The following is a 135,177-nucleotide window of genomic DNA, read 5'->3' as shown; positions in this document are numbered from 1 at the left end:
AAAAATCAAAATTCTTTCAATGTTTTCGAGCATCAACAAACTTTACACTTCTTTCGGAATGTAGATTCTTTTATATCTGAACTGTTATTTATGTATCTGATATAGGTTCTTCTATATATCTAACATATACTAATGATTGGATGTATTTGATCTGTTTATTTTGTATATTTGATATAATTTTTTCTATATATTTGATACGTACTTAATGATTAAATATATTTGATTTGTTCATTTTGTGTATCTTAATAGTTCTTCTATGAATCTGATTTTTTTTTATGTATCTAATAAAAACATAATGATTAGATGTATATGATCTATTTAATTTGTTTATTTGAACTATTTTTTTTTATTTAATGTAATTTATTCTATGTATTTGATAAAACTCACCTCAAAGTCGACAAACACAAAGAAGGAACAATGCTTGAAAGAGAAAGTAAATAAAAAATAAATAGATTTAGATTTCTCAAGATATTAATAAGTAGATTTAGATCTCTTCATCGATGAAATCGAAGCTATGACTGTTGTGGAGCTTTGAAAATGCATTAATGGAGGTGAGTATAATTTATTCTATGTATCTGACAAAATCCATCTCAAAGTCGACGAACACGAAAAATGAATAATGCTTGAAGGAAAAAGTAAATAGATTTAGATTTCTCGAAGTATTAATAAATTAATTTAAATTTCTCCATCGATGAGATTGAACCTATGGCCATGGGAGAGTTTTGAAAGTACAGTAGTGGAGGTGAATTTAACAGAAGAAGATTGTTCAACGGGGAAGGAGGAGAAAGAATGGTGAAGAAACGTGGGAGGGAAATTAGCAAGAGATAGTGTGCCAGTTTGAAGTGAAGGTATAGGTTATCGAGATAAATAAGTCTGTAGAGAATTAAGGACTTCATTTTAGGTTGATTTTAAGGAATGATGTCTTTCACTCCAAATCTAATACAAAATTATTAAATAGTGAGATAATAGATAATTATCTAAATATATAAGCTAAATTAGAAGATGTGGTATATGTATGTGTAATTAAGTAGTTTTTTCTCTTTCTTTTTTCTGTTTAGGTTAAAAAGTTTTTTTTTCCTTTTTTTTTTGGTAATTAAGGGATTTTATTAATCACCAAGTAGAAACTTTACAAAACCACAACATTCACAGCTTGTTGTCTTAAAGAAAAAACATAAAAACAAAATCTAGCTCTACTCCTCTAAACACCTAGTCCCCTTATAATCTATGATCTACATACACTCTTCTCTAAATCATTATGATATCCTTATACCTCAGAACCTATAGTTTTGAAGAAACACATGGGCCTTTGTCTTGGCTCGAACATTATAGGTGTAAGCGCTATGCCTAGCAATATCTTTAGGTCTTTTAGTTTTTCCCTGAAAAATGCGCATGTTTCTTTCCCCCATACACCATGGATTGTCTCAGCATAAACCATTCTAAAGATCCTTGCTTATATTATTCTGTCCTTTGCATTCCTCATTGCCCAAGCAAGGTGTTGTTACCACGATATTGCCTTGTATAATCGACCTTTTAACCACGTCAACAATCTACTCCATAAATGTCTACTGAAAGAACATTCAGCAAACAAGTGATGTATGTTTTCATCATGGCCTTGGCATAGTACACAAGTTTTTTCCACTTTCATTCCCCAACTTGACAGTCTATCACTTGTGAGTAATTTATTCTGAAATTGCAGCCACATGGTGAAAATAGCGTTGCCCCTTGCTTCATTTATGAACATAAAGCATTTTCATTTGACTCTTGGTTGTTGGCTTGTAAGCTAGACATACATATGCCTGATGATGATGCTGTCTTCTTTGAGTACTATTTGACTTTGGTCCACAACCGTCATCGCTTCAATTATTTTTCTTACCATTCAGGAAGCTTGTTGTGTGATGGGGCATAGTGTTGATATCCTGATTTTATATAACAAGAGCGAATCCACCTTATCCAAGGCTTATCCAACTTGTGAGCTAGGTCCTAGTAGTTTTTTGCAATTGCAGCTCTATTCCACAAGTTGAGGTTGCTATAGTTTAGTCCACCTATCGATTTAGGGGTACAAACTCTCTCCCGCGCCACCAAGAACTTCTTGGTTATCATATTAATTCCGAACCAGATATAACTTCGACAGTAAGCTTCCACTGTCTTAACTACCTTTGTAGGGATCGTAAATAGTTGAGCCCAGTATGCTTAAATACAAAAGAGTACTGCTTGGACAAGTTGTACTCTCCCGGCATATGATAGTTTTTTGACAGTTCAAAATGATATCCTGGTCACCATTTTTTCAATTAAGGGTTGTCATTAGATTAAGGTCATCTTTTTAGTTAACAGTGGTACTCGTAGATACTTGAAAGACAATTCCCCACTAGTGTATTCCAGCAAGTGTAAGCTCTGTTCATTTATAGCCAAAAGAACTCCTCCAAAATATACTGAGCTTTTGCTTAGATTGACTTTTAATCCTGATGCCACTGAGAAAGTTTCAAAACATTGTTGTACATGAGCAACTGAAGGGAGGTCACCTCTTGCAAACACAAGCAAGTCATCAGCAAAACTGAGGTGATTGATCCCTAGTTTAGAACATCTAGGATGGAAATTAAAAGTTTTCACTTGCTTAAGGCCATTCAATCCACGACTGAAGTACTCCATGATTATAGCAAACAAGTAGGGTGACATAGGATTTTTCTGTCTTAGCCCCTTAGCTGCTGGAAAAGGGGGAGATGGTTCACCATTTACTATGATTGAGTAACTTACAATTTTAACACATGATAGAATCCATCCTAAGAACCTGCTGGGGAAATGCAGTTCAGTCATAGCTTGTTCTAAGAATATCCACTCCATAGAATCATAGGCTTTGGTTAAATCTATTTTAATCTTGGGGAAGTGTTCTTCCTAGTGTTTTTTTCCCTTTAAAATATCAAAAATGACTAAAACTTCAAATTAGGAAACTTGCAGAGTCTATTTAATTAAAAATTAATTGTACTTAATTAAATAATACAAGGATTAAAATCATAATAAATTAACAACACAACAACAACAATAAACCCAGTATAGTCCCACCATGTGGGGTCTGTGGAGGGTAGAGTGTACGCAGACCTAACCCCCACCTTAAAAGGTAGGGTGCTGTTTTCGAAAGACCCTCGGCTTAAGAGAGAAGAACAAGGGAGGAGAAACAAGAAAAACAAGACATAGGTCAGTAGAGCCAAGCATATCGAAAACAACATAAAAATATGAATAATGAGAGCGATAAAGTCAGGGTAGGAAAGATCGGGGCTAAAGGAGCATTAACTACTATAGCTAAAATAGGATACCCAAAGTAAACTGGGCCAACTAATATAAGCAGTAATCCCATGCAAAAATCATATGTTAATAAACAAATGAGCGCAACTACGACTACTATGGAGAAAAGATAGGCCACCTAGCCCACTATCTTAGTCTGAGTCCTCCACAGCCTCATATCTAAGGTCATGTCCTCGGTGAGCTGCAACTGTGCCATATCATGTCTAATCACCTCTTCCCAATACTTCTTCGGCCTCCCTTTGCCCCTCCTGAAACCGTCCATAGCCAACCTCTCGCACCTCTGCACTGGAGCATCTGTGTCTCTCCTCTTCACATGCCCAAACCATCTCAGTCTCGCTTCCCGCATCTTGTCCTCCACCGATGCCACTCCCACCTTGTCTCGGATATCTTCATTCCTAATTCTATCCATTCTAGTGTGCCCACACATCCACCGCAGCATTCGCATTTCCGCGACTTAAGTTTCTTGATTGGCCAACACTCTGCCCTGTACAATAGAGTCGGTCTAACCACCACTTTGTAAAACTTGCCTTTGAGTTTTGGTGGCACTTTCTTGTCACACAGCACTCCGGAGGTGAGCCTCCATTTCATCTACCCTGCACCGATACGGTGTGAAACATCGTCGTCGATATCCCCATCTTCCTGTATAATAGACCCAAGGTACTTGAAGCTTCTTTTCTTTTGAATGGCCTGGGTACCAAGCCTCACTTCCCTGTCAGCCTCACGCGGCAGGCCACTGAAACTGCACTCCAAGTATTCTGTCTTGGTCCTACTCAATTTAAATCCTTTAGACTCCAACGTCTGTCTCCAGCCCTCCAGCTTGTCGTTAACTCCGTTGTGAGTCTCGTCAATCAGGACTATGTCATCCGCGAACAACATACACCAAGGCACCTCACCTTGTATTTGTCTTGTCAATTGATCCATCACCAGGGCGAATAGAAACGGGCTAAAAGTCGATCCCTGGTGCAACCCCATCGTAACAGGAAAGTGCTCTGAGTCCCCTCCTACCGTCCTTACCCTGGTCTTAGCTCCATCATACATGTCTTTAATCTCTCTAATGTACGCCACAGGTATACATCTCGCCTCCAAGCATCTCCATAGGACCTCTCTTGGAACTTTATCATAGGCCTTTTCTAGGTCAATGAATATCATGTGTAAGTCCCTTTTTCATTCCCTATACTGCTCCACCAATCTCCTTACAATATGAATGGCTTCTGTAGTCGAGCGCCTCGGCATGAATCCAAACTGGTTCTCTGAAATAGACACACTACTCCTCACCCTCATTTCCATCACCCTTTCTCACACTTTCATAGTGTGACTTAGCAGCTTGATACCTCTATAGTTGGTGCAGCTTTGAATGTCTCCCTTGTTCTTGTACACGGGAATGATTGTACTCCACCTCCATTCTTCCGGCATCTTCGATGTCCTGAAAATGACATTAAACAGCGCAGTCAGCCACTCCAATCCTACCCTACCTGCATTCTTCCAAAATTCTCCAGGGATCTCGTCAGGTCCGGTCGCTTTTCCCCTGCTCATCCTACGAACAACTCCCTTAACCTCCTCAACCTTTATTCTCCTACAATACCCAAAGTCGTGACGCCTATCCAAGTGCTCCAAGTCTCCCAACACAAAGTCTCTGTCCCCTCCTCCCAACACATGGATTGAAATAATTACATCTCCTAATAATATATGAATATATAACCACGTTCTTACAAAAAAAGTAGATATTTCAAATGTATATACTGAAAAGTATCTCAAAATATAATGTGTGAGAATATATTCATATTCGTAATGATACTACGGTACAATTAATTTTGATCTTTGATTGGCCAATTAATGGATAAATTGATGCCTTTTATATTTTATTGAAGGTATTAATTGCCCATGTGATTTTTTATTTGTATGACTTCAAAATTCAAATTATGAAACATTTTTTTATTTATGCATATATTTAAAGACATTTTCTAATTTGTCCGTCTTAGATAAAACCTAACATATGAAAACTTTATTGTTTTATCAAAAGCTCACATAAAAGGATTCTTTTGTTAGGTTTAGTATTTTGGCTGTCCTAACTAATAATAGTGTCATAATTATTATTTTTCCTTTTCGTGCTTGCTTGACTGAATAATCTTTTGACACGTAACTTAAAACAAGAAACCTATTTAATTAGATTTATGGAGGTGGATTTCAGAATTAATTTTTTGCGGATTTAATTTTTTGTATTGAACAAATTGTATTTTTGAAATTACAAATTGATCATATATATTATTTATTTATAATTTTGATGGATATTTTATATATAAATTCATGTTTTGTATCAAAAATACTGAATTCACGTAAATTTGCTATCATGAGCATGACTTTAAAATAAGAAAAGTTTATCTAATTACACTCGTTTATTTATCATATTTTTCATTACTCCATCTATTTCAAAAAGTTTCAAAAATCTCTTCTTTTCATCCGGATACATTACTTTATTAATTCGAATTCATTAATTCTGATTCATAAATTATCTCTATGTTCAATGTATCATGCTTTAAATGTTACCTACTGATACATGAAATTCTAATTAATATATCCAGATTACTAAAATAATGTATCCGAATTATCATATTCTTAAGAAATTTCTATAAATTAAAAAAAAGTAGAAAAAAATAATAATTAAACCTATACACTATGTGATTCCTAAAAATCTTTGTCAAATATTTAATAATTATTTGTGTCGGTTAGATTTGACCAAAAAAACGAAAAAAAGAAGATAAAATCATAAATACTTATCAAAAAGGCAAATCTCATCAACGTTTAAAATATGCAACATTTTCCGAAACTTTAGAAACTAGAAAAATAAAATAGCAAAAACATATCAAAATTGTACTGCTAAATTCAGTTTTCCCTTATTCCCTTTTTCATAGTTTTCGTCAAGTCTTACAGATAAATTTCAATAAATATTTATTGAAACCTGAAAGTGTTAACTTTTAGCAAATTTAAAACTTACTTTCAAACATAAATGATCCTTTTTATCATTTTCCCAACATAAAAACTAGTAATTCACATCCCTCAATATAAAAGTCAACTTACTCTCGATATTTACATAAAATCATTAATAATGTTCCATATGTCTTCTACATACACTTTCGCGATTAATTAATACTCCCTCCATTCCAAAATAATTGAATTGTTGGAATATGATACACAATTTAAGAGGAAAAAATAAAGATATAAATTAGTCATATTTTTTCATTTTTGCCTTTTTTAAACTTCATGCTAACCTCTCAATACTCATTTAATTCATTCTTGAAAGTCAATCTTGAAGTTTAATTAATGAAGGATAAATTTAGAAAAAAAATTATCTATCTTAAATTATGAATAATTTAATTATTTTAAAATTAAAAAATACTTCAACAATTTAATTATTTTGAAACAAAGAGAGTGTGCATTTTCATCTAATTGAACCCTATAACTCAGCTTTTCTCTGTCCCATCTTAGGTAGGAAACAAATTTGGCAGCTAATTAAATGATCTTTAAAAATTTGCAGCGGAAATAGCAAAGTCTTATTGTATTAGTTTTTGGTTGTGCTCCTCATTATTACTTAATAATTTACTCTAATCTCTTTTATGGCTATGAATGAATAAGTGGAAATAGCCCCTCCATGAAATTAAATGACCATAGCTATATTTTATTACGTGTTTATTTCAAAATTTTAGTCTAGTTTTGACTTATTAATCACTCCCTCTCATCCATTAACTTTTACTTGTTGATCATTTTAAAAAATAGTTTTTTTATTTTTACTTGGTATTTTTAACATATCAGGAAAAAAAAATTAAGTTTTGTCTTGTTTTATTTTTAGCATAAGTTATTTATTCTCTAAATGTTTTGCAAAACCCTAGGTTATACATCAATTAATATGAGCATCGTAATAAAATATTCATATAAATTATTAATTTTTTTTAAAAAATGTGTAAAATCTAAAGCGAACAAAAGAACAAGTAAAAGTGAACTTAACGTAATAAGATCAACCACCTAATTTTTTTTAAAGAGACATGAAAAACAAAATTGTTATACCCCAGAAATTATCAGAATATCCCTAGAGGATAGCGTGCTCGCATAACGTATCATCTCTAATTTTTTGATCAATCCGAGATCGGAATATCAATCAGGGGGAAATCATGTGGAAAAGTGATCTCAGTTGAATTTTAGGTCGATCGGACCAAAATATAATTTTTGGGGGTAAAATTGCTTAACCAGAAGAGTGCACGACAGGTTCACGTCGCGGACCTGCCCCAACATAGCTCATATTGTTCATAAAACACATTCAATGAACGCAATTTATGTGTTAAGTTGAAATTGTTCATAAAAAATATTCAATGAATGCGATTTATGTGTTACGTTGAAATTGTTCATAAATGCGATTTATATGTTAAGTTGAAATTGTTCATAAAAACGCATTCAATGAATGTGATTTGTGTGTTAAGTTGAATTTGTTCATAAAACGCATTCAATGAATGCGATCTATGTGTTAAGTTGAAAAATGTACTGAAATGGAACAAGTCCGCATCACTGACTTGCTTCATCATAGTACCCAATTTTCAGTTTTAAATGAGGGGCATTCCGAACTTTTCTCCACCCCTTCTATACTTAACCCCTCGACTTATGTCGTTTTACATAAAATTAACTTAAGAGCTAGGCTAATGAGAGGAGAAAAGGCTAGGGTTCAAGATATTCAAGCAAATCCTTTGTGGTTTGATTGCCTAATCTACATTCAAGGTATATAAGGCTAACTAAAACATAGATTTGAATTCTTCCATGTGCCCTAATTAGTTGACGTGTTGAATTGAGTTGAATGGGGTCTTCCATGAATAATTTTTTAGAAGTTTTTCCTCAAAACCTTAGCATATTCTTGCATAATATGATATTGATGATTATTTTATGACTATAATACTTATAACAAATGATTTAGCCTTTTTCTACATGAACCCTAACTAGAAATTTACCGCAGTTTGAATGTCCCTATGTAATGATTGATTCTAGAACCATGAACTGTGAATGCCTTGAATTTGAATATGATTGAACATGAGTGTAGCCTTAATAAAACTTGAAGGTCCTTTGGATTTTAAAAAATTGAACCTAAATGATTGAATAGAATTAAATGTTGTCATAAATGCATATCCAAACTACTCTTGAAAGATGTGATTGGGGTTGATTGAATAGTATGATTGGTTGAGAGATTTAATTGTGATAGAATTGATGGATTGATAAGAGTCCAAATGAGACTTGTCGAATGACTAGATTGAACTAATTAGATAGAGTTTTATGAGCACTGAGTCTTGAAAAGAGTGTCGAGCATCGAATTGAGTGAGAGTAACTAATAACTCGAATTCAATAACTACGTAGCCAACGTAGGTGAGGATTGTATCATAAATTGGATGAATTCCCTTTAAAGTGTACTTGACTGTTTGATTGTGGATCCTTGATTGGTTGAATCGTCCCTTACCCTGGCAAAATATTGGACGATTGTGGCAACGACGTCAGCTCGTTGTACCTCATTGGCTCATAGGTGATGGTCGTCAGATAAGAGAAACTCCCAGATAGGTCTTGATAGTACTCTAAATGATTGGTTTGATTGGCATAAGATTGTTCCTATCTTAATCATATTTACTTTAGACTTGTGATACCCTGATTGAGTTCCTTATTTTGATTTGAGCTTATTCTATATTGATAGTTATTATTTTCCTGTCATTTTACATGCTCATACATTCCGCGTACTGACATCCATTTAGGCCTGTATTTTTTCATGATGCAGAGACATATATTAGAGATCATCAACAGGTACTTCATTGAGGATCATATTTGTCATCAACTTTGGTGAGTCCTACCTGCTTTCGGAGGATTCGACACTTATCTTTCATTATGTTAACATAATATTTTTCTTTCATTGAGGTAGTCATGAATTTGTCATGAGCCTCATCTAGATAGTAGAGGTAGAGGTTTCATAGATTAGACAGTGATGGTTTGATATGATGTCATTATATCTTGACTAGCTCCTCTAAGACTTTTCTTATGACAAAGATTTGAATTTGATTGTTGGCCTTTGGCCTTTATTCTTTGAGTTATTGATCGTGTGTTACCCGCTATGAGGTGTTTTTTCTTACTTTTAAGTCTTTCGTTGTATGATTGGACCAGTGAACAAGTCAAGTGATTCGCTCGGGGACCAGTAGTGGTTTTTGATTGTCGGCCACATCTAGGATACCCTCCCCGGACGTGGCAAAAATGAAAATGAAAAAGAAAAAATAAAACACCCAAATTAGTGACATGTACTTACGATTGTCAACAGTTATTGATGGGTTTAGAGGCAATAAACTCATAATCAGTATTTAAATCTAATTAAGTTTTCTAATTTTAATAGTTAAAATTAAGGGATAATTTAAGAAATCTCCCTCATGTTGTACTTTATAACACTAACCTCCATCATGATTTATGATGTTACACTTATCTTCTCCCTTATTTCAATTTCTATTTTTTATTCATGCACAAAAACACAATTTGACCAAATTGCCCTTTTAAATATACCCTGTGTTTAATTAATTTTATAAACATCTTTTTTTGAAGAATTACTTTAGTAAAAAAAACCTCATTACATGACTTAATTATTTTTTGTAAATTAACTTTATTAATGCTAAATTGGGGTTTAATTCGTTGCAAGTACAGTATATTTACTCTATATATATGCTTTGAAGTTTTATTGTGGCATTCCTCACTCAAAGGTAATTTAATGATTATGACAAGAGAAAGAAATGGTAGAGATAATTGCAAGTTGCAACTACTTATTCCGTATTGGTGATAAATTGTACTTCTAATTTCTTCCCTTGTATTGGGGTTGATTTTATGCTTATTGTTCATCATGTTTATAAGTTTTTGAGGAATTAGAAAGAGAGATTAAAGTATTTAAAGATTTTAATGAATAAAGTGAAAATATAATTTTATAATCTATATGTGTCATTCGTTTATGAAAGACAAATACAACTGATTTCTTGAGCAGAGAGAAAAAAAAGAGTAAGAAGGTGAAACTAGTATTTGCCAGGAAAATTATCAACGATCTTTAAACCAAGGGAATTAGGTTTTATTTTCAAAGAATTTGTTAGTGAAGATATTCATAAAATTAATTAATTATAAGGGGTAAATTATCCATACTATAATATTTTATATTAATAATAAATATGTTAAAAGAATTATTACAAATAAATTAAAACGAGGAAGGTAAGTGTAATATCATAAATCACGAGGGAGGTAAGTGTTACAGAACAAAATTTGAAGAGAGATCTATAAAATTATCCCTAAAATTAAAGTTAAATAATATATTACTTAATTATAATTAAATAATAAATATGCGGATATAAAATACTTAAAGTTTATTGGTATGGTCATCAAGCGAATAATTTTTCTGGTCATTTGTACTTTTGCTCATATTTTGTGAGTAATTTATGTCTCTCGTAATATTTATAGTAAGCTTTCACATAAATTTATATTTTTGTATCAAAATATCCACAAGTTATATCAAAGTGTGACTTTAATTTTTAAAAAATGTCGAACTTATATTTCAAGCATAAATTCAATTGCTAAAATCAGTACATTCAAAAACGAAAACATGCAACTTTATATAAATATTTTAGCACACTATAAATTGTGTTGCAATTTCAAAGATATGAAATCATGTTTAAAGAAATAAAACATATCAATTGTTAAGTATTGAAAAATATTAGGACTTTATTCGACACACTAATAAATTATGGCTGGTATCCTATTTTAGCAATTATGTATGAAATGGATGGTTCTGATGCTTTTACCACCCTCCAAATTGTGTCATTTAGAGAAAAACCGAAAATAGTTGTTCATTTGAAAGTTTGGATATAGACAACATCATAAATATTTTATCCTCACCCCTTTAAGTGGTTTATTATATAAATAATTGTTGCATAATTATATGCATATTAATTTCTTGTCCTCCGATTAGTAAAATGATTCAGTTCGCAAGGTTTTCTCTTACCTGCAAGATTTATTATCCAAAAAAAAGAGGAAAAATGAAGTCTTTGTCAAAAAAATAAAAAAATGTATTGAGAAAGGACAGGTGTATAGAACCTTTACCTCTATTAGTTCATTCTTTGCCTCATTCTCTTCTCTTTATGTAATTTCTTTTGAAAGTTATTATTCAAATAACAAGTGTGGTCACTTATGCGATGTATATCATCAATATGGATAGTGGTATGATGGGTCTAAATGCCTTCACTCTTGAACAGAAATTTGATGTTCAATTCTCAAGAATTAAAAAAATAAATGTTAAAAGCGTTACTCCTACAAATAAATCCTATAATGCATGAATCTCTTCCATACACGAATTCAAATTTAATTAGATTTCTGCAAATATCAAAACCAAAAGAAGAAGAGGAGGCCACAAATAGACACTCTACTCGGTTCATACATTTTACAACGATTAATTAGAGACTAGAGATGAACCAACTCCTGTGTCAGAGGCCTATCTATAGTCTAACAAGGAAAGTATATACACAAATAGCGGAGGCAAATAATTGTGACTTCTTCCCCTTAATCAAAGGTCTCGGGTTCGATTTCTGGGTATCAATAAAATCTTGTTGGGAGCGCCACTTCTGAATGAACACTGCAATGTCCGATTCGAATTTAATCGAAGATCCACGAGCTCCAGACATCGAGTGAAAAATCGAAAAATAAATAAATGTGACTTCTCTTTTGCAAATAAAGATAAGACTTAGATACATAGTCAAACCACTTGAATTTATTAGGATATGTCATTTAAACATTGAAATGAAGTCTTGTTTCAATTAAATATTTCAATTTCTAATAAAATATTTAATTAGTTCGATTCATATTTTGAATATTTTTTCTTGTTCTCATTCGTATATAAATAGTTAAGTTAACTACATACAATATAAGTATTATTTCTTTAATTTAGTTATACATTAACTTCAAATAGAAAATCTTAACAAATTTAAGAGGCTAATTATAGATTAAACCTAAGGCGGAATATATAGATAGACCTTTGAACTTGATTGTTTTTTTCTCTCAGGCATCTCAACCATGCTGTCTTTCTATTGAACCCTGAATCATATATAAGTTGTACCTTTTAAACATTCATTGCTGACATTGCATAAAACATGCTATCACGTTTGAAGAGTGCGCGAAAAGGATTTAGAGGGGCGGATGTGAAATCCATTTTGGGATGCAACAATATTCTTCCACTTTTTAACCCTATTTTTCCCCCACTTTCTCTTGTTTCTCTTCTTTTTTCTTTCTCTTCTTCCTTATAACTACTCATATACTTTCAACGATTTTTCCCCTTCTTCCATTCCACGATGCTGCTCATCAAGTCAATGTCAAAGTTATCTTGTTCATCGATTCCTTCTTCTTCAACTGCAAATGCAATGTGTCATTGTGGGGTGGTTGTGGAAATGAAGACATCATGGATGCAATCCAACACTGGACGTAGGTTCCTTTGTTGTAAAATTTTGAACTTAATTAATTTTTTGTCCAATATATTAAAAAATTATTTATTCTGTAATTTTTATTTTTATTTTGTAGTCATAAGGTGGATGAGGATATTTCCTATGGTATGACGATGAAATGCCGGCTCAAGCTAAGAGGGTGATATGGAGTTTGTTGAATCGAGTCAAAACATATGAACCATAGAGGAATCGATCAAGAAAATATCGAATGGTGTTTATTGTTGTAGGGGTGATATTGGCTATTTGCATTTATGTACAGAAGTGATCGAATGTGTGTATGTTACAGCATGTATGTTGGATTGTAGTCTACTCTATGAGGGAAATTTTGATGCCTTTGTCTTTTCTATTGTAGCTGCCTTTATTTGTATTTTACTGTACTGATTTTTATTGAAGGAATTGAAGGAACGAGGATAATTTATGTGTATCGCTTTTTTTTTCTTACTGATATGTTCAAATCACGTAAACATAATTCACTTCTACACAAACTGAAGTAAAGCGCGATTATAACTACTCACTAACTTTCATTTTTAATTAGTGTGACAACACAAACATAACTAACCAATTGTTATGCCCTATTTTTATCGAAGTTAGATAAAGCACAACTTATAGACTCTAAAAGGATTAATTATTGTATAGAGTCGCCACCTAATTTATTAAGGAAAATAAGAAAAACTTATTTGATGCATGACCTGTATGACCCACATTTTATTCTGTGAAAAACCAATTTAGATTATAGGTAGTGGTTTACATTATTCCAAAGGGAAGGTGTTAGGCATCCTTCGAAATTCATAATGTGGTACTTAGGTAGACTTAATTTATTAAAAAAGGAGGAGATAAAATTATTATTTGCAAGTATAACACACATATATATAGAGAAATATGTACTAAAATTGTATAAAAATATATGTATAAAAAAATATGTATCAAGTAAATAATGTATATTATTGTCAACTATGTGTAAGAAAATATGAGAAAGACGGTATAAATGTATATAAAAAGGGGTAGTTTTTATGCAATATTAAAAGAATTGCCCTTTATTAATATGAAAAAAAAAGAACTCTTTTTAAAAACAAAAATATTTTGTAATGTGTAAAAAGAATAATATTTCTTTTATAGAAGAAAAAGAAAAAGTATTCTCAAATAAAAAAATTTAACTTACAATATCAATGAGAGAGAAAATTATGAAAAATATTTTAAGGAAAAAAGATTATTTAATATTGTCTAAAAATGTGAATTAACTAATTAAATAGTTAAATCAATTAAATTTATCTATGTAAGTATTTACGGCCTAATATTCGAGTTTCATTAAATTCGAATAGCTTCCTCGGAAAGCAACTCTGGGCTGGATACCTGTAAAGGCACTTAGTTGAAGTATTAGTAAGATATAAATAATAATAATAATAATAATAATAATAACTACTAAAATAAAATCCGCCTTATAAAAATGGGAGGCCTTGGAAATCGACGGTAATTTCTTCATCGACCACTTTTAAATTACATACAAAAAAAATACATTAAATGAAAAATACATCTCTGTAATACATAAATAAATAAAAAATAGCCAAACAACGACAACAAACACAATTGACTACGGAAGAACTAAGTAAACATCAACAACCAACAAAATCAATTAAGTTCACCTAACAAAAATCTTATAAAAATGTAAATCATCAATTCCAACAAAATGAAAAGTGGTCAAACATGAACAAAATAAATAATAATAGTAAATGTATAAAGTAATGGAGATTGTGAAAGTAATAGCCAAAGTAAACAAAATAATGAATTTCATTCAATCATTCATAGACTAGTGTAAAATGTAAACTTAAACTAAAATTTTCGTCTTTTAAAATAGGAAGCCTCAAAAATCGACGGTGAGATTTTTTCATTGGCCAAGGTTCTGCAAACACTTTAAAAAGGAAACAAACAAAATTGAGATAAAAGAATAATATTACAGACGTCCAAATTAACTAAAAATGTCGAACAAAATGACCCAATAATGGAGAATCATTAATAATGACCGGAGAACATGAAAACACAGAAAATAATTGCTGGAGTTTGAAACCCTCCGTCCAGATCTGAAATGGAATAAAATATACGTGAAAATGCAATAAAACATAGCAACAAGAACAGAAAAATCATAAAACAAAATGAAGCAACATTTATGTCTAGTTAGATTTGAGAGCGAAAACTCAAATCTCACCAAAAATGAAGTGGGTTTGGCTGGAAAAGAAGAGGATTTTGGTGGGTTTGATGGTTGTTGGTTGGTTTTAATGGAAAAATGTGAAGAAGATGGATAAAGTAGTGAAGAAGAGTTAAAATTAGTGTTATTTATAGTGAGGGTGAGGGAGAGAGTGGAGAAGAAAAATAAATATTATGGTGTATTTTTTTTTAGGAAGAATTAGAGATGAGAGAAAAATAGTTTGAAAATGATTGTATAGGTGTAGAAAATTATAGTGTATAGTTGTTGGATTTTTGTTGTATTTGTTGATGGTGTTTTTTTTAGAAAGAATAAGAGATGAAAGAAAGAGTTTGAAAATGATTATATATGCGTAAAAATTTATAGTGTATAAGTGTTGGACTTTTGTTATAGTTGTTGATGGTGTGTTATTTTAGGAAGAATGAGAGAGGAGAGAGAGAGAGAGAGTTTGAAAATAATAATTTGTGTGGAAAATTTTGTGCGATTAGTGGGTAGGTATAATTGTAAAAAATTTGTGTGATTAATGAGGTGGTAAAAAATATGTGAAAGATTTGTTTGATTAGTGTGGTAGATATAATTGTGGGGAAAAATTTAACATTTATCTTTATTTTAATGTATTACTAGACTGTCCTAAAAATACTAGAATAAATATGAACAAATATAACAAATGACATGTAAAAATACAAATTAACAAACTATTATAAAAATAGTTATAATTGTAACTAAATAAAATAAACTGATAAAAATCTTAAACTAAGGATAATTATAGATAAAATTGATTTAAAATTGTAAAAATGCACTTTTGAACTATTTAACAAATAAAATATTTAAATCTATGAACTTTATAAATATCTAGCCAAAATTTGGTGTCAACTGTTCTGACTTTCTATATCTGCGGACTGTGCTAAAAATATAATTAATGTAAAAATAATATATATCGATATATAACACACAAAAAATAAAAAAATAAAAAATGTAATCAATATTTTGGAAGATATACTATGTTGTAAAGATTAAATTACAGTGTTATATTGTGTACGTTTGTTGATGACTGTAAAAATAGTGTGACTATTAAAATTTACAATCACAATAAATGGATAAGAAACCTATTATTTATGAAACTAAGAAAAGTACATCCATAAATTATTAAAAGGAAAAAAATGAGAATAAATTTATGAAAATCCTGAAATAAGGATACTTATTAATAATTCAAAAAAAGAATTAAAAATGTGTAAAAATAATAATTTGTGTTCTTTAATGATCGAAAAGTTTGAAGACATTAATTTTGAGCACAAAGAGCCAAAATTGGGTGTCTACACCAATCATACTATAAATTTACTTTAATGAGCTCCAAATAAATATACCAATCCATAACAACTAGTCGTCGCCACAAATCAGTTAATGTACTTAAAATACACAAAAAAATATTCAAAGCAGTCAATACTATGATTAATTTGCTCTAATGAGCTCCAAACAAACATACCAATGCATGACAACTAATCATCACCACAAATCAGTTAATGTATTTAAAATACACAAAAAGACATTCAAAACAGTCAATACAAGTTTTTGTTGCTGGTTACACATCCAAAAAAATAAAATTGTGACTAAAATTAAGCATTCGTAGGTGCACTAGATACTGCGCATTAATTTTTTCTTGATTAACTCATACACTACAATTGTGAAGTTATGACAGCATCTCCACCATTCCACTTCAGTCCTCGAGGCTTATAACCAATATCAATATTTGTTAGAGATGCATTCTTATAAGCTCCTGGAGTGATAACTCTTTTATCTGAAGTACCAGGCTGCATAGAAATGTACTAAAATGAACTTTATATAGTAGAGTAAGAAATGAATAAAAATATATAGACACTTATATTAAAAGTTTGATTGTCATTTGCATTAGTGAAGATGCTAAATCGTACAGTGTTTGCCCTTTTTTGTTTTTCTGTTGATATACCTTCTCTTCCTTTACTAGTACCTTTAGCAATGCTACTAACAATGCCTCTACGAGACTGTTGCTCTCTTCTAACAATTGAAATATCAAAGCATATAAAACAGTCTTACTGGCTTGAGCTTGATGGTTCTCTAGAGATTGTTGGTTGGCTGCTGAACATTGGTAGCTGGTTTGAGCTTGATGGTTGGCTAGACATTGGTGGCTGGCTTGAGCTTGGTTGTTGCCTTGAGCTTGATTGTCCCATCCCAGCCTATTAATAGAGTAATATTAATCATTTAGTACAAATAAGTAAAGCTAATTATAGATGAACTGAAGTAACTTATCATGAAATGACAAGTTTTTTTGTTGTGGCCTACTTGATGACATTTTGAGCAAGTCATTTTTACTCCCTTCTTTGACAACTTTTCATTTGAGCTCATTTTTTTCTTTTCTTCTACACTTTCGTCGCCTACCAGGCGTGACTTCTAGTTCAGGAAGCTTAATCACTATACCACTAGTATGAAGCTACATTTTTATGTTGGGTATTAATTGAAGAAAATAGTCATAACTTTTCAAAAATGCCGGTTTCCTATTCCAATGTACCACTTTATGTTTAGGTTCTATGCCTTTGTGCTGATATGCAAGCACTACATGTTGACATGGTATACCCCTCAATTGCCATGTTCTACATGTACATGTCTTCCTCCTTGTATCAACAATATGCCTATACTCATCATCTTTGATTTCATATCCAATATCACCATTGAATCTAACCTCACAAAATCTAGCAGGTTCTTTGTTCTCTTTAAGTACTAGTCTAGCCATAGAAGATATATCTGAGATTCAAGTATCAACAAATTGCCTCATTGCAATATTTTTGTCCATTATCTTATGCCTAATCTCCTTTAACATAGTTATGATAGCCTTATGTCATCTAGTATCCAAACATTAAATGTCTCACACATATTATTTTCAACAATATCACACTTACAATTCTCCTTAAAATATGCCCTGCACCAAGTTATTTTTTCATAATGTAACAAGTCCTCACAAATATTCTTACCTAGTTTGTTGAGTTTATCCATCTCATCTTGAAATTTCACTTCAAAAATTGACTTTGCACACCTTTAGAATTGGTTCATTCTTTCTTCACCTCTCTAGTTTTGATGCCAATTGGACCAGACATGTCTAGCACATCTTCTTTGCTCACAATCTGATAGCAACTCACACAATGCTGGTATAAGGCCCTATTTAAATAAAGTTATAAAATAATAAAACTTAAAAGTTATTTACACCAAAAAAATGAAAAAGTAGAAGATTAAATTACAATATAGAAATTTCTAACCTTCTGCATATTTGACATTACAGTCAGTCCATGTCCAGATTCTAAATTCAAATCTTGTATCAATTTGTTGAGAAAAAAACTCCAACTATGTTTTGTTTCTGTATCTACAACAACCCATGCAATTGAAAACATCTGTTGATTTCCATTTCTACCAATAACAACTAACAATTCACCTTTGCAAGCACCCTTCAGAAAGCATCCATCAAAACCAATAATTTTTCTGCACCCTTCCAACCAACCACTCTTCAATGTATCAAAGCCAACATAGAAGTAAACAAATATTTTTTTTCCTGCCTAAGACTCTTTATCTATCTTTATCCAACATGAACTGCTAGGATTAGTATGTTTAATCATGTCTGCATAATCACATATTTTTCAAAATTTCATCTTTCAATCACCTAAGTAATCCTTAATAACTCTCTTTTTTGTATTATGACAGACAGTTCTTCCAACATACAACCCATTTTTTTTTCTCACCAATTGTTGAATTTTCTAAATTTTATGGATGGTTGACATGTAATCTCATTCTTAAACTTTTCTGCAATAAACTTTTACAACAAAATCACCAGAATCTCTATCTATACTAGCAAATAACAATCATTTGCACCTTTTGTCTTTACACTTGACTCTAACTTTACGCCTTTCATTAGGCTTCAACTTTAACCTAACTTTATATTCACAAGAATAGTGTGCAACAAATTTTCTAAATTGTTCAGCACTTTCAAATAATATACCAAGCTCAAAAATAGCTATAACACACTCAGGATTAAATCTTACCTTTTTACTCTTTCTTCTTGCTAGTAAATCAATTTCACTTACAGCATCTGTATCTGATTCATCCCTACTATCACCACTATCCAGTTCTGAGCTATCTATATATTGTTCATCACCACCTAATTTTTCACTGCATCTAGCAATTTTACTCCTTTCTAATTCTTCAAATTCTCTATCAATACTAACAATTTCAAGCCTTATTTTCTCAGTTTGAACAAGTTTCTCCTTCTTTTTCACTTTGTTTCTCCTTTTATTTCTAAGAGATCTCAACTCTTCATCAACCTCAGAGCCATTATCATCAGGAATAACATCCTCTTAAGAGTCGGTACTGCTTTCTTGGTTTGATTCAGCCCCTTCACATTCTAGATTTGATATGTCTCCTTGACCAACTTCAACATTGACATTTTCAAATTCTACCTCATCAAACAATCTTTCACTTTCAGTCACATTTATATCTTGTAAATGTTCTTCACCAACCTTATTACTATTTTTCTCAACTTCAGGCCAACAAAAAAATCAGTTGGGGCCTCTTCCGGAACTTGTACTTCATCCACCACATGATTCACATAAAGGTCTAAATAGTCACCATCATTTAGGTCTTCCAAAAGATATGGTAACTTGAAATCATTTTCCACCTCAACAAAGCCATTTTTGTGGAGTCTTTAACATAGAAGCCACCAACAATAAGATACCCTAATTCTCTAGTATGATAAAGTAATTCGATTAATGAGAAGTGGTCTTTGTCGATATTAACATATTCGACCTTATTTTCCCCATATAAGTTACCCCTTTTTTGTCTTGCCTAAAATCGTCACCATGATGAAAACAAGTTATAATAATGCAATCCATAAGATTCCCTAACAATCAAGAGACACTTTATGAATAAAAAAATCCTATTTTTTTTCTTCAGATTTAATAACATACAATCACATTAATAAAATACTAAAATGCACTATATATCATGTTAAAACAATTAAAATGACATAGAAATTAGGAAATAAACTTACCTTAGTAGATCAAACTCCAAAATAGTGATTGAACTCTAAAATTTTATACAAACTTCGATGATATTTTCGACAAACACCCAAAATCACTTCGAATTTTGAGGATTTTAGTTCAAAAAACTTAAATATCAGTAGAATCACTGAAAATTGGATTAATTTTTAGGGTTTTCTTCTCACCATCGAGGAGAGGAAGTCCAGAAGTGTGTTTCATGAAAATAAAACATGTATTTGCATTTTTAACTTACTTAAATGTGCTGATGTGTAAAGGAGCTAACTTTTGATTGGTCACATTTTCCACGTGAGAAAGGTGGATTACAAGCGCCTTTTTTTAAAAAAAAATTGTGATATTTTATGCAATGTCAGCAATGAATGTTTAAAAGGTACAAATTATGTATGGTCTAGGGGTTCAATAGGAAGGCAACATAGTTGAGGTGCGTGAGAGAAAAAACCAATCAAATTCAAAGGCTTATCTATGTATTCCGCCTAAACCTAAAGATAGAGACATGAAAGGATGGGTACCCCATATATATGTATCTTGTAGGTATGCATACATATATGACTGCCTGTATGTATGACTGCTAGTATGTGTATACATGATATGTTTTGAAAAGTATTACAATTTTGTATTATGAAAACCCAATCTTATTGCCACAATTTGTTATTGGGGCATAAATAATGCTATTTATTAGGCCAAATCCATCGGTAGCCCCTTAAAGTTGGCACCAACTTTAACTTAGACACCTAAATCAGGAGATGTTCATTTTAGACACCTAATATAAGGGTCTGATGTGTCATGTTGACACTTTTTAAATAATCTGAAGTTGGAATCAAGAGCGTGTATTACACTTTCGTCCACTTGGATTAGTTGATCAATTATATTATGCCAACACTGTCTTCTTTACACATCATATAGCTTTAAGATTTAAAGGGTCAAAAGTTGATCTTCAACTCCATTTTCTCTTCTTCAATTCAAAAATCCATTTTCTCTTCGTCATTTCACCGATCAAAATCCTAGGTAGGAATATGAAAGTTCATTTTTTCTTGATTTTCATTCAATTCTTAGTTAGTATTAACTGTTATGTTAGTTTATGTTGCCTATTTCCAGGTTAAAATGTTGAAATCAAGTGTTGGAGATTGCATTTTTATTTTCTCCGTCACCATCGGTGTAGTCATCGCGATTTTCTCCGACTATTTGGTGATTACAAGGGTTGTCATGGCAATTTTTTCAAGTTTAGCATTTTGGGGAGTACCTAGTAGGCCGATGTAATTGACTAGTATCTCGAATCCAACGTCTTTGTTGCCTTTGAACTGGGTCGGATCGTATGTGATTTGAGCTATAACAGTTGCTGGATATGTTTGGATTTCGTAATCAGCTGTAGATTGAATCAATTCATATTTGGGTGTTTCAACACAGATCTTACCGAAAACCATGCCCATTTTCAGAAAACTTAATTATTGCAAATGGAATTTGAGAATGTTGAGAGTAAATGTTGATTGTGAATGTTGAGAGTAAATGTTGGTTGTGAATTGTTACTTTTAAAAAATCAATTACTAATTAACAATAGAAGAAAAACAAAAACTAGATCTAGGCAATGACAATGAGATTACAAAATCAAGGTCCAAAGTCATGGAGGAAAACGTTTAGAAAATGGAGAAGAAGAAGAATAAGAAAAAAAAATTAAAAATATATTTTTTTAAAAAAATCTCTTCACGCGCTCAAAATGAGTGCAGCACACGCAATATGCTAAGTCAGCACAAAGTGTCAAAATGACATATCAGGATCTTACTTGAGGTGTCTAAAATGAACATTTTCTGATTTAGGTGTAAAAGTGAAAATTGATGCCAACTTTTGAGGGGCACCGATGAATTTGGCCTATTTATTAAAATTCCCCCCAAATGTCAACACTCCCAAGCCTAGCCCAATGATACACCTACAAAACTCGTCGGCCCAAATGTTTCTTGCCCCCTGTGCCCTCACAACCAACTTCATTGTTTTTCAGTACAAAAGAAAAAGAAAAAAATATACTGTCATAATTAATAAAATTACTTTATTTTATTTATAATTTGTTAAAATATACATTATATTATAAAGAGAAAAGTGGACATGATGGATTTTTCCGAACAAATTTTGTGCCATATTAATTGTGCATCTTATAAGTTGCTGAATGAATAGAGAATAAATTTAATAAAATTAATTATTGGTTAATAGTTACTGAAAACAACTTATAAGAAATTCATTTCTGATCACCCTCTATTTTACTCCTTTATTTTCTATATATTTAGAGAGTAAAATAAAGAATGGGCTCTCCACTCCCTTATTATTTTGCTCTCTACTTTTCATTTATCGAGAGGTGAATAATAGTTCTTCAAATTTAGAGAACTACTATTCATCATTGTTATTTTACTTTTTGATTATTTTACTATTATTTCTATTATGTAAGATCATTAATTAAGTCTTTACTATTTGTAATTATTTTTAATGTAATGTAATATAACATTTTAAAATATATTATTAACAAGTACATTACTTTCATCTGGAATTAATAATTTTTCTACTTTATTTTTAATTTTTTTTGTCACTTTAAACATGTAATTTAAAATTAGTTTGATATTATTTATATTATATAAGACCATTAATTAAGTCTCTAATATTTTTAATTATTTTCTGATGTCATATAACATCTGAAAATATATTAAATGAAGATTATATAGTGTGATTATTTGAAAAAAGAAGACAAGATTTATATTATGAAATGAGAAAATAAAAATAATAATATAATATTGAGAAGAGAAAAAAAAAACTTTTTTTAGAGAGTAAAATAGAGAATTGAATTGGAATTGGTCGTATCCAAATATAAAGAGTAGTTTGGAGATACCCTAACTGTTTTCAACTTTTTTTTTTAGTATTTGACTGACCAATTTAAAATTATTTTATATTTAAAATAAATTCAGAAACATAATTAAATTTGTTTGACTTTGTTTATTTAAAGCAAAAATCAAAAAACTAAATAAACTAGAAAAAAATAATTAAACTAGACCAATTTATTATTTTTATTTTATAAATTAGTTTAAATAAGACAAAAAGATAGTGAACCTATTAATAGGGAGAAATAATGAAAGCGAGGAACTTCGATTTTGCCGTATACTTTTTTCCTTATATACGAAACCGACTGAATCCCAATAAGTTAACACGCGTTGGCTACGTGTCATGAAGGCCATTTTCCAAGTCAAAAAAGTCATTTGCACCAATCTTAACAACAAAGATAAGGGAGAGTCTTTTGATGAAAACAAATAGTATAAAAGGACAAAAGGCATTTGCTTTGTTTTTGAACAAGGAATTGAAATAGTTTTTTCACTTCACAACAGATGAGAGTGATTCGAAATACCGCACTATTAATACTTTTTCTGCTCTCTGCGTTTGGGTTAAGCCAACAGGGAAAATCAGGAGGATTCTGCAGCGAAGAGATGGCTACTCTTGGTGGAATTCATGATTCGCATGGTTCGTCCCAGAATAGTGACGAGATCCATAGCCTTGCCCAATTTGCCGTTGATGAGCACAATAAGAAGGAGGTATTTTTTCTTACTTGTGTTCTCTACTTTTTGCGGATCATTTTTTTTTTCAAAAAAATATCTCACTATAGAATGTTTACTGATCTCATCTGTTGTGAGATCTGTAACAAGAAGTTGGAGGCAGAAATCTGCGTAGCCTCTAGTCAAATTAGCAAAAGAAGAGGAAAATTACATGCGTAAATGGATTTTCCAAAATAATAAGAGGGACTTTCCTTTAAATGTTGTAAACCATAAAGGTAGTTCTCCCTCTGACAAGCCCCATAGAGGAAATGAAAAATAAAATATAATATTTAGAACTTCGGAAGTCAAATCATTTCACTAGCCTGGTGAAATGAAAAACTACGAAGACGAATTCACATGGATTTAGGAAGGGCTTGCTGTATTTGTGTACAAGCTGAAGTTTTTTGAAATACAAATATTTTTGGTCGTGTGTTTTACTACATAGCTACGCAGCATCCGAGTACATACGTGATATGAACCTCATTAAGAGTGAGTGAGTAACAAAATGTGTGGTGTTAACAACACCACCTCCACGTGGAAGTGAAGGAATATTGTAGAAACATTTGTGTAGTTTGCTATCTATTTAGTGAAGATATTGGAAGGCTCCTATATAGGAGGTGTCGACTTAGTGGAAGAGTTCACCATGAACTTGTCTACTAATCCCATTATTTGGGTGTTGGGATATATATTAATCCTTACTAATGAAGTAGTGGCTACCACTAAGTTAAAATATTGCTGCAATCTTCCTTCACTTCACCGTGGAAGGTGTGTTGTAAACACCACACCTTATTCTTCCACTCTTGGATCAGGTCTATGTCACGTATGCACTCGGGTGGGTAGGTCTGCGGTAAAACAAATAGAATTTTTGCCCTGAACTAACTTTTTGTCACTAATATCCGGAGGCAAATTACATATTCAGATCCACAATAAAAGAATTAGTGACACTCTCATGGAATGAATAACTATGAAGAGTAATTCACGTGGATTTAGGAAGGGCTTGCTGTATTTGTGTACAAGCTGAAGTTTTTTGAAAATGAATATTTTGGGTTGTGTATTCTACCAAAGATCTACGCAGCCCCCGAGTGTATACGTGACCTGGTCCACATCCAAGAGTGAATGAATAATAAATGGGTGGCTCCACGTGGAAGTGAAGGAATATTGTAGCAATATTTGTACAGTTTGCTATCTGTTTAGTGAAGATAATTGAATGCTGCTTGGTGTGTGTGCGCGTGTATATAAGGTGCCGACTTTTCACAATGAACTTGTCTACTAATCCTGTTATTTGGGTATGGAATATACATTAATCCTTAATGATAAAGTAGTATCCACCACTAAGTTAAAGTATTGTTAAGATCTTCCTTTACTTCCATGTGGAAGTGGTGTTTGATAACACCACACCTTTTCTTATCCATTCACTCTTGGATGGGGCCATGTCACGTATGCACTCGGGTGTTCTGTAGATCCGTGGTAAGATAAAAATAATTTGTTGTCCAGACCTCAAATTGATGAGCGGTTTGTGTTGCTAGAAATTAGACTCGAAGACTTCTAATTTCATAGGTAAAAGGCCCTCTTACTCCTTATACTCCTTGTATATATCGGGAAATATGCTCATTTCATGTCGGACAAATCATTTGAATATACTGTCGTAATGAAATCTTCAACTTGAATTTTTGTGTCACGGTTTCCCTTGGCCTGAAGTTTTGATTTGAAGGTTTGACGCTTCAAATGTCCCATGGGTTCCTTGATATAATTACCGATTTACAATTTTATTCTCCTGATTTCATACCAATTCGTCAGCATTTACGAGTGATGTATTTTAAGTTACGGGGTATTACGTCTGGCCTGCATGGCATTGAAATCGATGATACTTTTGCTTCCCCCTGCCGTGACACTGGTGTTGATTAGGATCTTCATCTTTTCCAGATGTTAGGCTAGGGTGATCTGTTGTTTTTATTATTTGTTTTCATAAAAAACTATTATCTAAGTGCTAGTATTCTGGTATACCGGCTTTCGTTCCAATTATTGTAGTTTTCTTTTCCTCGATGGGTTTGTTTAAGGGAGAACTAGATTTGTGGTTTAAACTAGGTTCTAACCTATTTTGGGGATAAAAATCTGTTTGCAGATCGTAAAGATTGTGTTTTCAATTTTCATTTGCTAATTTTATCATAGGCCTGGTAGATTTCCGCTTCCTGCTACTTTCAAGCTTATAAATGACATGGTAGGGGTCAAGACTAATATCATCAAAAGTAAACTATCCTATGACAATCAGCACTTGGGCACAATCAAATTGGTGATGGTTTAATATCATCAAAAGTAAACTATCCTCTGACCCACACCTTGGGCTCACAATCAATTGGTGATGGTTAAAGATCATCGGAAGTGGACTATCCAAGGAGTCTCCTCTCCTATGTACCGTTTGCTCTTGTTAATAGATCCCGCAACGGGAAACTTTTACAAAACAAAAAGGAACCCCCACACAGTTTTTGAAATGTTACCATTACGCGGATGAGTGATCAAACGACATCAAGAATATTTCTTAGTTTAAGATCTCAACCAAAGGAAAACCTTCCGGAACAATTAGGTTCCTACTTTCGACATCTATCATACAGTTTTCACAGGTTACACCTAGTTCATTGTTGGAAACAATGGCATACACGTCGTTTTGTGTTAGGTCCATTACGTCTACAGAGGGTGGTATAATAAATTTTAGTGAAATAGTATGGGCCAGCATCCCTCTGAAAATGTCGCGCAGCTTGATCATATATTTGTCTGCATCGATTGCGTCCTATATGCTGCACGAAAGTGTGGTTCCTCTGTATACTCCTCTTTTCTTACCAGGGCTACACCAAAATTATACTCTACCTGGATTATTAGTATCGGCTCCTTGTTTAAGGAGTGGCAACCCATCATCTGGTCGATCACGGTAACAAAAATCTATTCGTACCAAGCAGCAGTGTAGCATAGTCAATCTCTTGCACATGCAACCATTCTGTCGCAGCAATACCACTAACATCGACGTTCCGTATTCTGTAGCTGTTATCCTCCAGTTGCCATAACTGATGAAAAGGTCTTGACAAGACTATTTGTCGGATTGCCTTGCACCTGCTGCTAGACTACTGTGTCAGCAGACACACAATGCTAGATGATATATATGCCATCGCATCTCCCCCGGATGCAAATCGGTGTAGATGGACGATGTTTTTAATTAAAAACATTAAAGTCCGTGGGCATGCAGTAATCAAATTGATAAATGACAAAGGGAGAAGTATGCATTGATTATACTAAAGAAATGCTCAGTAGCATCTTTCTTTTTCCTTTTTGCCAACAGCATTTTCAGGAACATGCTTTCTAAAATAGATGATGGAAGACTTGAAATTAAGGTTTCCACCATCCTGCTGTTTCCATTCTTTCGATTATACCGGAAGAAGCCTCTGATTACAAAAACAATTTACAGACGTTTCAACAGTAGTAGGATGGTTTCTGTTTATACTGCAACAACGCAGATAGCGAGATGAGTTAATAACGTGGTGGATCTCTCTTTAAAAGGGCTTCCAACCCCCCACCCCTCGGGCGCAAAAGTACAAGGTGTATACGAGGTTATAGTAGATGTTGAACCCCTTGGCTTTTTGATGGGTTTTCTTCTACATGTTTTGATCCCGCTTAATTAAAATTTTGAGAGAGGTGTATACGAGGTTATAGTAGATGTTGAACCCCTTGGCTTCTTCATGGGTTTTCTTCTACATGTTTTCATCCCTCTTAATTAAAATTTTGAGTGGTACTAAATCCAATTAGTCAGGATATATGGTTTATTACCTGCATTTTCCAACTCACACGCTACTTCAAATGACCACTTCCAGTCATGAATGAGTAGCAAACATTTGATCAATCAATCCAGTCTAGTCTATCTGTTCAAAGAATTAGTTAATGCATGCAGCTGTCCACCTGCATAATAAACACAAAAAATGAATATACAGGCAGATGGACGAATACAACTGGCCAGCTTAATGATTTCTCTAACGTGAATGGGCTTGGAGATGTCTGAAACATTAATTAAGCTAAAACTTCAGACTTAGTACTTGTTTATTTGTTAAGTTAAATTAATATCTCGGAGAAAATAACAGAAAACCATCTTATTTGTCCTCTGCATCAAGAACCATCAATACCGATGTTCTCCTTCCATTTACCTGCTTTGTTGAATGCATGTGCGAAAATGGACAAGAGCTTTTCTCCTCTGTTTCCTCAGTTTCCTGTTTTTCTTTCTACAGCTTTTGATAGTAGACTTTACTATAATTTTGTTTGCATCTTTTATGTTGATAAAAGGCTTATCATAAGTATTTTTTTAAAGCACGAGAGTAATCTAGATTTCAACTGCTTTTTTTTCTCCCAGAATGCAATGATTGAATTGGCCAGAGTAGTGAAGGCGCAAGAACAAACTGTTGCTGGTAAACTGCACCACCTCACTCTTGAGGTCTTAGATGCTGGAAAAAAGAAACTCTACGAGGCTAAGGTCTGGGTCAAACCATGGTTGAATTTCAAGGAACTTCAAGAGTTCAAGCATGTTGACGATGCTCCTTCCTTTACTTCTTCAGATCTAGGAGTTAAGCAAGGTAGCTCTTATTGATATGTTAATTAGTGGTGTTCTATTCAATCTAATCAACAGCTTGGAGTTTGCATTAATCAACTGAATACGACACTTCCACTTGTAATGAACGATGTTCCTTTGAGGAACCAAACCGGTCAGATGATATAATTTTGTGTTGAGATTGTAATTATATAGGGGTATTTCTCTGCTTCAGGTCATCTCTGCATTATGTGACTGTGGCTTGGGTTAATTAATCTGTTAATATGGCCTCCTTTTTCTGGTATTCTGCCTTCTTCTTCTGCATTGCAAGAAGTTTTGCTTAGTTCTTCCCGTGGAGAAAGTTCTCTCATAAAGAGTGAATAGGATCAACTGTATATACCCATATCCCTGGAAAGTGCCATCTAGAAACTTACGTCTCTTAGAAATAAATATTGTGATTGATGGTCTTTTTTCCTTTTGAATTATTTAGAAGAGCAAACTGCTGGAATGAAATCAGTCCCTGTGCATGATCCGATTGTTGAAGAAGCTGCAGAGCATGCAATTAAGACTATCCAGCAGAGATCCAACTCACTACTTCCATATGAACTCCAAGAGATTGTTCATGCTAATGTTGAGGTTTGCCCTTGTTTCATGCTTGCCTTCCTTACAACCAGTCATTGGGTGGTTATGTGGGTAACTTGCCATTTGATATCTGTAGCGAAGCTATATTTTCTGTGGGGAATGTTTAATTTGAGGATAATTAAGTATTGATCAGAACATCCATGTCATTGTTGTATACCATATTCTTGAAGTAACCATTGCATTTGCTTTTTAATAGATGACAGATGATTCTACAAAGCTTCATTTGCTCATCAAAACCAGCAGGGGAGGGAAGGAAGAGAAGTTCAAAGTTCAAGTACAGCACACTAATGAAGGTGCCTTCCACTTGAATCATATGGAGCCTGACAACTAACCTCTAAACTAGCTTTGGAGATCCTGTATCTCTTAAAGTTCTCTGGTTGCTCTATGGAGCTTTGGGATACATAATCTGTTTGAAGTATAATAAACATGTATCCAGCACAATAACTGTACTACTTGCTTTTGTGATTATGGGTTACTTTGATCCCTTGGATATGTTGCATCTTCTCCTTGCAATTTTCTTTCTTGTTCCACAGCTGTAATGTTCGAGTGGATATGATATGTGTGTTAGTCATTTTTGTGCTATTCAATAGCTAGGGTACTACTTTTCGTGTCATGACAACACATTACGGAGCTGCCTACTAGCGTACATTCATGAACTATTTGCAGCTTCGATTATGTGTCATGAATATACTTCCCTTTTCGGGTACAAGTGTTTTTTTACCTTGTTTTTTCGCTTTGAAGTCCCCAACCCCAATAATAGAAAATTGGTTGATGCATAAGAATGTAGAGAAATTAGTGTTACTAAGTCAAACTTGATGGGAGATTGTTGAATTATTCCTTAATATTAATGTTATGGTAACATTTAATCAAATTTTATTTGTATTGAATTAAAATTTAAGAGTTAAAAATAATATGAAGGTTTCTTGGTTAATTTAAGTACTAGAATTCAGAAGGTGCACTATAGTACTATCTTGGTGAATTTTCGGTGGAGACTGGAGAGTGAACTCTTGGTGGAGACTGGAGAGTGAACTCTTGGTTATGGTGAGAAAGTAGATCACGCGTATATTAGAAATGTTAAATCAGTCAATTCTGTTTGTCTATGGTCTATTTGTGCAAATGATTTAAAAAATAATTAAGCAAATAGAATATTGCAGTCATGCTGTGAGCAAATAGAATATTAAAAAGGAAAAGATTGTTGTGAAAGTGGATGTCCCCTTTCCTTGGTGGACGTTCCTTTCTCCTTACTTTTCTTCTCTCTTCTTCTTTTTATCCCTTTTTCCTCCGCCAAATTCTGTCTCCCCCCACTTGTATACTTTGCTTATTAGCTGTGGCTATCAATTATGCAATAGATATACGAAATTTTCTCCTTTCTCTCTCTTTTCTATCTTATTTTGTTAAGTTAATTTATTTTATAATACGTTGTCAGCACGAGACTCCATCATTTGAGCTATTTTAAAAAGATAACAAAAGGATAAGAATTTTATTTTTTTAAAATATCTAATATCTCTAAACTTGAATTTGTTGCTCTTGATATTTCTAAAAAACCTACTCATCATGGGCACAAGATGCCGAAATACATCTAGAATTGATGGGTCTGACAGACACCACCAAAGGATGAAAATACGACATCTAGTCAAGACCGTGTCAAAGTCATGATATTTCTCCGCCACCATCTTGACGAAGGGCTAAAATTACAGTACCTCACATTAAAAGACCCTCTTTAACTGTGGAAGAATCTAAAAGAAAGATATGACTACCTGAAGTTGGTCATCCTTCCATAAGGATGTCATTATTGGCTAAATTTGAGATTAATGGATTTTAAAAATATAACTGAATATAATTCTGTTTTGTTTAGAATTATAGCTCAGTTAAATTTATGCGGGATCAAGTATATTTAGTTGCAAAAGCACTATATTATATTGATCTCAAAATCATAGCCGTACTAATCCAATGTTACTTGTAGTATTGCCTGTGGGATCATTTCAAGGAGCTTGATCAGATGCAGCTGATCAGATCAATGCACCTATCCAAGTTTGTCGCAGAGATGGTTGCTTCTTTTAGCCTTTCACTTGCTGTATTGAAGAGTGTTGATCTCGGTGATACTTCACAGTTGACTCCAAAAAGAATCATGCATTTTAGAATGCTATTTGAGACCATATTGGAGTTTCCTGAAAAGCTTGTCTGGAACATTTTTACTCGAATTGTTGTTTTGCCCGAGTATGAATTCCTTCGTGATGGGATTGTCTTTTTTATCCGCAAGTATATCATAGATGGCCAAAAGTCTCTCGCTGATAAATTCAAGATTGCAAAGAAGGCTCTTAACGATGTTGAGGAGTCATCATGTGAATCTTTGCATGTTGTATTCTAGCTTTAGAATTTTGCAGGACTGATTATTGTTGTTGGGACAACATTAATCCATTTTTGGTAGATACTTTCTTGATTCTAAAATCGTTTAATTAATCAAGTTACATAGGATAGATGTGACAAGAAATTCAGTATATTTTATAAGATTATTTTATCTCATTTTTCGTGTGGAATAACTTATTCATCATTTATAATAAAATCGTGGAATAAAATAATTACGTAATATATTTTGAGTTTTTTATTCTTAGCTCACCACCTAGTGTATACTTTTGTTTAGGTTTTAGTGCAACCACGACAAGGCAAATTTGTTAGAATTGGGTGTTTGCATTCTTAAAGAATATCACAAAATCTTTTTTTGAAACTAGAATATTACAAAATCTTTTGGAATATATTTAACTTAAATCAGCAATTAGGTCATAAGCAATAGACTGCCACTCAAAGCATTCCTCCTATTAGTCAGATAAATTTAGATTAATGTTGCTTCAAGATTATATAGATTTTTAAAGTTTCATTTTAAATGAAGGATAAAATTAACCTCATTCATAAATGTTTTAAGATAAACAATAATATGACCAGAGAGAGAATTTTTCTTAAAAAGTTCATAAAATCATGGTACGGACAATTTCTTTTTTTAAAAATTATAATGGAAAATCAATAATTCTTTATTATAAAAAGAAAAGATTATATCCAATAATATATATTACTCACTTCTCAAATTTATTCACGACTAATATAAGATTATATATTTGATACGAAGAGTTGTTTTAATTTTAAAATAAAATTCTTTATTTTTGAATGATTTAGAAAATAATATTTAAAATTAACAATAATATTGGCAAACTAGAAAATATTATAATAAATTTTTTATTTATACGACATAAAAAAAGGGAAAGCATTAATGTTGTTAATTTGAAACATGTCATATTATTAGTGAAATATTTTATATGATCTCACGTCTAATACATACACACAAAAGTTATATCGACGGCTCGATTTGGGTTGTATTGCCGTAGCTTTGCCCTACTCTAGAGCTGCTGCTGCACTTCAATTTCCATCACTCCCTTCTTCCACCGTGCCGGCAATTAGGAGACGCTGTTTATTTTCTCACGTAGCTTTTCTGCACCTCTGCGTTTGTTGCACAGAACAAAACCCTAGCTTCCTACTTCTCTTTCTCCCCATATATTCACATTACGCTTTTTTCTTGCTATTTAAGAGCGGAATTGGATGATGGGTAAGTCCTATTTTTGTGTGTTAGATGTCTATCTATATTTTCAACCTTTCTTTGTGAAGTTTGTATGTATTTCCGATGGGTCGTTTTTTTCTTCTTTTTGGTGATACAGAGAAGAAAAAGTCTCGTAAAGAAAGTAGAAAAGAAGCTCGGACGGCTAAAAAGCAGAAGAAGTTCGATTCATGGGTCCAACATCACGTAATTATTTTACTCTTCTCTTTTTTTCTGATTTATAACTTATCTATATTTACAATCTAGCATAAATTGCATGAAAAGAATAAAATTTGGGCATGTTGTTTTACTTTTTGTCTGGTAGTTTAGAGTAAGAGCTTCTGTTTCGAGTTGTAGGAGTAGCAATGTAGAGAGATCATGTTTAGTATCCTAAACGTAATATCAGTGTGAGCTCACCTGCTTCGGCTTTGGTAAGCAAAATTACCGAACACCTGTGTTGTGGATGGTAGCAGGCAGCATGGTTGATTAGTTAAGATGCGGCTAGCTTGGCTGGTCATCACTGTTACTATTATATGAATAATGTAATAAAGGCTTTTGTTTCCATCCAATTTTGTTTCGAACAATTTAGGAAGATGTGAGTGATGATAGAGGCATAAACACCTTTTCTTTTGGGGGAGGGGGTTCTAATTAATGAGGATGTTCATGAACAACCAACCAACAACATTTTATAAGGCTAATTACTGAGGTAGATTAAGAATATTTATTTAAGCAGATACTTTGCTTTTGGCATAAGGTCTAGCTATTACTATTCATGATAAAGCACAGAAATTCAACTTGACAGGATTTTCATTCCCGACACGCTTCTGTTTTTGGTCGTAGCATACACAAAAAACCCGGAGAACAGTGCCAAATTTAAAACCAACACACACAGTGCATTCACGGAAGGATAGTCAAGTCCAAAGACATGAACATTTGCACTCCTTAAATTCAAAGAAAGACTTGGACACTTCTCCACGGGTGGATGCTTCTAAGGTCGACAATATGAGTTTGAAAAGGATAGATGCCCGAAATAAAAACTCAATGGCCTCTATAGAGCCTGCTATTGAAGTTAAGAATGACTTGCAGGCTTCTCCACGGTTGGAATCTTCTAAGGTGGAAAAAAGAAGTTTGAAAAGGAAGCATGCCTCAAATAAAAATTCAAAGACAATGTTTATGGAGTATCTTGAAATGGAAAAGGAGGAAGATGCTATCTCTGCGGAAGTAGATCTGAGATTGGAGAGGAAACTAGCTAAGAAACTCAAGGTGAAGAATGAGCAATTGCGAGGAGATGATGATATTGATATGTTACTTGAAGGAATTCCTTCTGTAGTTGACTGTAATAGTCAATTGAATGAATCTCTGGAGGGTACTGATACTGACACTTCGCGCAAGAAACTGAAAAAGAAGGCAGTGGATGAAGTTTTAGATGGTAAACTGGTTTCTGAGGATGGGAAGTTTGATCCTTCATGTGTTAGCTATGTTGAGCATGGCAGCACAGATTTACAGACCAAACAAAAAGAGTCAAAAAAGATGAAAAGAAAGAAGACAAAGTTTGAAGAGCTTCTTGCAACTGAAATGCGTGGACAGGTTATATCAGCAGATGAGGATCTGGCTTTGGAAAGGAAGCTTGCGAAGAAGCTCAAGGTGAAGGGAGGGAAATTACTTGGGAATGATGATGATATGAATAATTTATTTGAGGGAATTCCTTCATTTCTGGATTCTTTTGAGGATGAAGATACACAACTTGCTGGAGAAGCACCTCGAAAGCGTGATAAGAGCTCCTCAAATGAAAGATCTAAAGAGAAAAGATATAATAAAGAAGCGCAAGGAGAAGATCAAGATCAAGAGGAAGAGGAAGAGCAGAAAGCTGAGAGCACTCTATACTGTACTGATGTTATGGCAACAGATGGAGAAGTTTTAACAGCTGGATCTGCTGCCAAAGAAAATGCTAAATATGTTGCTCCTCGCCTGAGGTCATGTTTGGGAAGTGAGTCAGAAGAGTTTTCTCAAATTCGTCGACGACTAAGAGGTATGAAGTTTGGGACACTTGCATTCATTTTGCTGGACTTGGAAACTTTTTTTTTTTTTTTTTTGCAAAATGATCTATGTTTTTTGCACCTGAAGACCATTAAAAGAATCAATTTCTTTCAGGTCTCCTGAATAGGATGTCCGAGGCTAATGTGGAATCGATCACAAGTGAAATTTCCACGATCTACCAGGTATGCTACTGGTTCTCATCCAATATTCTGCCTGATTTCTTATCTGAAAATTCTATCACCTCATGCACAGTTCACAATAATGTTTCTTTTATCTGTTTCTAAGCTTCAAACTAATAATTTATATAATGCCTTTTGTTTGTGTATCCCTTGAGGTTTCAGATTGTGATTCTTATTTTTTTGCCCCTACTACGTTATGGACTCCGTAGGTCTTACAATTGTTAGTGACTTGTCTAAGTGCATTTAGCAATTTGAAAGTTAGATCTTTAGAATGTTCATTTATGTGATTCAGCATTGAGAATGCCAAGATCATTTACATTGCTTGCTGGCTTTTTTACTGTTATCACTCATGGCCGTTATGTTCAGATATCTTTATATAGTTATACTTGCTTCTCAGGAATACTTGTCTTGCACTGTCATATTGAGATTTGTTTATTAGTTTCTTGATCACCACCCCATACCTTTTCTTTTTAAAAATATTCTGACCAATGAGACTACACCTGAAAAATAATTGTTTTCTTGTTCTATTGTCGTGAATTAGAAATCAGCTTACTTGGATTAACTCCTAATATTAGCGTTTACCCCTTGGCAGACTGTTGGTCGCACTTTTGGTTCTCAGATTATTAATGAAGAGGTTTTGGCATCATGTTCTAGAGGTCCGCGTGGCAATGAGCAGTAAGAATTTACCTGGTCTTTTATCTGAAGACAACTTATTCAGTCTAATTTTTTAGAGAGAACTTAGTTTTGAATAATTTTCTTCTTAGTTTTGAATAATTTTCTAGAGACAACAGTAAATTTGAATCTGAAATTGGTATTAGCTTAATTTTCTTGTATCATCTTCTGTCTAACCGTTAATGTTGCTTCAATATGCTTGTTTCCTAACAAGGGTTTCACAGAAGCTAAGTGGTGCAATTTTGAGTCTTTGACAATAGTGCTAATCAAAATTTTGTTTCTCAAAGCATTTGATTGAAGATGGACCTTAATCTGCAAATTAGAGAATTCTTATTTGACGTTTCGTGGCGCAAAGCAATTTTTCTGCTGATCTATGCATAATTTTTGATTATTTCAGCTTGTTCTGACCTGCAGAAGTCCCACAGTCGTTGAAACATTTTCCAGTATTCCTTGAGTCAATGCCGTATTTTATTTTTTATGGGAAGGTAGAGAATCTTATTAATAAATTACCAAGAAGGTACACCAAAAAGTACATCAGAGAACATCCTTCTAAATATTGAAGGAGCACGAAAGATCTAATAGAGTGTCAAAATCAGAACAGGAGCCTTCCTATACCATAGGTACATAATTTTTAAACATCTAGATTTGACCTGTTAAATACTGTCCTCCTTGTTATTAAAACACCATTGTCCTCTCCATCCAAGTGAACCAGAAAAGGCAAGGGGGGATAGCAAATCCAGTAATGCCTGTTATCCTTTGATGTATACTGTTTGTACCAGCTGTATTGGGGAAGTTTTATGCATCCTGGCATGACCCAGTGAACACCAAAAAATGGTAGGAAATATGGTCCAGATCTGTCTCGTAAAAGCACAGTGAAGTAGATGATTCACAGATTCAACAGCTTCTTCACAAAGGAGGCATCTACTGCATATGGTGAAACCTCTTTTGTGCAAATTTTCATGTGTTAGGCAGGCTTCATGTCTAACAATCCAAGTGAAGCTTCAACTTTTGGTGTAGCAATTGTTTTTCAGATAGTCCTCAATGGCCAACTATTTTGAGTGACTCCTGTACTTCCCAGGAGATTTTTATTCACGGCTTGACAGTGAACTTGCCATCCTTTTGAAACTTCCACCATATTTAGTCAACTTACAGATCATTGATGGAGATAGTTTCCAATTTCTGAAAAAGTTATTCATGTCTTTGATTCCCAATCATATAAATTTCTTTTAGGAACAGATTCCACCCTCCATTAGAATAAGAGTCTTCCACAGTGCTGTATTGGTTTGTATTGATTGCATACAGGTCTAGGAACTGTTCTTTTAATGGAATATCATCTATCCACCTATCGATCGACATTCTCACTTTCTTCCATTGCCGATTTTCTGCTTACACAGTCAAAAATCTCTTCCTAGAGGTTCCTGATGTGTTTCCGACTTAAACACCATAGGCTCCTTTTACAATATTCGTGCACCACTCCTCAATTATTCCATACTGAAGGACACAACATATTTCCGTAGATCATCACTGGTTATCATTAAACCTCCAATGCCTTTTGAGTAATTGATTCCTTTTTTGTAGCTGCAGAATTTTTCGTACCCAAGCCTCCAGATTTCTTGTCTCTATTAATAATACTCCATTTTTCCAAATTGATCTGCTTCTTGTCCTGATTTCCCTCCCACAGGAAATTTCTTCTTATTCTGTCCAATTTCCATTCCACTCTTGGGCATAGGACATCATATGTGTGGGGATTTCATCCGATACACTATTAATCAGGGTCAACCTACCACTAGATGAGATGAACTGCTTCTTCTAGTGTGCCAATTTTCTTTCACACTTCTCTATCGCTCCTTGCTAGACATTAGCATCTTTTAACTTTGCACCCAAAAAGGCATTCCGAGATATGTTGTGGGGAAACTCTCAACTTTGTAAATAATATTGTAGCCAGCTTGTGAATAATGGGGTCTGCATTAACAGGAAAGATGTTATTCTTTGCCAATTCACATGCAAATAGCTTCAAAGGCTAGATTAATTGCTTTCAGATTAAGTAGTTGCTCCCCTTCTGCACTCTGCAGTACAAAACTCCAGTGTCGTCAGTGGATATGAGAGACTTCAACTTTGTTGCCATTTCTGCCTTGAATGTGAAAACCTTCTATCCACTTAACTTCTGTAGCCTTCCTTAGCATTAGCGTAAGGATTCCACGGATAGAATGAACAGGTATGGTGGGAATGGATTGCCTTGTCTTAAATCCTTATGTGTAGGGAAGTAACCTTCAGGTAAGCCATTGGTAATAATAGATATTCTGACAGTGGAGATACAACATTTGATCAATTGTATCTATTTTGCTTCAAACCCATGGAATCCATAAGCTTGAGGAGTAAGGTCCACTTAACACTATCGGAAATTTTCTCCATATCTAATTTACATAAAACCCCAGATTTCCGCCTGTTTTGATAATGGTCAAAAAACTTATTAGGAACCAGCACAGCATTGGCTAATTCTTTCCCATTGATAAATGTGATTCTGTTTATCTGTTACAAGCTTTGCTAATAACCACTTTTAATCTTTCTGTAAGCACCTTTGAGGGTGAGCATGTAGATCATCTGCTATTGCATTGTATAATGGCTAATAGGTTTTGGAGGGTGGCCCTTAATTTGCTTGGGATGCAATGGGTGATGCCGGACTCTGTGAAGGAGGCTTTGCAAAGTTGGGACTCATATGAGAGGGAAGAAAGCCCCATGGGCATGGAGTGGCCCCCTTAGCAATCATATGGGTTATTTTTGGGTAGAGAGAAATAGAAGGGCTTTTGAAGGAGTGGAGCAAGCTTTTTAAAATTTTCTAACTAGTTTTTTGTCTCTAGTTTCCTTTTGGTGTACTTTCAAGGTTCCTATGTGTATAGAGGGTTGGACCTCTTTTGTTGGGAACCATATTATGGTGTAGGCTCTTTTTTTTGGTATATGGATTGTATGCAAGATTCCCACAATATAAAATTATTTCCCTTACCAATAAAATCAGCCAGCTCCTTCCATAGAGTTTTCCTTACGTTCCTTTACATGGCGTAGACTCCAGTTAAGGTGCATTTGAACCCTGTATTGTTTTCTTCTAAACTATCTTGAGAGAATAATAGCCTGTCGATTTCTCCTTACAATCCCATCTCTTTTTGTTCCGCATTACTTCTCTCTTTCTCGCATTGACCGGACAAAGGTTTCAAATGAGCATCCTATGGGGCAGCCATAGCTTGACCCAGGATACCTCCACTCGCTCCTTGTGCTTTTAGTTCGACCAGGTCCATCCATTGATTGTTCCATAACTGTTTGACTAGAGATAAAGAGTTTCTCTTGGAAGCAGCATAAATCGTCATTTCACTTTTTTACCACCGTTCTGATCATCCTTCTCTTTTTGGGATTATTAATTCATCTGACATTCCAGCTACACACTTTCATCCTTTTTTTAAAAAAAAAATCTAGGATGCTTCCTTCCTCGGCTACCACTTTTGAGTGATTAGCATAGTTGATGTCCAATGCTAATGCATTAGTGTTCTCTATTATTATGCTCTGGGTAATATTCGTTTGCTTATGTGATGGCTGGTTGTAGTGTAGCAAACATCATAAGTGGATGGCGTATCAGAGTATGCACCCTCTTTGAGTTTTGTTACCCACCATTTATTTCCTTTTCTAACACTTGAAGATTGGCGAGGACTAACTAGCTAGTTGTTAGTGTTTACTATTCTCTTAGTGTTGGTATGTTTCTGTCATAACTGGTATACCTCAATATTCTATCATCCTTTGGGGTGGCCCAGTGGTTTGGGCTTGGGACTTCCATGTTGGAGGTCTCAAGTTCGAAACCCCTTGCCAGTGAAAACAAGGGGTTTGCCTTTTGGGTCGAGCTCGTTGCACTGGGTTTGCCTAGTGCGGGTTACCTCTTCTGTGTGGTTTGCGAGCTATTGCATAGGAGGGGGGTTTTATCCTGTGCACACCCAAAGGGTAGCGGTTATGGGTTTTCCTTGTTATAAAAAAAATTCTATCTAATGCATAATTTTATGCACTCACACATTTATTTTACTTCCTGTATAAAAGGTATGCAGCAGTTTTTGCTGCTTTTGTTGCTGGCATGGCATGCTTGGTTGGGATGGACTTTGGCGCAAAACTTCTGGCATCTATGGCTAAATGTTTTGAGGTATTGACACATTTACAAGCGGTAATTTTATGGATCGAACACTTGCATCCGAATAAAAGGAGAAGCAATTTTATGGAGAGAGCAATTAATCTTCTTATAAGTCGATGTAATATGCTGTGATATTTTCTCAAAAAAAAAAACTGTTCTGTTATATCCAGTAGTGTTTCAAAGCATTGATTACTTGGCCCATCTATATAACGTCGAAATAAAATAAATTTACAATGTAAGTAACTTATTGTATGTTTTATTTAGGATGAGTATCAGAATGAAGATAACCTCTCTGTTAGGAACCTGACACTTCTGCTCTCATACTTGTACACTTTTGGAGTTTGCTCAAGGTAAGCACTATATTTGAATTGACTACTCTCTGACTTGGATTGTTAGGTGGACAACAATGGCATAGTATGTATGTCTACATATCTCCTATGGTGGACAACCATGGCATATTATGTATGCCTACATATCTTCTATGGTGCTTTTCTTCTATATGCTTTCTGTAACTTGTAAAGTTTCTGGACATTTGAGAAAATGAGTAGGAAATTAGCTCATTCTTGTGGGAGCAGATAGACCTAGATCTAGACTTCTATGATATTCTTGCCTAAGCAAACCTCAGGAACAACAACAACAACATACCCAGTATAATCCCACAAAGTGTGGAAAATCTCAGGAAACAAAGTTAATTTTGGATTTAAGTCTCCTAATATTTCAAATAAATAATTTGGCACCCCATGTTAAATTGTTCACAATTAAATCATTTTTTGGAGTTCATGGATGTACCTTATACTGGATTTGGAGGAGCATACCGTTGGGTTCCTATAATTCAGGTCTTACCATAATATGCAGTTGCAAAAATCTGTGATTGTATGGGATTAAACAAGAAGGTGTATGATGCTTTTATGATAGAAGAAGAGAGTTCATTTGTAAAGAAGGAATATTGCTCATGAGTTTTGGTCTAGTGGTAAGAGGCAAAGAGCGCAATGTGTGATGTGTGCGTTAGGTGCATGTCACGGGTTTGGACCTTGTTGCAGTCTTGCAGACAAAAACTTTGTTGGAGAATGGTGGAAGGGTGGGCTCATTATCTACTGAGTTTTGAACTGTGCACCACTGGCCCTCAAGATTTCTCGGTTATCACAAAAGGAGGGAGGGAATATTATGTGATGAATAAGAAGTCCTATCTTCTAGCTTGCTGCAATAAAATAGAAGTGAAAACCTAAAATGCATGCTTGTATTGCACTGCATCTACCCTGTAGGTCAATGTATTCTTGAACCCTAACAAGTGCATTGCCTTGGGCTATCCAAAGAAAACTAAATTTCACTATACAAGATGTTGTAGGATAATGTTCTTTATCACATAAGGGGTGGTATAGGATATGTTGATCCTCTATTAGGTAGTGTTTCTTTCAAGCAGACTCACCAAGTTGTGACTACCAAAGAGTGGCCAAATTTTGCTTGCTTTCAAAATTTCTGGCCTAAATTGTAATATCAGAATTACTTAGTGCATATAATTCACTAATCCGGACAAGTCCTCCATAATTTCTTCCTCAAAAGAGCAACATGGAGAAATATGGTTGTTATACTTACAACATTCTACACGTAAAGCAAATGTCTTACTCTTCGTGTCCCTCTATCCTTCCTCGCAAAAAAAAAAGAGAACAAATGCCAGCGGATAAGCGGCAACATTGACAAACTTTTCTTCTCCCCTCCCCTTTCCCTTCCTTGCATGCCTTGTATGTGCTACCTTAATAATCTTTGAAAGTAACAAAAAGGAGAATACCCTTTTACTTAGCTCTCAAAACAGTAACCATAACTGCAGTGAATTTTGGTAACTTCTGTCCTTTTCTTTTTTATATTTTAATTATGTTGTGAATCCCTGTAGAAGCAAGAAGACTAATCTATAGCTAATTTCATATATTTGATCCTCATTAATCCAATTATATTTCTTATGCTTCTTAGCGACTTGATATATGATTTCCTGGTGACATTGAGCAACAGACTGACAGAAGTGGATGTCTCTACCATATTGACAGTGCTACAAGGTAATAAACTTACCTTAAGACTTTATCTTTCTTTGTTGGAATGATCTGTCATCCAAGTAGTTTCTCCTCCTTTACTCCTGCCCCATGTTTGTTCACTATTCCAGAGAAATTCAACAAATTATTCATGAGTTGCTAGGAGCTGTTAATTCAAGGCCTCAACTTTTTCCCCTTCATCCCTTGTAGCCTATGGTTTTTCTTTTCACCATAAAAAAAGTTTTCCTAATCAGGCAATTAATTACTAATTCAAAAAAGGAACTTGTGTTTTGCTAACTTTTGTATGCTTCAAATGTGACACTAAGCCAGTGCAATAGGCATAATTACAGGTTGTGCAATCCCTCTATTGTGTCTGACATTCCATCTACATCATGTACAATAACCAGATTGCACCAAGATTCTTTTCCAATTCTGACTAGTCTGATATTAAATGATTATTCCTATGTGCTTTTATGAACAGCTTGTGGGATGAAATTGAGAGGTGATGATCCCGTTGGTATGAAGAACTTTATAGTTAGCGTTCAGAATAGGGTGAATGAATTGAAAATCTCATCTGGGGAAGGACAATCAAACAGTTTGGGGAAAAGGGTATGATAATGCTTTCTAAGGCAGATTGCTTCTTATTCTGTCTCTGCTAACCGAACTGCTTTAATCTGTATTTTCACATACTGGTTTTGTGGCAGATGGAATTCATGCTTGAGATGATATGTGATATCAAAAACAATAAAAAAAGGACGAAGGAGGACACCTTGCAGCTTACCCGAATAAAGAAATGGCTACAAAAGGTGCTTGTTGGATTCAGCTGTTTTGGTCAAATAATTATCTATTTGCACATTATAATCATTTGATCTGGATGCCCTTTGTAAGGAGCTTTTCATCTATCTTATGAAATAGACATGGTAGTCTTCCTCAGGAAATAATAAAGATGGTTTTTACCTGTCATTGCAACACTCTCCTTCAATTGCAACTGAGTTTGAATACGAAGATTAAAAAAATGAAATAATCGTAAACTATACCTTGAGATGGCTATGAAAGTCGTGTGCATTAAGCAAGCATTGGATGTTCTACTCCTCTTCTTATTGCTATGGGTGTAAACGTCTCTAATCAGTGCTTATATGAGATATTGGAGAACGGTTGGCCCCTCGGATGGGTTTAGGCATAGGGGCTTTTTAGTTTTCTCCTACAAATTCTCGACTCTCTAACTTGCTTCCACTCTCCAATTGCCAAATTATCACTTGTGATTTATGGTAACAAATCCTTTATTGCTTCATACCAGAAAGAACCTGATTCCTTTAAAAGATGGGTGTCTTTTATTTATTGAGGAAAAAAAGTAATATATTTTATCCCTTCATTTATTAGGGACAATCATTCTTCTAAGGTATAGTTAATAGAAAGCCCCCCTTTCTTTCTGCTTTCTGAGCCAGTATCTAGATGGTTCAACTAATTTACTTTTCCGTTTCCTATCCCCCCCCCCCCCAAGTCCCTGAAGAGTACTTAAAAGATCTCATGTTTTACATACTGTATCCGATAGGTTACTTAAATCCGTAGGTGGAATTTTGGATTTGCGGAAGAAATTATCTAAATGCTCCTGGACTGATGTTTACTCATGATTCTTAACAAGATATTCAATTAAGAATATTCAATCGATATTATGTCCAATCTTATTGCACTGCAATGCAAAATTTGGTGCATTGTGTTGAAGATGACATTTTAAATCTAGTGAAGATGTGCTGGCTTCCACACTAGAGGAACTAATACATATATATTCGTTGATCTAGTAATACAATTGTAGAACACTCTCGCAAGATTCGGTATTCCTGCAGAAGATAAATGTGGAGGGCCAAAGTGTTTTACATATAAGTTTCACTACTATGCTTTTGTTATTTCAATAGATAAAAAAGGGCAGCCTGGTGCACTAAAGCTCCCACTTTTATTGAAATAATATTGTTATTTCAATAGATAAAAGCAGTAAATGATGGTATTTAGCTGCCAAATTTCCTGAAATTCGAAATTCCTTAGATCATCATGATCACGCTCTACATTGTCTCATCATTTCTGTCATCCTTAACATGTTAATCTCTTCTTGTTTTGTGCTTCGGGTAATCTTACTTGCAGCTCAGAGTAGTTGATATATTGATTCGAGGCTTAAAGTGGAGCAAGCTGCTTGATCCTGACAAGAGAGGCCAGTGGTGGATGTCTGGGAATATTGATTCAACAACTGATGTTCAAGATGTTGCAAGCACAATTGACTTGGAGGTCACCGAGGCTCAAAAGATGCTTCAGCTTGCTGCTGCTCAAAGGATGAATACTGATGCAAGAAGGGCAATTTTTTGCGTAATAATGAGTGGAGAGGACTATATTGATGCATTTGAGAAACTTCTAAGATTGGATTTGCAAGGCAAGCAGGTTGGCATCTATTAGTTGAACTCCCTGCTATTTATTGTTGTGCTTCAAGTGTGCAAATTCTTTGATATTTATACATGCAGGATAGGGAAATCATGAGAGTTTTGGTAGAATGCTGTTTACAGGAGAAAGCTTTTAACAAATACTACTGTGCTCTAGCTTCCAAGTTATGCAGCCATGATAAAAACAATAAGTTCACTCTGCAGGTATGCCTTCTGCTCAAATGTATCTTGGGAAGTCGTGTCACACGGTCTTCTGCACTCGGCAGAGCTGCGTGACAAAAAGTTCATTAACAATCCCTGATTTCTAGAAATGGAAAAATTATATCTCGGGTGTATTTGGTACGACTGTAAAATATTTTTCAATTTTCTCATGTTTGGTTGGTCAAGATGTTATGGAAAACATTTTCTCTAGGAAATTACGAAAATGACTTCCTTTCTAGGAGTAGGGAAGAAAAGTCCCATAAGTGGAATTCCATACTAATTGTCTCCTGCACACCATAGTGATTGTCTTAAGTTATATATATAAAATATTCTTGGGACAATCTATTCTGCTTACTTCACAAACACCACAAAATAAGTAAAAAACAACTTATTTTAAATATTTTCCTCCAGACCAAATACACCCCTCATCTTGCCACATATCGGGAAAAGACGAGGAGAAGACAAATGAAGTGCTTCTTACACTATATGAACAATGCATATTTCTTGTGATTTCTGTTTCCTGCTTGCGTTTGATGCAAGAGTTCAAAGTCAATTTCTGACCTGTGACACAAGTAAATAGTGAGTTAAATTGAGACCTGGTGGGTCAAGAGTTTCCTTGGTACATAAAATTATATTTATGGAGGACGAATGAAGAGACTATATGCCCAGACAGTTTTTACTCTTTTTCTCTCACACACCATTGGTCCTCGTTTAACCTTTTTATTGGAGTGGCCAAAATCATCATGCTTTGAGAATCATCTGAATCATGGTACTCACATATTATTTGATATCATATCCTCATTTTAGCAATGGAGGATGTATTTGAAGAGACTATATACAGACAGTCTCCTCTTTTTCTTACACCATTGGTTCTTATTATCCCTTTTTATTGGAGTCATCATCTGAAACATGGTACTCACATGAGAGCTGATGTTTGCACCCAAGAGATTGCACCTCCTAAAAGTAGTGCAACTATATCAAGTATATTTAGTTGCAAAAGCACTATATTATATTGATCTCAAAACCATAGCCGTACTAATCCAATGTTACTTGCAGTATTGCCTGTGGGATCATTTCAAGGAGCTTGATCAGATGAAGCTGATCAGATCAATGCACCTATCCAAGTTTGTCGCAGAGATGGTTGCTTCTTTTAGCCTTTCACTTGCTGTATTGAAGAGTGTTGATCTCGGTGATACTTCACAGTTGACTCCAAAAAGAATCATGCATTTTAGGATGCTATTTGAGACCATATTGGAGTTTCCTGAAAAGCTTGTCTGGAACATTTTTACTCGAATTGCTGTTTTGCCCGAGTATGAATCCCTTCGTGATGGGATTGTCTTCTTTATCCGCAAGTATGTCATAGATGGCCAAAAGTCTCTCGCAGATAAATTCAAGATTGCAAAGAAGGCTCTTAACAATGTTGAAGGAGTCATCATGTGAATCTTTGCATGTTGTATTCTAGCTTTAGAATTTTGCAGGACTGGTTATTGTTGTTGGGACAACATTAACCCATTTTTGGTAGTTACTTTCTTGATTCTAAGATCGTTTAATTAATCAAGTTACATAGGATAGATGTGACGAGAAATTCAGTATATTTTATAAGATTATTTTATCTCATTTTCTGTGTGGGATAACTTATTCATCATTTATACTAAAATCGTGGGATAAAATAATTGCATAATATATTTCGAGTTTTTTTATTCTTAGCTCACCACCTAGTGTATACTTTTGTTTAGTTTTTTCGTGGTGCAACCACGACAAGGCAAATTTGTTAGAATCGGGTGTTTGCATTCTTAAAGAATATCACAAAATCTTTTTTTGCAACTAGAATATTACAAAATCTCTTGGAATATATTTAACTTAAATCAGCAATTGGGTCATCAGCAATGGACTGCCACTCAAAGCATTCCTCCTATTAGTCAAATAAATTTAGATTAATATTGCTTCAACATCATATAGATTTTTAAAGTTTCATCTTAAATGAAGGATAAATAAATGTTTTAAGATAAACAATAATAAGATCAGAGAAAGAATTTTTTTAAAAAGTTCATAAAATCATGGTACAGACTATTTTATTTTATTTTTAAAAAAAAACTATAGTGGAAAATCAATAATTCCTTATTATAAAAAGAAAAGACTATATCCAATAATATATATTACTCACTTCTCAAATTTATTCACGACTAATATAAGATTATATATTTGATACGAAGAGTTGCTTTAATTTTAAAATAAAATTCTTGATTTAGAAAATAATATTTAAAATTAACAATAATATTGGCAAACTAGAAAATATTATAATAAATTTTTTATTTATATGACATAAAAAAAGGGGAAGCATTAATGTTGTTAATTTGAAACATGTCATATTATTAGTGGAGTATTTTATATGATCTCACGTCTAATACATACACACACAAGTTATGCTCGTTTCATGTCGGACAAATCATTTGAATATACTGTTGTAATGAAATTTTCAACTTGAATTTTTGTGTCACGGTTTCCCTTGGCCTGAAGATTTGAAGGTTTGACGCTTCAAATGTCCCATGGGTTCCTTGATATAATTACCGATTTATAATTTTATTCTCCTAATTTCATACCAATTCGTCAGCATTTACGAGTGATGTATTTTAAGTTACGGGGTATTATGTCTGGCCTGCATGGCATTGAAATCGATGATGCTTTTGCTTCCCCCTGCCGTGACACTGGTGTTGATTAGGATCTTCATCTTTTTTAGATGTTAGGCTAGGGTGATTTGTTGTTTTTATTATTTGTTTTCATAAAAAACTATTATCTAAGTGCTAGTATTCTGGTATACTGGCTTTCGTTCCAATTATTGTAGTTTTCTTTTCCTCGATGGTTTTGTTTAAGGGATAGCTAGATTTGTGGTTTAAACTAGGTTCTAACCTATTTAGGGGATAAAAATCTGTTTGCAGATGTCCCTTTCCTCGTAAAGATTGTGTTTTCAATTTTCATTTGCTAATTTTACCATAGGCCTGGAAGATTTCCGCTTCCTGCTACTTTCAAGCTTATAAATGACATGGTAGGGGTCAAGACTAATATCATCAAAAGTAAACTATCCTATGACAATCAGCACTTGGGCACAATCAAATTGGTGATGGTTTAATATCATCAAAAGTAAACTATCCTCTGACCCATACCTTGGACTCACAATCAATTGGTGATGGTTAAAGATCATCGGAAGTGGACTATCCAAGGAGTCTCCTCTCCTATGTACCGTTTGCTCTTGTTAATAGATCCCGCAACGGGAAACTTTTACAAAACAAAAAGGAACCCCCACACAGTTTTTGAAATGTTACCATTACACGGATGAGTGATCAAACGACATCAAGAATATTCTTAGTTTAAGATCAACCAAAGGAAAACCTTCCGGAACAATTAGGTTCCTACTTTCGACATCTATCATACAGTTTTCACAGGTTACACCTAGTTCATTGTTGGAAACAATGGCATACACGTCGTTTTGTGTTAGGTCCATTACGTCTACAAAGGGTGGTATAATAAATTTTAGTGAAATAGTATGGGCCAGCATCCCTCTGAAAATGCCGCGCAGCTTCATCATATATTTGTCTGCATCGATTGCGTCCTATATGCTGCACGAAAGTGTGGTTCCTCTGTATACTCCTCTTTTCTTACCAGGGATACACCAAAATTATACTCTACCTGGATTATTAGTATTGGCTCCTTGTTTAAGGAGTGGCAACCCATCATCTGGTCGATCACGGTAACAAAAATCTATTCGTACCAAGCAGCAGTGTAGCGTAGTCAATCTCATGCACATGCAACCATTCTGTCGCAGCAATACCACTAACATCGACGTTCCATATTCTGTAGCTGTTATCCTCCAGTTGCCATAACTGATGAAAAGGTCTTGACAAGACTATTTGTCGGATTGCCTTGCACCTGCTGCTAGACTACTGTGTCAGCCGACACACAAGGCTAGATGATATATATGCCATCGCATCTCCCCCGGATGCAAGTCGGTGTAGATGGACGATGTTTTTAATTAAAAACATTAAAGTCCATGGGCATACAGTAATCAAATTGATAAATGACAAAGGGAGAAGTATGCATTGATTATACTAAAGAAATGCTCAGTAGCATCCTTCTTTTTCCTTTTTGCCAACAGCATTTTCAGGAACATGCTTTCTAAAATAGATGACGGAAGACTTGAAATTAAGGTTTCCACCATCCTGCTGTTTCCATTCTTTCGATTATACCGGAAGAAGCCTCTGATTACAAAAACAATTTACAGACGTTTCAACAGTAGTAGGATGGTTTCTGTTTATACTGCAACAACGCAGATAGCGAGATGAGTTAATAACGTGGTGGATCTCTCTTTAAAAGGGCGTCCAACCCCCCACCCCTCGGGCGCAAAAGTACAAGGTGTATACGAGGTTATAGTAGATGTTGAACCCCTTGACTTTTTGATGGGTTTTCTTCTACATGTTTTGATCCCGCTTAATTAAAATTTTGAGAGAGGTGTATACGAGGTTATAGTAGATGTTGAACCCTTGGCTTCTTGATGGATTTTCTTTGATCCCTCTTTAATTAAAATTTTGAGTGGTACTAAATCCAATTAGTCAGGATATATGGTTTATTACCTACATTTTCCAACTCACACGCTACTTCAAATGACCACTTCCAGTCATGAATGAATAGCAAACATTTGATCAATCAATCCAGTCTAGTCTATCTGTTCAAAGAATTAGTTAATGCATGCAGCTGTCCACCTGCATAATAAACACAAAAAATGAATACACAGGAAGATGGACGAATACAACTGGCCAGCTTAATGATTTCTCTAACTTGAATGGGCTTGGAGATTTCTGAAACATTAATTAAGCTAAAACTTCGGACTTGGTACTTGTTTATTTGTTAAGTTAAATTAATATATCGGAGAAAATAACAGAAAACCATCTTATTTGTCCTCTGCATCAAGAACCATCAATACCGATGTTCTCCTTCCATTTACCTGTTTTGTTGAATGCATGTGCGAAAATGGACAAAAGCTTTTCTCCTCTGTTTCCTCGGTTTCCTGTTTTTCTTTCAACACCTTTTGATAGTAGACTTTACTATAATTTTGTTTGCATCTATTATGTTGATAAAAGGCTTATCATAAGTATTTTTTTAAAGCACGAGAGTAATCTATATTTCAACTGCTTTTTTGTTTTCCCAGAATGCAATGATTGAATTGGCCAGAGTAGTGAAGGCGCAAGAACAAACTGTTGCTGGTAAACTGCACCACCTCACTCTTGAGGTCTTAGATGCTGGAAAAAAGAAACTCTACGAGGCTAAGGTCTGGGTCAAACCATGGTTGAATTTCAAGGAACTTCAAGAGTTCAAGCATGTTGACGATACTCCTTCCTTTACTACTTCAGATCTAGGAGTTAAGCAAGGTAGCTCTGATTGATGTTAATGTTAATTAGTGGTGTTCTATTCAATCTAATTAATGTTGGTTTAATTGATAGGTTGAATGGGAAATTAAGGGAAAAAGAAGTGGAGAGGAAATGATATGTTCTCTCTTATTTTATTAAATAAGCTTTGGTCCCACATAGGTGGTGGAAATGAAAAGTCTCCTATTTAAAAATAGAAGCACTCCTTCATGTTGCTAAAGGGTCAAGAAGAGGGTCTCCCCTCGCGCCGTCGTCGTCGTCGTCGCTCGCTCGGCTCGGCTTCGGATCAATTGATTTGATTAATAATCTTTTTGGACCAAATTTTCTTTAAATTTTTAATTAATTAATATTATTTATTTAATTAATTAATTAAGTGGAAAAAAAAAAATCCTGACCCGCGACCCGCGACCCGTTTCTTCCCGGATTAATTTAAAATTTCCCTCCGTTTTTTCCAACGGATTTTTGAATGGTTGCAACCTTGTCCGAAAAGTTGCAAACCTTCTCAACAGGCAAACTTTTTCCCAACAGGTGCCTTTTCTGAAAAGGTATCAACAGTCTATATATATCTGTAAAATCTTCAGAATGTTCCATACGAAATTCTGAACATACCATCTTCTTCTTCTTCTTTCTGCACTTCCTAAAATCGTGTGATATACATCCTTCAAGTGGTTCGCTGTCATCAAAGATTTGCAGTACCTCTACTTTGGTGAGTAATCGTTCTATCCTGGGAGGAAAGATTCCAAAAACCTCGGGTACTTTGAGGGGAATAATTTCCTTAAGGACACACTGTGCACTCAGTAGGCTCGATTCTGTTTCTGCATTAATATTTTCAGATTCTGTTTTTATTATTTTCAGAAGTTTCTGTTACTATTTAATATTTTCCAATACAGTTTATTAACAATCTTAAGGAAATTACATTATTATTGTTTTCTAACCAAACTGTATTCTGTCTTTGGAGACTAAAACCTGTGTGGTTTTCTACTCCGTATGAAATAAATATTCTGATTTGAAGAGTATAAAAACTTCATTGGAATATTAAAGTTCATACTTGTACAACGATTTGAAGAGTATAAAAACTTCGTCGTTGTTTTTGTAAAAGGTCTGATATTCTGAAATATTAAGACAGTTTGTCTATTTTGACAGTGAAAAGAAATGACAAGTGATACTGCTACTACTTGTGCGACTGTTGCTGCAACAAATCGCACTTCTGTGCCACCGGCAGAAAAACCAGGAAAATTTTCTGGAGCCAACTTCAAAGGATGGCAGCAAAGGGTGTTCTTTTGGCTTAACACTCTTGGTATGCAGAAGTTCACTAATGAAGACCCTCCTGTGCCCGCTGCTGATATGCCGGCCAATGAAAAGTTTATGATTACTGAGGCATGGACACAGGCAGATTTTCTATGCAAGGGTTATATCCTAAGTGCTTTGGATGATGATTTGTATAATGTCTACAGTGCTATAAAAACTTCTAAAGAATTATGGGATGCACTTGAGAAGAAGTACAAGACTGAAGACGCATGCTTAAAAAAGTTTGTGGTTGCTAAGTTCCTAGACTATAAAATGATAGATAGCAGGACTGTTGGAACCCAGGTTCAAGAACTGCAACTTATTTTTCATGACCTTATTGCTGAAGGCATGGTAGTTAATGAAGCGTTTCAAGTGGCTGCGATGATAGAAAAGTTGCCTCCTTCGTGGAGAGATTTCAAAAATTATCTAAAGCACAAGCGTAAGGAAATGAAGTTGGAAGATCTTGTGATTCGTCTCAAGATTGAGGAAGATAACAAAACAGCAGAAAAGAAGTTGCGTGGAAATTCAGCAATTATGGGAGCGAACATCGTTGAAGATGCTGCTCCAAAGAATAAGAAAAGGAAGCAACCTTTTGGAAAGAATCAGGAGCAGAACAAGAAAAAGTTCAAGGGCAATTGTTATAATTGTGGGAAAGTTGGACACAAAGCTCCAGATTGTCGTCTTCCGAAAAAGGACAAGAGAAAGGGACAAGCCAATATGGTGGAAAATAAAGAAGCTATTGATGATCTGTGTGCAATGCTATCAGAATGCAACCTAGTAGGTAATCCCAAAGAATGGTGGCTTGATTCAGGAGCTACTTCGCATGTGTGTGCAGTCCGAGAAGCATTCTCTACTTATTGCACCTGATGCGACGATCTATGTGGGAAATTCTGCAACTGCAAAGATTGAAGGATATGGGAGAGTATTTCTGAAAATGACATCCGGCAAGGTGGTGACGCTGAACAAGGTGTATCATGTTCCAGAAATGCGAAAGAATTTGGTGTCTGCCGGCCTTCTTATCAAGAATGGATTCAAGTGTGTTCTAGTTTCAGACAAAGTAGTTGTCAGTAAGAATGAAATGTATCTAGGAAAAGGCTACCTCACTGAGGGTCTTTTCAAACTAAATGTAATGGTTGTTGATGATAATAAAGTTCAAGCTTCTTCTTACTTACTTGAGTCAAATAATTTATGGCATTCACGTTTAGGACATGTCAATCATAAAACCTTGCGAAAACTGATTAATTTAAATATATTGCCTAACTTTGATTGCAATAAATCAAAATGTCAAGTATGTGTTGAATCTAAGTATGCTAAGCATCCTTATAAATCTATTGAACGGAATTCTAGTCCCTTAGAATTGATTCACACAGACATTTGTGATATGAAGTCTACACCAACTCGTGGTGGAAAGAAGTATTTTATAACTTTTATTGATGATTGCACTCGATATTGTTATGTATATTTGCTTAATAGTAAGGATGAAGCAATTGATGCATTTAAGCAATACAAGAACGAAGTAGAAAATCAATTGAATAAAAAGATAAAAATGATTAGAAGTGATAGGGGTGGAGAATACGAATCTCCTTTTGAAAAGATATGTTTAGAATATGGAATTATCCATCAAACTACTGCCCCCTACACACCTCAATCAAATGGAGTTGCTGAAAGGAAAAACCGAACATTAAAAGAAATGATGAATGCTTTATTAATAAGTTCCGGTTTACCGCAGAACTTGTGGGGGGAAGCTATCCTTACAGCTAATCGAATACTCAACAGAGTACCCCACAGCAAAACACAAACTATTCCATATGAACTATGGAAAGAAAGAAAACCCAACTTGAAATACTTCAAAGTGTGGGGGTGTTTAGCAAAGGTCCAAGTTCCTTTGCCCAAAAGGGTAAAAATCGGACCAAAGACTGTGGATTGTGTTTTTATTGGCTATGCTACAAACAGCAAAGCTTGTCGATTTTTGGTTCACAAATCGGACAATCCTGAAATTAATGTTAATACGGTAATTGAATCAGATAATGCTGAATTTTTTGAAAATATTTATCCGTATAAAACTAAAAGTGAATCCTCAAGTGAAAGATCTAAACGACCAAGAGAAGTTCAAAAGGAAAGTAAACCATCCGAAGAGGATCCAAGGCGTAGCAAACGTCAAAAGATATCTACTTCCTTTGGACCAGATTTTGTGACATTCTTGCTTGAAAATGAGCCTCAAACATTTAAAGCTGCAATGTCTTCTTCTGATTCATCATTTTGGAAAGAGGCAATCAATAGTGAGATTCAATCAATTTTGAATAACCATACATGGGAATTGGTTGATCTTCCTCCTGGAAATAAACCTTTAGGATCAAAATGGATATTTAAAAGGAAAATGAAAGCTGATGGCACTATTGATAAATATAAGGCAAGACTTGTGGTCAAAGGTTATAGACAAAAAGAAGGTCTTGATTACTTTGACACATACTCGCCGGTAACAAGAATAACATCTATTCGGGTGTTAGTGGCACTTGCAGCTGTATATGGTCTTGAAATTCATCAAATGGATGTTAAGACGGCTTTCTTAAATGGAGAATTGGAGGAAGAAATTTACATGGAACAACCTGAGGGTTTCATAGTTCCAGGTAAAGAAAGGAAAGTGTGCAAACTTGTTAAGTCACTTTATGGACTTAAACAAGCACCTAAACAATGGCATGCAAAATTTGACCAAACAATGTTGGCAAATGGATTTAAGATTAATGAGTGTGACAAATGTGTTTACATTAAAAATACTCCAAATCATGAAGTCATTGTTTGTTTATATGTTGATGACATGTTGATAATGAGTAAAGACATTGCCAATATAAATGCTACGAAGCGTATGCTTGCTAGCAAATTTGACATGAAAGACTTAGGGGTTGCTGACTTAATCTTAGGAATTAGGATCCATAAAACTCCACAAGGTCTAGCATTATCACAATCACATTATATTGAAAATATACTTGATAAGTTTAAATATTTAAATTTCAATATTGCAAAAACTCCAATTGATGTAAGTTTTGCACTTCAAAAGAACGAAGGTAAAAGTGACTCACAATTAGACTATGCACGAGTTTTGGGAAGTTTGATGTATATTATGAATTGTACACGACCAGATATAGCATGTGCTATTAGCAAGTTGAGTCGATTCACGAATAATCCTAATCAAACTCATTGGATGGCAATGAAACGAGTCTTGGGGTATTTGAAACACACCCAAAACTATGCTTTGCATTATAATAAATATCCCTCAGTAATTGAGGGATATAGTGATGCAAACTGGATCACCGGATCATCTGAAGTTAAATCTACAAGTGGATATGTTTTCACCATTGGTGGAGGAGCAGTGTCTTGGAAATCATCAAAACGGACATGCATCGCCCGCTCTACAATGGAGTCTGAATTTATAGCTTTAGACAAGGCTGGTGAAGAAGCTGAATGGCTTCGAAATTTTTTGGAAGATATTCCATTTGGGCCCAAACCTTTGGCACCCATATGTATACATTGTGATAGCCAAGCAGCAATAGGGAGGGCAGGAAATGTTATGTATAATGGAAAATCGCGTCACATTCGACGGCGACACAATACTGTTAGACAACTACTCTCTAGTGGTGTTATCACTATTGACTACGTAAAGTCAAGAGATAATATATCGGATCCACTAACAAAAGGCTTATCTAGAGAGGCTGTTGAAAGATCATCGAGGGGAATGGGGTTAAGGCCTAGGACAAGTCAACATGGCGGTAACTCTACCTAGTAGACTGGAGATCCCAAGAACTAGGTTCAAAGAGATCAAACAAAGTTATGATTGACGGTTCAACATTGTCAAATAACTCAACCCATTCTCGTGATGATGACAATGTTCAGAAATAAAGGATAAAACCTTAAGGCTTTTAATGAGTTAATAAAGCTTTAAAGGTTTTTTAATGATTATCTAAATCTGACGGAAAATAACTAGATAGTGTGTCTATAGGACTACACGTTTAGAAATCACCTATGTGAATGTGAAGTATAAGCCGCTTCAAGGGGAATGACAGTAAAGGCCCATTCTCTATGCATTCACGAAACCAGGCGGTGTTCATGGCTGAAACGAACACAACCGTGAGAACCATAGATGGTTGATGATTGATTGTGTGACTTATGTTGTCTAGTTATACAACAAAGTTCGACGGTTCAAAGATATCGCATCTACCGATTGATCGAGTATATCCTATATAAGTTCACTATGGAAAGTTCAAAGGAAAACCTACTTATCCAGATGCAATTAATCTTCGCTTGTATATCACACACTTATCCGTGCATTCCTTTATCTTGTAGACATTCCCCATTCATGTGGGGGATTGTTGGGTTTAATTGATAGGTTGAATGGGAAATTAAGGGAAAAAGAAGTGGAGAGGAAATGATATGTTCTCTCTTATTTTATTAAATAAGCTTTGGTCCCACATAGGTGGTGGAAATGAAAAGTCTCCTATTTAAAAATAGAAAATTGGTTGATGCATAAGAATGTAGAGAAATTAGTGTTACTATGTAATGACCTAGAGAGTTATTTTTTTAAAATTTGTGTGAAATTACCATTTTACCCTTATCATTAGTTTCCCCGAGTATTATTTGATTGGTTTGTTTAGTTGAAAGTGTCAAAATCTTAATGGTTTGTAAATTGTGCAAATTCTTAAGTTTTATAGAGTTAAGAGGTGAAAAAGTGATTTTTGGGACCAACCAGAGCTACGGGTATCGGAACTGAATTTTGTCAATTCTAGCAACTCCAAAATGTGGAAATTGATTTAGGAGAGTTTACGAAATTAGTTTTGGAGTTGTAACGAAGATGGCTCATGTACGTGATCTCACCACGGAGTCATCTCATATAGAGACTACGAGGGTGGTGAGAGAGTTTATGGATGTATTTCCTACAGACTTGCCGGGAGTTCCTCCTGACCGTGATATCGATTTTGTGATTGATTTGGAGCATGACACTTAACCCATCTCTATTTCTTCTTATCGGATGGCTCCGGCAGAATTGAAAGAGTTGAAAGAACAATTGGAAGATTTGTTAAAGAAAGGGTTTATTAGACCTAGTGTATCACCGTGGGGTGCACCAGTTTTATTTGTGAAGAAGAAAGATGGTACTATGAGGATGTGTATTGACTATCGACAGTTGAACAAAGTCACTATCAAGAACAAGTATCCTCTCCCTCACATTGATGATTTATTTGACCAGCTTCAAGGTGCATCGGTGTTCTCAAAGATTGATTTGAGGTCGGGTTACCATCAGTTGAGAGTTCGGGAATCTGATATCCCGAAGACTGCATTCAGGACTCGTTATGGGCATTATGAGTTTGTGGTTATGTCCTTCGGGTTGACTAATGTCCGGCTGCTTTTATGGAGTTGATGAACCGGGTATTTCGACCTTATTTGGACTCGTTTGTGATCGTATTTATTGATGACATCTTGGTTTATTCCAAGAATGAGGCGGATCATGTTAGGCACCTGAGGACAGTCCTTCAGAGATTGAGAGAGGAGAAGTTGTATGCAAAATTCTCCAAATGTGAGTTTTGGCTTGAGTCCGTGACATTCTTGGGTCATATAGTGACCAAGGATGGTATTATGGTTGATCCAGCCAAAGTTGCAGCGGTTCGTGATTGGGTTAGGCCTACTTCGGTTACCGAGATTCGGAGTTTTATTGGGTTGGCAGGCTACTATCGTCGGTTTGTTCAAGGATTCTCTTCTATTGCAGCCCCCATTGACTAGGCTAACTCAAAAGACCATGGCATTTCAGTGGACTGATGAGTGTGAGGCGAGCTTTCAAAAGCTCAAGGAATTATTGACTTCAGCACCTATTCTAGCCTTACCCGAGGAGGGCGTGGCATTTATTGTGTTTTGTGATGCTTCGGGAGTCGGTTTGGGTGGTGTATTGATGCAAAAAGGTAGAGTTATAGCTTATGCTTCTCGATAGTTGAAGGTACATGAGAAGAACTATCCTACCCACGACTTAGAGTTAGCAGCGGTGGTGTTTGTTCTGAAGTTGTGGAGGCATTATCTCTATGGAGTACATTGCGAGGTCTATACTGACCACCGTAGCCTTAAGTATATCTTTTCTCAGCCGAATCTGAACATGCGGCAGCGTAGGTGGTTAGAGTTATTGAAAGACTATGACATTACCATACTTTATCATCCGGGAAAAGCTAATGTGGTAGCGGATGCCCTGAGTCGCAAAGCATCTAGCATGGGTAGTTTGGCCTTTCTTAAGGCTGTGGAGAGACCTTTGGCATTGGAGGTTCAGTCATTGGCTAGACAACTGGTCCGACTTGATATTTCTACACATCATGGTATTTTGTCCTTTGTGGAGGCTAGGTCTACTTTGATGGACCAGATTCGTACACACTAGTTTGAAAATGAAAAGTTGAGGGCCATTCGAGATAAAGTGTTAAGTGGTGAAGCAAAATCAGCCTCTCTTGATTCGGAAGGAGTTTTGAGGATTAATGGTCGCATTTGTGTGCCCAAGGTTAGTGAATGGGTACGTATGATATTGGAGGAGGCTCATTGTTCCAAGTATTCGATTCACCCGGGAGTGGCAAAGATGTTTCATGACTTGAAACAACACTATTAGTGGTGTGGCATGAAGAGAGACATTATTGATTTTGTGGCTAAGTGTTTAAATTGCCAACAAGTGAAGTATGAGCATCAGAAATCGGGTGGTCCTATGCAAAGGATGCCCATTCCTGAGTGGAAATGGGAGCGTATCACTATGGACTTCATGTCTGGATTACCCATGGCATTGGGTAAGTATGACTCTGTCTGGGTGATTGTGGATCGATTGACCAAATCAGCTCATTTCCTTTTGGTGAAGACTAGCTACAATGCGGATCAGTTAGCTAGGATCTATCTTCGTGAGATTGTTAGGCTGCATGGGGTGCCTATCTCTATTGTATCGGATCGGGGTTCAGTGTTCACCTCTCACTTTTGGAAGGCATTACAGCGTGGTTTGGGTACGCGGCTAGAGATGAGTTCAGCATTTCATCCCCAAGCCGATGGTCAGTCCGAACGGACTATTCAGGTGTTGGAGGATATGCTTAGGGCCTGTGTGATTGATTTTGGTGCCCGATGGGACCAACACTTGCCCTTAGCAGAGTTTGCCTATAATAACAGTTATCACTCCAGCATTCAAATGACACCATTTGAGGCATTGTATGGTCGTAGGTGTCGATCACCCATTGGATGGTTTGATTCTATTGCGGTTGATGCATTGGATACTGACTTACTTAGGGATGCTGTGGAGCGGGTACGTTTGATTCAGGGTCAACTATTGACAGCTCAGAGTCGTCAGAAGAGTTATGCTGATAGGAGGGTTCGTCCCTTAGAGTTCATGGTGGGTGATTGAGTGTGGCTTAAAATATCACCCATGAAGGGTGTGATGAGATTCGGTAAGAAGGGCAAGTTTAGCCCGAGGTTTGTTGGCCCGTTTGAGATTCTGAGAAGAATAGATGGGGTGACTTATGAGTTGGCCTTACCCCTTAGATAGTCAGTTGTCCATTCAGTATTTCATGTTTCCATGCTTCACAAGTACATACCGGATGAGTCTCATGTGATTTCTTATGATGCAGTAGAGTTGGGTCCGGATTTGACTTATGAGGAGGAGCCGCAGCTATCCTAGATAGGCAACTTCGTAGACTCAGGACCAAGGAGGTCGCTTCGGTCAAGGTGCAGTGGCGGCATCGACTTGTTCAGGAGGCGACTATGGAGTTAGAGTCTGATATGCGGGCCTGGTACCCTTAACTTTTTGAGACCCCATATACTTTCTTTTATCTTATGTTCGAGGACGAACATCCTTTTTAGTGGTGGATGTTGTAATGACCTAGATAGTTATTTTTTTAAAATTTGTGTGAAATTACCATTTTACCCTTATCATTAGTTTCCCCGAGTATTATTTGATTGGTTTGTTTAGTTGAAAGTGTCAAAATCTTAATGGTTTGTAAATTGTGCAAATTCTTAAGTTTTATAGAGTTAAGAGGTGAAAAAGTGATTTTTGGGACCAACCAGAGCTACGGGTATCGGAACTGAATTTTGTCAATTCTAGCAACTCCAAAATGTGGAAATTGATTTAGGAGAGTTTACGAAATTAGTTTTGGAGTTGTAACGAAGATTTGAGGTCTTGAGTTGGGAATTTAAGGAATTTTAGGCCAAGATTTGATTTTGGTCAACTTTTGGAGTTTCGATACTCGAAATGGAATTCCGACGACTCCGTTAGATTCGGGGGATGGTTTTTGGTCTAGAAGAAGTATTGGCTGAATTTTTAGAGGTCCCGAGCCCATTTTGATATTTTGAAGGCCTAAGTTGGTTTAGTTGCGACTTTTTGAATTTCGGGTCAAGGAGACCTCGAATTCATATTTTTATGATTCCATCAGCTCCGTAATGTCCAAATTAGGCTAGTAGCATTGTCGGCATGACTATCGAGACAATCGATACGAGTTTGGGGTCATTTGTCGCTTTTGACTTTAAAAGTTAGCCTACGGTTGACTTTGGTCAACATTCTTGGAAAACGCACTCGGATGAAAATTCTGATAGCGCGGTTAGTTTTGGAATGTCGAGTTTGGTCTAGAATGACCCTTCGTTTGCTTCCCGAAGTTTCCAGTCTAATCCCGAGGCCGATTGTGTAATTTACCTTAAAATGATACCTTGATGTGAGATTCACTTTTTATTAAAATGATCTCGTATGATAATTTTGAATGTGCCATTGAGTCCGGAATATCAAATTTAGTGGGGTAGCATATCTTGTTTATTTTTATCGGGTTCCGAACAAATTCCGAGGGTCCGTTCAGAGACTTTAAATAATGCAAAACCAGAAAAATCTGGTGCAAAAGTGCAGATTTTGCACCAGATTTTTCAGACTTTTCTCTCAACTTTGAACCATCATTTCTTGAGCATTTCAAGTCCAAATCTAGTGATTCAAGAGTCTGTCTTCAAGAAAATTTCGCGAGGAATCCATTGGTGAGCTCGGAATCTTGATTAGAAGCTTCCTTTTAGGTAAGATTTAATGTTTTAGATGCTGCCTCGACCATTTTTGGATTCAGATTTTTGTAAACTTTGGAAGATGATTTCTTGGTCATCTTAGATCCGAATTCAGTGATTCAAAGCTCTAAATTGTGTAGTTTTTCCATAGGAATACAGTGGTGTAATCATAAAGTGATGGAGAAGATTTTTTTTAGGTAAGATTCGCGTTATAGCAGCTGCCCTTTTCATTTTCGGATTAGATTTTTGATGAACTTTGAGATTTGATATCTTGAGCATTTTGGGTCCGTTTTTAGTGATTGTTGAGGCTAAATTGCTGAGTTTTTCATAAGGATCGTTGTGGTATGATCAGTTTTAGCTGTAGAGGCTTTATTTCTGATAAATCACTGTTCAAAGTTGCTGTCTTTTACCATTTTCGTAATGAAATTGTGGTGATTTTTAGAAAATTGTATTTTCATGATTTGGAACTCGATTCTTGCTCGATTTTAATGGGATTTTCAGCCACGAACCCTACTCGATGTGTAGAACATAATTTTCAAATAAAATTCCAGATTTGACCCTTTTCGAAAATAATTATTTTTCTTAGACAATTTTACCCCGGTTCAGAAACCTATCAATATGGGTGTCATTGGACTCCTTGTGATGTGCATGTTTTATTGTTGATAGTGGGTTGTCATTCCGAGCATTGAATTCGAGAGTTGCTTGTTCGGTGGAGGTGTTCGAGTGCGGTTTCGGCAATTGAGGTAGGTTTGGCTATCTTTCTTTGAGATTGAGATGGGGTAATTAGTCATTCATATGTTATAGACTTTGGGATGGGGTTGTAGTATGAGTTGAGAATGTTATATATATTGTGATGTCCGTGTGGAGGCTTATTTATTAATGTGTTGCCGTGACGGGGTTTATTTGTATTACATAGCCCGTGTGGGGGCCTTATTTGTTATCTTATTTGCTTTGAGAGCATGTGAATTATGATTTGCCTAAGAGAGAGGCTTGAGTATATTGTTTGACTTGTGATGCCGCCTGAGAGATTGAGTTGGGGGTTTTGAGCATACTTGAGTATTGAAATATTGTTGAGAAAGGGGTGAATATTTAAATGAAAGTGTGTTCTTCCCGTTACTATTTATTGAGGGTGAATATCATGTGTAGGTTAAGTTTTGAGAACTTTGAACCTTATACCACATGTGAGTTGATTATTACTTCCATGCATATGTGTTTTGATGCATTCATCCTCATTCATCATATCATGAAACATGGGAAGTTGAGAAATATGGAAATTCTTTTTGAGAAAGAAAATGAAACACCTTTAAACCTTTGTATCTTGAGTCCCTGACCGAGGCAGTTTTCCGGCAGGGTAGTGGATGCATTGTGATCCCAACCTTTGTATCTTGAGTCCCTGACCGAGGCAGTTTTTCGGCAGGGTAGTGGATACATTGTGATCCCAACCTTTGTATCTTGAGTCCCTGACCGAGGCAGTTTTCAGGCAGGGTAGTGGATGCATTGTGATCCTAACCTTTGTATCTTGAGTCCCTGACCGAGGCAGTTTTCCGGCAGGGTAGTGGATGCATTGTGATCCCTTGACCACAAGGAGGTGGCAAGGATAATGAGATATTGTGATTGAGGTATATGGTCTGCGAGACCCCCATGGGTCCTGCTTGGTAGCACAGCTCGGCAGGTGTATACGACAGGCTGTGCGATAGTCTTGATTCCACCGTACCACCACATCATTGCATCATCATATTGCATTGCATTGCATTGATATCTGTGCTGCTTGAATTATCTGATTAATTGTGATTATGAGCTGTTATTATGGGTTTACTTTACTCGCGCCAATATATATATAAACTGGCAGCACCGATGCCGAAGTGGGACTTTTTCTGTATGCAGGTGGAAGCGTTCCTTAGTTTATTTCATAGGTTTGATTAATTCCTTATACTCAGTCAGCTAAAGCCTACTGAGTACATGTGAATTGTACTCACCCCTACTTCTGTGTCCCTTTTTGATGCAGATACTAGTCGGGGTACCCCACGTGGCAGTTAATATTCTAGCGGATTGTGTATTCTCAGATTAGTGGTGAGGTCCTAGAATTCGGATCGTCACTAGTCTATCTTTATTTTTCAGTCTTTTGTATCATTCAAAGACTTATGTTGTATCTTCAGATTCGAACCTTGTATTAGATGCTCTTTATACTTATGACACCAGGTTTTGGGATAATTTCTTTATTTTTTTTTCTTTTTATTTAAATCGTGGCATCACTTTCCCCTTTGGGAGTCTTGTATGAGTTTTATTTTTAGGGTTACACATCAGATTGGGTTTTGAGATGTGTGCCATCATGACCTCAGTTTATGGGTCGTGACATACTAAGTCAAACTTGATGGGAGATTGTTGAATTATTCCTTAATATTAATTTTATGGTAACATTTAATCAAATTTTATTTGTATTGAATTAAAATTTAAGAGTTAAAAATAATATGAAGGTTTCTCGGTTAATTTAAGTACTAGAATTGAGAAGGTGCACTATAGTACTATCTTGGTGAATTTTCGGTGGAGACTGGAGAGTGAACTCTTGGTTATGGTGAGAAAGTAGACAATGCGTATATTAGAAATGTTAAATCAGTCAATTATGTTTGTCTATAGTCTATTTGTGCAAATGATTTAAAAAATAATTAAGCAAATAGAATATTACAGCCATGTGATCAAATAGAATATTAAAAAGGAAAAGATTGTTGTGAAAGTGGATGTCCCCTTTCCTCGGTGGACGTCCCTTTCTCCTTACTTTTCTTTTCTCTTCTTCTTTTCTTTCCCTTTTTCCTCCGCCAAATTTTGTCTCCCCCCACTTGTATACTTTGCTTATTAGCTGTGGCTATTAATTATGCAACAGATATACGAAATTTTCTCCTTTCTCTCTCTCTTTTCTATCTTATTTTGTTAAGTTAATTTATTTTATAATACGTTGTCAGCACGAGACTCCATCATTTGAGCTATTTTTAAAAGATAACAAAAGAATAAGAATTTTATTTTCTTAAAATATCTAATATCTCTAAATTTGAATTTGTTGCTCTTGATATTTTTAAAAAAGCCTACTCATCATGGGCACAAGATGCCGAAATACATCTAGAATTGATGGGTCTGACAGACACCACCAAAGGATGAAAATACTACATCTAGTCAAGACCGTGTCAAAGTCATGATATTTCTCCGCCACCATCTTGACGAAGGGCTAAAATTACAGTACCTCACATTAAAAGACCCTCTTTAACTGTGGAAGAATCTAAAAGAAAGATATGACTATCTGAAGTTGGTCATCCTTCCATAAGGATGTCATTATTGGCTAAATTTGAGATTAATGGATTTTAAAAATATAAATAAATATAATTCTGTTTTGTTTAGAATTATAGCTCAGTTAAATTTATGCGGGATCAAGTATATTTAGTTGCAAAAGCACTATATTATATTGATCTCAAAATCATAGCCGTACTAATCCAATGTTACTTGCAGTATTGCCTGTGGGATCATTTCAAGAAGCTTGATCAGATACAGATGATCAGATCAATGCACCTATCCAAGTTTGTCGCAGAGATGGTTGCTTCTTTTAGCCTTTCACTTGCTATATTGAAGGTTGTTGATCTTAGTGATTCTTCATAGTTGACTCCAAAAAGAATCATGCATTTTAGGATGCTATTTGAGATCATATTGGAGTTTCCTGAAAAGCTTGTCTGAAACATTTTTACTCGAATTGTTGTTTTGCCCGAGTATGAATCCCTTCGTGATGGGATTGTCTTCTTTATCCGCAAGTATGTCATAGATGGCCAAAAGTCTCTCGCAGATAAATTCAAGATTGCAAAAAAGGCTCTTAACAATGTTGAAGGAGTCATCATGTGAATCTTTGCATGTTGTATTCTAGCTTTAGAATTTTGCAGGACTGGTTATTGTTGTTGGGACAACATTAACCCATTTTTGGTAGATACCTTCTCGATTCTAAGATCGTTTAATTAATCAAGTTACATAGGATAGATGTGACGAGAAATTCAGTATATTTTATAAGATTATTTTATTTCATTTTCTGTGTGGGATAACTTATTCATCATTTATACTAAAATCGTGGGATAAAATAATTGCATAATATATTTCGAGTTTTTTTTTATTCTTAGCTCACCACCTAGTGTATACTTTTGTTTAGATTTTTCGTGGTGCAACCACGACAAGGCAAATTTGTTAGAATCGGGTGTTTGCATTCTTAAAGAATATCACAAAATCTTTTTTTGCAACTAGAATATTACAAAATCTCTTGGAATATATTTAACTTAAATCAACAATTAGGTCATCAGCAATGGACTGCCACTCAAAGCATTCCTCCTATTAGTCAGATAAATTTAGATTAATATTGCTTCAACATCATATAGATTTTTAAAGTTTCATCTTAAATGAAGGATAAATAAATGTTTTAAGATAAACAATAATAAGATCAGAGAAAGAATTTTTTTAAAAAAGTTCATAAAATCATGGTACAATTATTTTTTTTTATAAAAAATTATAATGGAAATTCAATAATTCCTTTTTATGAAAAGAAAAGACTATATCCAATAATATATTTTACTCACTTCTCAAATTTATTCACGACTAATATAAGATTATATATTTGATACGAAGAGTTGCTTTATTTTAAAATAAAATTCTTATTTTAGAAAATAATATTTAAAATTAACAATAATATTGTCAAAGTAGAAAATATTATAGTAAATTTTTTATTTATATGACATAAAAAATTATTTTTGATCTGTATAAACGCCACTATTACGTTATTAGTGGAGTATTTCATATGAACTCACGTCTAATACGTCTAATACAAAAGTTATAAACATTATCACTTTTATATTTGGAAGTATGGATGAGGGTTTCTATTGACGGCTCGATTTGGCGTTGTATTGCCGCTTTACCCTACTCTAGAGCTGCTGCTGCACTTCAATTTCCATCATTCCCTTCTTCCACCGCGCCGGCTAGGAGACGGCTGTCACGTAGCTTTTCTGTTTCAACGCCGATGGGTTCTCAGCCGGAAGCATTGGATTGGCCGGCCAAACAGATACGGGAGACTTTCATCAGCTTCTTCGAAGGGAAAGATCACAAAGAAGTTCAATCCAGTCCTGTAGTTCCTCATAATGACCCTACTCTCCTATTCGTCAATGCTGGTTCGTTCTTCGTTCTATATGGATGGATTATACAGTACTTAAAATGTTGTTTTTTGGTGGTTGAATGGCTAAAGTTTTGTTTTTTTGTGCAGGTATGAATCAGTTTAAGCCTATTTTCTTGGGTATTGTAGACCCTAATAGTCCATTGAGCAAACTTAAGCGTGCCTGCGATACACAGAAGTGTATTCGTGCTGGTGGCAAACACAATGATCTTGATGATGTTGGTAAGGACACTTACCACCACACGTTCTTTGAGATGCTTGGTAATTGGTCATTTGGGGATTATTTCAAGAAAGAGGCAATTGGATGGGCATGGGAACTCCTTACCCAGGCAAGTTTTATCCTCATCAATAGTTAGTAATGTTCTTGTACATAGTCAGTTGTGCGCTCCTAGAATATATATGCTGTAAGATCAAGAAATGGCAGGATGCTGACTTGTACAAGTGTTTCCCCTTGTTTGATAATTTTTCGTCCAGGTATATAGACTGCCAAGTGAACGGATTTACGCCACTTATTTCGGGGGTGATGAAAAATCTGGCCTTCCAGCGGATAATGAAGCTAGAGACCTATGGCTTAAGTTCCTTCCCCCTAGCAGGGTGCTTCCTTTCGACTGCAAAGTATGTTATCGCACTGTGTATCTGATTCTATCATCTTGCTCAAATTCGCCATTTTCTGTTTGGTGCTAGTAATTCATTAAACTGAATCTTCCAATGAGGTAATTTCTTAGTATACTTGGTATTTTTGAAACCCGTGAACCTTATTGAATCATTAGAAGCATGTTTAACTTTGTGGACCTCTCAATTTGGACAAATTTTTTGATGATGTGGGGTGGGGGGGCGGGGAGTGATAAGTGTCATTTTTGCCTTCTTATAATGTAAGTGTACTTTTTGCTGATAAAAGAAGCAAAAATATGGTAATCATCATTCACAAGTGGAAAAGAGTATCATATTGATATTTGACAGAAGCATATGAACTAGTGGGGGCAGTGATCAGTATCATTTTCGCCTTGTAAAAATTAAGTATCCTTTTTGCTGATAAGAAAATCAAGAAGTTGTGTTCATCATTTAAGTGGGAAGGGTGAAGAGAGAGGGGGGGGGGGGAGGGAGGGGGTGTTAGTCATGGAGTTTTGGAATTTGAAATAACTGATTCCCCCATTAAAAAGGGAAGAAAAGAAGCAACTCAAATTCCCATAAATTGTATCTGTCATCTGAATTAGATACTATTTAAATGTTTTGAGTAATTGATGTACAATAACCGTTGTTCTTAAGTAACACTTTCAACCACTGAAATTTGTCTTCCAGTATGTTGACATGAGAGCTTTATTTCTTGTTCAAACGATTTTATTACTTTGAGCTAAGTCGTTCAGATTATTTCATAACACTTTGTGCTTTGAGTAGGACAACTTTTGGGAGATGGGTGATACCGGACCTTGTGGACCCTCCACCGAAATACACTTTGATAGAATTGGGAATCGTGATGCTGCATCATTTGTTAATAATGATGATCCCACTGTGATTGAGATATGGAACCTTGTCTTTATTCAGGTACCATTATCTCCAAAGTTTTTGTCTTCTCATTGGAAAGCATTGTTTAACTCTTGTGCTTCTTTTGCAGTTTAATAGGGAAGCTGATGGTTCTTTGAAACCCCTTCCTGCTAAGCATGTTGATACTGGACTGGGTTTTGAAAGACTAACCTCTATCCTCCAGAACAAGATGAGCAATTATGATACTGACCTGTTCTTACCCATATTTGATGCTATACAAAAGGTAATATGAATTTGTTATTATTTGGAAAGTCAATTTTACTGATTTGTAATTCTTTTGAGCCACCCACCATATGCATTTTTATGTTGCTTTGGGATAAACTAGAAAAAGACTATTTCAATGATGGCCCTCCATGGATTCACCTATTTTATTGACGAATGAAGTTATTATAATCCCTTCGTATTGAGTTTTACTGAAAAATGTTAATTCTTGCGCAATATAGGCTTGTTTGTGATTCAGTGGCCCTAAAATAAATACACATGTAAGTAATGCTTTAAAGAAAGTTCTAAATTTTTTTATAATCACTTTGTGTATTTTGGGAATGTTGTGTAGGCACTTTAAAGTGTTTGATACATTATTTCCTAAAGTTTTGTTACTGTTTCGTTTACAAAATTAGCTTAAAACAGAAATTTTAGGATTCAATTTTGTATCGGGGCGAATTTTCTGTGAAATAATGACTAATGGCAAGAGCACTAACTTCTAGTTCAGAGGTTGGGATTCAATAATGAAGGGAGCAAAGTGGGGAAGAGCTCGTCCTAAACTGACTGGTCCTGAATTGTGCTACTGAAACTTTCTTATTGCCATACTTATCTATGCTATTCTCCTAAATTGATGTTTCAATCTTTTAATAGGCAACTGGAGCTCGTCCATACTCTGGCAAAGTTGGAGCTGATGATGTGGACAAAATTGATATAGCCTATAGAGTTGTTGCTGACCACATTCGAACTCTGTCTTTTGCCATTGCTGATGGTTCTTGCCCAGGTAGCATCTTGTTAATATGGTCCATCAGCTAGTGCTTAGGTCTGTTCAAAATTGTTCCTCTCTCTTTTTGGTTGACCCCCCTACGTTAGTACTATGTTATGATGTTAAAAGTCTTGATTACTTGTAAAGTTTTTAGGTGTGATAAGGTCCATTATATATATAATCTTATTGGTGTTCGTTTGCTTGTGGAGCCCAATTTTCACGAGATTCAAATCTTGTATAATGAATTTGCAGGCATTTTTGTTATAAGATGGATTGTATTTTACAGTTTGTGACCTTGTGAGTTTGTTGTCTAATATTTTCTCCTATTTCCTTCCCCTGATATTACTTGAAACCTACTCATTCTGTTATAATGATGTGCATCCATTAATTTGAAATTTGGGTTCTATGACTTTCCATTCTTGGTAGAGAAGCATGTGTTCTAGTATTTTCAAGGAGGTTCTGTCAGTGTTCCGACGTTTTAGGCCAAATAGTGGTATCTGGTTTTGTTCTTTGGTAAATCTGATGTTCACATTTCTTGTTTTGCAGGGAATGAAGGCCGTGAATATGTCCTCAGACGCATTCTTCGTCGAGCAGTGCGCTATGGTACAGAGGTTCTGAAAGCACAACAAGGGTTTTTCAGTAGGTATGCAAAAGTACTTCGAAATTTGCCTGTCTCATTATGTTTTCTTTTTGGCCTACAAAATGGGTTTATTTGATATTTAGCAGCTTTTTGCTATATACCCACCTCAAAGCTCAATATATTATTTACACTCTGCTTTTTGTTGAGAGTAGCCTTGTGAAGGTGGTGGTAGAAGTTATGGGCGATGTCTTCCCAGAGCTGAAGCAACGTGAGATACGTATAAGAGATATCATTGCTGATGAAGAAACTAGCTTTGGAAGGACATTGCTTCATGTAAGCTTCTTTGTAATATAATTCAAGGAAACAAGTACAGAAATGCTGTAATTTGTATTCCGTATATCAACTATCCAAAACACTGTTATTGAGCCTGTAGATGCTATCTTCTTAAATCGGTGATTCCTTCTTGTTGATTTTCTCTTTTGTGAGATAATGGAAGTATGCAGATAATTTTTCCTGATAGCTAATTGAGGAAAATCATACATGAATGTAACTCCAAGATAAACAATTTGCTAATAGCATTGAGTTGAAGTGCTAATGCCATTGATACTGTTGGAATACTTTTCTGCATTTTGATAACTGTATAGGTGCTTAATAATAAACCAAAGAAATTGAATTAGCAATTGATTGAAATTTGTAACAATTCTACGAGCGGCCTTTCCTGGGGAATATCAATTATGAAGAACTATTTTCTTTCTGTATTCAATCTCGCTTCACCTTTGTTCTCAGAGGAATGCACCAAAAAGTTAATGTCATCACTGTGTTGAAATATATGATGACTTTGTTAAGCTACCTGTCTTCTTCACATCTGAACCTTTCTTGTCTATGTGCTCAGCTTAATGATATGTTTCTATCTTACAACTGTATTTGACCAAATAGGGTGTTAAAGTGTATACATGACTTCTAATTGAGCGGTTGTTGCTCCTCGTTTGCTCCCAATTGGGGGTGAATGATGACTTATTTTGCTTTTGTTCTGTCTTCTAATTTATTTATTTTTCTATTCTATGCAACCTCTTTCTTCAGGGAATTGAGAAATTTAAGAAGGCTTCTCAAGAGGTTCAAGGGAAGCAATTTAGTGGTCAGGCAAGCTTACTGGCCATATACAACTTGTGATGGAGAAATCAGCCAAGTTCCTTCTAATTCAATATCTTATGTGTGCTCTTAATATTTACTTAATACTCAGTTCATCTCAAACCCCACTTTATGTCCAGTGCCTCTAATTTATATTGATTTGGATTGTGTTGTATTTAGTGAGGAATATGTAAAACCAGATATTTCGATTTATTTTTTTGGTTTTTCTTGAATAGAATAGACGGAAGTTATACTGAGAGGAATAGCTGTATGTCTGATGGTACTTTGCATGGAACATAAGTTATTTAAGATTTCCCCATTGTATAAAAAACCATTGATCAAGAAGGAAATGGGGACATTCAACTGAAACTAATGAGTAAAATTTTTAGCTTGTTATATGACCTTTGCTGCCACTTCAGATGTGGGATATCATACATATTTGTTTATATAGGTTACATGCAGTTCCACAACCATGTCTGTTATTATAACATAGAAGTAGTGAAGTTAAACTTTTATTACTTCCTCAAGACCTTGGAAAACAAGCAGGAAGTGAGTTGTGATAAAGGAGAATGCTAGTGTACAATATTATGGCATCAGTTTGGGTTTTATTGAAGACTCCAATTGGGTCAAACGGTCATCCATAAGGATTTGGCAGGAATTATGGTGTTGTGATTTATCAACCGCACTTCCAATGAAATTGGGAATATTTTGTATATATTTAGTGAAGGGGAGCTTTGGAGTAACTGGTAAAGTTGCTGCCATGTGACCAGGAGGTCACGGGTTCAAGCCTTGGAAACAGCCTCTGGCAGAAATGCAAGGCAAGGCTGCGTATAATAGACCCTTGTGGTCAGGCCCTTCCCCGGACCCCGCGCATAGCGGGAGCTTTAGTGCACCGGGCTGCCCTTTTTTTAGTATTTGGTTTCACAAACAAAGATGTATATATTTAGCTCATGGTTAGTCGCTAATGCATGAGATGGACATTAAATGTTGTCATTCTGTCAATATGATTCAATTTTCATAAAATAAACACTCTCCCGAGGAAATAGAAAAATGGGCAATCTTAACTGCAAGCAGATCGATGGAATGTTGTTGTTAGTCAGTTTTAAGTGATTGATTTCAACTTATCAAATTTAGTCCAGTACTTATGCAATGCTTTCTTCTTTAGATATTCATCATTCTATCTTTCATGCACTTCAAAAAGCAACTTTCTTTTGTTAGCTCTGGACAACCTGTTATCTCAGCTGTCTTTGATTCTTCTTCTTACTTCTGCTGTGATGTGCAGGAGGCATTTGTCTTGTGGGACACTTACGGATTTCCATTAGATTTGACCCAGGTAAATAGTGCTCCAACTGGTTAATTCGTATCTCAGTGATAAAAACAAATTAAACCTTTTTTCTCAGTTAATGGCAGAGGAACGAGGTTTGGTGGTTGATGTTGATGGTTTTAATGTTGCTATGGATGCTGCCAGGGAAAGATCAAGAAATGCTCAGAGCAAGGTTTGCTTTGTTGCTTTCGTTTTGTCAACTCTCCAGCTTGGTTAATTTCCGCTTCGCCATTTAAGCTGTTAGGAAGTTACATCTAGGCATATTTAGTTTTCTTGCGGTATTTTAAGCTTGAGTATATATGAAATTCTGAAATTCTGAATAGTGAGGGATGAAGGAATTAATTGGTGCCATAGAATTTTCTTATGTTCACCTCTTTGAGGCCTTATCAAGATTGAGTATTTTCTCCAGAAAAGAAAAGTTTCCTTGGGAAATCAAGTTTAGTAGTATTTTTTTTTTTTTTGATGAAGTGCAAGTTTAGTAGTATTAAAAAAATCTTAGTAAGTTTAGAGGCTTAAGCTTGCACCAAAGGTGTGGTCTAGTGATCAATGAAGTGGGTGCAAACCTTGGAGATTGGGGTTCAAATCTCAGTAAAGCAAAATATATGAGGTGATTTCTTCCCATGTGTCCAAGTCTTGGTGGACAGAATTAGTTGGTTCTTATGATGATGAGAGGAAGCAGGTGCTGGATAGATATTCGAGGTGCGCACAAACTAGAGCAGAACCCACTGTCATAAAAACAACTTTTAAGCTAAGCAAATGGATAAATTTGACATGGACATGTGCCGATGGAATGATGCTTTGGGGACCACTTAAGAGTTGAGGTGACATACGATGTATAGTGTGGTAGATTGAGTTAGCATGGAAACGGTGCCTACTCTTTGTACACTGGGAAGTAATGGAAATGCTGTTATTTAGAATGGCTGTGGAAGTAAATAGGTTACATCTGAAAAGCAACTTATGAAGTTAGGTGCTAGATTGTACTCATGTTTCCAGGTTGCATCAGTAATTTTCATCAATCAAGTAATGTCTTATGAATTCTACCTTCACAAGTTATTAATATATGCTTACACCTCTCTATGCTCTGAACCTATACTTGACAGAATGCTGGTGATGCTATTGCCATGGATGCTGATGCTACTGCTGCATTGCACAAGAAAGGCGTCGCTGCAACAAATGATATTTTCAAGTTCACTTGGTTTCAGGTTGCTGATTTGTCTTCGTTATAAAACTAGTGGCTTCTTGAATTTGTTGCTTGCTTCAATGATTTTATGCTGTTGTTTGGTTTTTATCTATCTTGAATGTCAATGTCTATAACTTCTCTAGTAGCCAAGGACAAAACCTTCTTTCCCTCCCCATCCACTTCTTTCCGTAATTTAACAAACTAATCACTCTTACCCTTTTCATTATCCATGTTTTCATCCTCATTTAATTATTCATTAATATTAGTTCTTTCTGTTTGGATTTCCTGCCTATTTATTTTTCTGACTTGTCGACTGATATGTTTTTCTTAACTTTTTTGTTTTATTTTCTCCTAACCTAAATGGCTAGTCTCGGCTGTTGTAAAAATATACCATCATGATTTAGGGTGTGTTCGGTATGGAGTGAAAATGTTTTCCAATTTTCCCATGTTTGATTGGTCAAAATATTTTGGAAAACAATTTTTTCTAGGAAAACAAGTTCCTTAAAATGAAGAACATGATTTCTCTGGTGGGGGTGGGGGATAACAAGTTCCATAGTGGCCTTGCAAGCTTATTTTCTCCTCCCCACTCCCCAACGGCCCCGGCCCCCAACTTTCTTCCCTTGATCATCCCACTACCCGCCACCCCCAAACTCCCACCCCCATAATGTTTTCCTAGATTACATATAAATGCTCGTGTGACTATCTTTTTTCTTGCATACCAAGCTAGAAATAAAGTAAGGATTCATTTATTTTCCAAGAGAACATTTTTCTAGTGCCAAACACATCCTTGGTGCTCACATCATTTTTTTGAGACCATAATAAAGTACTCACATCAGAGTTTTTCTTCTGAATTTCTTAATTCAGGATCACGAGAGTGAGATAAAAGCTATCTACACTGGAAGTGAGTTCTTGGAAACTGCAGCAGCTGGGGATGAAGTTGGTATTATTCTTGAGAGCACTAGTTTCTATGCTGAACAAGGTGGTCAGGTAAAAACTTTCTTTGATATCTTGGTTAGAAAAATTATAAATAATGATAAGTCTCTCTACTTCAAAATATTGCTGTAAGGACACTGAATAGCATTGTTGTTATTATCAAAAGTCTGTAAGAGGAGAGGGTGTAGCCTAAGTTGTGTAATGTTGTGGTCTAAGGGTCTATGGTATATAATATCTGTATGGAGACTTGTGTTTGTCTCACACACACACACACACAAATTAACCTGAACAACAATGCTTTATAGAGGGGCTGCCATTACACTGCAACTTCAGTGTAGTAAAGAGTATAGACTCATTAATGCCTACATATTTTATATGTTTGGATGCTAAGCTCCAATAATGAACATTTGCTAATTGTTAATTTAAGGGGAAAGTGTTCCTTGGGAAATATTTATGAAAGTAAGCAAACAAAAGTCATTGTCTCGAATGCCCCCAGGGTTTAGTTTAATGGTAAGAGTGCAACACATGATGTGTTGGTTAGGCGCAAGTCACGTGGTGGAGCTCTGCCGGAGGACCAAGGCCTTGTGTTTAAGTGGAGAGAGGTAGAGGGATAGGCCGGCCCATTATTACCGAGTTTTGAACTGTGCACCACTGACACTTGGGGATTTCTCGGTTTTCTAATGAAAAATAAAGAAAAAGTGACTCCCAAATTCTCCTTTTTGATTTGTCACTTTGGAGGGTTTCACTTTTGAAGCCCAGGAACCAGACAGAATCTATGGGGTAGCTCAAAGGAAAGAAAGTTCAGTCAAAGAAGGTTGCAAGATGTATTCTATGAATGGTGTACCTGAGGACAAGCCATGGAAACATGTCTGGAGAACCAATGTGCCACTCAGAGTGTCCTGCTTCACCTGGACAGCCCTCAGGGAAGTGGCATTAACTCAAGACAACCTCTGCAAGAGTAAAATTGCCCTAGTTAAAGATGCTACATGTGCCACCAAAGTTTAGAGAGTGTCAACCACTTATTTCTCTACTGCCATATTGCTGCTGAAATCTGGAATTTCTTCGTTTCTCCACTCCCCGGTCCACCAAGGAAGCATACGCTAGCTGGGTTTTTTGTAGAGTTGACAAACCCATCAAGAAGGTCTGGGGGATGATTCCTGCAGTCATTTTTTGGGTTGTTTGGAATGGAAGAAACCACAGGTGTTTTGATGGGATCTACTCCAGCACACACCCTGAAAGCTAGTTGCTTAGTTGGAATTTTGTTACCCCTGTAAGAGCATTGACAGTTTTTTGGACTTTTTTAGCTCCAAGATACTAGTATAGCTTTTTGTAATGGAGGCTTACATGTTTTGATCCAAAAGCCTCCTGGCTTTTGTTTTTGAACTGAGCACCTTCCAGTTGCCTTTATTTTAATGTCAATATCTTACTTCATCTAAAAAAAAGTTCTTTTTGATTTGCTGACTTCTTTTAATCCTCACTTTCCATTTGTTTGGAGATGGAGTTTTTCTACCAATATAGTAACCCCTCCTTTATCTGTCGTGAAATCTAATTGATATCTCCCATCATTTTTTTCTTTTTTCGTCAATCAAATGTAACATGCGACGTTATGGAGGGCTGTGACAATGTGAGGATTTCACATTCTTCAGAAACTTGAGGAATCACTTTCTTGTTTGCCCTAAGAGCATAACCTTAATGTTAGTTTTGTTGCTTGATGCATAAAAGACGGACGATCTTTGAATAGTTTATTTCTATGATGTTTCTGGTTAAAAGTATAAATGAATCATCTAAATGAGAAATTAACATACAGGCCAGTAAAATACTTTCATTTATCATGTTTTTTGCTTCTTTCCATTACTGTGCTGTAATTTCAGAAACTTGAAGCTTTTGGAACGTGAACTTATCAACAAGAAAACTTATAGAATGTGAAAAGGAAACTCTGGGTGCTTGTAGCACTTCTTTTCTCCTTATGTCATCTTGTACTCTAGTTTTCTGGTTCTGATAAAGCTATTTGACTATTTGGATACAGATATACGACACTGGTTCACTGGAAAGCCCCAGTGGCTCTTTTCAAGTTTGTAATGTTCAAATTTATGGAGGATTCATTCTTCATATTGGATCTTTCAGTGGACAGGCACACAAGTTCTCTGTTGGTGATAAAGTAATTTGTAAGGTGACACTTTCTTCTGCTTGACCTTCCATAACTATATGATGCAAACTTTCAAATTTGTTTTACCTCTTTTTACTTGCATTATTGGGTTTGATTCCTTTGATGGATTGAGCAGGTTGACTATAACAGGCGTACATTGATTGCTCCCAATCATACATGCACTCATATGTTGAATTTTGCCTTAAAGGTACTTCCGCAGGCAGAAAATAAAGAGATGCTGGAACCTTTCTAGAGTTGATTGTCTGATACTGTTACTGAACTAATGCAGGAAGTACTAGGCGACCATGTTGACCAGAAAGGTTCCATTGTTCTTCCTGAAAAATTGAGATTTGACTTCTCTCACGGTTAGCCCTTTTTTTGTGTTTGGCTGTTGCTGCTGTTGTGGGTATGCTTCTTTCTATGAAAAATGATAATGTTCTAATGACTTGAACAGGGAAGCCGGTAAAGCCAGAGGAGCTAAGAAAAATTGAATCCATTGTCAATGAGCAAATTAAGTCTGAATTGGATGTATACTCAAAGGAGGCAAAGCTGTCTGATGCTAAGAGTATAAAAGGTCTTCGAGCTGTCTTTGGCGAAGTAAGGCCTTCACAATTTACCCTGTTTTTGTTGTCTGTTCAGACATTTAAACGTTCTTACTTTTGTCCTGGTGAGTTCAGGTGTATCCCGACCCTGTGCGGATTGTGTCAATTGGTCAGAAGGTGGAGGACCTTCTTGCTAATCCAGAAAATGAAGAATGGTCATCGTACTCTGCTGAGCTCTGTGGTGGTAATTTTCTTTTATTCTCTAATGCTATTTGTGGGAGTACATTAATGCATTATGATCTGTTCCTATGACTGTTTTATGGATACTTAGGAACACACATTTCTAATACAAGAGAGGCTAAGGCATTTGCTCTGATGTCTGAGGAGGGAATTGCCAAGGGAATCCGAAGGGTCACTGCTGTCACAACATATCGTGCTTTTGAGGCCACAGATTTGGCATCCTCACTCGAACAGAAAGTAAATGAAGCATTCCAGACAGATGATAGCTTTCTAGAAGAGGTTAGTGCTTGCGTAGCCAACTCTTATTGAACCTGTAAAATCTGAGTTTTATTTGGTCTCTATCCTTGCCAGGAATTAAAGTTCTTTTATTTGCTAAAACCAGGTGTTATAATCATTTAACTTTCCTGAAAAACGTGCATCCAAGTAAAACAACCTGAAGAGTTGTTTTAATCATTGAGGATTAAAGTTGTTGATGTGATTTTTTTTGGCCGTGATGATTTGAAGTGAAATTGATTGGTAATAGCGCCTAAGTTGTGCGGACTCTTCACTTTCGATGCCACGCCCGCTAGATTCTCCAAAAATACACTACTTTTGGAGAATCCGCCATGCACCCATTGACATTTTTGAACAGCCCGACAACATATAATAGAGCTAACTACTAATTCTTACAAAAAGTAGTGCTATGAAGTCCTTGATACAAATAATTTGTGTTCACGTTGGCAAACTATAGTGTTCATCAAACTCATCCATCACTTTAGTGTTCATCCAACCCAATTGGTTCTGATGCTTATGCCATGGTAGTATCATCATTCCGTAAGATTGTGCATCTATTTACTTGAGACTAGATGTTTGTCCTAATTTTTATTAAAGTTCCATAATTCACAACTTTACGTGGCCTGATAATAATCATATTTGTGAACTTACCAAATTGTACTTTCACATTGTACAGCGGTTCTCGTCCTGAATTGTTATATTCTGCAGGGGTGTTTCTCGACTGTTTTTGTTTCCTGGTGGAGAGGGAATAAGATATTGGACTGTTTCCTATCTTTTTTTTGTTTCACAATGTGTCTTTTATTATTTCATTTATTTCTTAAATTTGATCCCCTGCACTGTATCTTCCTGCTTGGGCTGTCGTGCTCCCTATTTAATGATTCGTTCATTCAGCAGTTCTGCTACATAGTTATAGATCTTCTTTAATTAACTACTCATATTGAACAAAAAGAAACCTAGTTGTAGAAATGCATGTCTTCTTTGATTCATTGACACTGAAGTAAAGAACTTAATGTGGCAGAGCTGTTAGTAAAATGTACTTTATTCCAGTCATGTATTTCTTATAATTGCTCCCCTGCACTGTATCTTCCTCCTTAGGATGTCGTGGAGCTGGATAGTTTCTGGGCTAATCTATTCAGCCAAGCATCTTTTTGTTCTTTAATCTTGGTCAATTCAAGTTGATCCAAAGCTCTTTCAATCTTTGCTGATCCTTGTTCTTACTGCTACTGTTGTTCCTTCGCTGATGAATTCATCCATCAACTTCTTAATTTCAGAAAGTAACTTCTTTGAATGCTACCGTGGAGAGGGCACAAATTCCCACTGTTATGAAAACTGATCTCAAGGCCAAACTCTCTGTTCTCCAGGTATGGATTTGTTACTGTTGTGGTCGAAGGTGAATGAAATTGCTTAGGAAAGAAAAGTAATATCTGATGATTTCTTCAGAATCAAGTTATAAAGGCCAAAAAGAAGATAGCTGCAGAGAATATACAAAAAGCCGTTAAAGCTGCCTCAGAAATGGCTGAAGCTGCAGCTTCTGGTGGAAAAGCATACTGCATCTTGCAGATTGGCGTGGGTTTGGACACTGCTGCAGTCCGTGAAGCAGTTGTCAAAGTCATGGAGCAGAAGGTTATTTGCTCATACATGCTAAACTTGTGCCTTTATTCTCCTCAAAAATTTGTAATTTATATGTAAAAGTCATGAATGTTTCATTGTCTGAACAGGGTATGGCAGTTCTGGTATTTAGCAAAGATGAAGCTGCAAACAAAGTGTTGGTCTGTGCTGGTGTCCCTGAGAAAGGTGACAAGTGCCAGCAGTTGAATGTTAAAGAATGGTTGAATGCAGCTTTGAAGCCCTTGGGAGGTAAGGGTGGAGGAGGAAAAGGTGGTCTCGCCCAAGGCCAGGTTTGCATCATCTCATTTTTGAATTACTTTCATAGTGTTTATTTCTATAGTTGTAGAAGAAAAAGTTGGGAATTCATCTTGGACGGACTATTTTTCGCTCTTAGAATAGTTGCATATTATCAGTATTAGTGTAAATATTTGCACACTGCAAAAGGCAGGTTCATTTAAAAACTGATATGTTACTACTTGTGATGGTTGCATTGCATACATCTCAAGCCCTTTAGTGGAAAAGAAACAGAAGCACATAATGTGCGTTGTGAAATTGTCAAACTTGACATTCATCTTTTGCTTTAATTGCTTCCGTTGCTTATCCATTGCTTGTTACTATTGTACTCATGATGGTTAAATTTCTTTCCTTTCAGGCAACTGATATATCAAAAGTTGACGAGGCAATGGATATTGCAGCATCATTTGCTGCTATGAAATTAAATTGATGAGTAAGGCCAGTATGTTATTGCATAGTTCAATGGCCGAAGCTGATGCAACTATTCTGAGCAATATTGATTGATCAAGATTTCAATGGATCGTGGAGGCTTTCTTAGAGCTAACTTCCATTATATACAACTGGGGGTCATTTATGTTGCTTTCTGTGAGCTAACTTTTTACATGCAGAAAGTAAAGGAAAATTGGAGAAGATTTATATTTGATGTTACCTGCATACTGCATACTTGTTATACACGAGAACGATGAAAGTAGAAATATTTTTCAGTGTTGTGATGTTGTGTCTGTTAGCTTGTGTTTTCTGATTACTACTAATATTTCGTTAAATTAGTATGGATTGGATCAATCACGCTTCGTGGTTGTAAAAGGGAAAAGGACGTGCTACGAACTGAACGGCTAATGTCTGAATAAAGCTTGAAGTTTTTGAATTTGAATGTTCGTTGAAATCTTTAAACTTAAAATCTCACTGGTTATATACTGATGATAGTTGCCTGTCGATGAAACCTCTTGTGAAAGAGAAACTATGCTAACATAATAGTAGAGGAAGGTGGTTAAAGTACGTGAATTCAGATGCAATGAGCAAACTGATCTTTGACAGTGTTAACTCCTATGGTTGTTTCTGATTCCATGGGGACTAGCATTCACAAGACAAATGAGAGTCAAAGTGATCTCCATAAAATGCAATCTGAAGTTATTTTTAGGTCAAACAGCAATGTCAAATTAGTTTCCTTGCATATTGTATACGGCGTTATAACTTTTAGTAGCAAGGCGTACTATAGTGAATGAGGTGCGAAAAAACAAACAACTTGATAGGTTTACGTTATTGTTAATCTATGAATCTTGCTAAATAATGGTTCTCCATCCAACCCGAAAGACGATGGATTAGTCATACATACTACAAAAGCCCAACCCTTAGCTACTTCTCCATTCAACCCGAAACGCAGACTTGAATATCATGCAAACAACATTGATCACTGTTCTCTCTTTTCCAATGTGTACTTCTAATCTGAAGTGGTCGATTACACAGTCAAAGATACGTAGTACGAGTTTGGGCACTGCTGCAACCCATGAAGCTGTTGTCGAGAGTCATGGAGAGGAATAATAATTCTTTGCTGTTCGTACTCATTCATCTTTTAAGCTTGTGTTCTTGAATAGTAACCCGTGTTTTCAGGGATATGACTATTTCATTGGCTGACAATTCTGGTAACTATACAGAAGAATCTGTAAATAGAGCTTTGGTCCGTGCAGGTGTACAGACAAAAAAGAAAACAGTGGTTCAATTTCCATGCATTTTCCATAAAGAAACATACACCACACGACCCACTCCAAAAAAGATGTGTTTCTTTCACTTAGCTTCTAAAAAAGAGAACACCGTGCAGGTCAAATCGTTCTTTGCACTCCGGATGTCAAACTGGTTAATTACGTTATCGACAAAGTAATGACTGTCAAGGGGAAAGGGGAGAAGCAGTGGGGGTTCATCATCGGATGTGCCAAATCCTAATAGTAGAACACAAGTCTCTTTGACTGATATAACCAGAGAAGGTTGCATTAGCATACCATTTTCACCAGAAATGCAGCTTTGGCGTATCTGGATATCAGGAGTGATATAATTTTTTTTCTTGTAGATCACAGAAAGATTTGACATAACTCATTTCCAGAGTACACACAATAAAACTATCTTCAGTCATCCTAAATCTTAATAGGCGAGCTTCTCCCAACTTTCAAGTGTAGAATCAGTTACAGAATGCACCAAAGTAAATGGTGGGATAAACTTTGACACAAACATTCACTTTTCACATGGAAAATGCTAAACACTGATAGGTCTATGATTCATCTAGTGTTCAGATCCAACTCCTCACCTCCACGCCACTCACTCTGTGTACCTATATCTCCATTATCAGTTTCTTCATCATTCAAAAAGTCCTCAGATGGTTCCTTTTCGTCTTTATGTCCATTGTTGGCCCAACCGTTGATCATTTCATCAGGGCAAACTTCCTGTCCGTGCTCACCGACATCATTACCCATTTGGATATTGCTCCCCCTAGGCCCAAGTGCACTAGCTCGTATTGGTGCTCGGTTCATCATCTCAGCACGAGCTTGTGATTCAGCACGAGCTTGTTCTGCATGAACAAGAGCTGCCATTTGCAAATTAGGATCATTAGTCTCTCGACCCATCTTTTGCCTTGCCTCCATCTCTGCTCTCAATTCAAGCAGGCATCTCCTCTCTTCATGCAACAGTAACTGCTCTAACATGAGTTTCTCCTCAGTCCGGAATTCTCCAACATCTCTCTTGCGGGAAATTATATTAAACGCAAGCACTTGTTTCTCAAATGTTGCAGTAAACTCTGCAACTTTCACAGCAATGTTGTGATCCCACTGCTGTGAACGAGAAAGCATTTGGCCACTAGTGTCTGAATCAAGGATCTTATCATCCTCCTCTGCTTCATAGTCTGCCACCACATGGTAAGGCAGAAGCCTAAAAAAAAAAATGACACAAGAAAAAAATCTGAAGTCAATACCATAGGCGAGATGCTTTTTATATTAAACTTTTTGATAGGTAATCCACATACTAATTTCAGCAAAATAAAAAGAAAAGAACAGCTAAGATCTTATTAGTTGGTACAACCATCAACAGATTATACATTTATACTACAATGTGAAACATGGGATCTAGTCTTAAGATTACCTGGTCAGGAGTAGCTTTTGACAACCAATAAAGCTGGCTATAGAGACATAGGTTCTCATGGCCCTGTCTACTTCTATGAACTGAAGCAAAGAAAATAAAACTATGTACAAATGTTCTTTTTATAAGTCACAGAACCATCTCTCATGAAACAAAAGTTTGGACTTTGGAGTCCTTTTTCATGTTAACACTCCTCGGAAATGTACATCTGAGCAAGAAATACTAGACTTTCTAATTGTGTGTTGCTACTTCATTTTTAGAGTAAAGAAAACTATATAGAGGAAGCTGAAACTCTATTAGAATTTCTACAAGCCTTGTAAGAAGAACAAGGCCACACTTTTGTTGTTGCAATTATAAATATGGCTTCCGCACAAAGGTTGTGCTGATGATCAACACACTTTTACCTTTCTCAAAAATATAACTACACTTTCTAACAAAGAAAGATGGAGTTGGTTTTCTTTGATTGAATAATCATCGTTGATTCATTGCAGTGCTTAAGTAGTCATTGGGAGATAAAGCTGTGAATGGCAAGCATTAGACAAACCATTCTATGGTGAACTTATAATTAAAAAGGAAAAAAAAAACGACGATGAAACACTAAAAATTCACATTAAAAAAATTCAGACGTCTTTCTGTCAAATCTTTATTTTTATGACCGTGAAATCAGTTTGGGCCAAACCTTAGGACCAACTGCAGCCTTCAAAACTCGAGGGTAATGGGCCGACCCCTTCCCTTTCTCCACTTAAATACTAGGCTTAGTTCACATAGTGCAGGACTCATATTTGTGACCTAAGGCATAAGTCCCTCAAACTTTGTCACTTGAACTAAGCCCTAGAGCCCCATCTCTCCATCAAATAAAAGAGTCCTTTAAACAGTTATCTATATCATCCCTTCTAAAAGAAGGAGATAGAAAATGAGAAGGTAGAGAATGTAAGGATAGAATAACAAAAGGAAGAGTAGGAGCTCTGCTTCTTTATTGCAATTAGATCAAGTATGAAGAGAAAGACAGCTGAGGATGTTCAAAGTTAAACACCGGTTTTCAAGCAATTTACACACTTTTAAGACCTATTTATATTTCATCTGGACTGCTCATGAAAAAAGAAAAAAGCACTACATAAAAGTATGTTAAATACATCCTCTTATGCCTATTAAAGCTTGAAACTAATTTAAATAGGTGCAAAGATGTTGATATCATACGGTCATCAGAGGGAGTTCAGTGATTCTTCTGCTACATAGTGAATATTTAGGAGTATTTAAAGGGTTCAGCATGTACTTCTCGATGACTGTAGTTGGTTTTTTTTCCCGGAAGAAGGCAGTAGATTTTATATCAAAAGAGCATCCCTCAGCACACAGACTCTGCTGAGTGAAACATAGTCACAGAAACCCCCCAAAACAAAAAACCTATTACTGGACTGGTTACAGTGACCCAATAATGTCAATTACAGAATCAACATCTTCTGCAAAGGGCCTCTTTACACCAAAAATGAAACAAAAAAATAGAATTCCATTTAAAAAAAGAAAAAAAAAAACTTCACCTTATAGAAAAACCACAAATGAACACAATCAACAGGCAGGTTTATCAAGTGCCATAATCCACTTGATTGGTGACATATAGTCAAACTATAATGAATCCTCTGAATATTGATATAGGGATTGGTACAGCCAATAACTAATCTAATCTGGGAGTGAGTCATGTTTAATTTATTGACACCGCGTGCTCCAATTTCTCACATTATTCTCAAGTGCCATAATCCACTTGATGGGGTGACATAGTCTAACTATAATGAATCTTCTGATTATTGATATAGGGATTGATATAGCGAATGACTAATCTGGGAGTGAGTCATGCTTAATTTTTTGAAACCACATTGCTCCAACCTCACACATTATTATCTCTTTTCGGGGAGAGGGGGTGGGGGTATGATAAATAGATCAAATACATACATATGCCTTTTTTAAACTTGTGACTAATTAAAAAAAAAGGGCACTTCAAAGGGCTATGGAGGTTACTCTTCTTGGATCTTCATATTAAACAGCAAAAACCACCTGTTTAGCATAATGAGCATACTAATAAGAATAGACACGACCTACAAATTACACCTGCTACAATATAACAAGGTATAACCATTAACGGATATAAGTATACTACACATTCTACTACACATTCTTTATAATGTAACTGCAATATATTCCTAGACTATACAGAGCAGACCTACTCTGCTATTGGATATTTGCTCATATGAAGAACAGGGGACTCTAGCAAAGCTGGAAGCCTACCTCCATTTTCACGCACTGTTGTTTTAGAACCTATCCCTAATTGCATATTAAAGTTCAAATGGTACTAAAGCATGTAACTGGAATATGGAAATACCTACTCATATCTTTGCCTTGTCGTACTCCCTATAATATTCTTTTCTGAACATTTCTAAACATGGGGATGAATTTGGAAGCCTTTAAGTTCCCATGGATCAGTTAAAATTACAGAAGCTGTACAAATAGACATTTTGAATATCGTGAGAACAGAAAAATATACAACAACATACTCGGTATTATCCCACTGAGAACAGAAAAACATAGATGTCCAATATGCAGTAAACCTAGGGGGCGTTTGACCATGAATTTCTTTTTTACCAAAAAGTTGTTTTTCACTCCAAATTACTCACAAAAAATCAAAATGAAGTCCAATTTATATTTCAGGCCCAAAACATAACTCCAATTTTCAAATATCATTTTTCACTTTGAAAATAAAAACTACTTTTTTTCATTTACTCGCAATTTTCATGGTCAAATTCCCCTAAATTATGAAAATTAATCGTAAGAGGCCACAAGAAAGCACCTTTCACAAGCGTCTTCAAGAGAAGTAAAAGGACGCTTAAAGTCAGGATGGCAGACTCGCCACGCGTCCTGGTAAGCCATCTGGAGCTCCACCCGATTTGATTCCGGGGCAACCCGTGTCATCTTCTGCTGCTGCTGCTGCTGCTGTTGTTGTTGTTGTTGTTGGGTAGTACCCGGGTTTTGTTGATTGGGGATCTGGCTTGACGGATTATTGCTAGAACTAGGGTTAGGGTTAGGGTTTGGGTTCGGATTCTGGGATTGAAGAGGAGTAAGGGGGCGATGAAGGAGCTGCTGAGGACGGAGATGAACATCAATGTTAGACGGAAATCGAGCCATGGCATCCTGTTGTTGCTGCTGCTTCTGGCGTTGGAACTGCTGCAATAGGAGTAACTGCTGCTGCTGCTGCTGTTGTTGCTGCTGTTGCATCATTAGCTGTTGTTGAGCCAAAGCCTTCGCTTCTTCCATTTTTGAATATTCGGATCAAACCCTAATCTTGTTGCATATACCTGAATTCTTCATCAATGGCGCTGCTTAATAAGTAGCACGAAGGTCGGAGGAGGATGTGTAACGGTTCGCTAATTTATTCCTTGCTAACATTAATATTAATACTCTACTAATTACACCACACAAACGATTTCTTTCTTTTTCTTTCTAAAGAGAATTTATTTGAAATACTTATGTGTTCATAGATTTTTTTTTTTACTTTTTCTATATCTACAAATAATTTAAAATATTTTTATCTTATTAGAATAAATTCAAGTCAAGCAATAATGCGAAAAATTTCTTTCTACAATATTTTGAAACGATATGAATATGTAAGATATGGATTTTTTCAATTCTAACAGAGAAGACGAATACTCAATTAATAATAAGTAAATATAATTTATATTTACTAAGGTAAGTGCAACTTTTTGTGTAAGTATATTTATTTTAAAATAATACTAATACTAATAATGTTGTCCTTTGCGTACATTTTATTTGTTATGGTTATAAAAATGATGATTGATAATATTTTGTCATTTTAGAAAATTAAAACTTTTACTTTTTTATTATGTTAATAAATGCAAAGAAAGATTAACTTGGTGAAACAAAGAGGAATATTAAATTGAGGGATTGAATAATAAATAAGAACAATTTAGTTAAATTGTAAGTTTAGTTAGGCCATGTTTGGTCGAGCCATCAAAAATAGCTTATTTTGATAAGCACTTTTTACATACAAATTTTCAAGAAAAATATTTTTTGTTGGGCTATATTTGAAAAATGTTTTTTTTTTCAATATTTGATCAGCAGGTTGTGTTTGTCTAATTCATTTTTAAAAATATTGTCTGAATGTCAAATTATTAAAAAGAATAAGTATCAATGCATATTTACTATTAACTTATTTTATAAATAGAAATTATTTTAAATATTTGTTATAAATATTTTAATTAAAATTATATTTTAATTTAATTAATATAAAAAAATACATATTAATTTTTTTTTAATCATAGAACACATATTAAAAAACATCATGATTATAGATGTTAATATAATATTAATATCATGATTTAAATATATTAAAAACATCAAGCAATATAAATTAAAAAATAATTATAGAAGTTGCCATCTGTAGGATCTTTACTTAAATAAAAGTTAACTATATAAAATGCAAAATAAAACAGCAAAAAAATGCATTGTAATGAAGAGGTCTTCATGAATACATTATTTTTCGTCTCTCGAAATTTTAAGTATGTAAACTTTGATCAAAATAAAATAATTAAAATTTATTTTTTTTCATCATGAAAAAATAATTTATAATTTTTTTTGTATATTTAAAAAATATCTAAAATTTAATATAAAATATTACATTGATGTAATTATATGTGAAGCATATTTGTAATTAATAATTCTAGTATAGGATACGTGCTTTGCACATGTATATTACGGCAATTGATAAAGTTATAGATATATAACAAAATTATTGAAAAACAATAATTGACGTTAAAATTTTGTTATTGATATCAAAAGTAAAATTTATATTGGTATTGATTTATGAAAATACACTCTATACAATAAGGTAAAGGAAAAACTAACTACATTATATATGAACACAATTACTTGTAACAAATTAACAATGAGATAAATGATTATGATAAAGCAGAAGCTGACAATCTTTGCTATGGGAGAAAATTGGAAGCCATCTACCAAAAGGCTTTACTTTATATATATATATATATATATATATATATATATATATATATATAATTGACAAACTTTGTGATGTGTGCATTGAGCTACATATATTTGATAGGTACCTTTTGAAAAACTCGAGAGTTATTAATTCCTACCGGATTGTAACATATTATTAAAACTTTTGCTATTTAATTCAACTATATTCAATCAAACTTTTTAAAAATATTGTATACCGTAGTCTCACAATTTTAGTTTCATTTCCTCTCTAATAAGTAGTGTCGTGAAGGTATATTTTTCTTGTATTTTTATAAAATTGAGATTAAGAAATAGGCAAAAGAGTAGGAAGAATCATTACTGGTATGTTTGAAGATATTTTTTTATTGTTCTTGAAAATAGTGGGTTGATGTTATTTTTTGTCCTTGATTTTGTTCAATGAAGAAAATTAAAGAAATAACTTTTTTTTTGGTAGAAAAGATAAACGCACTTATATTAATTTAAGTAGTGGATACATGGAAGTCAAAAGAATTGTCAACATTATACAAAATAATTGCAGAGCTATCTATCCTAGTGTTGTACTATATATTGACTACTTCTATACTTCTTCTACCAGCTAGTGATAAGGATGCTCATCGCAGCTAGGTTTATGATTCTTGTTTGTATAGCACCCTCTTGATCTATCGTCATGAGTTGTTTAACAAATAGAGAAGCCTTCTCAAAAATTTGAATGCTCTGAGCTGTCAGTTCTGTACTAAAACATGCTAGTTGATCAGCAATTAAGTTTTGCTCCCTATACACATGATTTATCAGAGGATTAATCATCTGGTCGTCCAGGAGGTACCTGCATTCCATAAATATAGGGGAACAATTAGAGCAATTGTTGTTTAGTTGGTTAAGAACATCATTTACATCAATGTTAATGTGTAGTTGACTTATATTTCTTGCAAGATCTAATTGAAGGCTCTTAATAGAGCCAAAATTTCAGTTTCTGCTGTTATTGAACAGTGCACTTCTCCAGCAAAACCCATCACTCAGTTTCCATTGAAATCTCTTATTACTTCTCCAATTCCATTGACCGTTTTATTATTAACGAAAGCACCATCTATGTTTAATTGAAAAATTCCTTGTCGAGGGGGATTTCAATTAACTTTAATGTAAAGATTTTTTTTGTTAGCCTGATTATGAGAAGGGCAACAATAGAAATATTCCATAGCCATTTGAATTATGGTGTTAGTGTTAGGCAAGGTGAGTTTTTTTGTTAAAAATATAATCTGTTCGATGATCGATGGAACCTGTGGAAGAAGAAGAAAGGAGATGAAGAGAAGAGATGAGGATGAAGAGAAGAGGCGGAGAGTAAATTAGGTCTTCACTGTGTGTATTCCAAAATGGGAAATGAATTGTACACTGAGAAATATCTACACTTCCTATACATATACAATTTCTTAATTAGTGTGGGCCCCACTATCTTAACAAACTATTAACAACTAACTAACAATCAATCATCTAACAAGAATCAGCTAACTATTCTCAACTAACTAACAACTAATTATCTTCAATACTCCCCCTCAAGTTGGAGGGTGCATAACATCCAACACTCCCAACTTGTCCATTAGATACATGTGTTGCTGCTTGCCTAATCCCTTCGTCATCAAGTCTGCTTGTTGATTATTTGTCTTCACAAATTCAGTCTTTATGGTTCATTCCTTTATCTTGTCCCTTATGAAGTGACAGTCGATCTCAATGTGCTTTGTTCTCTCATGATAGACTGGATTTGCTGCTAGCTGAATCGCTGCCTTGCTATCGCTCCACACTGTTATTGGCTTATGAATCTCTACTCCAAGTTCTCTGAATAAGCCCAGCAGCCAAGTAGCTTCTGCTACAACAGCTGCCATGCTCCTATATTCTGCCTCCGCTGAGCTTCTGGATACTGTTTGCTGCTTCTTAGATTTCCAGGAGATTAGTGACTCTCCGAACTTCACTGCATAACCTGTGATGGATCTTCTAGTATTAGGACATGCTGCCCAATCTGAATCACACCAGCATGTCATCCCCTATGTAGGCTGTGATTTGAAACTGAGGCCTTGACCTGGTGCATTCTTCAGATATTTGACCACTCTAATAGCTGCTTCCCAATGTGAAACTTTAGGCTCCTGCATAAATTGACTGAGTGTTTGGACTGCAAAACTGATGTCTGGCCTAGTGATGGTGACATACAATAATCTTCCTATCAGCCTTTGGTATTTTGAGATTTCTTCTAAAAGCTTATCATTCCTGACTCCAATTGCCTTGTCATACTCCATAGTAGTCAGTTTGATTCCAGGTTCAAGTGGTGTGGCAGTTGGCTTTGTGCCTGCCAATCCCATTTCAGATATAAGCTCCAATATGTATTTCATTTGATTAAGGATGATACCATATTGTGATCTCAGAACTTTTATACCAAGGAAATACTTGAGTTCCCCCAAGTCCTTTACTCTAAAGTCATGTTGCAGGATTTGCTTGGCTGCCTCTATGAGATTGTTGCTATCTCCAGTAATGAGAAGATCATCCACATATACAAGTATTATGACAATATTGTTACCTGATCTCTTTGTGAAAAGTGAGTAGTCATGGAGGCTTTGTGTGAATCCTGCAGCTAGCAATGCATCAGTTAACTTGATATTCCATTGCCTTGAAGCCTGTTTTAAGCCATATAGAAACTTCAATAATCTGCATACCTTGGTCTCCCCCTGCCTCTTGAACCCTTCTGGTAGTTCCATATACACTTCTTCATACAAATCTCCTTGTAAGAATGAATTATACACATCCATTTGGTGGAGTTTCCAGCCCTTTGATGCTGCCAGTGCAATCACTGATCTCACAATGATCATTTTGGCCACTGGAGAGAAGGTTTCATGATAGTCGAGACCTTCCTTTTGACTGTATCCTTTTGCCACCAACCTTGCCTTGAATCTCTCTACTTCTCCATTTGCTTTATACTTGATATTATAGACCCATTTAGAGCCAACTGCATTCTTTCCATTTGGAAGATCAACAATGCTCCAAGTATGATTATCCTCAAGGGCTTTGACTTTCTGCTGCATAGCATCTATCCATCTTGCATCTTTTGAAGCCTCCTTAAAGGTTTTTGGCTCAGCTAAAATAGAGAACTTTGCTAAATAACTCCTGTACTTTTCTGATGTTCCTGCATATGACAAATATTTACTTATAGAGTAGATGTGATCATGATCATGACTAGTGTTGACAACATAGTCATTCAGCCATCCAGGTTGTTTGGTCAGCCTAGTTGGTCTATTTCCATTGACAGCAGGTGCAACATCTTCTTGTGCAGTCTTATCAGCCTCATCATCAACAACAGGTGCAATATCGTGATCATCAGGTGCAACATCAGCAGGTGCAACAGCATGATCATCAGCAGGTGCAGCAACAACTATAGGTGTTTCTACTGCATCTGTGGCAGCTGTAGCAGCACCATTGTCAGGTGTCCCCCTTGCTGCTGTAGGTGGTGACTGGCAAATATGAACAGGAGAAGTATATGAAGGTTCAACATGGCTTAGTTGAAGAAATGTGTTATCCTCTTCAGCTGCAGAGCTGCAAAAAGGAAAATCATTTTTATGGAATATGACATCCCTGCTAACAAAGAACTTGTTAGTAGATAAATCAAGCACAATGTAGCCCTTTTGAGTCTCTGAAAAAACCATGAATACAGCTTCTTTAGCTCTGTATGCAAATTTATCTGATCTGGGTAGGGTAGTAACAAAACATAGGCAACCAGGCACCCTTAAGTGATCAAGGGATGCTTTGCTGTGGTACATCAACTCATAAGGGGTGTAGCCTTGCAGTGCACTGGATGACAACCTGTTCATAAGATATACTGCAGCTTTGACACAAAAGCCTCAATATTTTATTGGAAAGGAAGTCTGAAACTTAATAGCTCTTGCCATTTCCAAAATTTGCCTGTGTTTTCTCTCAACCATTCCATTTTGCTATGGTGTATCGGTACAACTACTTTGATGAATTATTCCTAGGCCCTGTAATAACTCATAACACTGATGGTTAAAGAATTCAGTGTCATTGTCAGACTTAAGAGTCTTCATCTTACAGTTGAATTGTGTATTCACAAAAGCAAGAAATTGTTTCAAGACTACAATTACTTCAGATTTAAGCTGCAACAAATGAATCCAAGCATATCTAGTATGATCATCAATAATAGTAAGGAAATAGTTCTTCCCATCAAAGGTGGGAGTTTTGTAGGGACCCCACAAATCTAAGTGAACTAGCTCAAAGGGTTGAGCTGCTCTAAAAGTGCTCAAAGGGAACTGCAGCCTAGTCTGCTTTGCTAAGGGGCAAATTCTACAGTTATTATGCATATTTTTGTCAATCTTGTCCTTGAACTCTACCATAGTCTTCATTGTAGATGTTGAAGGATGTCCCAGTCTTCTATGCCATAGATTGCATCTTCCATCTGCATCTGCCATGTAAGCCTGTCTCATGCTGCTTTCTGGTTCATCATATTCTTCAGCTGCTCCTTGGAATATGTACAGTCCTCCTTGCAATCTACCAATCCCCTTCACCCTGCCACTGTAGAGGTTCTGAAAGACACAGTGATCAGGGGAAAATTTGACTGAACAACTCAGTTCCTTAGTTAGTTGTGACACTGACAGTAAATTGTATTTAAAATCAGGCACAAATAACACATTTATAATTCTCTCCTTTCCGAATAACTCAGCACATCCTGTATGCGTAATTGGCACTGTACTTCCATTTGGCAAATGCATCTTCATTCCTTTGTTTGATCTCAGGCTACAAATGTTCTTTAGTATCTTGTTGTTTGCAGTAATATGATGAGATGCTCCAGAATCAACTATCCATTCGCATCTTTTTAATTGAGACATCAAACAAGTCACAATACCTGTCATATGGGCTTGGTACTCTTCAGAATTAGTGCCATATTGTTTGTACTGATTTTCTGAATCACTTCTTCTGTTGCCATCAACATGCTGGCCTTCATTGTCATCCTTACAAGTATGTCTTTCCTGGACACAATCTGCATTGTTAGCTAGAGCAACATGTGCTTCCTTTTTCCACTCTTCATTGTTATTTCGCTTGTGCCCTTCTCTGTACCTATCTCTCCTCCATCCATCATGATAGTTGTTGTCCCTCCTGTTAGCCTTGTTGTTCCTTTCTGAGGGATATCCAACTAGCTTGTAGCAATCCTTCTTTGTGTGATTTCGCATGTGGCAATTTTCACAGAACATTGAAATGCCGCCCTTATAGTTATCATTTCTTCTGACTTGCATTGCTACTGGGATAGATTTCTCTGCATTCAACTGTTGACTTTCATCCTGCACTATCAAGGCATAAGCCTGATTTACAGATGGTGCATTGGACTTCATCAAAATCTGCCTCTTAGCTTGATCATAAAATTCGTTCAGACCACTCAAAAATTGCATTAATCTCTACTCTTGCAGATACTCAATATAATCATTAGACTTTGGACAGCCACAATTCGGTGAAGGGGCTATCAAATCAAACTCACTCCATAACTCCTTCAATTTTGAGAAGTACATTGACACCGGGTTGGTTCCCTGTTTAAGATTCGCAATGGCCGTGTGCACCTGAAATGTTCGTACTCGATTCACCTTATCAAAGCTTTCCTTCAGGTCCTCCCAAACCAAATGCGCATTTGATGCATATATAATACCACTCAACAAGTTCTCCGACACTGTATTCATGATCCACGAGAGCACAATCGCGTTCACCGTCTCCCACTGTTCGTGAAGAGATTCATCCAACGATTCCTTCTTGCATGTTCCAGTTACGAACCCTTGCTTCTTCTTAGCCAAAAGCGAGATCCTCATAGTTCGTCTCCATACTCCGTAGTTCTCAGATCCGATGAGTTTCACCGGTGCTAGAACACATCCCGAAGTGTCCGATGGGTGCACATACAGGGGATGGCCATGCTCTATGACTACTCTTTCACCTTGCGAAAGATCTCCCATTTTCTGCAGTTTTTTCTTTACTGCTCGTCGTCTCCGAGCTCTTATGGCTCCGAGCTCTTATGGCTTCTCCGGCTAATCTCGTCCTCTTCGATAAACTCCAGTCTTCAATTGGTGACCTGCTCTGATACCATGTTCGATGATCGATGGAACCTGTGGAAGAAGAAGAAAGGAGATGAAGAGAAGAGATGAGGATGAAGAGAAGAGGCGGAGAGCAAATTAGGTCTTCACTGTGTGTATTCCAAAATGGGAAATGAATTGTACACTGAGAAATATCTACACTTCCTGTACATATACAATTTCTTAATTAGTGTGGGCCCCACTATCTTAACAAACTATTAACAACTAACTAACAATCAATCATCTAACAAGAATCAGCTAACTATTCTCAACTAACTAACAACTAATTATCTTCAATATAATCATTTCGAATTTTCCATAAATACCACAAGGTGAAGGGTATAAGAAGAGTTGAGGGGAAATTTCGAGGGCATTTGCTAGCACTAATAATCTTAAGAAGCCTTTTAAGAAAATCAAAAGGAGTAGGAGAGTCCCGAGTTATAATATTAATCTGCTGCTGGAGATTGAAAATTGAAAATTTTCCAACAGTGAATAGCATTTGTGCATTAGAAAAAAATATGGCCAATTGTTTCTTCCATATCCCTATTGCATATACCCCATGTATGAGTCGGTATTAAATTGAATTTATATAAATGCGAGTTAGTTGGAAGACGATTATGAGCACAAAGTCAAAGAAAAGTTGTAATTTTTAGAGGAAATTTAAGATTCCAAATCCATCTAAACATACATATTTTAAAGACCTCAAGATAATTTATCTTGAAAATGAGGAACAGTAGGAAGATAAAGCTTTTATATAGCTTGGATGAGGTGATCAGGAAGCCTAATGGAACAATTCCAAAGCGCCCAAGAGTCATGGTTAATAATTGATGAAACAGTAGCTTGATTTTCTCCTCTCAAAAGAGGACCCTGAACTTGATCTCGTAACTTAAGTCTTGGAGCAATCCAAGTACCAATCCAAAGCTTTATGTTATGTCCATTTGCAGGATGCCAAACTAAACCTGATTGACACTGTTTTTAGCCCTCACAATGTACTTCCAAGTAGGAGACAGAGTCTTTATTTGTCTATTAATAATAATAGAGTATTTATTAATCAAAATGGATGCCCAGGTAGTAGTCGAGTTTTAAAATAAACGTCAAGCAGTACAAGCTAGTAAAGCTTTATTCTTATAATGAAGATTTTGTATACCTAGACCATCCTAAGCACGAGATTTAGTGGCGGTATCCCAACTAATAAGATGAATTTTACGTTTCTTAGAAGTAGAACCCCAAAGGAAAAGGTGTTGGTAGCGTTCTAGGTGGTGAATAATATTTTTAGGAAGAGAAATAGTTTGCATGATATGATTGCATTTAAATGCACACATCTCTATTATTCATAAAAATTTACATAATATTTTAGAGAACATTAATAGTTAACACAATATAGTCTCAATTTTAAGTAACATTTAAAAAATAATCACATACATGTTGAATATATTTTAGAGATATTTTGAAGTGAAAAATGGCTTTACATATTTTTTAAAAATTCTCATATTATTTACCGTTTCTTAATTTTTCACCACTATGTATAGTATTAATAATTTTAGACATTTAAATACTTTAAATATATTTTGAAGTGAAAAATGACTTGATCTACTTGGACCCTTAATTGAACTAATGTCACTGATTGTTATTCTTTCTTTGTTAAAGTTATGTCAATTTATTTTTTTACTTCTCTTTGTATTGAATGTTGCTAAGTTTTTATTGGTAATTTGAGCTACAAGACGATGGGAAGAAAATGGTGGTTACCATTATTGAAAAAGAAAACACAACCATGTTTTGAAAATAATAATAACAAAGACTTGAAAGATAGATGAAACATATTATATACAATATCTTTCTTAAATGCGGCTTAGATGGTTTGGGCATGTGAAGAGGAGAGACACAGATGACCCAGTGCGGAGGTGTAAGAGGTTGGACATGGATGGTTTCAGAAGAGGTAGGGGTAGGCCGAAGAAATATTGGGGAGAGATGATTAGACAGGACATGGCGCAGTTACAGCTTACCGAAGACATGACCTTAGATAGGAGAGTGTGAAGGACCCACATTAGGGTAGAAGGCTAGTACATAGTCTTGTTATTCTTTCTTATTAGTAGGCACTTTATCACATTATGATTTCTTGTGCTCTAATTTCTGTTATTATTTATTACTTTCGGTACTTCTATACTCAGATTACTCTATTTTATCTGTAAAGCTTTCGTTATTTGCTTTCCAAATCGCTTCGAATTTCTTAGCCTTATCTGACCTCTTTTTATGCTTTTATTGAACCGAGAGTCTTTCGGAAACAACCGTCCTACCTTAGTAAGGTCTGCATACACTTTACCCTCCCCAAACTCTACGTTGTGGAATTTCACTGGGTTGTTATTGTTGTTATCCTTCTTAAAATTAGTTATCGATCTTGCAAAATGATAATATTTTATTTAGATAATTCTAAAGTGGTTATATGAGTCTCACAAATGCAATTGAAACTACTTATCAAAGATCTTTTGCAGACAAGGTCATTATGAATATTACCATGTTTTACGAGACAATTTTACAAATAATTATTAACTTTCATTTAGTTTCATTAAATTATTTTTTATAATAAAAAAACTAACTTATTGTTATCTAAATATATTATAACCAAAGAATTCTATAATCAGGGACGAAGCTAGTATAGAGTTTATGAATTCGATCAAACCCAATAACTTTATTTAAATTTATATTTGTCTTAAAAAATTTATTAAATATATATATAAATTATTTAATTTAGAATTCATCAACTTTAAATAATATTTAAAGTTTAAATTCTAATTTCGGTTCGGTGAGAATATTACCTTTATTTAGAGGTTTAAACGAATTAAGGTTGCCATCCTATGAAGGAAATGCTTATGTAAGTGTGGTCCGGTGTGTAACATGCTTAAAGTGCAACCATAGTCACTTTTTACTTTACTTTTGTGTCCTTATTGGGATCTTCTTAGTACCTTTTACTCATGAGAAATTTCGTCCCTCGTGTTTGAGGGTATATTTGATTGCATAATAAATAAATGTGTTTTTTAAATTTAGTTTTATTTGATATTTTTTTTAAAAAAATTAAATAAGAATAAATAGGCAGTTAAATTTGTATAGAATTGAATAAGTAAATTCACATGTTTTATTTGGCGTTCTACGTGATAATTTGCATCTTACGTGTATTATGCCACATAAAATGCATGTGTTTAGTTGTTCAATTTTATATAAGTTTAAATATCTACTTATGTACACTCAAAATTGAAGGACATTGATGCTAACTAATGCTATGTTAAATGGGGTGTGTGTGTGTGTCTCTCTCTCTCTATCTATCTATCTATCTATCTATCTATCTATATATATATTTATTTATTTATTTTTTAAAAAAACTATTTAGTACTTTTTATTTATGTTTAGTTTGATGTAGCTTATTGACGTGTAATCTGCTATTTTTTAAATATCTTTCTAGTGTTTAGTATAACTTTTTATTTATTTCTTGATAAATTCGTTTCATTATTTTGGTCAAATTTAACAAATATAAATTGTTAAATATTTAAAAAGATTGAACAAGTTTATTTTTGATAAATTTAAATGACTAAAATGATTCAATGTATATTTAAGAAATTATTTTGAACACACTCTCAAATACTAAAAATCAAATATTTTAGAAAAAACAGACAAGTAATATGAGACGAGGGATTAGTAGTGAAATAAGAAAAAAGAGAGTAGTAAAATAGGAAAGAAAATAAAATATGAATCTTGGTCGACATGAAAACTGCCACGTTGTTGTATCCAGAAAGTTTGGGAAATCTTGCCAGTTGCCACCCAAATTCACACTTCTCAATAAAAGTTCTCTTTTTGCTTTCCCCTGCCACCACTCTCTTGGATCGCACGCACGAATCTTGGAATCATACCCATTTCACCTTCCTTAAATTCTGCAAAAATTGTTTGAACCATTGAATCTTATTAAAGGTAGCATCTCTTGGGTTCTTGATACCTTACTGTACTAACAATATATATATATATATATGCATCACATCAAGTTAATCTCTTTTGGAGTAATAAGTTATGGTATCATCATCTGAGACTATTAGAGAAAGATGGAGAAGAAAAAGGGGTGGTGGCAATGAGAGTGAAGGGATGAGGAAATTGCTGTTAGGGTTAGGGTTCTTGGTGCAGGGATTTAGGTGTTTCCCTTGGATGGCAGTTAATTTCTTTCTCAAAGATGGCCTTAATGTTGACCCATCTACACTACAGATCCTACAGAGTTCTGCCAATCTACCAATGGTGGCTAAGCCTTTCTATGGAATTCTCTCTGATTCTTTTTACATTTTTGGACAGCATCGTGTTCCTTACATTGCCTTTGGAGGTGCACGCACTCTCTGTTTCTCTTATTGCTTGTTTTACTTAGCTCTGTTTCCTTCTCTTTAATTGCTTTATTATTAGTGAAAACAACTTGCTTGTTCCATGTACAGAGTGCTTTTGCAAGCAGCATGGGGTTAAGGACATGCATAGTTAGAAAAATAAAATATGGATCTTTTTAGTAATACATAGCCACACTTCCATGTCCTATGTAGATTCTTAGTTTCTGGTGTCCTTAAGGAATGCGAATTTCTGCCAAGTTATCTGTTCTGGAGGTTGTATTTACTTTGTAGACTCTTGTATGATTCTCCAGAAATTAGATGTTTTAGTTCACGGGATTGAGCCGTGGAATCAGCCACTGACCCTCACGTTAGTGTAAGCTGCCTACCTAAGGTACGCCCTTCCCAGGACTCTAGGTAAACGCAGGATGTTTCATGCACCAGACTGCCCTTTTTACAAAATATGAAATTGAAAAATTCATTGTTCTGCTTCAACAGTTGGGAACTGATGATATGTCTGATCAATAAGTAAGTTCGTTGTTAAGAATTCTATGCAGCATTCCTATAGTAAGAGAAGGAACAGAATAGGAGAATTTCGTTATCCATTTTCTGCATTGTGTATTGGAAGTTGACGGGAGATAAGGTTTCCCTAAATAAATCATTTTACATTTTATTGTAGTTAAGTGTAGGCATGCCAATTAATATGCATTTGGGCTCACTTGATTTTACTTTGGTGCAGCATTTTTGCAGGCAGTGTCATGGATTGCTATATTCCTCTCCCCTTCAAATATTTCATTTTTTACGATCACTCTGTATCTCTTGCTTGGAAACTTGGGGGCGTCGGTAGTTGAGGTTGCCAATGATGCAATGGTTACGGAGTTAGGAAAACCACCTAGTTCATCATCCAAAAATAGTCCACATTCTTCATCAGGCCAGCTCCAGTCATTTGTTTGGATTGCCTCATCTGTCGGTGGAGTTCTTGGAAACCTTGCAGGCGGTATTGCCATTGATCGTTTTTCCCCTCAAGTGATGTTCCTTATGTTTGGCATTCTCTTAAGTATTCAATTTCTGGTTACAATTTTTATTCATGAGAGCTCCTTGGACCTTCCCAAGAGTCCATCAAATCGAGGAATCAAAAAGCAACTTTCAGAGCTTCTAGTTGCATTGCAGAAACCAGAGATCTATTATTCGATTACCTGGTTTGCAGCTTCTTATGCAATGATTCCATCACTAACTGGGACGATGTTCTATTACCAGACAGAGCATTTAGGTATTGAATCATCAGTGTTGGGTATATCTAAAGTATTTGGGCAGGCTGCAATGCTGTTGTGGGGTATAATCTACAATAAGAACCTCAAATCAATGTCCCCTAGGAAGCTAATCTCTGCAATTCAGGCTACAATGGCTGTTTTCATGTTTTCGGATTTCTTATTTGTGAAAGGGGTGTACAGGATGTTTGGTATTCCTGACTCATTGTATGTGGTGCTCTTCTCCGGATTATTGGAGGTTCTCTACTTCTTTAAGATCTTACCCTTCAGTGTTGTAATGGCACAGCTCTGCCCACTGGGATGCGAAGGATCTGTCATGGCATTTCTCATGTCCGCATTAGCTCTGGCTATTATTATAAGTGGTTATCTTGGTGTCGCGCTGTCCTCGTTTTTCCAGGTGACAGGGAATGACTTCTCGGGCCTACGACATGCCCTGTTAATTCAGGCAGTATGTACTCTGTTGCCACTTTATTGGTCATCGTGCATACCTGATGGTGTCAAGCCTAAAACCAAACCAAAAGAAGGTTGATCAGCTGTGGCAGTGAGTGATACTCAATTCAGCTCAGCAGTAAGTAGTTCAAACTTACCTTCCCCTCGGCCTTCTCCAACTTCTTACAGCTATAATTATCGTTCCAGAAGAATCTCATTCGGAACTTTGGGAGGAAATTTACTTTATAATACATATAGAGTTACACACGTGAATACCTTATAGTTTAGTTTTTTTGGTTAGTACTATCCAAATTTTAGCATTGTGTCTTTTGTATTAGCATGAGTTATTTGGTAATTTAATTGGATTATGGCTTTAGCTACAATTAGCCTCATTGTTAATGTTGTCTTCAGTTCAAATAATCCATGTACTCGTAAAAGTTGGGATCGATTTATACAATTCCTTGTCAGTTGCAGATTTGCAATTTCGTGTTATCAGACTGTAGGTTGACATTATTTTTCATAGTACTTACTGACAGTTTCAGCTTTTCTTTCTCTTAATTCTGATTTGGTTATTACTATTTAATGATCATTTGCATGACTTGTAAGCATATGATTTATTTTTAATGAGATTTGAAGCTGTCAATAGCTTCTCCACCATGTCTTTGAAGTTTGAACCAAACAACAATGTAAAGAGCTGTTAGAACTGGTGGGTGACGAGCAATTTAATAAAGCAATGGACCATCTGAAACTTAATTAAGTGATTGTTTTACTATCTAATCTTTGATGGGCAGATACCTGTATTTGTGAGGAGTAACAGGTACTTGATGATTTAATTTAAATGTGCACAAACTTATCTAGATACCAAAAAAAAAAAAAAGAACAAAAATGGACTAGAATAAAAAACGCCTTGATATTCAGTATTTGAGATTTAGATGGTAGTACTATAGTAAGTATGAAAAGGAAGTATATATTATGTATATATACATAATAATTTTTTATTATCTCCTATCTCAGCAAACAATCTTCTCTTTGCTCTTTGCACGTCACGCATCCTAAAATATATGGTACACAAAAATGTCCGCTACATCTTTCTGTCTCTTCACATACATATTTGGGGGCCTGGTTTCAGGGAGAGGGTGGTCAAGAATGTGTCGGGGTCTTTATCTGTACGTTCTCCTCATCAGAAAAGTAAGTTGGAGATGCAGAATTCTCGCAATATATGTACATTCAATTGTATTATAGTCGCAGCAAATGTTCCAAATTACTGTTTGATCAACATTGCGTCTAGACGCCCTTTCCTTGCAGCATGTTTTAGTTTCTCAAGTGCAACTAATCCCACCTGCCTGACCCTCTCTCTGGACAAACCTATCCTGTTAAACAAACAAAAATAAGGATTTAGAACAACACTTTGACGTGTATGCATTATGTATGTCAAAAAACAAAACATGTGTGAAGTATGGGTGAATGCTTGTGTAAGCTTCCATGTTTTAATATGTGCTCATTCTGAAGCTTGATCAATCTGTGCAGGTTCTTTACATTCCGATGATTACTTAATTGTTTCTCATGATCAGATGGCGATTGTGGCAACCTGAATACCTGACGTGCTTCATGTGTAATACTATTTCATTTTGGCTTCTAAGAGATAACAGTTCTAGTCTTCTAAAATATCCAAAATGAACCCTAGGTAAACATGTGAGATATAATGTAACAACATAAATACTTTTATCAAGATCAACGGATGGGACAAGTAATATCTTCTTGCAAATTAACAACCACGGATATTTGACTCTTTACCTTTTACTAATATCCTCCCACGTGAGACATTCACTGTCCAGACCATAGTACAGTCGGATAATCTCTCTCTCCCGTTCCCTAAGAGTTGATGAAATGAGACTGTTTACTTCATCCTGTAAAATTTAAAACATCAGAAAAGACATTTCTTCACCAGCATTATAAACGTGTGAATCATCATACATTGTTAAAAAAAGAGTTGGTAGAAGCATATAATGATTCCTTTTCCTCTGAAGCAAACCTGATGAAACTTTCTAAACAATTTAGTTACTAGTGAGTTTCTCATTACATGATACATACTGATACTCTCCTTATAACTGACAGATTAGCCCTTCCTTCCATAGGAAATGGCGAAAGAAGATGAGCAAAACCAAAAGCATGACACTTTAGGCATCTAAAACTCTAGAAGAGACTCCTGAGACAACACAAGTTTATATAAAGCAATATATGTGGAACCCAAGGATAGATAACAGGATCGGCATGGGAAGGTCACAATTAACCGCTATCAAATAAAGGTATGAAGAATGTGTGGCAAGAGCCTATTTTCCCATGAGAATATGCTTTGGAATCTACACATCATTATGAGCCGATGTACAAATATCAGAACTGCATTGCAGTTGAGGAGGATATCTAAGGGAAACAATGCTTGGCAAAGAATATTAGAATTGAACTCCATTAGGAAGTAGGAATATCTCTGGAGATACATCTATTAAGGTGCAACGACTATTTTTTTCTTATTATTCCTGTATCAAAGTTAGCAAACCAAAAACAATAAAGATGAAAAATAAAAAAAAAATAGTATCTGAGTTCACAGAATTCATTGTGTGTTCTTGAGGAATTTAATTTCCTCACTGTACCCGAGGTTATGGATTATTTCCATCTAAAGATAAAATGAATAAACTATTAAAGAAGTAGTGGTACCTCAAACTTCAATAATTTCAGAACTTAAAAGCCAGCAACAAAAATCACATAAAGACTCAACTTTGATTGTAAGAAAATATATGCAGAAGAGGGAGAAATTCAATCATAAAAAATGAGAGGAAAATCTTCTATTTATAGACAACAAAGGGTAGTGTGAACAGGTGCTTATTGTGGCTTATCGAAAAGATCACAACCATTTTGAAAAGTCACAACCCTTCACAAAAGTCACAACCTTTCAGAAAAGTTGCAACTCTATGAAAAAGTCACAATTTTTTAGAAAAGTCACAACCTTTCGGAACGGTCACAACCTTTTATTTCCCATTCACACCTTTAAAACCCAACATTTCTCTCATTGGCTTGGTGCCTTGGTGTAGGGGGATAACCAGAAAATAAACATATTCCAGTAGTTTGCTCATGGAGAACTCTTTTTTTTTATGTCCCCAGGTTAGATATTACCAAGTACCATTTATATGTCAACTATTTCACTTGTGAAAGCTATGCTTCACTAAATTACCTTAATTGCCCATACATCAACACCGTGCCATGGGTTGTTCTCCAGGTGGTTATCAGCGATGTACTGCAGAAAAGAGGAAACGAAAAGATAAATAAATAAAGAAATGAGATCATGAAACAATGTTCAGTAATGACGTGTTGGCTGATAAAAAGAATACACGAGGCCTCAAGAACCTCAGGCTCTTGGATTCAAATCCCTAGTAGCAGGATAGTTCCATACAGTTACAGTTCACCTTTATGTGAGTAAACATAATGGCCGGACATGTACCAGTTAATTCCTTTTTGTTAAGATTTGTACATCTCCCCCAGAAAAGAGATACTTTTGATTCCATTCTGTCAATAATTTTTGAGAATTGAATCTAAATTTCTACTAGCCAATACCGTAAATATCAACTCACATATCAAACAGATTGTCAATGTGCACTTTTTAAGATGCAAGGTGGCGCTTGAATTATTTGCTAAAATCCAGAAAAGTTATCAACCCTAATGTTAAGTACATTACGTGAACATTTGGAGTTCAAACTTACACTATGGAGAGTTTCTCCGGGCAGACCATTTAAAGAGGGAAATGCTTCCCTGTCAAGTGAATACACCTTGCTGCTTACCTGTAAAATGGAAATGTTTAAGAAACCTTTTTTTGAAAAATGAGCTGGACAAGTTTAAGCTACACAATTATTATACCTCAGTTGCATTCCTGACTTTCTTCTGGGACATATTCAGGCATGCAGCTATATTCTGGTGATCAAATGGAACACGAGCCAGTAAGAAGAAAACCACTTAATACCTCAAAACCAACTTCATAAGTGACATGAAAAGTGTTTAAATATCTTCTAACATATCAAAATTTTGACAGAACTTACATTTACAGATGGAGTTATTCCCTTCTCTTCAAGCCTCATTTTTGCATTACGGATTAGACCGAGTCTTTCATGCAGATGTGTTGGCAATCTTAAGGTTCTTGAATTCTCAACCAGGGTTCTGGAGACACCCTGAGCATGGGGCAGAAAAAGTTAGGAAAGGTCCCGACACTATTACAAATTTGTGATCCGATAAAAGACCTCTATGAATGAAAGGTGCATGATAATTCTTGCCAAAACGAAAGGAAAGATGAACTTAATTGTTTTGGAGAAACTAGAAATGAGGAAGCATGAGAAATAATTTGTTGGTTGAAATCTTTTGTCTCACTTTGTCGGTTGAGAATCTAGATAAACAATGAATGTACCTGGCGAATCCACCAATAAACGTAAGTTGAGATTTTGTATCCTTTAGAGGGATCAAATTTCTCTATCCCACGAAGAAGTCCAATAAGGCCTCCCTATATGAGGATGAAGCAAATTTTGATTTTGAACTATATTCATCAATGTACAAGTGTAAGAAATTAGCATATCTAACTTTTGAATGCACAACATTTGAGTCACCTGAACAAGATCAGCCATTTCAGCACCCATGTTATCATATCTTTGAGCAATTGACATGACAAGACGAACATTGCTCATTGAAAGCCTTTCTCTTGCCAAGGAACACTCGATCAATGTAGATTGTAAATCAGTACGGGACATTTTCAAGGAAAGAGCAAGTTGATCATCAGAAGGCTCACATCCCAGTCTTTCCTTCAGCCTAAAGTTTTCCATGGTTTCATAGTAACAGAGTAAGTCATCTTTAACAGCTTAAGAAATAGCATCACAAAGGGAACAAATTTTACAATCATAGCTCAGTATCCTTCCGACTCCTATGTCCTACCTTTCTCCTCACATGCTTTATTGATCGGTGTTAACAATCTAAAATCAAATTTTGTGAAGATCATCTCATTTTCGAAATAAATGATTTTATAGAAGCACGCAAGCAGTCGGACAATCTGAAATTGACTGTTTCTGTACTTGATTATAAAGATTAGTTTCATGTCTATGTTTTGCTTGGACAAAAAGCTATATAGTGGAACCAATGCAGACAGTTTTCTTTTAGTTCATTTTTGTTCTTATGCACTAAATTTTGTTAGTATTAAAGATCAGCTACTAAATCTCTGGTTTACACTTGAGAGAAGAGGAAAGGTGAAGGTGGATTAGGCTTGTGAAGTTAGTTACCTTGATTTTTGCTCTTCCACATGAAGACCAACTTGAATCTTTTTGGATAGTTGAAGCACTTCAGTGTGTGTGAGCAGCTCTTCACTTACTACACCCTTAACATAACCTTTTATGCGATTTTGAAGTAGCTCTGGACCAATTATTGATCTAAGCGGCTTGGTTGCACTGGTAGGTATAACTGAACTTTTTCGACCAAGAAATCTTTGTCTAGAATCCATTCTCCTCCGCCTAGCAGATGTCCCTGAGCAAGTAATATTCATCTTCTTGCAGTTCTTTTCATGTTGTGGAGAAGCAGTCAATGTCTCTTCAGCAGAAAGATTCCACTGCTTTTCAAGCATGGACTTCTGCAGCAAGAGGAGAACCTCCACCGAATCATCGCTTTCATTCTGCAATTGTTCAAACCTTTTAAACCAGGACTGCACATCAGAAGGGTCGGATGCAACGTCCGCGTGCTCTTTAAGAGCCTTGGCAGATTGTAGTTTTCGACTGGATACACAACTGGGGCTATAATCGGATGACTTCTTCGCTGTGATCACATTCTTAACAGAAGGAACCTGATGGCAGGGCAAACTATGATCACTGCTACAAGATAGCTTTTCATTAAGATCAGAATAATAGAAGGAAGAACTTAAGAGTCTTTTTCCTGCACTCAGTCCAATAACTGCTGCTGTGGCCATCATGACGGCTATCCCTTTCTAAAAATCCAAGACCATCACACGTCGCCTAACAAGGAAGATTGAATTATCACAATATCAACTTATGACCAAGTTGCTACGCTGATTTATCTACTTAATCACTTTCTGCAGGTAGTCCCACAAAGAAAAAATTCAGTAGAGAGGGTTAGCTCAACAAACAAAGAAAGCAAGCAGAAATTTGGACAAACATAACAAATCCACTTTTTCTAAACATTCAAAAAAAAAATTAGTTTTTTGGTCTTGTTTTCTTTTGAAAGCAACGAATTTATGTCAGTTTCAGTGAAGTACCTTTCTAAGGAAGTGAAATCAAAAGCTTCAGGAAAGTTGTACCATGAAATGTCAACTCAAATAATTCACCGTTAAATAAAGTAATCGAAATTTGCAATCTTATCCTATACAATTTTTTTATAGTAGTGGTGTCCGGGCCAGCTGCTGTTCCAGTTCCGGAAGAAGAAGCAAGATCTCTGCACGTGGTCCCCTCTGAAATCTCGGGTTTTTGAAAACGAATTTCTTGAATTTTTATATATCTATTTTTCATATAGATCTATGTTCCAATGTATCTCAGCCTTTCTGCAAGTTCCAATTTAGAAGGCTGAAATTGACCATCGGGTCGATCAGAATGTCCTTATTTCACAGCGCTATGCTCTAGCTCCAAGATTTTGCTCTTATTGTTAGCTCTTTTCCTTTTATGCTGACACTGAAGAAGAAAGATCAGATGCGTTGGACTTCTTTATTTTTGGAGTTATTTGAAAGCAGTTTTCCTGCTAATTCCAAAGCCGGTCTCAATACATAAAAAGGGACATTTTTTCTTTCTGATAATACGCTTGTCGGGATAGAGAAGAATGACGGATGCTGGATGGAGAAGAGAGGTAAGGATTCGGATTGGTTTGAGCGCCGTATAGGGCCCTTTCTACCATCCTGCGACGATATGTATGCAATCACAGGCAAAGCTTCATTTGCTTCACTACAAACAAGTTAAGAGTTTGTTGCAACAGAATTGATACTACTATTTCTTATTTATTAAATTGATAGGAGGAAAATGAAAATAACGCCAGAGGAGAAAACTAGAGAAGGAAAATGTGTGTGTAGTTTTTTTGGATATTAGAGATCAATAGCCATTGGCTGGAATAGATATGCGGGTCCCACTTAATTGTGGCGTACCTCTTCCTCTTCTTTTTTTTTATAACTTTCTTGTCCTTCCATTAATAATAAATATTAGATAATTCTATTATATTTAGCATTTTTATCTATGTTGAAATTAAATTATAAACTCATCTCATTAATTAGTAGGTCATACTTTTAAAATTTTACGATTCTCAATTCATCTTATTAATTACTAGACCACGCAAATTAGGTAAGAAAGCTAATTTAATGAAAGAGCCTTGTGCAATAATAAGTGTTGCCATGTGGCGTTGTCGATATCAACAACAATAAAAAAGAACTAGGTTGAGGATCAGTATTTCACAAATGGAGGTCCCATTAGCCACGTTTTTTTTTAATTGTCATCGTCTTCATATTTATTCTACTTAGTTGAGGTATATTCCAAACCTCTCCAATTTTTAAAGATTTTACTAGGCGTATGGACTAAAATATTAGTAATATTTGACAAGAAAAAAAATACTATTTGAAGTTTAATTTTTTTCAATTGAAAATTGAAGTTATGTTTAGACATGTATTTAATTTGAAAAAAAGTTACTAATGTTTTTTATCTTCAAAATTTTTACAAAAAACAAACATTATGTTTTTTTTTATATAAAGGAAAATATTTATGAACAAACAGCTCCTTAACCAAGTTCCCTTTTCTAAAATTATTGCTGGCAGTATAATCCACATGTAAAATCAAGAGAGGGTGAGATGTAAGCAAAACGTAAAAGTTGTTTTCAACACACCCTCTATTAACATTAATTATACTCCATTAAATTAGGCTTCAATAAAAATAATGTACTCTTTCTTAATTGACCTTGGTGTGATAATGTCTTTTTTATGTCTTGAAATTGCATTCCATTTATCAAGATAAGTCGCAATTAATCACCACAAAACCTGCAAAAGCTTCAATTGAGATGCGCAGGATAGATTATTGAAATAGAAAACCAAAAACAAAATCAGTATATTATTTTTTATTTTATTTTATGTGAATCAAAAGAAATAGAGATCATTGTAAAAGAATACCATACACTAATATCTACTAAAACCGTCATATTTAGCTTCTGCAGTGAAGATTGAATTATATTTCTGTGAATAATACTTAAGTGTATATCAATGGTAAATGTGACACTCGATTAAGAACACAAATTCCACGCTTCTTCACGTCATTGCATTTAATTCATGAGTCACATTGATCTGTTAAGAGGATATTGAAATAAATATCCAACTTACAAGGAATCAAGATTCCTGTTTTAGTTTACAAGATTGCTAACAAATAAACCTTAAAGCTATGATTCACCACCCTAATCAACACAACCAAGCTTTGTTCAAACAAATAAATATAACCCCTTGGAGCAACAATACTAACAGGTAACCTGGTTAGAGTTTTCTTGCAATAAATTAGATACAGGGAATTGACATCCATATATTTTGGCCCTTTGGAACCGGAGGTAAAAGCAGAATTCAAGATCCCAGAGATCGAGCATGGTGATGACAAGGAGGTGTGACCAGATCATGGTGGCGTTATAACCATTAACATTTAAGCAAGCACTACAGAATGACATTGATGAGGATTTGTAACACAAGCTTAACCACTTTTTTCCATTTGTCTGGTATGCTCTTTGCACTAACCCCTGATGAAGGCTACAAAAAGTTAAGCAATTCTTTTGTAATCTTTTCTTGTCCGGGAAGTTGGTGGAATGTTTGGAAGAGGATTGCTACCTCTACGCCCTACAACAGCACAAAGGTTGTGGTTGGAAACATGTCAAAACCTATGCAATCAACTCTTAAGACTTTGATTTGAAAAATGAAATCATGAGCAAAAGAGAAACGTTTCGACTCTATAGGATGAAACCAAATACAAAAGGAGAAAAGAACCAAACCCAGAGAGAGAAGAGACTACTGAATCTTTACCCCATGATGCACCATTCCTTGCAGCAGAAAGTGGACTATCCGCGTTATAGCTAGAATGAGATGGCTGTGCCTTGGCATGAGTTTCATTGTAATGAACAGCTGTTGCTCTCCCCTGGTTAAATCGGTGAAGAGCTGGCTGTTGTCCCAAGCGGCTTGGAGAACTTTGTGCAAAATGAGGCATCAAATATGATGGATTAGCCATGTTATGCATATATCCACCATGCAGCTCATGACCTGAAGGAGGGCTTCCTACCTCTCCAGGTAAAAATGCTTGAGTTTGCCCAATAGGTCTAAATCATGCAAGAAATAGTGAAAAGAATGAAAACAAGAACTCAATTGCCCAAGCACGAGGGTGAAAGAAGATGAGGACAATTAAACAATTCAAGCAGTGCACATCCTAATAATCTCAATTTTCCTAATAAATAAATTTCCAGACATTATATCCTACAAATGTTAAGTTGGACCCACTAATACTTTTCAGTACAACCTTCTCTATCTAAAATAAAAAACTTAATACACGACTCTACATCTGAAAAAAGAAGGAAACAAAACTTGACAACTCTAATTTTCAGCACTTCACTGGAAAACTATGCAGAAGCAAACTAAGACATTTTAGGACGAGCAAGGAAGCAGAAAATCCATGACACTCCTAAGATTTGAAGCATGAAGTCGATCTCGAAGCATAAATTTCAACAACAAAATTATTTTTCAGCTATAATAGATACTAGATGCGAGTGCCTAGCAATCAGAGCCTCCACTGTCTTAGGGAAAACAAACAGAAGTTGAAATAAGACATGATGAGAGATAAACCAGATGTGTTTTGCCGCATAAAATAAGACTCTTAAGGAAAAAATGTATATAAAAAAAGAAAAGGGATGTGAGGACATGTAAGGGTATTCCTTCAGAAAAAGTTAGAATGAACTTACCTCTGAGACATACTGGGATTCAGATTAGAGATCTGGTTTGGTCTTCTCACTCCAGTAAATGGTTCTTGAGAGACCCCAGCATGACCAAGATGCACCCCCTTGGAGAATTCACTAGTTAAGTTGCTCATTTCTGAGCTATCTTCTTGCAGAAGCAGTTCTTCCCTGGTTGAATGAGAAGACAAAACCAAAAAGTTATTACATATCATATGAACTAGGGATTTACCCAATAATTTTACAAATTGAAAGAGTGCAATCCATGAAAGAAAACAAACGGCACAAGGCAAAAGAACTTCGTAAAAGAGACTTCAACTTAAACCAGTACAGAAAACAATTGTTTCTTCTTGTACTACACCTATTGAAAAGATAAAAAAAGGAAAACCTCGATAGTGAAGAGAATAAAATTGACAGGTTAGAGCCTAAGATGTCAAAAACATGGAAAGAGATAAAGTAAGGATACAGCTACCACCTTCTGTCAATTACTCATATGTATCAATTTTCAAAGAGAGGTCAGTTTCTTTTAAATAATGCATCCCCTTAATTTACCTATAATTGGGATCCCAATCGCCAGGATCAGGCAATGAGTTGTTTTCATCAGGTTTATCAAGAACACCCTGGGTTTTCTGGAATTGTGCATGCCCACCGAGCATTGATGAATGCACATTTGAGAAACCAACATTCGCACTGCTTGATCCTTGCTGTCTGGGGTTTGAGTTACTGTGTAGATGCATCAGAGAGCCACCAAAGACTGGAGAATTGACTTGGCTAGAGTTGTTGCCATCTGCAACCTGCCCTTGCCAGTGAGAGGATGATGATATTTCTTGAGACTGATAGCTACCTGGATATCCCCAACCTTTTCTTCTATTATACTGGCTACCTGCTGCCATCTTCCCTAAAGGTGATCCATGACAACTACCCCTCGATGGTGACGAAGGACCATAATTTCCTGGAGAACCAGCGGAGATCTGACTATACATGCTAGGAGGAGTAAATTGCGAAGGGCTCGTTCCAAGAGACATAGGAACAAAATTTCCTGGGCTGACACCAAGCCCATTTCCATGAGGAAGCTGCTTAAATCTCCTGGTGTCTGGACTGCTCCCAAGAATTGATACACCATTCTGTGCATAAAGATGCATCCCAGATGGACCCACAGGCGAATAAAATGCATGGAGATTACTGCTATCACCATAACTTCCATAACTACTGCCAAGCGCAGCACCATCGTGGTAACTGCCATGACTTCCTAGGCTACCATAGCTACCTACATGTGCATATTGCATAACCTGATAATGAGGGCTGCTCGGCACTGCAACTCGATTTCTGCCTGAAATCTGCATGACAATGCAAAATCTTTTGTTAACGTTACAGAAGATAACAAGTAGGCATATTTAATTGTGTCTATATACAGCAGTTTGCTCACATTAGGAGATAGACCAGCAGCAAACCAATGACCTCCAGCTGGGTGATGATCTACCTTAACATTCTGAGAAACAGGCTGTAAGAAACGAAAATAAGTCAGAAGATCAGATATGATTCCGTATACCCTCATCCTCTGAAAGCCTATTATCAAGAAAAGTGCATCAGTATATCTGAAGCAAAGTGAAGCGGACAATCAGAATTTAGAGAAACCAGCATGAAACTGTGAGCTTCAATTCATACATAAGCATAGAGAGGAAAAGCTCAGCTCGAGCAATCCAGGTCCTATTTCAAACTAGGATGAGAACAGGGCACAACAATGAAGTACACTAAAAAGAGAAATTTAGAATTCACGTTGCAATACAGTAATACACAGTTACTCCTACAAACTGGACTGACAAGCACATAAAATAGATATAACAACACTCAAGATCATATAGATAAAAAGACTCCTGGTAGCCCAAAAAAGGGATCCACTCACCAGTCGAGGTGTCTCCGGTGCAGGTCTATAAGGACATGTGAAAGGCTCCCCAGTCACAAAAGGATGCTTTGATGCCTACATCACAATATTTGAATCTCTTAAATTATGAAATCTGAAAAATTGACATAAGATGCTGAGGATGATTGTTAAATTTCTGTGTCTTGTCAGCGATCAACTTTGAGGAAAGTAACTTCCTCTCTATTCCTCAACTAATGGTGCTATATGGCGATATTTTGAACCACAGTTGCATACTTCATTATTCCTTTTTGTAGGAGCAAGATGCATGAGACTTCTCAAAATTGTGAAATTCAGTTACTTCCATACCCCTTTGATAGCTCATCATATAACCTAAGACTTCTATCATTGACCAATTTGCTTATTCTGTTTAATATAAAAAATAAAAAAGAATAAAGATGTTTAAAGAGGAAAAAAAAAAACTCCACGTCCAAGGAGGGGTTTCTGCAGACATTAGAAGAAATAACCTATTACAAAGCATTATATTTCATCTTCTTATACTTTGTCTACCTTTTGCCCTTAAGATAATTATTTGTCTTAAACCTATCTGACTAAAAATGACTCGTTTTCACCAAATAAAGGCCTTACTAAAAGTTCTTACTAATTATTCTTAAGACAGGTGCCCACCACAAGATTTCCAAAAGCATGATGACAAAGGAAATCACAGTAACAAGCCCAAGGAAAAACCTCCAGCAAAAACAATGACAGAGTACCAACTAGAGAGCATACAACTTCCTGTATTACAAATAAATGCATTCAAGTACCTGCTTTGAGAATGACAACTTTAATTGCAGCTGTGGTGCTCACTATCCCAGGAATTTACAATGCTATGATCAGAGGAAGGGTGGAATTATTGAGAGCTTATGTGAGAAAGATCAGAGTTCTCCGATTCAATAAAGTCGGCTGCTTTATTTAACCAACAATTAAGAATTGGTTTGCCCAACTTGTTGCATCAAGAACTAAATCACTCATTTTGAAATGACTTCACATTGTTCACAAATATTTATTTTCCATAAAAAAAAATTCCTTTTAATTTAATCCATAACAACACTTACATTGAACCCACATATGCTTGTAATCCCATCAAACTTGCACCTACCTTTATAAGTTGGCCTCACTCAATCAAAATTGGACTTTGATTTAATTCGTATTCCAATCAAGAACTTTATTTCTTAAAAGGTTCAGATACATTTCCTCTCAATGACTGATTTTGTCTCAAACATGAGAAAAAATTAAGTATAAAATCCTTTTCTTATGGTCAAAAGATGCTCCCAATGACAGTAGTTACAATGTGCTACAAACAACTACTTAAGAATATTAAAGAATTTTGACTTTGAAATTTGTGTTTGGTATGGAAGAAAACATTTTCCAGAAAATGTTTTTTAATTTTCCCATGTTTGGTTGGTCAAAACTTTTGGAGAACATTTTCTTAAGGAAAAACAAGCTCCTTAAAAATGAGGAAATGACTTCCCCTGTGAAAGTAAGGAAAACAAGTTTCATAAGTGGTTCCACTGCTACCAATCCTCCAACACACCTCATCCCACCCCCTATAGCTCCCACCTCCACCACCCCCAAACCCCTAGACCTAAACCGAACCCCCATAATGTTTGTTCTTATTATATACAAATGTTTTTGGGATAATATTTCTACTTACTTACCAAAAACCAGAAAATAAGTAAGAAAACCACTTATTTTTCCAGAAAACATTTTCCTTCATACCAAACACGCACTCATTCTGTTGCATTGTTTAACCACCAAAATTAATGATCATAGAGAAGTGAATACAGCATGATCAGGAAAGTTAATCCTCACCACAGATATCGTTCAACAGAAACTAGAAAGCAAATCATTTTCTACAAGTAAATACTAAGCAACCTGCACAGGTGACCATCGCTTAGCTGGATCAAACTCAACAAGCCCCCTCAAGAAATCTATTAGTGCTAATCGTATTTGATTCTCTGCAACAATAGTGTTTTGTCAAGCATCAGAAACTCTTCAGAAATAAGTAAACATCATCCACGAGTATGTATCTATATACTGTATAAGCCTTGAAAAGTAGGACTTTCAACCTTTAATAATCTCTTCCTCTCGCAAAATCTTCTTGTAAGGATATTTCCTGACGATGGCTTCAAGGTTCATATGATTGAAATATTCCTTCCCAATTACTGGCTTTTTTGACTCTCTCTGAAAGAGATGCAGTAGTATGTCATTAGCGGCCGACAATGAGCAAGCAATTCAAGACTATATTGCAATATGACTTGTCAAAGAAGCATTGATAACTGAGATAGCCATTCACAGAAGAAAAGAATCAATCTCTAGACAGTGCTACATTTCAATTAAACTATCAGAAATTTCAAGAGAGGTCGTTTGGTTGACCCTTCTGGGATATCAAACTATAATTGAGCTTAAAGATAGCATCCAGAACAAAATAAGCAGATAATGTATCTTCATTGGGTTAAAATGTTGCTATGGACCTCAAGGACAAGTAGCAATTACAGATTCTTCAAAGCAGATTACAAAAGTAAAAGCTCTTCCCCAGAAACTGGTTTCTTGTAAAGCTTTTTTCTGATAATAAGTTCCATTAAGTCGACAAATATCAGTTGCAAAGGTAGGATATCAGATGCTGAATTACTTCAATGATGTAAGCATTGCCAGATTCTAGAATGCTCACAAATGAAATAACTTGGAGCTGTTACACATGCAAAAAACACTATTGAAATTAGAAGGGAAGAGCTTAAAGTCAACAACGGCCATCCTCACAACTATCAAACTGAAAACAACTTGCATCTTTTCCACATTCAAGTCTTCATAGTTTTCTGGAGCTCCTACGATTCAAAATTATTTCATTACATGAATTATTGTCCAGGTGAAGACCAACCAAATGAAAGGTCTAAGAGAACTGGCCAAAAATGCTAGATGTATGAAAGGAACCAATATCTCAAAGGCTCTTCTCCATATTCAAATTCAAAAAAGAAAATAGCTGATGCCTTGATACAATGACATGCAATACGAGGAAGCCAAAGCAAAACATTCCACCTTCTGTGCATATTTCTCTTTGCATACCCTTTTTATTTATCCTTCCATGGGTAACTTTCTTTTTTGTGATTGTGAACCTTCTATAGCACTCTGCTCGACCTATTTTCTCCTCACCTAAATAGTGAAAAAGAAGGAACCATATCCATTTTTGTTTTTTTATAACTATGGTGTCCTTTCATCTTAGGCTAAAGATCACAACACTCAATAGCAACATAAGCACCAAAAATGATACGAAAGTTGGATCATCGCACCTAACTGCTTAAATCAAATTGACCTCAGTTCACATGGGTCAACTCACTCTTTCCTGCAGATAGTTGCGGTTCTTTTTGCAAAAAATTCCAGATTGTTTGACAAATAATTTCAATAGTAGCATCAGCAAGATCAATTTTTCATGCATTTCATGTCAGCAACTCAGGTAGTATTCATAAAGGTACTAGGGTCCAGCTACAGGTTTTGGTAAGGGGAAGTGCTGGACTGAAACAGTGAGAAGTCTCTATGATCTCATGCTAAATCTTTCTACAACCAATACAAGGGACCTGAACATCCAGTGATCTTTATATGGAATTCAGTACAATATTAAAAGCACTATCCAACAAAAAGAAACTGTAAGAATTCCCTGAGATGAAGAAAGAGTTTCCTCTCTATGAGAATGAAGAAAGAGTTTCCTCTCTATGTACTTCTCATTTAGGAATTTGCGAGTATGAAAAGATTCCTCTCAGCATGTCTGTCACAATTTCTACTAGTAAGTAGTACCCATTATTGAAACATAATTGTTATCACTTAAGCTAGAAAAAAGTAAGCCCTACAGAGATGTCAGTAAACCTGAGTCACATATATAATTGTCCTCTTATATAAATGTGCGTGTGTGCCTATATATTACAATGATGGTACCGGGACCAGCTTGCCCATACTCTTGACTATTCCACCGGGTATCTATTACCTTCCAAAAGACTGAAACTGGGTAACTCTACCTTCAAGATTTAGGAGATGGGGAGAATTCACCTAACATTTCACCCACCTCATTGACCGTCAAGACATATCCTTTGAGCTAGATTGGTGTCTTATAATCCCATTCCTTATTTTTTATTATGCTTATAACACGTATCCCACAAGCCAAAGCTAAACAAGGAAGTTTCATGGTTATTGAAGAACATTTCTCCTTTTAACATATTAAGTTCATTGGAATCACTTAGCGGCATCATATATAGTGTTCAAAATAGTCCACCTCAAAGTAACACACGGTTGACCACTACCAGTCAGGTTTTGAGCTCAATACTTATAGTTCCAGACTAAAATAAGTAAAATTGTGTGACTACTACATCTAAAGGCCTAAACTATTAAAAGGGACTGGTATTTTCGCTCCCTTTCTTTTTTGAGAAGGTAACAACTGTTTTATATATCCAAAAAAGACTGCACAAACTTGAAGCAGTCAAGGTTAATTACAAAATGCTAAAGATCAGTCTCCTATTCCTTAGATTCTCAAAGTTCCTATAACATCTACAAAGGATTCATGATCTTCCATGTATTCTAATTTACACCAAAAATTAAACAAAGCTAAGCACTTCATCTTCATATCTGGGTGGAGCTACATTTATCTTCAAAGCATCTTAGAGTTCTTTTCCTTCCACACTGTCCACCAAATACAAGTAGGGACAATTTTCCATCTATCCTTTTGTAAAGCTACGCTACAATAACTGTTCCAATTTTCTAGAGTCTCCAGAATACTTCCAGGCATTTCGCTCCTTTTCTAGTTATGTTGAATGTTAGACATTGTTCTTACTCAACTGACAAGAATGGTGATGACTGTGACTCTTTCATTAGCTGCCACCAAACACTTTAACCTGCTAGAAACCTTCATGCGCACAACATTGCAGCAATGGAAGTAAGGATGCTGGTCAAAAGTTTCATAACCCAGCATCAGATAAACTGAGACTTCGGGTTCCATCCACCCAGCTTCTGATTTGTTCATTCAGGTAATTTAGCTCATATATAGTGCTTCTTATATTGTTTGATTTGTTCATTCAGGTAATTTAGCTCATATATAGTGCTTCTTACATTGTTTCAAGGGCATATTTCTGAATCTTGACCATTTCAATTTTAGCTTTACAAACCGAATTTCCAGGTAAGTTGGTGACAATGAAATGGAGACCTCCTAGACTTACAGAGCAAACATTGGATTGAACTTTCGTATGATCCCATAAAAGCAAAATTGCTGAAAGATTTCTAATCAACGAACTCTAATCAGTCAGAAGCAGTAAGGATTCTATTAATACAATCCAAACATTTACTGAGTGCAGAAAAGTCAGCAAAAGAAACTGATCTCCATCTACTCCCACATATGCTCCCCAGATATAGGATACCGGATGAATATAATCAAAAAGAAAATCAACGATCTTTCCAGCAAAACAACTACTTAGTAACCAAACTCAAAATACCAAAATTAGATCACCTCACAACTTTCTGCAAAAAGCAGAACTTACAAAATTAATAAAAACCATTACACTGGAATTCCATTAAGGGCAACAAGCTTCTGTGGTTGCACTTGCGTTGAATTTGTTTCTCATAGTATTGGTTACTGATGGGACCATTCTTTCTTTTGAAGTACTGAGTATCAAAGACACTGCAGCTGCTTCTTTTCAGGAGGAGATAGTACCTCTAAATGGCAATATAGAATCTATTAAGGCCTAATCATGTGCACACTAGTCTTAGGCTAGTCAAGAAGAAACTGACATGCTTCTGAATATAGAGAGGCCTTTTACATTTACAAACAAGGTAATTTTGTCCCTCGTGATAGAATTAGACGTCGTTCAAAGAATGGTCATTTGTCTAAGAAGAAGTTGAAAAGGCATTAACTAGGATAGCTTCTTTCTTTGATAAGGTAAATAATGCTATTAATAATGGGAAAATCTCTGGTATATAAACAGTCTACCAAAAATTAACTAGGATACCTTATTGAAGAGCACCACTCATTATCATGTGTATTTACATGGGTGTAATAACATGAGTGTGAGCAACATTCACTCATAAAAGGTTGGGAAGTCATGGCTATGCATCTACCAATAGTAATAAGAGGTTGTTTTTCAGAAAGGTAAAATCAACAGTAATAACTACTTAAAACACGTGAAGGTGCCACATATTACGATGTAATGCACAAAATTCTACGCTTGTTTCTTCTCATTAATGTTCTTCCTCTATTTTGGTATTTTAGATATTTCAGGTGCAAAAGAACTTTTCCCAAGTCCTGGCTACAATTTAATTCCCAAAAAACAACACAAAAGAAATTGAACTTTCACTAGTTTTGAGTTTCATTGACTTACAGCTTCATATTCTTCTTCTGTCAAAGCCTGATAAACACTAGATCTGCTCATAGGACCAGGCCCACACTCTTCTTGATTAATGCTCCCAACAAACTTGAAGAACTTGCTGGTATTTTTGGCATCCTTCAGTATGTAATCAGGGGGTTGCCCCCTGCACAAAAAATTAAATTGTATTCAACTAAGCTACTGGAGTTGATACATGAAAACCTAAATATATTGTAACATAATGAACAGAACAGCAAGCCAAAATGTTTCCTTCATAAACAAACCATGACCGAATCAACTAGACAACTAGCATGGAAGATATAACTTTACAAAGAAAATAAAGGCATCAACTCGCCGAGCAACTGCACTGCTGGTCAAGGAAAGAGTGTAGACAAGAATCTTAACCGGTTAGGGATTAAGGGCTTGGTGTACAAGGTTCAAGAAGATAACAAAACCTCGCGACACCTTCTCTGATGATTATGTAAGCTAACATGTTTCAGATCCCACAATGGAGTCGTGTGCAAGGAAAACTTGTGAAAGATCCTACCTGTATCTACTTGGCTTTCTAGTGTAGAGCATCTTCACCAACTTAAGTGATCTCCAAAAATGACCTATTAGAAACAGGAGCATTCCCTTCAAATAAGACATTCCTAAGAATCTATCTGAAATTTACCCACCATTATTTTAGTATTTAGGTCTGATTCTTTTGAATATGACAGCAGCACTACCTAGCTGTCAGTTACTACGAATTGCAAAATACCTTGCAACGGGATCAACTTTCTTTTTCTTTTTTTCTTATTTAGGCTATCTTGCCAGTCTTCAATCAGTAATATTTTTCTACTCATAAGTCCACTAATAATGAGCACACCTTGACCAGCTCTCTCTGTATAACCCATCACATGCTCTCCCCTATCAGGATGAGTGGTTTAATCTTTTCGACAGAAATCTTACTGTAACACCTCGTACCTTCGGACTAAGGTTTGACCCATTGAATATGAGTAACTAGACTCAAACCAAAGGGATATGGGCATACTGGTGATTTAAGGTCTAAGGAAGGCTCTAGCACAAAGTTGAATTGGAAGCTACGCTACACATTAAAATTTCAATTGAGCTCGCATAAGGTCCAACTTCAAACAAGAACCTCTCTAGAATTATAAAGTGTTGATTGGTGAATTATGTACAATTAAAGTTCTTCGAATCTAGTTTCCGAAGGATCAAACCGTTTGCCAATTCGAGCTTTATACAAGAAGTTACGTACATTTTAAAAAGAGCTGACAGAGGTGCTCGTCAACGGACTCGCAAAGCTAGCAGGCTATGTCCCAAGGAAACCTTGCTTGCGGCGAGGCAGCAAAGTGAGGCCAAAAGCGCGTGCGGGCACAGGCAAGGAGGTCCACGATGCTGGGCATTCAAAGCATACTCCATGGAGTGCAATATCTGAAGCCTTTTTAAGCATGTCTTTCTAAAAACAATTCATTCATTCTCTTAAGTTTCCAAACCCTAGTTCAATTATCCTCTCTTCTCCTCTTCCTCCCACGTCAAGGTAAGCTTCTTCCATGAATTTCTACGCGTTTCTAATGATTTCTTATGGTGTCTAAGGAATATTCTACACTATAATCTTTGGGTTTTCAAGAAAACTCATATCAAGATTCAAGAAAGGAATTTTTGAATTCTTCTTCAAAGAGAGAGTTCTTCAAGTATTTTGGAGTGTTTAAGGTATGTAAGGCTATTCTCTACGTGCAGGAACACCTTTGTTCTTTCCCACGATTACGTTTCCATGATTTCGAATGCCTCCTATGAACAAGTTAGGGTTAGAACAAAACCCTTGATTCTTGATAAAGTCCAAGAACCCTCCACGAAAGTGTTCCATCCCTATAATTTTTTCTATCTGATGAGTTCTCACAAGTTCGTCCATGAAATTTTTAGTAATTATGAGAAAATTTTTACCTTGAAAATTAAGCTTGATGATTTCTAACTATATGATCTTGATGATTTTGAACTACTAGACCTCTCTCAAGAAATTGGACTTTAAATACTATGACATATTTTTCTTGAACATGAACTATAACATGTTTTTCTTGATTATGAGTTATGATATGCAAGTTATGGTGCACAAAGTGCAAAACTTAAAAATTTGAGCCCTCGGGCTAATCTATGAACATGAAAACTTAAGGGAGTAAATGGTTAACCATAAGGCATAAGTCCAAACGATGAACACCTAAGAATACGTTTGCCGATGTAGGTTAAGGATCATACCGTTGGTTCAGGCAACTCTTCTATGTGCCCCTGATACGGGCTATTATGGATCCTCACGACATGTAATCATGTCTCACACCCGACAAGGTGTGAGATGACTTAGCTGATCGGGAAGAGATCAGACTCTATGAGCTCACATGGTGGTTTATGTCGGTTAATGAACTCCCATAACGAACTAAGGCATGACTAAGAACCTAAATGTCAAAACATGTTGGTGACTCTTGATTCCCCTGATCCTTCCATGTTGTGTCTATAATGTTGTTGGCCATCTTGTTTCTTTATTTATATGGACGTTTATGATTCATTCTGCCATTTTACATACTGTATTATTCCATATGTACTTACGTCCCTTGGCCGAGGGCACTGCATCTTTTAATGGGATAATTACGCCACATGGCCATTCGGCAAAAGTAATTATCAAAAAAAATGGTCGTTCGCTATATAGGCATGTATAGTCAGTGTATATTTCATGTATAGTCAAGTTATATCCAGTTTTTGAGTGTATCATAATATATATTCAGTGAATAGCTCATGTATAAGTAATCTATATTGTATAGTCAATGTATACTTTCTATGACTTTTGGCAAGCTATATTGTATAGTCACTGTATATTTCCTGTGATTTTGGCTATTTTTTATGTACATAAAACATGGCTATAACAACAACAATAACAACCCAGTGTAATCCCACAACGTTGGGTCTGGAGAGGGTAAATTGTACGCAGACCTTACTCCTACCAAGGTAGGATGGCTGTTTCCGGGAGACCCTCACCTCAATAAAGCATAAAAAGACGTTAGATAGGCTAAGAAGTGAAGAGGTCAATAAGTTCAAAGCGACATAATAAGGCAAATAATAGGGGCGCTACAAATAAAATAGAGTAATCAAAGTATGGAAAGTACGGAAAGTACGGAAAGTAATAGAAAATAGCAGACATCAGAGAACAAGAAATTATAGTGTGCTAAAGCGTCTACTAATACGATAGACTACCGTGACTATGTACTAGCCTTCTACCCTAATGTGGGTCCTCCACACCCTTCTATCTAAGGTCATGTCCTCAGTCAACTGCAGCTGCGCCAACATAAAACATGGCTATATTTGTTGTAAACTAATTAGTTTAATGTACATATTTGAAATTGTCCCTCTTTTAATTGATGCAGACTCAAGTATGCATACACAAGATCGAACAGCACGCTAGGCTCTACATTCTCTGCTTTTGGTGAGCCCCCTCTCTATTCACAGGGGCTTAGTCTCGAGTTTTAGTAGTTATGATAGATTGCTTGAGGTATGTCGGGTGGCTGTCAGTTATGTTAAGAGGCTTCATAAATAGATAGACAATCAGTATGCAGTCATGTCATGTACTCAGTTTTGACCTTCATGTCGTTTTACAATATAACACATGCAGTATTCTACTTTACAAGATTTATTTCCTCAAATGTTTTATATCATGTTTTCCGCTAATGTCTAGATGTGTGCTCTATGATTTATGTCATGTTATGGGTACGCTCAGGCCAGAAAATGGCATCAGGTGTCGGTGCGTAGGCTCGGGGTGTGTCACTTACCATCTTTTTACTAGGTACATAAAATCACCAAGACAAGGTAACTACTATAGTTTCCCACAGGGTCAGGTACTCAAAATCAGCTATAGAGTATCCAAGTTTTGATACCCTAACAGTAAAATTCCTTATTAGAAAACTAACTGTAAAAACAATAAAGCTAAGACAAAAAAAACATTAAGTTGGAAGGCAGATAAGCCAAGACCTTCACAAACTGAATATATAAAATTTATGAATGTAATGGAAACAAATTGTAAGATGAAATAGGAGATCTCTAAGGCATGGGAAAGAAGCTTACCCAAGTATTTTAATCATTCTCCTCAGAAGATCAAATTCTGAAGCTCCTGGGAACAGCGGAAGTCCTAGAAATAATTCAGCAACTATGCAACCAAATGACCACATGTCAATAGCAGTGGTATATCTGAGAAAGGATTAAGGTATAGTACAATACATAACAAATCCTATGACACGGTACAATACTATATGGAAATAAAATGTGAACTCCCGGCATTTGTGATTGTCCCAGTATGGTAAAAGACTGCAAAAAATAGAACTTCACATGGCTGGTGGCTCGCGAACAGTGCCTAACTCAAGATAACCTTCAGAGAAGAGGAGCAATCATTTGTAGGGGATGTGCACTATGTGAGAGACACAATGAGGATGCCAATCATCTTTTTATTCACTGCACATACACTAGATAGATATGGGATTTTGTTCTGAACACTGCCAGGATTAACCGGACAATGCCAAGGATGACAAGAGAACTGCTCCAATGCTGGTACTCAAAAGGTTTGGGTAAGACAAAGATGAAAACATGGAAAACTCTCCCTTCGACAGTATGATGGACCATTTGGAAGGAAAGGAATGCAAGGATTTTAGAAAGCAACCCAGAATCAGTAGTTAGTACCAAGTACAGGTGTTTATCCCAACTTTTTTTGGTGTAACAAGGGAATTGCATTTTGCAAATGATATACAGACCATGATAGATTTTTTTTAGCTCATTATACAATATGTAATGGAGCTATCCCTTTTAAATTCCCCACAGCACCTTCTGGTTGCTGGACTTTTGATACAATACCTTTTTAACAATTAAAAAAAATACTTTTGATGCCCTTACTGCGAACAAAAACTGCTCGCTTTGAACATCGTAGCAAAATTTCCAAAACCGATGAACTTCATAGTTGCAGAAGGTTAAGGGAAGACATGGACTTACCTTGATCTGAAAAAGGCATAATACATAAACGTGCCCTTTAACTTGGCTTCAGCTGACATCTATACTCTCCAACTTTGGGTGGGGCACAAGTAGGCACTTAAACTAGTAAACAAGTAGACACATGAGTCCTATGTGGCGTCCTATGAGACAATCCGCATCCTACGTGGCATCCTACGTGTATTATGCCACATAGGACGTGTGTCTCCATTTGTTCAACTCTATACAAGTTAAGTGTCTCCTTATGTACACTCAAAGTTGAATGGCATAGATTCCAGCTGAACCCAAGTTAAAGGTCACATTTATGTATTATGCCTTTGAAAAAAAATGAAATGCTTCTCCTATCAATTTTATCTAATTAGAGAATGTCCACCTGATTGTTTGTGATTCTGCTGGCAAAATATGAGAGACTTAGCACATTTAAGACAAAGGACGGAAAGCATTCAAATCACATTGCCACAAGAAGCTGAATGAAAAACTTTTCACTATTAACTGAAAGCCAATGGAAGTTACTACAAAAAATTCCCCACACAACGACACATGCAGTCAAATTCTGGTGCAGCCTCCTGCAGACACTTTCATAAGAAAACCATGAACAGAGAAATAGGATCTAACAAATAACTCAAGGATACTGATATCCAAGGAGGACTTCAGGTGACCGATAGTACCGACTCTGCATAAGAAGATATTGGTAAATTAAGAGATGTTAGAGCAATCGCGTAAACTTCAATAGAAAGAAGCAACAATCACCTGGATATAAGAGTAAACAGTACGATCCTCCATGCATGCTGACCCAAAGTCTATAATTTTTACTTCAGCTGGCTTCACACTGACAAGATGCAAGAAACTAAGTAAAATGAAAAGTTAGTGAAGCAAAATGATATCGCCAACCTTGGTATCAGAGAAGCTTGCCTAGTGCATAAAAGAATGTTCTCAGGCTTCAGATCACAGTGAATTATACCAGCATCTTTCATTAGTGCTAATCCACGCAATATCTATACACAACGGAAGGCAAACTTATTATAAACTTTATCACACAGACAGACGTGGTCCTCATCAGAAGTTGTACGTTCAAACCAGCAACCAGTTACCTGCTTCGAGAACAACTGGACAATGCTCAAAGACAATCCTCTAAAATGGTTCAACTTTATAAGCTCATAGCTGGAAAAATAGGAAATTTAAATCAATCAGAATGTTGAAGTCCGTAATAGATTGCAGATAATCACGCGAAACATTTTAAAATGCTGCTTCTCCTGCAACTTACAGATTTGTGTCAAGCAGTTCAAAAGCAATGCACAAGTGACGTCGATATACAAAGTAATCGTAAATCCGGACAATATGGTGCTTATCATCAGGATCATACTTCTTATTTAACTGGAAAAAGAAAAAGAAAGGGAGCTAATGATATCCGCAACAACTTTACTGACAGCACTGAAAAGACAAAACAAGCTGAGTGATCTTTACTGTTGTCAGGATAGAAACTTCAACAAGTGCTTGTTGATAATACGCTGGTTGATTCTTGATGACCTTAACAGCAAGAAATGCATTTGATTCTTCAACCCAGCACTTAGCAACCTGACCAAAAGTTCCATGGCCAAGCATATCCTTGACTACATACCTGCATACAGTGAAAACAGTACAAAATTAGTCCAATTTGTGACAAGTGAGAGGATTTACAGGGAAACTATGACTATAATGAACTACGTAGGTTTGAAAGAATACAACTTTAGTGATCATCAAATTGTTTCATGGAAAAAATTATACAAATGACTGCCCTCTGACTATAAAAGAACTTCAGACATATCACACAGTAACACATTTACTCATGACTAATGAGAGAAGCATGCACATTCATGTCGTTACGCAAATCAAATATTTTATTTTCTCACTTATGTAATCTAAATCTTGGAGAATTATTCAGATACATTTCTTCTTTTACTTTTTCAGGCAGGTTAATCCTGCAAAGGCAAAGCAATGTCACATAAATAAAGTGCACTTGACCAGAAAGTACATAAAGCCTACAGCAAAGAAGTATACAACTGCTATAATGAGACAACTACTAGCAAAATATTCTGATTTACCCAAACTGGAGACTTTTGCAGGGGAAAATATAGAAAGAATCCCTCCTCTCTAAAGGTCTTGCATATCAACCCTCGCAAAGGGCAATTAGGACCCAAAAATACATGATAGGAAATTGTGCAACAGGGAAGAGATAACCAACCTTCTCTTTGTGTCCAAATTGGCCAACTCAAGATTGACAGAAAGAATGAGGTCTGAGTTTGCATTATCGTGGCCATCATTCAACACACCAACCGATGGGGACGTCAGGAATCTCTTTGGATTCAATTCTTCAGAGTAAGTGAATTGAGGATTGCAGATGCGGTATGTCTCAACGATATCTTTAGTTAACCTTGCCACCAACTGCAGTTTTGAGATCATGGTGTGATAAAAAACACTTTATTAATAATTAGGCTTAGATTCCAGGGGCTTCATTAAAAACTATAAATAAATAATGATAGAGCAAAATTGCAAAGATGCCGAATAATCGTCATAAGTTCACAAACTAGATGTATTTGAAATTCAGATGTAAAAAAGAGCAAAGGTGGAATTATAAAGTTGGAGAACATAGAGCGATCAAGTGACCATGTAATCTGTATATCACTCAACTGAAATGGAGACACCGAAATGCAATAAATGAAATATTTTACACGACGTCATTATTGAAGAAAGAAGCTAGTATCACCCGATTCAATTATTATGTGGCGTAGATTGATTGGACACAAAGTTTTAAGAAATACAAAGAGCCTTTTGGAACTTGTGGTCTTAAACATGTCATAAGATTATATAGCTATAAAGCATGCATTAAGGAGAAAATGAGACACTTAAAATTAATTGTTTCAAGAAAAGAAAGATGACATTCTTTTTCGAATAGATTATAAGGAAATAGTGCCACATAAAATGGAACGTAGGAGTACTTATCTAAGTTTTTCAAACCCAAGTAAAAAAACTTGGGATAAAAATAATGGCTTGCATTTTCTCTTCATCAATTATTGCAAACCTAATTCCGGATTAAACAACCTAAAATCTAAGTATAAAACACTACAACGTTGACCCAACATGTACTTGTGATCAAAGTTGCCTAAAACATTTTGATAAAGTAAAAAATAACTAGCTTAAGATACATGTGATGGGTATTTAGTTGAAGTACACTATAATAATAACTTAATAAATAGCTCTATTTAAATTAAATAACCAGTATGATAATAGTGATGATATCCAACATCATTTCAGAGGAGAAGTGGGGAATTTATAAATAGAGCCATGGAACTGAAACACTCATAAACATATGCCAAGGTAAAGTCCTTTGTCATGCGAAGTCTAACCAGTCATCCTCCATACTCTCCCGAAAAGCAAAACATTTTCCTTTTTCCTAACTTCGAACCCCCCACCCCAAATCTCTGAAAGTTAAGGTGCGCAATCATATCCCATTAACAAAAAAACTAAACCCTACATCTTGTCTACCTTACTCATTTGCTTCACTAAGATTGCCTTACTTCACATAGGTCGCTCTTCTATCGCAAATTTCGAAAGCAATTTCTCTTACAATGTACTGTTAAAGATTTTCAATCTTTAAATGGTGCAGCCATCCTGCTATCCCCTCGAGGAATAGCTATCGTATTCCTGCATATAAGGTGGAGCTTTTTATCACTATTTGTGTTATCATAGGAATCGCTTGATATGATTCTCTTCTCCCTTCTGAAAGAGATAATGTTTTTTTCAACCATTATATTCTTCTTTCGAGTTTCTAGATAATTGCCTAATAAAGTTTATCATCCTTATATTCCTCCTGACACCCAAATACTTCACTTGGAGTTCAACAACCTTACACTCTCCTGTCTCAACAACACGGTTTTACATTGTGCATACTCCACCAGATCACCTCAAACTTCCATGCGTTAGTTCAGGGTTGTTGGTCACCACATTAAATAAAACCAGGAACCAAAAGCTTGGAGTTGTCTCACTTTTTTTTAATAATTGTGGTGTCCCAACAAGCTTGCGTGCATCTCGACTAATTCCATGGGGCACCTACTACCTCCAACCAGAACAGGGTCCAGATAACTCTATTCACCAAGGCTTGGACAGATGAAAATAAATCACCTAGTGATTTGCCTCAATTGGGAATTGAACCTGAGACCGCATGGTTCTCAACCCACTTCATTGACCACTAGGTCACACCCTTAGGTGTTGGAGTTGTCTCACTTAATCACAAACAAATAAGCAGATCTGATAATACACTCCCTCTCTTAGCCCCCTAATACGCTTCTGCCATTCTGTGCTATCCCCTCCCCTCAGACTATTAAGGAAAAGCAAGGCAAGGAAACCTTAGTATGCACGAGACAAGCATATGACACCAATCAAAAGTACTCTTTCGAAATCAGGCGAGTCAAAGGTCAAGAGCTCAATCAAAACTAGTTCCACTTTCCTCTCAGCCTGCCTGCTATCCGGTGAAACTGTTAGACGAAAAAAACTTGTCTTTCCTGTAGAGGGTGACCCACTGAAGTCTTCTTACTTGGAATAGAGCTATTACAAGCCAAAAACAAATAGAATAACATTCACCATTATGGAACATATAATTGTGGAAAGGCATGATGTACTAATTTTCTCCATTTATCACGATCATACACCTTGCCAATATCCAGTTTCGACGTGAATGTTGCCCTCGGAGTTGGCAAATAGAACCATGATATCCCTTTAGAGTGGAAAGATCATCCTACTTATCGGCTTCCATTGAAGATACACACCGGGGGCCACCTCCTTGATCACCACCACAATTTGTCTAAGCTGGTTGGCAACCCAAATCAAGCCTACTCAAAAATCTTCTAATATAATGATCTTTAGCATATCCATTTTATCTCTAATAATGGTTCTGAGTTTACTTGCACACATCTATTATGAGTATCACACTCCAGCAAGATCTTTAGTGTTTATGGTAGTCTTTTGCTTACCACTGTTTGTCTCCCCGAGGCCTCATAACAGCCTATCAATTTATTTCATTATTTCTTGCTCTTGCTAGTAATGATGCTCCACATGAATAGAAGTGTAGAAAGCAGTGTTCTAATGAGGACTCTATCATATTTATTGACATTCATTTGTAATCTTTCTCCAACGCTTCATGCCGCTAAAACTATTAGAAACCACCATGGGGCACATTGCAATTTGTTCCCAAAGATGTCCTCCATTTTACATCTCCCCACCATCACTTTCCCTTTGCTTGCAGTGATGTAGCATCGAAAATCACCTAACCTCCTCGCTACCAAAAATCTGCACGATAACCTCAACAACAACAATCCAGTTTCTACAAAGCGTCTCAATGCATCCAAAAAGGAGGTGACTAACCAAGTTGGGAGATTTCAGTTCCTATAAAGTTATATCTGAAAAAGTCTTTTTCCTACCAAGGTGAAATGTTTCATGTGGTTGGTGCTAAAGAGAGCTTGCCTTACGGCTTACACAAGAAGTGCTACAGGAGAACCGAATGAAATTGGTGTTAAGGTGCTTTCTCTATATCAAAACAGAGGAAACAAACAAGCATTTGTTCCTACATTGCAACCTCACTACTCAACTGTGGACACTTTTCCGCAACCTCACCAACACTATGTGGATCATGCCTGAACATACAGCTGACTTGCCAAGCTGCTGGATCATAAGGGAAGGAAATAAAAACCAAAAGGGATGGTGGAGGATTATCCCATCTTGCATCTGGTGAACTGTGTGGAAGGAGAGAAATGGTAGATGCTTTGAAAACAGATCCAATTCCATTCAAAAAGTTAAATGGAAATGCATTGTATCTCTATGTTTTTGGCGCAAACTGAAGTGTATAGAGGATATAGATCAACTTGTAAATTTGATAGGAACTTTGTAACTTTTTGGAGGTTGCCAGCATAGCATACCCTTAATGCTGAGGAATACAACTTAGCGGTTTCAAAAAAAAAAGATGTTGTAGACTATATTTTTCCTTAAAGTTCAGTGATAGGTATTTCTTCTGCGATTTTACCAACAAAAAGAAGTTTCTCATGTGATAATAGTGTAAAAATATCCATGACATTCAAGGAACGATTGTAAATCACTTACAAAGTCAAAAATTCAAAATAAGGAATCAAATATGGAGTATCCTCCACTAAACTCTATAAATTGGAAAGAGACTTCAATGTTTAGTGTCCAAACTCACTCCAAAATTATGTTAATACGGCAACAAGCTTGATTTTGAATTCAGCTTGGAATAAGCTCATTTGTGTTCCCTTTATTTTTAATCAGTTGTGGAGGACAAACTTAAATACACTTTAGTTGTGTCTTTCTGAGTTTACTAGGGTGCAAAAGCTTCCTAAAGTTCTTTATACATACATACTTATCATTATTGATGCCAAGGAGCTAATGCAAAATATTGAGTGACCTTATAGAGTTTTAGTGTTTGCATTATAATCATCTAAGGAGGGGCAACAACTTCTTTATTATTCCTTCTTTTGTTTGGTTTCCTTTTAAGGGTCTGGCTAAACTTCTTGATGCGTATCTCAGTCAAGAAATTTTTCGTTTTACCCATCCGAAAAAGAAAATGTTAATGATCAACTCTTATCAATAGTGTTCTGGATACTTAACAGCCTATGTTATCTCCATTTCCCCTGCTATTTGGGTGAAAAGAGATTGGACAAATTCAGAAAGGACTTCTATGGCAAGGTAGTAGAGAAAAGGAAAGCTTATCATTAATGAAACGTAACACCGACATTGCTAGTGGAAAAAAGGGAGAACAAGGATAAAACAATTTTCTTTATAATTTAACTTAGTCAAGTAACATTCTTTGATGTGCATCCAGAGGATGCTGATAGTTAGGAATGGCTATTCAACAATTGTGAAACTAAAACAAAAGTTTGCTAATGACATGGTTGTGGAGATTTAGGGGGTGTTTGGATTGTCTTTTAAGCTAAAAGCTAAAAGCTAAAAGCCATAACCCATAAGTTGATCATACCCAACTTTTGGCTTTTAGCTTATTTTTGTACTTTTTTGGCCTAAAAGTAGGTGCTTCAAAGCACTTTTTGTCTTTCCCAAACACCTCCAAAAATAAAAAAGAGCTTAAAAGTCAAAAGCTACTTAAAATAAGCCAATCCAAACACCCACTTAATAAGGAATAAGAAGCCCTTTGGGGGAAAGGGATTATAACCAAATACAGCATGTTGGATGATCAGTGCACAAATAGGGTAGACTGCTCCTCACAGGATGGGGGTTAAAGGCATATCATATAGTAATGGCCTTTTACTCCAGAAAGGATAAGTCAGAAATTGACAATTGCAGAAAGACTCCTTATGGAATGACCAGTGGATTGTCACTCTCCCTTTGGGGATCTATTGAATCTAAAAGTAGGAAATGCAGAAATGATAGGATCAGGAATAGAAAAATCAGAAGAAATTTCAACGATTGGGAGATGGACACCCTGAAACATAACTCTGAAGCTAACCATATGGTATGGACAACACAGAAAAAGGGATATTTCCAACCAAACATGCTACATTTCATTGACAACTGGGACATTGGGACATTTTAGAAAAATACCTAGCCATGGAAATTAATCCAGAAACTAATGCACCTGAAAAATGTGGCTTGTTTTGCTTGATTGAGGTCTCACAAGGTATGCCTCACACAGGATTAGTTTGAGAAAGGAGGTGATCAGACTTTGCATTCAGAAAAGGGCCGAACAACAACGAAAAGAATCTGAAATACCATATGAGCCTGCATTTGGTAGACATTATCAAGAGAAAGAAACTAGTAATGTTTTGAAGAAGAAGCTGAACCTACTTTATTAGATGAGTACGAAGAAGCTGATTCCATAATGAAGATCAAACTCAACTGTATACCACTGCTTTCTTCATGGTGTAGATAGGGGGATGTAAAATAGGCTGAATCCTTGTAGATTTCAATATTTCTCTACAGTGCTAAAGAAAGTATACTTTTGGGATGGTTTTTTTTTATAGAGTATACTTTTGACATGTTATTCATGCTAAGTAACCATCTTGCTGTTGTTTTTTCCTGAAAATATACTTTGCATGACCGATAAAATTTTGGCTTTAAGAGGAGAATCATCGAACTTCGAATCGTGCGCCACTATTCTCAGAAATTTCTTAGTTATCAAGAAAAATGGCTTTAGTAACAACAACAATAACAATAACAATAACAACCCAGTGTAATCCACAACGTTGGGTCTGGAGAGGGTAAATTGTACGCAGACCTTACTCCTACCAAGGTAGGATGGCTGTTTCCGGGAGACCCTCACCTCAATAAAGCATAAAAAGACGTTAGATAGGCTAAGAAGTGAAGAGGTCAATAAGTTCAAATCGATATGATAAGGCAAATAATAGGGGCGCTACAAATAAAATAGAGTAATCAAAGTATGGAAAGTACAGAAAGTACGGAAAGTAATAGATAATAGCAGACATCAGAGAACAAAAAATTATAGTGTGCTAAAGCGTCTACTAATACGATAGACTACCGTGACTATGTACTAGCCTTCTACCCTAATGTGGGTCCTCCACACCCTCCTATCTAAGGTCATGTCCTCAGTCAACTGCAGCTGCGCCAACATAAAACATGGCTATATTTGTTGTAAACTAATTAGTTTAATGTACGAAGGGGAGCCTTGGAGTAACTGGTAAAGTTGCTGCCATGTGACCAAGAGGTCACGGGTTCAAGCCTTGGAAACAGCCTTTGGCAGAAATGCAAGGTAAGGCTGCGTACAATAGACCCTTGTGGTCGGGCCCTTCCCCGGACCCTGCGCATAGCGAGAGCTTAAGTGCACCGGGCTGCCCTTTTTTTTTAATTAGTTTAATGTACATATTTGAAATTGTCCCTCTTTTAATTGATGCAGACTCAAGTATGCATACACAAGATCGAACAGCATGCTAGGCTCTACATTCTCTGCTTTTGGTGAGCCCCCTCTCTATTCACAGGGGCTTAGTCTCGAGTTTTAGTAGTTATGATAGATTGCTTGAGGTATGTCGGGTGGCTGTCAGTTATGTTAAGAGGCTTCATAAATAGATAGACAATCAGTATGCAGTCATGTCATGTACTCAGTTTTGACCTTCATGTCGTTTTACAATATAACACATGCAGTATTCTACTTTACAAGATTTATTTCCTCAAATGTTTTATATCATGTTTTCCGCTAATGTCTAGATGTGTGCTCTATGATTTATGTCATGTTATGGGTACGCTCAGGCCAGAAAATGGCATCAGGTGTCGGTGCGTAGGCTCGGGGTGTGTCACTTACCATCTTTTTACTAGGTACATAAAATCACCAAGACAAGGTAACTACTATAGTTTCCCACAGGGTCAGGTACTCAAAATCAGCTATAGAGTATCCAAGTTTTGATACCCTAACAGTAAAATTCCTTATTAGAAAACTAACTGTAAAAACAATAAAGCTAAGACAAAAAAAACATTAAGTTGGAAGGCAGATAAGCCAAGACCTTCACAAACTGAATATATAAAATTTATGAATGTAATGGAAACAAATTGTAAGATGAAATAGGAGATCTCTAAGGCATGGGAAAGAAGCTTACCCAAGTATTTTAATCATTCTCCTCAGAAGATCAAATTCTGAAGCTCCTGGGAACAGCGGAAGTCCTAGTAAGTGTTTTAAAATTGGATCTCATTATCCAACCAGCTCTCAGATTCCAATCTAAATATAAAATTGCATTTACTTCTTAAATAGTTATAACAGACTCTTTGATAACGGAAGTTAACAGACCGTTAAAAGTGACACTAAGGGATTGTTTGCCTGGAATAAAACTCCATGTGGCCACACCGGGCTTTCACAAATCAGTCTCTCTTAAATCAGTTTTTCTTATGAACACGGAGGGAGAACTTATCGACGACAAAAAAGACAAGATTCCCACTGGGACGATTCTATTTGGTCAAATATCTAGGGACAAACTCCTATGTTTTCATTACGGTATTTCTGAACAAGTTCCTGGATTACACAACAAGAAAGCTTCCTGTCAATCCAATAATGTTGGAAAAAGAATTAGACTTACTCTGGTCAAGAGGGCTTATTATATATTTCAGAAGTTGTGACTTTGGTCAGGAAAAGGAATAGGAAATAAATAGATCTTCAGCTCAGAATTGGACTTTTTGTAGATGGAACTTCAGACTTCTGAATAGGCTTGAGAAAGCCTAGCCAAAGGTGCCTAATAGCCTAGCACATGTGATTGTGAATCAGACCTTGACTTAGAAACCACCTTTATTCATACCTTGCTACAACTATAGTTCCACATAAACTACACACTTTTTGCATCAATGACCATGTCTAATTCATTTATTCTTTAAATTGACAACCTCCTTCCATATTTGTGCATCTTCTAATCCAGACCTCCAGTTATCATTAGCTGGATTCAGAGTAGACAATAGATCAAGTTCCAATCCCATTTATCATGAACCAATCAATGAGAACATCGTCTTCCAGCATGTTTATGTTCCCTATTAAAATTGACATTTCAATACTTTTGCTCTTTGGCTTTGGTCTACTGATAAGAGCACATCGCATGTGGGTTAGGTCCATGTCACACGCTCGAACTCCTCCACCAACAAAGGCCTGGTATTTGAGTGGAGAAAGATAGAGGAGCAGCCACATTTTTCACCGAGTCTCGAACCAAGTGCTATTGCCCTCAGGAATTTCCTAGTTATAAGAAAGTCCTTTAGATAGAAAAGACCAAACACAAGGCACAAAACCAGATGCAGTATGGCAAGTGGACCTCAAGAGCAAAGTCTGCTTCTTTTCTTGAGATGTTTACACTGCCTGTGAAACTAGCTCCTTAAATTTCCTCACATTGATTCTACAGCAACAGAGTGCTGCCTATGCCACTAAGAGAGAGGATACTTCCTTTTTTGGAACATGTTAAGGCTTTACGCGAGGAAACCAAATATTGTGAGGTTATCCTTCTAACTTAACTGCTTAAGGAATTAACCCCAAGCAAAATTGCTCTACAAGAAAGATACTAGTAACAACGAACACGAGTTTCCCTGTTTGCACAGTCATCTTTTGTCGAAAGAAGGGGCTACCTCGATAAGCATGTTCCAATTGATTCTATTATTAAACATTGGATTTATCATGTTAGTTCCTGATATATTCTTTTTAGCCATGTGAAGAAAAAAAATCTACACAAATGCTGCACACTTTTTCTTTCTTTTCGTGAGGAGGAGAGGGTTACAATACGACAACCCCTTAAAGGGCATTTTATGGGAGTAGAGACACTCTCAACTCATTAATCATAATTAGAAGCAAGCTGTGGGAACAAGAGTCAGAGCATCACTTCCATTACTATACGGCTACAAATTCCAGTCTAAAGAGTAAATACAGCAGACATTCCATTGAAATAGTCGTAAGCCTTATTGCTGATGCCCGCAAAACACATTAACCCATACTCACCCCTCCTTAGAGATGATATGGCATACAGTTATCATCCCTTCATCAAGGACAATGTTGTGGATTAAACTAGCCATGTAGTGGACTCCTAACTCTCAGAGATACAGCTTCAGCTATCAGCTTTTAAATTTGGCCCATAAGACAAATTGACCAATATTCCTAGCAATATAATCTATGATTGCAGCCCCGCCCAGGTGCACTCCCAATATCTAGATTGACCTGCTTCAAATAGGTTCCTTTCTTTTTTCATTTTTGACCCAAGGCTGAAGAAAACAGACAGAATAAACAGGACTGCTTCGGACTGTCATACGATGAGCTTTATGATAAACATTCAACTCCAATTACTACTGATTCTCTACAGATACAGAAAATCATACTTCCAGTGACTCATTGATTCTAAAACTCAAAATTCAGCAGACAATAATGAACAAAATCTTATGTCACCCTCATCGAGAAAGGCCCAAATGCAAAGTGGAATAAAGTAAACAGTATTGGAAAGAAGCACTTACAGGTCTTCTAACAACTACCCGCAAACTGTGGGGGTTAGCATTTGCCTGGACAACAGGCAAATAAGGACCAAAGACTCGCTGGCTGGGACGCCATGATGGCGCTGCTGAGGCAGCAGCAGAAGGTGATGATGATGATGATGATAAGGTTCCCTCTGCTGCCAACTCCGAGGAATCAACGGCCTTAGAGCTAGTACTAGCCTCATCCATGAACGCACCTCCGCTTAATAACTATTAGTATTACAACTTACAACAGAAACAAAAAATCTAAAGCAAGGGCATCATCGAATCAAATAGAACCCTCATGTAACGCATTAATCTTCCGGTAAACACGAGGAATTTCACCAGAAGATTCTAATCCCATCCTCATTCACTCAGTTTTCCTCAACAATCAATCAAACCATGATCTTTATCATCAACAGATCCATCCCTCAAGATTTTCAACTCATTCCTCCACGGAGATTTACTCAAATCGATTTTCCCCCTTTTCCGTAAAAATCTTGTCTTTATCAAAAAGACGATTGATACAAAAGAAGACGGCACGGAGGGTATCGGCGGTGACAAATTGATCGAAGTATTGAGTGTAATCAATGAAGAAAAATGGCAATTGACGGAGTTTTTTGAGTGAATCTGAGGTTGAAGAAGTATCAATTTGGAGAGGAGAGGCAGCCACCGTCGCTGAAGTTTGCTCCAGATGGGATTTTTCAGTTTTGTTTTCTTTTGTTTTTTCGATGTGGGCAAAAACCCGCTGTGTCACAGCAATAAGATTATGTAAATCTTTTATTTAAGTTTGTATTATCTTTGTTATTTCTCATCTGGGTGTTCAATATTCGATTTGAGATCTCTAAATTTTAAATTTGATAATTCATAGTTAAAAGTAGATAATCATATATTAAATTTTTAAATTTTAATTTGGTATTCGATAAATCAAATTTTGGTTTGATACGGTATTCGATAATGTCGTATTGAAGTTGTAGCCAATTGTATTATAGAGTTAATACTATTGCTCCAATTATTTCTATTTTTATATCTTGAGACACAATATAACAGAAGGTCAACAGGTAAAAAGACATTAAGAAAAGTAAATTGACACATCTAAAAGACATATGTATTTGGGTTGTTTATGTTTAATCTTCAACTTTTTCTTTTGACTTATACTAATGAGTAATGGAGATGTTGATATATGGCCTTCATTAAGTAAGTAATTTGATATTCGGGAAATATCGAATATCAAATGGTATTAATATATCATATCAAATCAAATCTGAGTACCGTAATTTTAAAATTTTATAATTTTAAAATTTCACTCTCGAATACCATATTAAGTATCAAATTATCGAATACCAAATTATATAAAAAAAATTGATTCATTTCGTTAATTCGATTTTCGATATTTTGATGTTCATCTCTAGTCAATTGGACCAAGAAGATAATACTAATATTCAATTATTCAACACTAGCATTAGTAGAGGGATTTTTTTACAATTGTACACATATAATTGATTAAGTATCTATCTATCTATCTCTCTATATAGAGAGAGAGAGAATGTGATATAGAAAAATAGAGTAAAAGAATTGAAATAATAAATTATCAAAGATAAGTAAAAATATGGTGACAGAGATATAGAATGGATTTATGATTTAAAGCTTATACAAATAAATTTTATCATATATATATTTGATAGATTTCTTGATAGATATACAAAATTCAGATAAAAATATTAGATTATGCTGAAGTCGTACTTCTTATGCTATATACGCTTTTAGAGAGAGTGAGATATTGTTAATTAGAACTCCTACCATTGTATAATATTTTTCTACAATAATAATGTATTACGAAGAAGTTTAAGTTAAGGACAATAATTGAAAACAT

The 135,177-nt window shown here is 35.6% G+C and overlaps 7 protein-coding genes across 18 annotated transcripts; 4 read left to right on the top strand and 3 right to left on the bottom strand.

The window, feature by feature from the left end:
• Positions 1 to 23,340: 23,340 nt before the first annotated feature.
• LOC129894112 (cysteine proteinase inhibitor 6) lies at positions 23,341 to 29,346 on the top strand. The gene is made up of 4 exons (XM_055969638.1): positions 23,341 to 23,653; positions 28,041 to 28,260; positions 28,705 to 28,850; positions 29,053 to 29,346. Exons 1-4 carry the CDS (start codon positions 23,450 to 23,452, stop codon positions 29,185 to 29,187), a joined length of 705 nt encoding a protein of 234 aa, XP_055825613.1. The 5' UTR covers positions 23,341 to 23,449; the 3' UTR covers positions 29,188 to 29,346.
• A 2,825-nt stretch (positions 29,347 to 32,171) lies between these two features.
• On the top strand, positions 32,172 to 45,820 carry LOC129894019 (uncharacterized). 4 transcript variants are annotated; one of them, XM_055969509.1, is made up of 13 exons: positions 32,172 to 32,451; positions 32,561 to 32,646; positions 33,526 to 34,468; positions 34,591 to 34,658; positions 35,248 to 35,330; positions 39,402 to 39,501; positions 39,754 to 39,839; positions 41,455 to 41,537; positions 41,992 to 42,119; positions 42,215 to 42,316; positions 43,647 to 43,937; positions 44,018 to 44,140; positions 45,194 to 45,820. In XM_055969509.1, exons 1-13 carry the CDS (start codon positions 32,445 to 32,447, stop codon positions 45,575 to 45,577), a joined length of 2,484 nt encoding a protein of 827 aa, XP_055825484.1. In that variant the 5' UTR covers positions 32,172 to 32,444; the 3' UTR covers positions 45,578 to 45,820. The 4 variants fall into 4 exon arrangements, with proteins under 4 accessions (XP_055825484.1, XP_055825483.1, XP_055825485.1 ...); XM_055969508.1 differs by having other exon boundaries at positions 33,280 to 34,468; XM_055969510.1 differs by having other exon boundaries at positions 33,242 to 34,468.
• Positions 45,821 to 64,723: 18,903 nt separating this feature from the next.
• On the top strand, positions 64,724 to 78,675 carry LOC129896927 (alanine--tRNA ligase). The gene is made up of 23 exons (XM_055972918.1): positions 64,724 to 65,048; positions 65,141 to 65,379; positions 65,525 to 65,665; positions 66,446 to 66,592; positions 66,663 to 66,815; positions 67,445 to 67,574; positions 68,103 to 68,199; positions 68,349 to 68,469; positions 69,217 to 69,276; positions 70,547 to 70,597; positions 70,665 to 70,760; positions 71,689 to 71,790; positions 72,633 to 72,755; positions 74,728 to 74,871; positions 74,984 to 75,055; positions 75,137 to 75,212; positions 75,302 to 75,444; positions 75,525 to 75,633; positions 75,721 to 75,908; positions 77,174 to 77,263; positions 77,343 to 77,525; positions 77,621 to 77,800; positions 78,163 to 78,675. Exons 1-23 carry the CDS (start codon positions 64,751 to 64,753, stop codon positions 78,232 to 78,234), a joined length of 3,015 nt encoding a protein of 1,004 aa, XP_055828893.1. The 5' UTR covers positions 64,724 to 64,750; the 3' UTR covers positions 78,235 to 78,675.
• An 817-nt stretch (positions 78,676 to 79,492) lies between these two features.
• On the bottom strand, positions 79,493 to 84,400 carry LOC129895579 (uncharacterized). The gene is made up of 2 exons (XM_055971304.1): positions 83,761 to 84,400; positions 79,493 to 80,717 (listed from the first exon to the last, which is right to left on the bottom strand). The coding sequence occupies exons 1-2, from the start codon at positions 84,222 to 84,224 to the stop codon at positions 80,072 to 80,074; spliced, it is 1,110 nt and encodes a 369-aa protein (XP_055827279.1). The 5' UTR covers positions 84,225 to 84,400; the 3' UTR covers positions 79,493 to 80,071.
• An 11,384-nt stretch (positions 84,401 to 95,784) lies between these two features.
• LOC129896966 (probable folate-biopterin transporter 7) lies at positions 95,785 to 100,679 on the top strand. 3 transcript variants are annotated; one of them, XR_008768090.1, is made up of 4 exons: positions 95,785 to 96,398; positions 97,130 to 98,226; positions 99,615 to 99,771; positions 100,203 to 100,679. XR_008768090.1 is itself a non-coding variant. In XM_055972973.1 (3 exons), the coding sequence occupies exons 1-2, from the start codon at positions 96,098 to 96,100 to the stop codon at positions 98,185 to 98,187; spliced, it is 1,359 nt and encodes a 452-aa protein (XP_055828948.1). In that variant the 5' UTR covers positions 95,785 to 96,097; the 3' UTR covers positions 98,188 to 98,226; positions 99,615 to 99,874. The 3 variants fall into 3 exon arrangements, 2 of the variants coding, with proteins under 2 accessions (XP_055828948.1, XP_055828947.1); XM_055972973.1 differs by lacking the exon at positions 100,203 to 100,679 and having other exon boundaries at positions 99,615 to 99,874; XM_055972972.1 differs by lacking the exons at positions 99,615 to 99,771; positions 100,203 to 100,679 and having other exon boundaries at positions 97,130 to 98,645.
• Positions 98,978 to 105,021, bottom strand: LOC129896964 (RNA polymerase sigma factor sigA-like). Of its 4 annotated transcripts, none has more exons than XM_055972968.1 (10): positions 104,377 to 105,021; positions 103,394 to 104,193; positions 102,731 to 102,929; positions 102,535 to 102,627; positions 102,173 to 102,301; positions 101,994 to 102,047; positions 101,840 to 101,917; positions 101,314 to 101,376; positions 99,882 to 99,994; positions 98,978 to 99,457 (listed from the first exon to the last, which is right to left on the bottom strand). In XM_055972968.1, exons 2-10 carry the CDS (start codon positions 104,071 to 104,073, stop codon positions 99,349 to 99,351), a joined length of 1,518 nt encoding a protein of 505 aa, XP_055828943.1. In that variant the 5' UTR covers positions 104,074 to 104,193; positions 104,377 to 105,021; the 3' UTR covers positions 98,978 to 99,348. The 4 variants fall into 4 exon arrangements, with proteins under 4 accessions (XP_055828943.1, XP_055828945.1, XP_055828946.1 ...); XM_055972970.1 differs by having other exon boundaries at positions 103,394 to 104,116; XM_055972971.1 differs by lacking the exon at positions 101,840 to 101,917.
• A 1,346-nt stretch (positions 105,022 to 106,367) lies between these two features.
• On the bottom strand, positions 106,368 to 134,067 carry LOC129895958 (dual specificity protein kinase YAK1 homolog). Of its 4 annotated transcripts, none has more exons than XM_055971750.1 (18): positions 133,308 to 134,067; positions 123,556 to 123,755; positions 122,799 to 122,952; positions 122,599 to 122,708; positions 122,426 to 122,495; positions 122,226 to 122,329; positions 122,085 to 122,181; positions 121,967 to 122,007; positions 120,423 to 120,545; positions 116,334 to 116,484; positions 112,050 to 112,164; positions 111,856 to 111,938; positions 109,966 to 110,040; positions 109,489 to 109,563; positions 108,615 to 109,399; positions 108,072 to 108,233; positions 107,146 to 107,435; positions 106,368 to 106,962 (listed from the first exon to the last, which is right to left on the bottom strand). In XM_055971750.1, the coding sequence occupies exons 1-18, from the start codon at positions 133,512 to 133,514 to the stop codon at positions 106,886 to 106,888; spliced, it is 2,919 nt and encodes a 972-aa protein (XP_055827725.1). In that variant the 5' UTR covers positions 133,515 to 134,067; the 3' UTR covers positions 106,368 to 106,885. The 4 variants fall into 4 exon arrangements, with proteins under 4 accessions (XP_055827725.1, XP_055827728.1, XP_055827726.1 ...); XM_055971753.1 differs by having other exon boundaries at positions 107,146 to 107,306; XM_055971751.1 differs by having other exon boundaries at positions 122,085 to 122,163.
• Between the last annotated feature and the right edge of the window lie 1,110 nt (positions 134,068 to 135,177).

The sequence above is a fragment of the Solanum dulcamara genome, chromosome 7 (assembly GCF_947179165.1).
Source record: "Solanum dulcamara chromosome 7, daSolDulc1.2, whole genome shotgun sequence".
Classification (NCBI taxonomy): Eukaryota; Viridiplantae; Streptophyta; class Magnoliopsida; order Solanales; family Solanaceae; genus Solanum; species Solanum dulcamara.
This window is presented reverse-complemented; position numbering and strand designations above follow the sequence as displayed.

Excerpts from the sequence above, each read along its gene's own strand:
- LOC129894112 (XM_055969638.1), top strand. The coding sequence starts at position 23,450 with ATGAGAGTGATTCGAAATACCGCACTATTAATACTTTTTCTGCTCTCT. Across the intron at positions 28,261-28,704 it reads AGATCTAGGAGTTAAGCAAG|AAGAGCAAACTGCTGGAATG; the intron begins GTAGCTCTTATT and ends TGAATTATTTAG. Across the intron at positions 28,851-29,052 it reads TTGTTCATGCTAATGTTGAG|ATGACAGATGATTCTACAAA; the intron begins GTTTGCCCTTGT and ends GCTTTTTAATAG.
- LOC129894019 (XM_055969508.1), top strand. Across the intron at positions 34,469-34,590 it reads AATTCGTCGACGACTAAGAG|GTCTCCTGAATAGGATGTCC; the intron begins GTATGAAGTTTG and ends AATTTCTTTCAG. Across the intron at positions 34,659-35,247 it reads AAATTTCCACGATCTACCAG|ACTGTTGGTCGCACTTTTGG; the intron begins GTATGCTACTGG and ends ACCCCTTGGCAG.
- LOC129896927 (XM_055972918.1), top strand. The coding sequence starts at position 64,751 with ATGAGGGTTTCTATTGACGGCTCGATTTGGCGTTGTATTGCCGCTTTA. Across the intron at positions 75,445-75,524 it reads TTCGAGCTGTCTTTGGCGAA|GTGTATCCCGACCCTGTGCG; the intron begins GTAAGGCCTTCA and ends TGGTGAGTTCAG. Across the intron at positions 77,264-77,342 it reads CCAAACTCTCTGTTCTCCAG|AATCAAGTTATAAAGGCCAA; the intron begins GTATGGATTTGT and ends TGATTTCTTCAG.
- LOC129895579 (XM_055971304.1), bottom strand. The coding sequence starts at position 84,224 with ATGGAAGAAGCGAAGGCTTTGGCTCAACAACAGCTAATGATGCAACAG. Across the intron at positions 80,718-83,760 it reads CTTGAAGACGCTTGTGAAAG|GCTTCTGCCTTACCATGTGG; the intron begins GTGCTTTCTTGT and ends TTTTTTTTTTAG.
- LOC129896966 (XM_055972973.1), top strand. The coding sequence starts at position 96,098 with ATGGTATCATCATCTGAGACTATTAGAGAAAGATGGAGAAGAAAAAGG. Across the intron at positions 96,399-97,129 it reads TCCTTACATTGCCTTTGGAG|CATTTTTGCAGGCAGTGTCA; the intron begins GTGCACGCACTC and ends ACTTTGGTGCAG.
- LOC129896964 (XM_055972968.1), bottom strand. The coding sequence starts at position 104,073 with ATGATGGCCACAGCAGCAGTTATTGGACTGAGTGCAGGAAAAAGACTC. Across the intron at positions 102,930-103,393 it reads GTGGAAGAGCAAAAATCAAG|GCTGAAGGAAAGACTGGGAT; the intron begins GTAACTAACTTC and ends GGAAAACTTTAG. Across the intron at positions 99,995-101,313 it reads TTGATGTATGGGCAATTAAG|GATGAAGTAAACAGTCTCAT; the intron begins GTAATTTAGTGA and ends TAAATTTTACAG.
- LOC129895958 (XM_055971750.1), bottom strand. The coding sequence starts at position 133,514 with ATGGATGAGGCTAGTACTAGCTCTAAGGCCGTTGATTCCTCGGAGTTG. Across the intron at positions 122,953-123,555 it reads AATTTGGACACAAAGAGAAG|GTATGTAGTCAAGGATATGC; the intron begins GTTGGTTATCTC and ends CACTGTATGCAG. Across the intron at positions 122,330-122,425 it reads TCCAGTTGTTCTCGAAGCAG|ATATTGCGTGGATTAGCACT; the intron begins GTAACTGGTTGC and ends CGTTGTGTATAG.